Source organism: Pempheris klunzingeri, chromosome 11, assembly GCF_042242105.1.
Source record: "Pempheris klunzingeri isolate RE-2024b chromosome 11, fPemKlu1.hap1, whole genome shotgun sequence".
Lineage (NCBI taxonomy): Eukaryota > Metazoa > Chordata > Actinopteri > Acropomatiformes > Pempheridae > Pempheris > Pempheris klunzingeri.
Genome location: NC_092022.1, coordinates 6,706,273 through 6,850,451, shown reverse-complemented (window position 1 = coordinate 6,850,451; position 144,179 = coordinate 6,706,273). Strand labels below are relative to the sequence as shown.

At 41.5% G+C, this 144,179-nt stretch overlaps 3 protein-coding genes and 5 non-coding genes across 8 annotated transcripts; 6 read left to right on the top strand and 2 right to left on the bottom strand.

Annotated features, from left to right (window-relative positions):
• The first annotated feature begins 55,631 nt into the window (after positions 1-55,631).
• Positions 55,632-60,662, top strand: LOC139210359 (hyaluronidase-1). The gene is made up of 6 exons (XM_070840393.1): positions 55,632-56,237; positions 57,136-57,384; positions 58,029-58,175; positions 58,483-58,569; positions 58,827-59,021; positions 60,288-60,662. The coding sequence occupies exons 1-6, from the start codon at positions 55,632-55,634 to the stop codon at positions 60,660-60,662; spliced, it is 1,659 nt and encodes a 552-aa protein (XP_070696494.1).
• Positions 60,663-62,118: 1,456 nt separating this feature from the next.
• borcs6 (BLOC-1 related complex subunit 6) lies at positions 62,119-71,965 on the bottom strand. The gene is made up of 7 exons (XM_070840313.1): positions 71,919-71,965; positions 69,969-70,609; positions 69,384-69,570; positions 69,053-69,235; positions 66,004-66,167; positions 65,609-65,692; positions 62,119-64,955 (listed from the first exon to the last, which is right to left on the bottom strand). Exons 2-7 carry the CDS (start codon positions 70,596-70,598, stop codon positions 64,830-64,832), a joined length of 1,374 nt encoding a protein of 457 aa, XP_070696414.1. The 5' UTR covers positions 70,599-70,609; positions 71,919-71,965; the 3' UTR covers positions 62,119-64,829.
• Positions 71,966-81,611: 9,646 nt separating this feature from the next.
• sema3h (sema domain, immunoglobulin domain (Ig), short basic domain, secreted, (semaphorin) 3H) lies at positions 81,612-132,651 on the bottom strand. The gene is made up of 18 exons (XM_070839569.1): positions 132,540-132,651; positions 110,210-110,364; positions 106,012-106,074; positions 105,163-105,282; positions 103,735-103,828; positions 103,340-103,459; positions 102,726-102,871; positions 101,735-101,849; positions 89,891-89,960; positions 86,180-86,324; positions 85,778-85,867; positions 85,354-85,483; positions 85,164-85,252; positions 84,511-84,552; positions 83,703-83,860; positions 83,116-83,177; positions 82,543-82,685; positions 81,612-82,198 (listed from the first exon to the last, which is right to left on the bottom strand). Exons 1-18 carry the CDS (start codon positions 132,649-132,651, stop codon positions 81,698-81,700), a joined length of 2,355 nt encoding a protein of 784 aa, XP_070695670.1. The 3' UTR covers positions 81,612-81,697.
• Positions 100,621-100,693, top strand: trnar-ccu (transfer RNA arginine (anticodon CCU)). The gene has a single exon. It is a non-coding gene; the product is annotated as a tRNA-Arg (tRNA).
• trnar-ccu (transfer RNA arginine (anticodon CCU)) lies at positions 125,733-125,805 on the top strand. Its single transcript has one exon. It is a non-coding gene; the product is annotated as a tRNA-Arg (tRNA).
• On the top strand, positions 127,073-127,145 carry trnar-ccu (transfer RNA arginine (anticodon CCU)). Its single transcript has one exon. It is a non-coding gene; the product is annotated as a tRNA-Arg (tRNA).
• On the top strand, positions 127,710-127,782 carry trnar-ccu (transfer RNA arginine (anticodon CCU)). The gene has a single exon. It is a non-coding gene; the product is annotated as a tRNA-Arg (tRNA).
• Positions 128,541-128,613, top strand: trnar-ccu (transfer RNA arginine (anticodon CCU)). The gene has a single exon. It is a non-coding gene; the product is annotated as a tRNA-Arg (tRNA).
• Positions 132,652-144,179: the final 11,528 nt, after the last annotated feature.

Genomic DNA, 144,179 nt, shown 5'->3' with positions numbered 1-144,179 from the left:
TCACTTCAGAGAGCCGTCTGTCAGCTGATACAGGCAGACAGCTTCAGACTGACTCGCTGCAGTCGGGGCCTGATGGGACCAAGGGACCATTTCTGTCCTGAATGTGTCTATGAGTAAGGCATGCACCATACATATGCATACCTATCACATGCATACGCTCAAATGAATGCATGTTCATGTGTGCAGTGTATGTGCATCCATATTTCTGTGTGTGCGTGACAGGTTTTCGCTTCACGGTCTCCTGAATGTGTGCATGCATTTATTGCCTTCTGTAAGCATGAAGGCTCTTGAGAGTGTGCTTATACATACATAGTTGTGTGTGTGTGTCTGTGTGTGTGTGTGTGTGTGTGTGTATGGTAGCAGAGCTTGAGTCCATGGTCCAGTGCGCTGTGCTCCCAGCGCGGTGCATGGCTTCCATCCCTATATGAACCATCAGTACAGTCAGATAGGAATAAAAAGCCATACAGCGCACTGGGCATTGGGAAAACTGGATTTTAAGAGCAGGGAAACACACACACACACACACACACACACACACACACACACATAGACACATACACCGAAACAGTCAGATGATAAATGGAAAGACATTAAAATAAACCCCCCTGGGGCCTGTCACACTGGAAAACAGGATAACAGCAGGCAAAGGACAACAGCTCCCACAGAGAAGGACACTGATAGAAGACAACACTGGGCCCTGTATACTGAGTATACTGGGGATACTGCGTCATACTGGGCCGAGGACTGACGAAAGGACTGACTAGAGGACAGACAGTGTGCCGGTCAGAGGGAGAGAAGCCTCAGCAAAGGTGAGTGAAGCAATTTGGTGTTGAGGTGTGGCAACAGGTGGGACACCCACCCCCAAAACACAGAACTGGGCTTTTTATTCCCACAGTGTTGTCTCCAAGGTGGCTGGATCTCCAACTGTGCAGCTCTTGTGTCGTGGCGATCAGACTGAACAACCCCGGCACAACCGGTGCCTTTTTGGTAAGAATCTGAAGAATCTTGACTTGTTAACCTTCATACACTGCCACCTTCTAGATGGTGAAGTCACAGAAAGCCCCTTTTCGGATACTGGATAACAGCACAGGTTGGTCATTTTTGATCCCTACATATCCATACTTCCTTTTATATTTTTAAATCGTCATCTCATCAAACACAGGTTAATCACTTTCCCTCCCTTCAGCTTTTCCAAGGGCACGGATGTCTAAACCTTGTAAAAAGAAAGAAAGAAAGAAAGAAAAGCACTCACCCGGGTGTCTATACTAACAGAATAAAGACCAAAATGTTACAGTGTCCAAAAATACATTCTTATATGTTCATTTGAAATATAATAATTAGTATAGTAATAGTATAATAATAGTTTCCTCCTTGGCAACAAGCATCTGTGAAAATTGGAAATTCAGTTCAAATCTATATTATCTCCAAATTGTTTTTGGTCCAATTTATACTTATTTTGAAACATTCAGGCTACTCTGCACTCTCCGGCCTGTGTGATGTGTGTTTTAATAAATTCAAACCTGATTTTCTTCTTATATGTTTGAATGAAAGTTTTGGAATTTCTCTTTTTCTTTTCCTCTGAGAAGATCACACCAGTGCCTCAAAGCCTGCCAAAAGAAAATTCAGCCAGGCATTTTGTATCAGAGTAAATCCAAAGGTTAGGATGTAATAATTTGTTCTTCAAGAGGAGGGGTCAACTCTTCCACCAATGAGCTCTGAGGCACCTGTTGGACTGTTGGATGGGCTCCACATGCTGCAAACTCAGATTCACACATTTTTTTTTTATGAAACCAGTTTTCCAAAAAAAGAAAACCTGTCAGACAGAGTGATGGTTTCACATGTTCCACAGAGCAAACAGCTTGTTTTCCTTTAATGAAGAGTCACATCTTTGATACCAGTGTGGACAACCTCCTCATTCTGCCACATTTGGACATTTGTTTCTGGAATATTCCTGAAACAAGGTATGTTAGGCTTGATTAAAAAAAAATAAAAAATAACTGAGAAAGAGTGAGTCTCAATATGTTTTTAGCAATAAGTTCTGTGCAACATACTTGAGAAATATAAAATAATCACTTCTGCTGGATACACACATCCTGTTCTGTATTCTAGGCTCTAATAGGATCCATGAATTACTTGGAAGAGGATTGAAAATTTGTCAAGTGACTGCATTAGAATAAGAATAAAGCCCCGCAAGTCTCCCTACAAGTCTAGAGTAGGTATGTTATTATTGTTTTCTACAGAAATTAAGCCCGAGAAACCATTCCCGTCGCGCATTAAGAGGCTTCACAACTTCAAGGAGCGGATATGAAATAAATCCAATTACCGAGCTGTCAATCAAGACGCTAATTAGTGCGACTCCGGCAGACTAAGTGGCATCAAGGCTGGAAACTCAAAATAGAGGCGACGGAGAGACGCGTAAAAAATATCACACAAAACGGGCAAATTTGTCGCTGAAAACTGAAGTACCGCAAATAAACCTCATCAGACGCTCCCTCACACAACCTCTAGACGGGCTGCTGCTATTTCTGGATCGCCTCAGACAAGCAACAGCAGAGAGAGAGAGAGAGAGGGAGAGGGGGAAAAAAAAAGAAAGAGAAAGAAAGAAAGAGAAGCGAGCATCCATGCAACCGATCCGGAACACGGCGCCTCTGTGCCCGCACCCCTTGCGTCCCTTGGCCGGGCTGCTGGAGCTCCTCAGCCCCGCCGGGTGATCCGAGCACACAGGGTCCGGCTTCAAACAGGTGGGCTCCAGGCTTGTGCTTCACATCGCCTCTGCTCAAGGCCTGAACAATTGTCCAAAATAGTAGTTTGTCCCCTGCTCAGTCCTCTTGTCCTGAGAGAAGGGGTCGTGATGCTGCCGCTGCCACCGGTGGATATGTGGAGTTTGATCGCCCCTTTACGCATCTGTGCGTATTTCCATTCAGCGGCAGAGGCAAACAGACAGAGAGAGAGAGAGAGAGAGAGAGAGAGGGAGAGAGAGGGGGGGAGAGAGAGTGAGAGGAGGGAGGAGGTGTGGTGGAAAAGGGAGAGGAGGAGGGGGTGAGGTAACAAAAGCCCCTGAGTGAGGAGGAGCCAACGAAAAAGAGGGATGAGAGAAAAGGGACAGGGAAAAAAGCAAGGAGGGGGCATCATCATACCTGAACAGGAGACCCCCCTCTGCTTGTGTGTCTGTGTGTGTGTGGAGACAGACAGGGTGTGTGTGTGTGGGAGGGGAGGCTTATGTCGCCTCAGTGATGCGCAGTGTTAATAAAAGCCGGGCAGAGGGGCTGAATAGGGCTCTTTTCTGTCTCATTCAAATACCGCCAGAAAGCACTTTCATTCTGCTGATAAAGTAGAGAGAGAGTGTGTGTGGTGGCACGTTGGGGCGAGGGAGTGTGTGACTGTGTGTGTGTGTGTGTGTGTGTCCATCTGCATCTCCATGTGTTTGCCCTCTCTCTCCCCGTCTCTCCCCCTGTCGCTCTCAGTGGCATTTACACTGCAAGCAGCCAGACAAACAGACGGCTGGGTGTACAGCCTGACCGACGGCCGATAAACAGAAGCCCCAAAGTCAGACAAGAAAGTAAAGATAGTAGAGAAAGGAAGAAGACGAGAAGAGCCAAATCAAGTTATGAGCTTGTGATGTGAGCAAGGTGAAAGACGAGGGGAGAGGGAGAGAGAGGTGAGCAAGGCAGAAGAAATGGAGAGCTGTAAAAGGATGGATAAAGATGGAGAATAACAGTCCTTGGCACCCTCTTGGCAGAGATAGAGGAGGGCAAACAAAAGGGAAGCAGCCAAAAATGTCTACAGACGAGACAGAGACACACAAAAAAGACAAGAGGTGAAGGGGGAAATAAAAAGAGACAGAGAATAGGACAAGAAATAGAGGGAATAAACGAGAGAATTTGGGAGAAACACTTCACAGGGATAAAGTGGAAATACTTGCTCTCGGTCTCCCTTTCCTCCACCTCCTCCTCTTCTTCCTCCACCTCCTCCTCCTGCTCCCAGGGGCTCGGCTGGAGTTGCATTCCTACGCGTCGCTCTCAATCCCTGTTACTCCCGGCAACACAGTTCCTTGATCTGGTCCCACGTCATGCCGGGCAGAGGAGGAGAAGGAGGAGGAGGAGGGAGGGAGGGAGGGAGGAGGAGGTGGAATCATGGGGGTGGGGTGGGGTGGGGTGGAGGACACGATTGATGATAAAATGGGTAAGAAGAAGGAGAGTGAGGTGGGTGTGAGAGGAGAGGAGCTGAAGGAGAGGAGGGAGGTAAGTAAGGAGGGGGGAGAAGGTGAAGGAAGGATTGAGAGAGGAAGAGGGGAGGAAGACGGGGGAAACACGAGGGGAGAGGTGAGAGGAGGCGAAGGAGGTGACAGAGGACACAAGAAGGGGAGAGGACAGAGGAGGAGGGATGGGGTGAGAAGACAGGAGGTGGAGAGGGGAAGAAAGGGAGGGAGGGGTGAGGAAAAGGAGGAGCGAATGTGTGTGGGAGGAGAAAATAGGAGGAGGAGAAAAAGAAGTACCCTAGAAGTGTAGAAGTCGTAACACCCCCAATAACCCCCCCAGTCCTCATTCTTGATTAAAATAAAATTAAAAGTAAAATCACTTTTAAGGATCATTTGCTTCTCTCGAGGCCATTAAAGTCAAATGGGTTTGTTCTGAACTGCCTGGCTTAATAAAGTTCAACAAACTACAGTTCAATTGAGTGAAAGAGAAAGATGGATAGAATAATAAAGAAGACTGAGAGGTGACAGCACACATGGCTGAAGTCGCATTGGAGAAGTGGTGGCGTTTTAAAATGCCTGTGGCACCAGACAGGTGGGACGTCAGCCAACAAAACACAGGAAAATAAAGTAGAGAAAAAAACCAACACAGAGAAAATGTACAATGTGGACAATCAGGACGCTCAAATTAAAGATGGATTGTAAACAAAAGTTAAGATTGTGGATCCAGGAGGACATTGAGAAACTGCAGAACCTGGAAGAGGACAGGACACAGAGCCAGAGGCAAAGTACAACGTTCAACACAGATAGAAGAAAGGAAACAGGGGGGGGGGTGTAGTCATGTGGTCCATTGTGAATACAAAAATATTGATTACAACTGCTTTAACAATGTGGCTCGTACAAAAGGACCCCTTGTGCTACAGAGACTTAACAGTCTGCAGGTTTTTTGGTCCAACCACAGACGCCAGCACTCCTTCAAGTAGAAAGGAAAAATTAAGCAGTGAATCCACCTGCAGAGGTGATTAGTTGGATTAAAACCTGCAGGCTGAAGACTGGATGGAAAAAGATGGCTACCTGTGGCCTGAGGCGACGAGACAGAGTGCTTACAAACCTCGCCGTGTTTGGATCTTGCTGCTTTAATGTAGGCCAATAATACGACACCAAAATTAACAATACTGTGGCAGCTTTCCTGAGGAAACAGGACACAGTTTGCTTTGAGACAAAGCAATAGACAGCGTTCATCAGGAGAAACGGCCGCATGTGACACCGATAAAAAGCTCTGGAGGTGAAAGCGGCTCTGATCGGGTCATTGAGCTGCACTCACAAGTAGCAACTCTGGACTCTCAAGCATGTACGAACAGAAACAGGATGTATTCACAAAGTAAACACGAGGCTGTGTCGGACTGGCCATCTCTGAGGAGATACTATATACAAAAATACAGGCATCCACCTTAATGACTAATCCTGGGCTACATAATGGCCACGATGGGCGGACTTGATTCAGCATTCATAGATGTTTCTGTGTGCCTCTGGGTGGAATGGTAATGTAATGCTATCTTGCGCTCCAAGGATGGTTACAGCGAACTGTATTACTGCAAATGGTGTTTATTGATCCTCGTGTGAGAAGAGTGGGTGAGATGAGAAGGAATTATGAGGGAGGCAAAGGTTAAAGGTCAACTCATCTAGGCTTTGCAGTGCAATTCCAATACCAATATTTTCCACCGACTTAGTTTATCGTGTTTATGCCGCAAACTGTGACAAGTATTCAGGTTTTGTTTGAATGTATTTCTTCTCAGAGCTGACAAGCCTTTAAAAAAATCCAGACCATAAAATGATGCTAAAACAGTCTTGAAAACCAAACAAATAAAATAATTATAGTGTTAATTACAGTGGCTGACACATGATGTGTAATAATAACAGGCCTAATATGATCTGACACATCAGTCTAATCATAAAAGAGACTAGAAAAGAGAGGGTTCGTGGAAGGAGGAGTAAACAAAGCAAGGAAAATAGAGAGAAAGAGAGAATACAGGAGAATACATTTTTGGATAAAGGCAAGGAGAGTTTAAAAAGAGGAGAAGTAGGTGTAATAAAGGCGGGATCAAATGAGTTTCCTCATGGTGATGACAGCCACTCAGATCCAAATGTCAGAGGATATTACAGCCCACATCTCATTTTATACCTCAAACATCCCAACGGGGGTGTGTTTGAGGTATAAAATAACATTAATTGTACATCTTTAGGACCCACTAATACATAATGCATTTATAACTTTATCCCACACACAACTACGACCGTTACAGATTTGACCTAAAGATTTAGAAATGCTCTACAGTTTCTCAGGTGCAGACGTGTGCATGCATACAAACAACAAGAGAAATCTAAACCGCTGAAAGGCTGCAAGACAGATTCCACTTCTTTCACATCTTAAACGTCGCTTTAGAGCAGTAATGGACATGTTGGAATGCTCTTTGCTGGGGTTCATTACAACAAATAGCGAGGCTGCCCTTCACAGATCAAGTGCAAATAGGAGGAACACGGCAGAGATAAGATATCAGTCACTCTGATGGTCCATCCTGATTATTTCTAGAATCAAACAGGCGTTTGTGGTGATACCAGCGGCTGTTTTGCTACTATTATCACCTGCCGATCACAGAAATACTGAATCAAGCGTTTATATTTGAAGGCCTGGTGTCTTGGAGGTGTCTCTGGATAATGTTTTGCGGTGCACAGCAAGAGAAGAGTTTTATTTGTAAGTAGAGAACAACACTAAACCAGACTAAAGACAGAAAATCCAAGAACGATGTCGACAGGTGATCTTTGGAGGATACCGTGAAAAAAACATCACAACACTTACAGCTTAAAACCAAATGGAGATGCAGTAAAGTAAAGAGGTACCGCCATGTTAGTGGGTCTGTGAGGCTGGACAGGCGCCGTGGCACTTTTAGCTGCATGATACATCAAGTCACGTAATAATCAGAGGATCATCATTCACCGTCTGGAAAACTGAACCCTCCCACTTTGAACGACAACCTTAGTGGCTGTACTGCTGTTTGTTTCATGTTGCTATTAAAACATGACAAACATCTTTTCATAACCTTAACAAAGGACTTATTTTACACCATACCTTTCTGTAAACCTAATTGTAATGGTTTTTTGTGCCTAAACCTAGCCAAACCTTTACTGTAGTGCTGTCCCCCAAATTTGAAAAGCAGATCAGAAAACACTCTTATGTGTCATTCTAGAGGCAATGCTGAAAACAACTTACTGTAGTTGGTCGTCACATTTGGAGGACTTGTTGGGAGCTATGAACGTCTGTACAAACATTGGTGGCAATCCATCAAGTAGACGTTGAGATATTTCTCAATACTAGCGAAAACTTTGCCTTGCTGGTGGCACTACAGGAAAAGTCAGGCGATCACCAAAGTCATCAGACCTCATCCTCTGGGACCCATAAATGTCTGCACCAGATTTCATGGCAATCCATCCAATAGTTGTTTAGATATTTCCGTCTGGACCAAAGTGGCAGACCAACTGACAGACATTGCCGTCCCCAGAGCCATGCCGCCAGGGTGGCGGCTAAAAAGGAGGTCTTGTGGACTGAGATTTTAAACCAAGCAATCTCAGACATCAGATATGTGCAACACAACACATTGCTACTTATTTTTCCCCGTTGTCTTCCATCTTTTGTTTTGCATTTCTAAACATAAATGATGCTGAACAAGACTTATTAGTTGGCACATATGCATTGGCAACTGCTTTAAAGAGGCCATAATGTGCAGAAGGCTGCTCTGTACTGTGAATATGGATGTGAAGATGATACATCAGGGAGCAGCGAAGCATAACCAAGATTTTACAGCTGTAATCAAACACGCAGTAGCCAACCTGGAAATGATGGGAATTTTAATTTCTCTGCAAAGAAAAATACTCCATCTTAGCAGAGTTGGATGAAACACAAAGTATGTGTTGTATATTCTACTTCAAGAAGCCAGTTCAACTCATTAGAAAGACATATTTTGATAAAAGTGTTTGGTATGCTTCGACATACATAAACTACAAATAAAGAAATTGAGTAAAAATTACTTTATAAGCTCATTTCAATATATTTTTTTTTCTCAATGCATCAAACATATAGGTGAGTATGCTGGGAAAGAAAATCGGAAAGGCTGCATGTGTTCATATATTTGATTTAGATCAACTGTTACAAATGATCAGGAGTGAAAAGCCAGAGTGATAATGCAGACAAAAAAAGAATGTGTCTTTTTGATCATTGCTTTAGGCGTTTGATCCTCCAAAAAAAAGAAGAGAGGGAATTAGGTTTTTTATGCTTCCTACAAATTGTGGCTGCCTTTGCCTGACTGTGGCACGCTCACAAAACATTAGTGGCGTAAGAGAAGGTGAGCGAGGAGATGAGGAGAGGTGAGAAAAGACTGAAACAGGTGAGAGAGAAAAAAGGCAGAAAATGAGCAGCGCGGGGCAGAATTGAACACAACAGAAGAGAATAGGCTGCAATAGAAAAACATGAAATATGAAATATGAATAGACCCTTGATGATATTCCCACTCTATCTGTCTGTCAGCAGGACTTCATTGATATTCAGGGAGAGCTGCCCTTCTAGCAGCACATATCAAAAGGCAGTGTTATGATCAATAAATATGCCATGGGAATCAAAGCTTTTTTCTTTGATAGCGTTGGTCATTTGCCCAGAAACTGTTTGGAAGTGGGAGCCAGGTTTGAACGCAGTGTGGTATGAGTCACTGGTTACATTTACAAGAGAGCAGAAAATCTGATTTTTAACCTTTTGTGGGTCAGCTGAGCCGCTGATCCTCTTCACGCTGTCTCTTCAGTGGAGAATGAGATGCCGGGTGCCTCATCCCCGCTTAGACAGCCTTGAAAAGAACAGCTGTAAAAAAAGAAAGTTGGGATTGATTGTAAAAAATGTCCATAAACAGCTTGTACCCTTCGACTTTTTGATTGATAATACTGCAGTAATAACAAATTGTGTGACATTTCTGAGTTAACCTGTGGGTTTAGGACTGATTGAATGTTTGGAGCTGAATGAAACTGGTGTACATAAAATCCCTGAGGAAAGACTAAGCAGCGAAAATATTATTATTATATATCCTAGACCGGAGTTGTGTCACGCTCAGAGAAAAACGTTAAATCAGCCAAAATTATTTTAAGTTTAAATATTTGATTTCAAATGAATTATTAGTTTAATCAGGTTGTGGGTCCATGGTAAAACAGATCTTGATCTTGAAGCATTTTTTACTTCAAGAAAAACTAAACTAAATAAAGCCTATAGCAATTAAAAGTACATATGCTTATTCTTTTGACGACTGATCTATTATTATCATTATCATTATTATTAGGTAAAGGCAGGAGGATTCGTGTCTCTTTACTGTTGCATGGCTTGAAAATCAACTTGCAGAGGCGTCCTTGAGATGTCACTCTGAAGAGCAGTATAATTCTTAGCCATTCTAGTGGCGAGGCTCCAGGGATTGCAATGTGTGTTAGTCTGTTCAACACTTTGGTTCTGACAGAAATATCTCAACAACTATTGGATAGAAGGTCATGAAATAAGTTGCAAAAAATCTTTCAATTTCCCAATATTTCGTTTTTTTGCAGCCTTCAAATGGAACTAATGAGCTTGTAGTTACAGAATGTGAAGAAATGTACACAATATACTTGGCATTTAAGTGGTTATACTGTGAGATCACTATTGGCATCAAGAAGCCTCTGAGCAGTTCGGTTAGCTAGCAAACGAGAAACTTAACATTAATGTGAAAAACGTGAGGCCATTAGGAATATCAACATTTTCTTCAGACATGAAATTACTAAGAAATGCGACTAAAATGAGAATATATTAATTTACAATCCATGGAATAATTAACTTCTATGGCCTCAACAACACTTTCAGCCAACCAATCTTAAGGCACCATTAGACCATTATACATTAAACATACACTGTATAGTAAACATTATATAAAGCTAAATATCAGCATATTAACATCTGTGTGAGCCTGTTAGCATGCTGACATTAGCATTTAGCTAAAACAACCGCTGTGTTTAAGTCCAGTGTTACAGAGCTGCTAGCATGGATGTAAACTCTTGGTCTAGTTTACTTGCACTTGTTATTTGTAATTATTATTTTAATTATTATTTTAAAAATTAAAAATTAAAAGAAAAAATGTGTGATGCAAGTGAATGCTCCAAAATGCCATTCATTGGTCTTAATTGTGAGGCTGTTTTGTCAAATGTGAATTTAGCCGCTTCTCGTTGTGTCAAGGTCGACTCTTAGATGTCGAGGTTGGCAGAATTTTCAAAATGATTCATGTAAGAATCATAAAGACCAAATTGTGAATGTACTCAAATTAATATTTAGATTGTACTGAAATGAACCTCTACGGCGGTTCAACACCTGCGCTTTAGGAAATTGTTGGCTTTGATGCAGCTCATACATGATTCATGGTTAAAGGATGAAAAACCACAAGAATCATCCTCCACACAGGCTAAGAAAAACAGCCATGCCTTGCTACTCAGGAGACATGGGATACATAAACCCTGCAGGATTCTCTCAGTATCCTCCCAGTCGGACAGAGTGCCCCCTGAGGGCCATCTTGTGTAGACTAACCATGTACAGAAACTTCAAATTCTCAGTGAGCCCAACAGTCTACAAAGGCAGCTCATTTGGGCAGTATGGAATATTCCTTTAAGGCCAAAAATAGATTAAACTGGCTGTTGAACAATGTTGTTTACAAGTCTACTGATGATTCATTTTGCAATTATACACTCTTCCTAACTCAGTTTTTTATTTTTATCCTGAATAAACGCTCTTTTGCATTACACATGGATCCTCTCCCTTTATATATCCATGATTTTGTCTTCTTGGAAACCCTTTGCCCTCCTCCACCTTTTCCTCACAGACAAACTTTGATCATAAATAAGAAAAATAAAACATCAAAACGGCAATTACTTTTTTTTTCTTTTAAACCCACTGCTGAGTTGTATTAAAGACCTTCTGATGTCCATTTCTGAAGAGGCGATCAGTCCCAGAGGCCGCCTGGCTGCTCATCACACTTCTATTAGTGCTGGAGCCAAATGCTGCTGCAATTACTATCACTGTCATGGCAGACACAAGTGGCACAATCCTGGTGATTAGAGTCAGGCTTTGGCACACTCTCATGGAAATGCAGACACAGACACAGACACACACACACACACACACACACACACACACACACACACACACACACACACAGACAGACACAGTTAGTTGTAACTTGGCTAAGTGGATGCTCCATCGCTGTGCAACACTCAGCCACCTGCTGCCATCGCCGTACCTTCGCTTCAGGCGGGATCATAACAGTGCCTGAGACATTAGACATTAGTCATTAATTGAGCTTAATCGCCTCATTGTTTAATTGTCTGAGACCAACCTAATGATTATGCCAAACTCAAGTGTACTAAACACCTGGCTGCAATAAACTTAAATCCATGGGTTTCTTAAGCTAAGGGTGGGGACTGGAAATGGGTCACCGGCTCTCCTCTGCTGGGTCCACCCATGACGAGAGCAGGTAACTTTTAATGAGCCCTGGACAAGGCTGAACTTGAATCCAGGGTTTAAAACTTTATAAAGACACATTAAAACATATGGAAAGTCTGTGTGTGAGCTTGTGTATCACTATCCTTAAAAAACAGTTATACAGTTGATTTCACTGCAAAGGGAGTTTTTTTTAGGGTGAATTTATGGCAAAGATTAGAGAGAACACTCAGGATAAAGACAGGCACTGTAATTGTTCTCACACACATACTAATACAAAGTTGTGTGTCTTTGTGCCTGGAGCAAAACTCCAATTACCACAACTATGACATTCCTATTTGGCAGGGCAGTGACAGGTGGCTAAAATCTCCAAGATTTGTTGGGTTAATGTGTGCACACATACAACCACACATGTATTTTATTGTTTCAGTTGGCCGGTGACTGATTCAGGAGACTGCAGCAGCTGTTGGTTCGATCGAATGGTAGGCCATGTGGATGGAGGGATGGCGTGTGGGGCGATTAGAGGAGCGATGCATGTGGCAGGGTGGTGGGGGTTTTGGGGGTTATTGGGTGGACGACTGCCCACCCTTTGTGCTCCAAATCCGGGGGAATCTGCTGGCCATTGTGGCTCCCTGCTTGTTCACCAGCCAGAGAGCTGAGAGAGGGGATTTCAGCTCCGCAGAGCCGATGACAAGCAGGTTTTTTCAAAATCGTCCTCTCTGGGTTTCGCTCTTGCTCTTTTATCCTCTCTGTCTTTTCTCGCTGTCTCTCCGCTTTGTTCTGGATGCAGTGCACAGTCAGCCCCAGCCAGCTATAGTATAGTAATCTGTGAGTGACCGAGGTTAGTCATCCAGTTCTGGGGTCTGATTTAGGGTTTGGGGGTAGCACCTGTGTCTAGTGTGGAGTGTGTGCTGCAGCTTATGATACAGGTAGTTTAGTGCTACATTTTTTGTCTAGGTTAATAAGCGAGGCAGAAATAGCTTGCATACAATTACACCAGGCTATTTTTGTTGAGTCACAATCCACGCTTATCCTCTTATTACCTGCACAGCACTGTTTCGCCCCCCAAAATCGTCAGCGTGGAGAAGCCTTTCAAACAGCATGTAGGCCGTGAGACATCAGACAAGTCTCAGCTGAAACCAGTACTAATGAGATTCTTTCAGGTGGGTTGGCAGTGTCTCAAGGTGGAGCGATGCACCAATTCCAGTGGTAGATAAAACTGCTGAACAAATATATATAATGTGGCACAATCATATATAAATCTGCTCCCCCTTGAAATCAAATGTAATGTGAATTTCGACAGCTTACAGTGATATGCCTTTTATGAAGAAAACAGCTTTATGTAGAGCCTCCAAACACTAGAGAAGTCCAGACAAAATTGCTTTGTGAGTTATTGATCCTCCTGTATTTGCAATTGAATGGACTTTTACTTGTTTCTGCTGTGTTTCTCAATGTGCCACTTGGCCGTCTCAACGACCTCCTGTGCACATGTTAAATGTCGGCGCAATGTTTGACTGAAAAATGATTATTTTGAAATCCAATCAATGTGTTCCTTTCATGATGCTTGTTACAGTAGCTGACCACGAACTGACCATCACTAGCAGCACAAGTGACTATTTCCCAAAACAAGGTGTCAAAGATATCACCAAAAGACGACTCCACTGATTTAGCAGAGCGCTCCAGTAACACTGTGCTATTCACAATAGACATTTTTAAAGAATGGTAAAAATTGATGCAGCAGAACTAGCAATATTTCTTATTCCACGCATTCCTCTTCCCTGTCAAAGCTGGAGCCTACATTACCCACAATGCAACGTCATCAGTGTGTTGTGTTAGCAGCAACTAATGTAGACTTGAGTCACTAGCCTCAAGCAAAGATGAGGAGTGAGCTAGTCTGGTGGGTTCAGTTTTTTCTAACTAGTAATCTTCAGCCGTAACCCTCACTAATCATCACTAATATTTATACAGTAAACCAGACTGTATATAACTGGATACTGTATAATACTGGATGAACCATTTTGAAGTCTTAAATTTGGTTTTATGGGTGCCACCATTTTGTTTTTTTGGAGCCAGAAGTTAGAAGTTGGTTAGTCAGCTTTTCCAGCCTTAAAGCATACCCTGCATTATAGTCTAAGTTCACTAAATGAACACCATGCTGAGTTTATGGTCTCAAACTAACGACTGAGACCATAAACTCATTAGGAACGTATTTACCAAAGTAATAAATCAAGTGAGAATTAGGGTCATTTTGTTATAGACTTCTACACATTTTGCAACCAGCAGAGTCGCCACCTGCTGGCCATGAGAAAGAATGCAGGTTTGATGCTCTTCTGTGTTGGCCTCACAGACCCGTCCACTACGTCCACTTCTTTTATTTACAGTCTATGACAGTTATATGGGTGGGACCTCGATACTACAGCTCCAGTCCCAATCAATACTGTGTGGCTCAAAATGACATTGCCAGCGGAAGTGGACACATGTTGTCCATATTCATATACAGATTTTCATGGTTTAAATTTTTGGAGTTCTCCTTAAATGGAGTTACAGATCCAAAAAGGGAAGACTTTTTGTTAATATTTAGTAAGTCGTTTGTGTGCTTAATGGCTTAATGACTGCCTACTGTTGTTTGATTGCTGCACTGGGGAGCCAATGCAATTTAATGCTTAGACTCTCAGTTTGAACACCTTGTTCAGTACCACGGGTTATAATTCAAACTCCCCAGCTTGTAGAAGCTAGTTGGTTTGGTAGGTCCTTGTAGTTACATTTTAACATCAAATGCTTTGATAGATGAACCTACTTAACCTGTTCGCCAGCTGCTAATATTGCTAGCATACATCTATTGAGGGGAATTGAACAGCTGCAAGTTGTAGCATGTTAAATCAGCTAACAGCAACATTGTAACACAATGAACATAGATAGGAAATTTATGGCACTATAGCTAGTAATGTTGTGCACCACATAGTTAGAGGTCAAACTATTTACTGACGTGGGATCCAAAGCATTTATAGCTTATTTAAAACTAGATCCCAGCATGTTGAACATGTGGGGAATAATCAGTTGTGAGCGAAACTGAAAAGCATCTCTGGGGGCGACAAGTTAGAAAACAAATGGAGCTTGCTGATGGTTTTGGTGTATCAGTGCAGATGTGTGTTTGTGTGTGTGTGTGTGTGTGTGTGTGTGTGTGTGTCTGTGTGCGTTTGGTTCCAGTCTCATGCTGGGCTGTCGCGTCTCTCTGCTCCATTTCCTGTCTCTCTGCTCTGTGGGCTGTCGCAGGGCCTGGAGGAGGAGATGTGGAGGTGGAGGGAGGTGGGATGCATGCTCTTCTTTAAAATGAAAGAGACGTAACATGAATCAGTGGTTCGTGATGAGAGGAGGGAGGGATTCAATCACTCCGGTAATCGCAGGGATGACGACGCAATGATCTATAGTTTTTCTGCGGGGTTGTAAATAACATATAACCCTGAGAAAACAATGGTGCTACATTATAAGTCTTTTGAAGTTTTCAGGGAATAATAATTAAGGCATAGCTATGTTTTGTTGGGGAAAGTGAGACTAATGTCATCCTTTGAAGGCCATCTTGAGGCCAGGATTCATGCAGAGACACCAAAAGTTAAAAAAAAAAAAGCAAACTTAATGAAATCAGATTTGTCTTTGATGACATTTGATGAAAACCACTGAAAGTAAAGAGGAGAGAAAGATGAAAGGAGAGCTAGAAGTAGGGAGGTGAGGAAAGAAGGAGGAAGTATGTAGAGGGGAAATGGAGGAAATAGAAAGTATTATGCTGACCTGTCATAGGAGAAAGCCATGAAAGTGAGAGAAATACAACAGGAAAGAAGAAATGAAGCCCAATGTCCTCAATCAATTACCACAAGTTAGTATGAATGATTTGCATTGGGAACATTTTGCTAGTAAGAAACTGTTCTGGCATAACAATACATTTCTTTTAATTACACATTCAATTAGTGTCTTGTGTCAGTGTCAATAAGTCAATCAGTGCAGGAATCAGGGTGAGGTTTAAATAAGGATTAAAGAGCAAACAATAAAATTCAAAGTATAAATGTTTGTGTTATTTGACCATGACCACGATCAATACACAACATCATCCAAGATGTTTCAGTGGCCTAACCTCAACCTTAGGCTACTGCTTCCATTTTTTAGTCACAATATGAACATGCTGTCTGATATTTAACCACACTGAATGCTATTTATAATAAATCACCATGTTGTTGTTAAAGTGACTGCAATGTAGTTTGCATTTAAATTTAATTTGTAGAAGATAGAATTATAGGAATGAAAATCTATAAATAAAGGAAGAGAATAATGTATAAATATAAGAGTAGTTGAGCTGTAGAAGGACAAGAGGAGCAACAATAAGATCGGTTCATCCTGGGAAAGAAGAGAGGATGCCCCTGAAATGATGGGTTGAAGGTTGAAAATGGGAAAAGGATAGTACAAAAACGGACTGACAAGTTGGGGGAGTCACAAAAAGGAATTAATTACGACAATCTAAGTTAATCGAGAGTGACTAAAACAATGAACACACCAGGAGAGCAAACAGGCTGAACTGAAAGCGTCAAACACTGAATGTGACTACAAAGTGAGCAGGTTTCTTTTTAAAAAAAGAAACCGTGAACGGGCACGAAAAGCACAGCGTAAAAACACAGTGGAAGAGCAAGACGAGCCTGCAGGAGAAGACAGGCAGACAACAAGCGGCGATACATTAAACAGAGCACTTTTAAGTGGAAACTGAAGCTGAGCTGCAACAGCCGAGAAATACACAGCACGATGTAAAGGAAAAAGAAAAGAATCAGGAACCGGAGGATGAAAGACACGAAACAGGAGAGGAGTAGTGTGCATTTATACGTGTGTGTGTGTGTGTGTGTGTGTGTGTAGTGTGTGTATGTGTGAGAGATCCTGTATGAGCCGTGTGGAGCGCGGGCTGCATGGCTGAGCAATTCCTGTCCAGTTGGCTGGTTGGCTGTGAGTGTGTACGGTAGGGGGTCCCAGGGAGAGCTTTGATCATTACAGAGTGTGACAGAGGAGTTCTGACAGAGAGGTAACCCCCCAACCCAACACACACACACACACACACACACACACACACACACACACACACACACACACACAAACTGTGACCAGTAATGCTACTCCTATACACGGGCAGAGGCAGAGATGTGAACCTAAAGTCAGTTTACCTGCTTTTAAAATGACTGGATATTTGCACTATTTTCGCTTCATCTAAGTTGCTGCTCTGAGAACCTTCACCTGTTTTTGTCACCTGGCTGCAGGGATTTGTTCCCAGTGTGTCACTAAAGGTGGACGATAAGGCCTGGCTCTGAAAATTAAGACTGGTTCTTAGTGATTGTTCGTCTTGTTGTAATCACTGATTACACTTCACACTATTATTAACTGTACAACAAGATTATGCCGTTTAAGTTTAACTATACAATAACCTGTCACATATACTATTATTTCACGCACAAAAACTCACACACACACACATATTCACAACTATTTCAGCTGTACATTAATGTACCGTTTCTAATTTAAGTGTAAACACACGTAAAAAAAATATAAAACCGTAAAGCATGAAAGAAAAAATGTGTCTTAAGGCATAATTCTCTTTAACACTAATAAAAGTCACGGCAAATTAAAAATATGAGGGCATAAATGAACTGGCACAGCCTGAAGCAGTAGAAAAAATGATTTGCCTGTTACCGTGTACTATTTGGTATACGCTTATGTAGAATTAGAGAATTCTTCGCCTCACAAACTCAGTGCTTCTTTGCCAATATGCAGTGCAACTTTAGCGTTTTTCATAGTTCAATAAAATGACCCCTGAAAAGGACCAAAAGTGATGCTAAAGGCGATCAAATTCACCAGACCCTTTAAAAAAAACAGCCACCACACACACACACACACACACACACACACACACACACACACACACACACACACACTGTCCAATAATAGAACATTAATTTCCCAATTTATTTTGTCTCTAGTTGCCAGCCTGCCAGTCCTTCAGGTGTTTTCATTGAGGTTCAGGTTTCTCAGACACTCCGTGAACTGGTAATTAGTTTCCCCTGGCTTTCTGTCTCATAGCCTCCGTGTGTGTGTGTGTGTGTGCGTGTGTGCATGTGTGTGTGCGTGTGTGAGTCACATCCAGACAGAAATCAATTTCAGGCGGAGATCTATCAGCTTTTGTAGCCAGCGATCCAATCATCAAATAATGCATCTGATATCACGCTGTCGAGGTGGTCTGTTCAGGGAATGATTCACTCTCTCGCTTTCTCTCTCACTCTCTCTCGTTCACTTTCTCATTCTCTCTCTGTCCGTCCAATTCTTGTCTCCACCACCCACACACCTGCAGCATCTCACACATGCTGTCACACACACACACACACACACACAGTGAGGTGATGGATAGTATTTGGAAGAATGTCTTTACCTCAATATCATCAGAGGAAAAACCCTCCTTCACATCCTTTTACACGGTTACCATCAGATATCGTCTTTCTGAGACGTTCACAACACGTCAGAGGACATTTTCCCAACGATTGAGATTTATTTATTTTTCTCTCAAACCCGATTTGTCTACCTCTAATTCAGTTAGTGATTTCCTACATGTCCCAAGATGCATTGAAAGTGCATCTCACTGCGTTAACAACAGGTGGAAAGAGCAACAGTGAGAAAGATAGCAAAGTAAGAGCAGGAAGGAGGTTTGTTTTAAAGGTGTCTATGCTACTTCTTTACTTTATACAAACATTAAAAAACTTTAATGGCAATTTGCGGCACAGAAAGTGTACATCTACCTCTCGTGTGGTGGATTTCTCCCTTCTTTCAGCGCCTGATTGCAAACTGCTGCTGCTGATCATTAATGAAACCCTCGCTGTTGGGTTCTGTCGCCATTAAAGGATAATTCTGGTTAATTGTAACTTGGGTCTTGTTTATATAGTTTTTTACCATTATTCCAATTTGTGATAATCAGACAGTGTGCAAATAAGCCTCCTGCTTAGCTAAACTTACATGGAATAGAAAACAGAAATTAATGATAATGTTATCACTCAAACTGTGAGTTGCAGACATGCAGTTTACAGACAAACTTTCTGGTCCAACTTTGCCTTTCAATTAAAATTCAAAGAGGTCCACTTTGAATTTCTTCAAGCAAAGGTCTGGAGCATCATAATGTTTAATCTGTGTTATGATTTGGGGCCATATACACTCAGTTGGCAGTTTATCAGGGACAGTTAGATAAAAGTAATGCAGTTAAATATAACAGCCCTGCAATAAATCCTCCACTATGAAGGTTATAATATTCAGTTTGTGTTCAAATTGTTTCAGGGAGGTGAAGATTCAACTGTGTGGTCATTTTGGAGGTGCCCTTTACCTGCATTGCGTTATACAGAGAGGCGTTTCTGTTGTTATGCCCACCTTCACTGTTATAAATGGACAAAACAGTAGAAACATCTGCCAGTAAAACACAATACAGTTCAACAGCACCACAAACTACATTCTCCAAAATGACCATACAGGTGAATCTATACGTCTCTAAAACAACCTCTAATAAAAAATGAATGTTCTTTTCTCATTTCAAGTAAAATAATAAGGGCTGCATTCAAAAACAGAATACAGAATGCTGGTGGATCGATCATATTGGGCTCTTAGATTGCTTATTCGCGATGCTTCAGTTTGGATTTGAGCGGTTATGTTTGCTGAAAAGATTTGTGCTTTGTCTCGTAGTGGCGCTTCTTGCTGCCACTTTTATTAATAGCCATGATGTCACAACATATGAGACATATTGATTGTGAACTGCGGGAAGATGGGAATGTAAGAATCTGTCTATTCTTGATTAAAAGTTGATTTTTAGAGCATGCCATGTGAAATTACTACTCTGTGACTCACTTATTTGTCCGATTGGTGTCTCTCCCGTGTCTTATCGTCTCCTCACGTGATGATTTACAAACGCATGCAACTGGTCTGTGAGCCTCTTGGTCAGTAAAAGCTGTGCTGATTAAAACAGAAACACTCAATAATTTATCAGCTATAGGTTCCACTAAGGTGGTCTTAGTAGTGATCTCGGTTCTTTACTCAGCTTTCCTTTGCAATGAGAGACTACTACCAACATTTCAGGTGCACTCACTCTTGGTTTTACCTCGAAATAAAGTGGTTTCGATTTGTTATTAAACTGACTGTTTGTATTTCTGGCCCTGTTGGATTTTGTTGTAGTGATGTCACTGTTTTCCCAGGTCTCAGCGATTACTGTGGTGAGTCCATGACTGATTATTGTTGTGGTGAAGTATCACAATAGCCAGAAGATGGACTGCCATGAAATTAAATATCATATATATTATATAAATGTATTCATGGTGCCCAGCAGATAAACCCTAATGACTTTGCTGACCCTGTTTTAGTCCAAATTACATAGAATATTAATATGATATTAGCATACTAACATGCTGAATATTGGATGATCATTTTAATATATTGGGATTTGAATACTGCATAACAACACTTGTCTTTCTCATTTTCAAAGTCCGGACATGTCTATTCCATGCTCGTTAATCATCATGTATATTCAGATGCAGATTAAAAGTGTCTAAACATTTTCTATGATTATGTCCAAAACTGAAGATTTGTGTAGCCTATTCAGTTTGTAGTTAATATGTAAAACATATGACCACTCTACAGAGTACTTCAGAGACCTGCACGCTTCACTCTGAGTGTTAACAGGTTTTCCTCCTGCTCCATTTGAGTGTGTATGCATCTCTTTCAGAGTGTGTGCGTGTGAGGTTAAGAGCTGTGTTCGTTTCTCCACTTCAGACCGAAGTGCGGCACATCTGCAGCTTGGCATCATGTGTGTGTTTGTGTGTATTCTCATGCAAATGCTTAGTTTGTGTGTGTGGCTAAGCAGCAACTGTGTGTGTGTGTGTTTACCAGCTGTATTCACCAACAGTGAGAGCGTGTTTGCAGTACGTTGTGTGTCTGTGTGTGTGTGTGTGTGTGTGTGTGTGTGTGTTTTGAGGGCTAAACATTGATGTCATAATGCACTGAGACAGACAGCCTCTCCCACTGTGACGTCGTCATGGTTACCACATGAAGACACAATGCTGTAAATATCTCTATTTACCATCAGTTAACCACACACACACAAGCCATGGACATATGGTATGCACGCACACGTACATTTCACCAAGAGTGAGACACAACACACATTCACACATATGCTCAAAAATAGAAGCACACACAAACAGACTTCAGTCCCCTCACCATCCATCCCAACATAATGTATATGATGCACATCTCTGTCTGACAACACACACACAATTATCTTTCATTTCCAGCAAATTATCATTCACTCATTTACACACATCACTACCTCTCTCGCTTCATTTGCTGCCTCCATCTCTCTCTCTCTCTCTCTCTCTCTCTCTCCTCTCTCTCTCTCCTTCAGGAGAAAGGTCAGCCCTCACCAGGAGACCCACTGGCCTGTCAGAGAGAGAAAGAGAGGGAGAGAGAGACAGAGAGGGAGAGAGAGAGAGAGGAGAGGAATGATGGAACCCAGCCCATGCTCAGCTGGCTAAAACGCTATTTCCGTGTGAATATGACATGCGATTTCAGGTTGTTTTCATAAAGCTTTCATAAAACAATGACGGCTTAAACTCTCCTTTTTCATCCTATTTCTAAATGATGAAACAGCAGCCAACATGTGGTAAAGAGTAGGACAAACACATGGACAGACAAAAACAGTTTCCTCCTGCTGTCTGTGATTGTCTGTACTGTGTTTTAATACAGGTGAATTCACGCTTGAGTTGTTGTCATTTATGCATGTCTCTGTTTCTGTTGTCACATCACTGAACAAGAATAAAACAGACAAATAAAATACTAAAACAAAATACTGCCCTTTAACAGGTGAACATTAGCTCCTGTGCCGCTGCACATCAGTCAAATCACTCTATAATCATCACCCTGACAAAATAAACTGACATTTAAAATGTGTGATCTTAGAGTGGGTCTCAAATTGGTTCTGTTCTGCTTTTTTGTATTTGGTATTAGCATGGAACAGAAACCATCATTTTGTCATTTGGTTTTAGCGCATCTTCCTCTACGGTACTTCTACTCAACTTCTTTTAACAACAAGACAAATATGAATAACACAACTCTTGTTCCACCTCCGGCCCTGTGATTGACTGGCGACCAGAGCCCTGCCTCTCGCCCAGTGTCAACTGGGATTGGCTCCATCCTCTCCGCGATGGATGGATGGATAGATGTTCCACCCTCTACTTGGCACATGTGTCAAAATATCTGCTGTAAAGGTTTGAACCAAGTTCATCAAAAACAAATGTGTTTTTTGATGCACAGAGAACGTATTTGCTACTAAAGTGTTATGGGTGAACCTCAAAACTAACAGATTTAGAAACTGATTTTATGCTAAACGCTTCAAGTAAAAGCAGGATATGTAAGACTGCTCAAAAGAAAAAAATTTTAAACTCACCCAGAAAACACTAGTTGTCTACTACAGTATAGCCAAAAATATTTCCCAGTGTGTTGCTTTTGTTCCTGGTTTAATGAAATGTATATGGACACAGAGGTTTACTTATCTCACAGTCTTTACTCAGCAAACGCTGCTCAGGTTTCATCACTTGATCACATGATGAGAGACAGTGGTTACACTGTACGAGGCCCTATTATCACGTGACCCATGCGCCACACTTGTGATGACACCTGAGCTGTCTCTACTGGCTGATGAAAACTGTGAGAAGTGGGTGAAAGCTGTGAAAGCCGATAAGTCATGTCTCCTTAGATGATTTTTATGGCCTATTTCCATTGCCCTTTCAAAAACTGCATCTCATTGAAAAACCAAGCCAATGCAAGGTAAAAAGGTTACCACTCACTCCACGTTAAGTTTTGTTTTGCCTCTTCACTGCAGACAGAAGTATGTAACAGCGCTTCCTGATGGAGAAAAAGAAAATAATTAAATAACACTGGTGATACCCTTTTAAAGCTGCGAGCATCCTTGACTGTCCTCTGCACAGACTAGACAGGATTTTCCTCTATTTTCAACCTGTTCTTTTTTTTTCTTACACTTCACCTTGTCCTTGTCTCTTGTATCTTCTGCTTTTAGTGAGATGTCTTTGGAAGAAATTCAGACACATAATGCAATTTCAGGTCAATGTGTAGATGCTGAAAGTGCGTCTACTGATTGTGCCTTACAAGTTGTATTCATGTGAGTATTTTTTAATATTTTTGCGCCGGTGTAAACAAGAAAAATCTGAAGTAAATCTATACAGACTATTACACTTCCTCAACAAACACAAACACACACTACAGAGAGGAACAGAATAGAGAAAAGAATAAGACCTTGAGTCAGAGACGGAATAAGAAGAATAAAAAGATGAATTTGAAGGTGGATTTGATTCCCTCAGGCAACTCCAAGGAGACTGACACAGGTGGAATATGAATGAGGAGAGTGTGTGTGTGTGTGTGTGTGTGTGTGTGTGTGTGTGTGTGTGTGTGTGCGAGGGGTGGTGGGATGGGGGGGGGACAAGGAGAGTGGTTGGTGGTAGAGAGACCAGAGAGAGGAAAAAAAGAGACATTGAAGGAGAGAAAAACGTCAATGAGAAAGGGAACACAGTGGAAACAGAAAAAAAGTGGCGAGAAAGGAGGGGAGCGGGGGGGGTCAAAGAGCCTGAAAGGAAAACTGACGGATAAGTGGAGAGAAGGACTGGTAAGCTAATGACAGAAGACAATAAGGGAAAGACAAAAGGAAATTATAGATAAGAGGTAAAGAAATAGCGCTAGCATTTAGGAGAAAGAGAGAGAGAGTGAGGGAGAGAATAACAAGCTATGAAAGGAAAATGGTGGGAAGGTCGTAGAAGAAAAGTCATACTATGGGGACATGAGGACCATGTGCACAGCAACGCAGGCACATTTTAAAAAGACACTTTTTTTAAACAACATTTCCAACCAGCGAAAACTTGTTCAGTGTGACAATGCTGGCGGTTTTGGACAGGAAAAACTGAGCATTTGGAAAATTCTGACATATGATTATCATGTGATGAACCGTCATGGCCTTTATGATTATGTTGCCAGCAATGATCAGCAGCCAAATTTCTGCTGCCTCTGATGATAGTCGGAAAGGTTCAACACAGGATAATGGAGACCGTCAGATGGAAATGCAGGGGATGAAGAGGATGAGGGACGGGAAAGTGGAAGGGTCAAAGAAGGGAGGAAAGAGAGATTGTTAATGTCACTGGAAAAGCAATGGGAGAGGAATGGAGAGGAATTGGCAGACAGTTGGAGTAAAGGGAAAAAGGTGGGAATGAGGATGGACACAAAAAATAGAAAGGTCATAAAGAGAAAAAGATGTGTAGTCAGGTGACAAGAGAACGAGAACAAAAGAGAAAGATAGAGTGAGAATAAGGCAGCCAGATGAGCATAAAAATGAGAGAGAGTGGGGAAAAAAAAGAAGGCAGATAATCAGGAACAGAGCGAGAGTGACAGACGGACGGGCGGGTAGGAGGAGGGAGTTGGTCTGGGGATCAAACTGGTCTCAGAGATCATTTGACAGAAGATGAAAAAAGGAGGTGATGAGGAGCGAAACGGCGCAGATGAACAGACAGGGAAGATGAGCGCAGACGAGGAGTGGAGGTGATGAGATAAAAGAGAGACAGAGGGGAAGATTAAAAAAAACAGCGATGGAAGACTTAAGTACCTGTGGTGTCACCTTTGTTGGTGCATGACGCCACCGCTCTGCAATAATATGAATGGAGACAGCGTGGGCTGCTTCCTATCCTAAAATTTCACCTGTGCTATATATAGCTATGTGGCTTCATTTTTCATGGTGTTCCTGCTTCATTAAAAACCCTGTTTTTTGTGGAGAAAGAGACAAAGTGTAGATCTGGATTTAGAAAGTGGATGTGGAAGAAAATTCTTTGAATGTTTTTATGAAAGTGAAGACAACGAGGGTTCAGACAAGGAAAGATTTTAATTTCTGCAATGACAGATGGTGGAAGGTATTACATGGAGATCAGAAAATCACCTCAAACGTGTTCATTCTCTGCTGAGAGATGTGAGAGTTTTAAGGAGAGAATGTAACATCCCATTTGTTTCTGGTGAGACATTTTTGAAGCCAGAAGTGTTGGTTTCACCAAACATTAGGAGACAAAATCTATGTTTTGGCCCGGCAGAGCTGAGGTAACACGAGCAACAGGCCCCGACTTTGTGTTGAATAAAATGTATTGACTCTCTTATTTGAAAGACATTGGAGGGTTTCTCATTGATTTCAGTACAGTCACAGTTTCTTTCAGAGCCCAATAGACGAACTGCATGTGAAAGGACTTCTGCACGGATTTCAACCATTTATCCACGGTGACTGCTTGAGTAAAAAATGTTGAATGTTGTATAAGCCAAGTACATGTGAAAATAACACTCAAAACAGCAGAAAAATGAGATGAGACAGAAGAAGTGGGCTGGAATCAGACTCCTGTCACAACATGGTACTGGCCGTGAACCTCTGACCCATCCTGAAACATCCAAGGCTAGTTCACTTTTTGTCATATTCAGTGTCATTTCCATGTCGCACCATCTTAAAAGGTGTGAAGGATGCGTCAATGTCAGCAGATATCAACACAGCATGACCACCACACTGTCCACATGGATGTTCAACACGTCTCTGTTTTTAATTAGGCACAATAAATCCTCTATATGAACTCACTGCCGTTGACATGTGTTCATAGCCGTAACATTTATTGCTGAGACAATATCAAACAAAAGGTTAACTGCAGGTTTAATAAAACAGCTGTTGATTCTGCTTGTTTTAGAAGGTGGAAAAAGGTTGCAGCTGTTGTGGAAAAAAAAAAAACTTCACACTTTCAGGGTTTTCTTCGATCTGGAGGTTTTTTTTCTGGTGTTTTATTGGTAGTGCAAGTTTTCTGACCCCGCGGCCCACAAAATCTATTCAGGATCCTTAATAGAATTTCAAAGATTCACTGTCATCAATCTTAAAATGAGTCTGTCTTTCTAAATTTAAGAAAAATTGACTTTTTGAAAGCACAGCGAACTGTGGGTGAAGAGAGAAGGTGTTCACCTGTGCAGACACACAAAGGAGTAGCTCATCACTCTTCTTAGCAATTCAATTTAGGGGACAGCCGGGGAAAGACTGCTCTTACTCGCCATTTATTTAACATTCGCTGAGGATGAATTCTGCTGATAACTATATGATTATGATCCACCGTCGACGGTCTGCCCTGTCTGTGCTGTAACAGTCCTCCAGGACATCCTGTCTGAAACGTCACTGAGTGAAGGTCAGACATTACCACCCACAAAACTCAGATCAGTCACATTAATGTGGACAGGCCAGGAAGTAGTGATTCAAGATGTAGTGACAGCTGAGTGTGGGTGGACCGGTTGTGTACATGCGCAAGGCAAAGTTAGTAACCTAAGAAATCCACAATGTGCCCTTTAACAATGTGTTTATAGTGTCGTTTGTCAGTTGTCAGGCCATCTCAAAAACATCACCGATTTTTGTCGGAAACTTAGGCCACGTGCCACAGGAAAAAAAAACAAACAATTTCTTCAGATCCAGGTGCAGAAATGGTTCCAACTTTTTGCAACATGGTGAAATAAAACGTTGATGAATACTTTTGTTATTTTCTCATGAGCTACCAGATGTGACAATTACAGTAACAGTAGTGAAACTTCAAATACTGAAATTTTCACTACTGTTACAAATGTGGAGTACAGATGGATGCAAAATTACAGGAAGAGTCAATATGAAGAGACTTCTTAAATGTTGGGTCAGAGAACGGCTGTAATGCCCGTTGGCTACCAAGTCTCTGATGTGCACCATTCTTCTAAGAGGTGTTTCATCTTTAATAATCACCTCTATATTTCCCTCCTCAGTAACCTCTCCTAGAAAAACCTGAATTAAATGGTGTGCAGTGGTGAACAAAATGCCTGGGGGAAATAAATAAAACAGTAGAGGATAGTATAGAGAAAGCTGTGAGAAGCTGTGGGGGCTAAAGTGACTGACAAACACCAGCACGGACGGCCCAGCTGGCGAGTTAACTGTTATCTCGCCAGCTAGAGCAGCTCACAAACCAACCCTGCAAGGAGTCACTACATCATCTAGCTTCTGGCTGCACCTATTTAACGTGGATGAGCAGATGACACTTTCTTGGTTGTGTCTGCTTCTTGATTCTAGGCTAACTAGTGGTTTATAACACAATATACCAAAGCAGAAAGAGACAAATTAATAGCAAGAACTCAGGCTGGAAGAGAGAACTACAGCCTTACAGCTCTGGTTAAAAAGCTACAGTTTCACTAGATGTCAGCTATGATCACTGGTGGGAAAACCTGTTGACTCACAGAAAGTGACAAAGCAAACAGTCTCCCTAACAAAAAACAAAGCTGGACTCGCCACCGTCAGATCTTTTTGCTTTGAGTGAGTCCCTTTGGTTTCCTTTGGAATAAAGAATCACAGACCAGCCGGATTGGTAAGCATGAAAGTGTTGTTTGTGGTTTCCAAATGTCACCTCAGACCGTTACCTGGTGCTGCCAACGCTCAGAGCTGCCTTTAAATTTGAACAAACAATGTTTTCATCCACATTGAAATCCCAGTGTCTGTTTTGATAAAACTCTTGTTCTGAAACAGACAGCAGTTGGTGGTAAAAAGAAAACATCTCTTTTTATGTTAACAATAAAGAAATATCTTTGAAGTTGACTAAACTCATGTTATTCAGAAGTCAACTTTGGTTACTATGAAACCTATTTAAACACCTGAGAGAACACGACTGTGGTGGTTTACACTGTAGGGGCGATACAGATCAAGATACAAGGGCTACGATACGATCCAGGGACAATTTAATACAAAACGATACGATATGATGTGACGATACGATGACTCGATAGGATTCGAATTGATGTAATCTGAATATTTGTATGGAAAAAAATGGAAAAATCATTTCTCATGTCAATAAAATATCACAGAAGTTATCAAGAGTCTTTCTTTCTTGTGTGTTCTTGCTAGCACAAACACACACTAGCATCCACAGATTCCTTGCTGACTGCATAGGTGTCACCGCACTGTCTCAACAGATGAGTATTAAATCACTGTTCTGCCCACTTTACAAATGGCCACACTTTTGTCCAATTGTCCGCTCTTCTTCAAAAATCCAATAGTCTTCCAAACTTTAGGTTTGAGATGTAAACTTTAGAAATGTTGTTGCTATCGCCTCCAAAATAATGTTAGGCTAATGTTAGTCTTCGTAAACATCACTGTGGGAGTCTAGTGAGATTGGAGTGGCTTTATCTAGCTGCAAAGACTCAGTCAGCCAGTTTATCACTCTAGAACCAGCAATCGACTGGTTCATTTTACGTTTAGATCGATTCAGAAGTCCACCAATCAGTGTAGTCGTATCTTAAAAGGTAAAATCAATGTGGTAAATCTTTACACACCGTCTGTGCTATATTTCTCTTACTGTCAACAAATAACATGAAAAGACCAAACCCAGTGTCTTTGTGTCTCTCGCATTGTCTCTGCATTCAGCTCTGTGCTAACTAACAACTAAAGACTTCAGTCTTTAAATAGAGGTCACAAATATATAAATTCAGTTTTATAATAAGGCAGATGGGCAGTTTCTCAAGCAGGAATAAAAAGGGATCATTTCCAACAGTGTATTAATACACATTTGGTGCTCTAGTGTGCATTTACAGCAACATGACAGTTTATGTGTGATAAACTACAGTCTGTGTGTGTGTTCACGGTAGAGAAGGAACATGTCATGTGGCTCATTGATGTGTTCTGAACAATAACCGAGCTTCAATATACATCAGGCTTTATCACTTATATATAGAAAGACGAGGAGAGACGGAGAGTGAGAGCCACACAGTGACAGAGAGTAACACCTGGCTCATGTTTTGAGGTTCGACTGATTTCAGCGGGGAACGGAGAGAGACACCGAGGGAGGAGAGCAGGGTGGGGTGGGGTGGAGAGGAGGAGGAGGAGGAGGAGGAGGAGGGCGAGTAAAGGGAGTAACGGTCGTCTCCATGGTGAAGCAGTGGTCGTCATGGTTACCCACAGAGCCCGGGTCAGCGGCTCCAGGAATGTGCATGCTGTTTGCACACACACGCTCTCTCTCACACACACACACACACACACACACACACACACACAAACACACGCATGCATGCTGGTCATTATTTTCTTCCCCTCTGTTGTGTGTGTGTGTGTGTGTGTGTGTGATGACAGATGAGCCCCGTTGTCAGAGTCACCAAGGGGTGTGAATGTCTACACTTCAGGAGGTAAGAAAAGAGGTGTGTGTTTTTAGTGTGTGTCAGAATGAAAAAGAGACATTGAGTGTGTGTTATTTCATCTTCTTTACTTCCTTTTGGGGATAATACATGTTTGCATCTGGTGTGTGTTGTGTTTTGTTTGTGTAGGTGTGTGTGGCCGGGTCAAATAGGTTCATAGCAAGGAGGGGTAAGACAAGACAACTGTGACTCAACTGAAGCTACCCCATGCGGGCGCCTAGCTGTGTGTGTGTGTGTGTGTGTGTGTGTGTTTGTGTGTGTGTGTGTGTCTGTGTTTAACACAGCAAGGAGCGCAAGTTAACCAACATGCACTGCTGTGCTGCCATTTCTGTATCAAAAAACATCCAAATCTTTTTGCAAGTGGTGGTTTAGCACACACGCACACACGCACACGTCTCCGCCTCCAGACATGCTCACCCGAGCACAAAATCAGAAGTTCAAGCAAGAAATTCACTCACTCTTTTCCCAACGTCCTTCCACTACATTTATGCTTCAACTGCGATTCACATGGTTACCATGACATGCAGGCATGCCACAAACATGCCACACCACACTGCTCTAACGTGCTCTAATGTGTTTGGATGCATGTGACTGTTTGTTTCTTATCGATGTGACTCCCATTTGAACCAGCGCACCACCAGTTTTACTTATTCTAACCCCACCTGCTCCACAGCCCCTGGATCCACTGAACTGTACAGCCATTTGAATACACACAGCATTGGACGGCATGAGGATTTAATGACCAGAAACATTGTAGTCTATTAAAAACTGTAACAAGTAGGCCACAATTTTCACACTGGAGTAACAGTAGGATAATTGTATGATAAATGCGCTCCCACCTGATTGGCTCTTTAGCTGTGCTCGCTGCTACTTTAGCAGCATGACTAAAGGAACATATCCCACCGTGTGCTAAATGCTAATTTACTGTGGTGTATAATGAGTTTACACCTTCGTTTGCGCTTCTAGTCTGGATATTTACACATACTTAGTTTCACAGGATTTACTACTTCCACACTGCAGCCATCGCATCTGTAAATCATGGGATTATTTCAATTGAGTATTCTCACAAAATTCATGCATGGTTGAAGTTAGTAATTGCTGGTAGGAGATGGGATGTAAACAAAGGTGTCTGGTGTCACATGTAAAAGCATTACACATAATTTGACTATATCAAAGTTATTACTTGGATCACGCTGAATGTTGGCACTGGATATAGTGTGTGCTGCCGAACTGGCCGGTACGATCACTAATCCAGTCCTGTTGTTAAAACGCACCGCCTCAAGGTTAAAAAAAAAACTGCATTTTGTGGCTCTGATTGAGAATGGCTGAGGTGAAGCAGCGATGAGCGGCAGCACGTGGTGAGCCTGACAATCTAAGGACCTGTGATTAAGCTTTGTCACAAAAGACATCCAGCCAGCTGAAGTGGTCTGACCTCTCAGTGGATGCGGTGTTTGGAGAGAAGGACAATGCCCCTTTAATAAATTATCTTGATATGTTCTTTCTGTACCCTGAAAAATCAGTTCATCTACACTAACAGGTTTCATGACCTGCAGGCAAAGCAGACCTACTGAAAAGGCTTTGTGAAAGGTCATAAATCCAGAGACATCAACAGGAGAATTTGAGCAGGTTCACCAGTTCCTGGACAGTCTTATGTAGGTTCGAGGTGTTTTGAAGGTCACTGACAATACACAACATGCGTGGTTGAGTCAGACAGAGTACTACTATTACTCAACCTGATGCCCTTTAGAGCTCTGACTGAACATTCAGGAGGAATTTCTACCCCAGTAAGTGTTGCTTTGTTCACTCACTTCCACCTCATTTTCACAAATCAGACCCTGAGAGTTAATCGAGCACTTAAATCATTTCAATGGAGCCAAAGGACAGGAAAAAAATTGTGTTACCAAGAGAACAAATTAACTGTTGTCTGCTTCTGTGATTACTATGAAATTTGTTTTTTTCTCTCCCAGTTCCTTGATGAAAAGATGTTCTCAGTGTAGATCGGTGCTTAACACTGTCAATTTCTGTAGTACCTCCATATGGTTATAGGGGATGCCACCTTGCCACATGGTCACAACTGTTAACATTTTCTTGTTACCTATTAACACTCCCAATTTTCAGTGCAATTCAGAGGTAAAATATGCTTTGCAACTTGCATTGGAGAGCTGATGTAACAATTTAAACACCTTAATGACAATGTTGAAAAGGCAGTTGAAAACAGAAAACAGTAAAATCTTGAAGAGCTACAATTTTGGGGATCTATTTGTATTTGAATCCAAATCTTTAAGGCACAGATTATATTTTCCTAATCCAGAGTGATGTAGGCCTTGACCTGTATGGTGAAACCAAGAGCCATCCATGTATGTGTTGTGTGTACCTGTTGGAGGAGGATTGGATATATAAGGCTGTGCTGAGGTGCAAGTATTACCCGGCACCTCAGCGTGATTCCCAATTTCCTCATCTGTGCATGATTGTAAGTGTCATTTTGGCAGCACTGTCAGCTCCTATCTCTACCTCCTATACTGTGCATATCTGATGAATAACTGTGCAAAGTTATGATTTGATGGTACACAAAAAAAACGTTCTATTGGTGTTTATATTTTCTAAACCTATGACAACAACAACATATGGTAAACTTGAACACTCTTGATCCTGACCTTGACCCCTCTGACACGCGACTCCGCGGCCCTACAAACAACCTTTGACCTTTGTGACATCATTCATCATCAAACTCAAACCCTTGTGTGTGTTGTGAAAGCCTTTGAAAGGATCTGAATGGACCTCCCACTTCACCTTTATTGTCTCTCCATTCAGTCTTGATCTGTGCTCTCAATGGTACGTCGGGCCCCATCTGTGAATACCTTGGGCCACACTGCATGATAGACACTGAAAGGCATTAAATACATCAACACCAGACAACAACAGTCTTTCTGAAAATGCCTCAGTTGGTGTATAATGCCACTTAAGGCTCCTGCAATTACATTTAGGACAAGCAACTCAAATCAAATGTCTCTGGTGGCGCCGAGATGGCCCCTCTGCCAGCTTTTTTGTTTGTATGGTCACACCGCCTGTCTTTAGTGACAGATATTGTAAAGTATTGAAGACGCCAAGACAGATGTTCACATTCTTTGAAATAAAAGGCAAATCAGAAAGTTTAGTCAAATGTCATTTGTGGCGCCAAGATGACTCCACATGGGCCCTCGTCTGTCCTCAAAGAAAGGCAGAAAAACAAAAAACACTTCAATGTTAGGACGATAAAAATTTCACGTTCATGCCACTGGAGGCACAAGGCACATTGTGGCTTTGTTTGTAGTTACTGGGCCACTTTTTGTTTTAGCAGTAAACACACTACCAAAAAGGAGTAAATATTTATCAATACAGATATTCAAATGATTCTATTTAAACTTTGTGGCACCAAAACAACGCCACTGTTGGCTGTGTCAATTCAGTGGGATTAATCTTTTAATTCTCAAACTGTTTGGCTAAGTTTTTGGTGACAACACCGACACTGTGAGCCCAGACTTAGATTTGAATCTATTCTCAAGCTGTCACACTTGGTTTACTTTTGTTTTGTCTGTAAAAAATTGGTACAAAATCAAATAAATGATATTTCATCTGGAGACATCAATGAGATTGTTTTACCTCAGCATGGCTCAGCCTTAAAGAAAATTACCTGAGTCTCAGACTGGCGCTTCTGTATTGTAATCTTTTTTTTCTGTGTGGCGGCCTGGTGTGTTTGAGGTAAACAACATTCCAGTCCATTTTCAGCCCTGGGAGGAGGGCATGAACCATTAGCTTCCAAAGGCCAGCCCATTCCTCCACTGTCTGCCGGCCTGAGAGGAGAGAGCTGGCAGGCAGGATAGCTGGCTTCCTGGTTCATTGGCTGGATGGCTGGATGTTACACTCTGGTGGACAGAGATGCCAAGAAAGTGGGCACGGAAAGGCCTCAGGGGGGCCAGAGAATAACAAATGATACAAAAATAAGAGACCTTGTCATTTAAATGCAATTGTGAGTTTTTCTGTTTAGTTCGACATATACTGCTGCACACAGTAACAACACAAAGCGGGTTCATCTTCAGGAGGTAATGACTCGTGTGCATTTTAGCCTCACAAATCACTCAAACATGCAAAGACGGGCCGAAAGCTCAACTATGCTTTGAAAACTGCAAACTTTAAAAGAGGCATTATGTTGCAAAGACTTTCTGTTTGTTTAGTTGTTGTCACACCCAACTTATCCTCGGCTACATTACTACAGAGTCAGATAAATTGGATTTTTTAACCAACTGGTGATGCAAACATAAGATTTCAAGGTAGTGTTGCAGGGAGAAGCAGAGATGAGCCGGATTTAAAAACGTGAAGACAATATGATTGTTAACCCTGTGCAGGACAGATGTGAACATTCAAGTTTTGTGATGTCAGACAGAAAAGTCAGATACTGTGAGGCTTGTCTGGAGATGAGCCAGAAAGCTTTCAAAGACAGATTGCTGCGAAGTCTTGATGTTAATCCTGATTGAATCTTGATAATTGGGGCGTTCAGTAGACAGAATCCACTCAAAAACTCTGTTAGGAATACTATTATTGCCAGTGTTGATTCATATGTACGTTTTATGTGACAGTGAGGTATTTTTCTTCTTTCTTTGTGACATCATGCTGAAATACAAGAGCAATAGCTGTGATTTTGTGCAGGGAGAAATCTATTTTAGACCAATTTGCTCCCCCCACCCCACCCACACACACACACACACACACACACACACACACACACACACACACACCAGTCACACACTGCTAGACTCAGCCAGGTCTGGTGCAGCCTCCTCTCAAGAAGTTTTGGCTGCGGACAAACAGAGTTTTCCTCCATAACATCGCCATGGTTAGATGTGTGGCGTTTGAGCCAGCCAGCTGGCACAGAGACACAAGTTTCTGAGCAACATCCACAGAGCAGGACTTTGGAGCTAAGATGGCTGCCACGTAACACTACAAAGGCCAAAATGTGAAAGCTTACACTTGTTGGCATGATGAGTGCCAGTCTGCATTCTGGCACCAAACGGGCTGTTTGTAATTACAGAATTGTGGCTCACTGTGGACACCAGGCGCTCTGGGCCCAACAGTAAAGAGCAACAAAGCATTTGAATGTTGCCAAAGTCCCAGGCAACATTTGCCTCTTCTACACCAGGATGAAAATGACTCTTCTTCATGTCTGCAGCTTTTCTGTTTACTCGCCAAAGAACGAGTTCAAACAATTCAGCACATTTCCTCTTCATATCAGTCCAAACTGTTCATGAAGGGCTCCATTACTCCTGCACCTTTTCTGTCCTTATTTTAAATAGAGACAGGATAGGTTGACTGCAGCCTGTAATTACTCACCAATACACACAGCAGGGTACCGATCAGTCCTGCATTATGTTGTGCATACAGTAAATGCCAACTATTTGATGTTGTTAGCCTCAAACAGGCTATATTTTATCTATTTAAAACAGCAGTGGTGCCTGGAGAAGTAAATTTAATCTTAATTTATTCCTTAATTATTATTATTATTTTTTCTAAAGTAGCCTGGCCAGCAAATGATATATACCCTTATAAAGACGCCTCTTGCATATTTAGCTCACCCAAAAATAGGGGAGTAGTTTTTGCACCCTGCCACCTAACTTCTGTTTCTTTTTTTTTATTGTGAATTAATGAAATTCACAACAGCGACAGAGGAGGTGCAGACTTTGCAATCGGTAATGTTTAAACCTGTTTTGCCAGTGCATTTATATACATAACTGATGGACACAAAGCGTCTATATTTGTGGGCTGAAAGAAAGTGAACACAAAAAGTTCTGTGCTGACAAACTTTAGTGCATCAATATCTGCGTATTAGTGGGTAGAGAAATGCCACTGGAAGTAGGGCCCTGTTTTCATATTTAAAGGCTTCTCTGACTCTGACACTTATGTGATGATCATTTCATACTCAAGAGTTAATTACTAATCATCAAGATGCTGTAACAAATTTGAAATTAAATGTTAAACCAGACTGCACAGTAATGAGGGGCTGCTGAGGGACAACTTTGAAGAGAGTGTTGCATTTTAGCCTGGCCCAAAGACTGTAACCTTGACAGCAACTGTAACTATGACAAATAGGGCTTTTAGTTAAAACATTTTTAATTCTCGGGCTCACATGAACAAGGCTTTATAACTGTTGGCCAAGGAGATGAGGAGCTTGCAACACACCATGTGATTTTCATACACTGCTCTTTACACATTCTTTTGGATGATCAGGCAAGCAGGAGGACAACAGGGCAACAAGGGAAATAAACAAACAGACTTTGTAAATGAACACAGTGGAAAACACGACTACCAGAGATTGAGCTTAAGAAAAACTGTGATCAATAAACAGTATCAGTTGGCCAATTAACCTGTTGTTTTCGTGCACTGGGCACACTGCTGAATGATGCACATCAGAAGGGATTTAGAGGTGTGTATGTGCAATGTGGACTGGAAAATAAGAGGGCATACACTGTACACCTCCATATATCCTGCACTACACCACTGTGGGAGGGCGCTATGGCCCTGCTCTCCAAACACTGTTGCCTTAAGGTAGCCATTACTCTTGCATTACTGTGTTATTGTCACACCTATTCCTCACATATAGCAGGACTAATGAACTGCAGGTGTATAAATGCTTAGTTTCTGTGAAGAACTTGGGAAAAAGTCTGTCTACCGTGACAACTATAATAAGCATTTTCTACAATACTTACTGTACGTCTCCTGGTTCCTGTGAAAAGTATTTTATAGTCTAAAACATTGCATCTCCTGGCTCCATGGGGAGAGGAGTGTTGCTGAGCTAATCAATTTGATGACTTAGACGAGATTTGACAATAAGGAAAAAAGTTTTGCTGCTCAACTGTGACTTCAACAGTAAGTATTCACTCATTTCATTTGGACCTGAGCTGTTAAGCTTGATAGACAGACCCAAAGACGAACGTGTCCCAGCAGTCCCACTGGAAATGCCTCAGGCAGGTGGATGTGTCGCACATTTATGCATTATATATCTGAAAAAAATGCGTTTACATTCTTTCATTCACTGAGACAATTGCAGGGAGGGAACGTTTGCATTGGACATAGCTAGACTGCAAAATATACCCTAATTTAGCTGTGATTACTGAAAGGAGAAGAGTAGTTACACTTGATTGAACACTGTCTCCACCATCAAAATAAACACAACACAGTGCACCAAATATGTTTCTTAAAATGACTAAATTTCTTTGGCAGGTCGGAGCGTTACAGATCCAGAACTGATCTCTTAAACTTAACCCTAAACCAAGGTTTCCCAGTGTGACCTTTTGGGTGATTTTAACTAATTAAAAGAGTGCTGTATTGCTCACAGGTTAGTGTTTTCTGTCTGACAACAGAGATGGGCACTGTGGCAAAAACTGCAATTAGCAGCTGAGGAAGGGAAACTGGCCAAACAGGCACTTTGGAGCTGAGCGCTGCTTTGGCTTCATGCTACTCACTGTGAGTGGAGCTATAGAAATTATTCTACCTGCTAAAAATAACACGAGTGTTGCTACCTTAAATGAAAAATCTTGAATCTTATTTGTGTTCTTCCCCATATATTAGTTAGAAAGGCAGACACACAGTTGCTGGTTGCTCTTCTTAAAATTTGTCATCCACTGAGCATTCATCAATATAAAAACACTTCAGCAAATTACATTAAAGTGGTGCAAGCAAGCAGCACCTGCTGGAAAGCTGTACAGTGTCTGGTTTCTGTCAGCTGAGCCTCTCCTTGAAACACACAGAAGGGGCATCGCTCGCCTCCTTCTTCAAGTACTTGTTTCTTTAAAGCCGAACTGCCTCTCGAAAATCTCACGGATCGGCTGCTGTCGAAACTGGTATTTCTCTCTTCAGCTTGTCTCTTCATCTCTGTCTCTGAAACAGCTTTTTCCAGTTTGGTGTGAATACATTTGTACATTTCAGACACACAATCTCATCCCAAAGTGTCTCAGATCTGTGGCGTTAAAAAAGACACGTGGCAGCTAATTAAAAATCACTCCGAATGGTTACGGTTTTCAAAATGATGGAACTTGTTTTCATGTGGCGCCTTATTTTTCTCATTTTTGTGGAATCACACTCACAGACAGTTTGTCATATTTGATAACGACCATCATGGATCAGTTTACTTTTCTGCATTTGTCTACTTTTTGTTTGTTTAAGCTCGGTTGTACAATTAGGCTACTTGCCAGCCAGAGGTGTTTTTTTCCCCACTGTTTTCTCCCAGTGGTACACGATATTTTGCAACAGCCTGTTTGCTCCCATTCAGTGGAAGTGAAAAACCAATACATACTATGTGAAACCCAACAGAGCAGTGATGTATGGTAATACTATAGTGTTCCCAGCAGCAACTGATGCACCACAATCCATCTTACACCATTAGGGAGAATATTTGAACCTTCTCTTTCAAACTCCTCTAAAAAGTACATGAAGACGACTGGATTGACGGATTTCCAAACTTGGTACAGACATTCATGTTTCCCTCACTTTGGTGATCCTCTGGCTTTCGACCATTTGTCCAAAACTATGGTTTATTACCAAATACCTTCAAACCTAGAGGCATTCCCATTAGTGTTTAGCAAGCTAACATGCTGAACTAAGGTTGTGCCAGTGGTAAACGTTACACCTGCTGAATACCAGCATGTCAGCATGCTGACATTAGCATTTTGCTCAAAGCATCGCAGTGCCTCACAATGCAACTAGCACAGCTGCAGACTCTTAGTCTTGTTAAATCACATCGATCTATATGATGGTTGCTGCCCCGCTGTTGTATGAGTGGAAACATGTCAGAAAATGTATTTTGTTATCCGTGACATCGAAGCTAAAGCGGATCTGAGAAAGCGTCACTTTTCTTGCTGTAACAAATAAACTAAACCAAAACTAAATTCCTCAAGTTCAAATTGGATTGTCCTCACCTGCTTTAATGAATTAAATTGATGATGCAAACAGTCTACAATTGAATAAAAACCACTTCAGGTTCACTGTAAACATACTCGGTCTAATCCTTTTGCATTTCTCCCTCCCTCTCTGTCTGTCTGTCTCTGTCTGTCACATTCTCAATTTAATTTCTCAGCTTGAATCGCTGCACAGGCTCGACTGTTAACTAGACGAAACACTGCCAAAGTGGTTTACAAAATGTAATGTTTCTGCCAGCCTTTCTTTCTCTCCCTCTCTTGCCATTTCTCCTCTCCCTCCTGTTTACCCCCTGCCAGCTCTCACCCCCCCCTCCCTCCTCCTCCTCACCCCCCGCCGTCCCGTCTTGAAGACAGCATTGCGTTGCGGCTCTGTGCTCCTAAAGAGCTGAAACTGTCGGCCGGGGAAGCGGTGAAATGGAAAAATTTAATCGCATTAAGAGAAAAACCTTCTCTTTTCATTTGTAAATTCCTGGGACACGCTTTTTTTCCCCCACTCTTTTTCTCCCCCTTTTACACCTACCTCTCTCTCTCACTGTGCCCTTACCCCGACACGGCTGCTGAGCTCAGAAAACATCCGCCTCAACACACACACACACACACACACACACACACACACACACACACACACACACACACACACACACACACACACACACACACACACACACACACACACACTTACAGAAGTACACACACATACAGTACATGTAAGAACACACACACTCAAAGTCCTCACTTTACTTCAGCTGAGGATTTGACAAACCGGGATGGAAGCCTGTTGGATGGGTGCACACACACACACACACACACACACACACACACACACACACACACACATTGTAATTCCTTTTCCTTTTTCCTCTTAAACGAGACACAGATCAAAGACCGTTTTACTGACTCCTCCTCTATTCCCTCCCTCCATCATGCTCTCCCTCCTCCAAATCGGTCAATGTACCTCAACAGTTTTGCCCTCCTTCCTTCCTCCCTCCTTGCTTTTTTCTTTCACCTCACCCTCTTTTTCAGTTACATCTCTCCTCCCTCCACTGCTATCTTCCCCTCATCTTCTTTACCCCTCTTTTTTTCCTTCCTTTCTTTTGGTCCCTCCTTTCTTTTTGAAGAGCCGTGTTCCGGTTTCATGTCGTGTCCACATCCGCCTCCATTGTCATTCAGCTCCACAGCAGCCCTACCTCTGCGACAGGGACACACACACACAAACACACACACACACACACAATCTTCATTCCAACGCTACCCACCATCCCCGCTTCTCTGTGGTCATTGACCTCTTTCCCCTAAACACGCACACACACACACACGCACGCACGCACGCACGCACACGCACACACACACACACACACACACACACACACACACACACACTGCTTCCATGGGGATGAGCCACCTGAAGAGCACTCAGGATTAACGGACCAGTTTAAACAGTGTCAAGAGCTTTTTCTCTCTAACTGCCCTGAAGAAACCCTTAACATACATATACACACATTACACACACTCACACAACACACAGAGTGCATCTTAGGTGTTGAGACGTGACAACAGTGAGATATAGTGTTAGAAAATTATCTCCAACAGAAAATTGGACTCATCGGGGGTTTAGGATTTTAAGAAATGTGCCTCCAAACTATCACCTTTAAGCCTGTAATCAGTAATGCGTTTCTTCTCCTTGCAGCTTTAATTCAAGTTAAATTAAAAGGAAAGCTTCCTCGTGAAGGATTGTATTTGAAAACAATGGATTTTAGCAGGAGCACCCTTAAAGCAGATTAAATTCAGCAAGTGTCTCATCCTGAAGTAAAACATGTCGCCATTTAAGAGATATTTTTTTTGCGGATCTCAATACATGGTAGTTTGAGATAACAACACACAAGCTGCCATTTCGCCCCTTCGCTTTCTCTCTTTCCTCGCTTTTTTGTACGTCAGCTCTAAACTGAGCGGCTGGTGTCCCCGCTGAACTCGATGGTATCTATTGTGTGTAAAAAAGACCAGTTAGCTTCACATTCCTACTGGATACTGTCACACTAAAAAACACAATAGAGGTGCTTTCACACTGCAAATCTTTTAGTTCAGAGCCGCAACGTCAGCCAAACTGTAATACCACTCACCCTGGTGTGTGATTGAGTGTGTGTGTGTCCCTGCTCTTTCATTTGCTCTCTCTGTCCCTCTCTCTCTCTCTCTCTCTCTCTCTCTCTCTCTCTCTCTCTCTCTCTCTCTCTCTTGCCATCAGAGGGAGCTCTCCTGCAACAAGATCACTCTTTAGATCCCACCCAAATGTTAATGTCTCACAGAGAATAACTAAAATAACCTCCTAGCCCTGAACTGTGCAAAAAGCATTTCGATGTACTTTTCATTGAGACGAATATATATATATATATATATATATATATATATATACATACATACATACATACATACATATATATATAAACCTGTAATGTCATTATACACACAAGCTTCCAAAGTATTGGATTGGAAGCCAATAAAATGGCACCACTGTAAGATTCTGTAAATGTATAATATATTAGGCTTTGAGAATTTTTTACACTCCTCATTTATGAAATAGATTTTTTTAGTGTGCGAATGGCCTTGCTCCAGAACTAGTCAACCAAATTATCTCAAAATATAACAGAAAAGGAGACACTACTAGGGCAGCACTTAGCAGAGACTGCAAACCGGCAAAACACAGAACAAACTCTACAGCCCTCTTTTCCAGTTCCCACAGATTTGTAATATCAGAAATAAACACATTAACTGACTTTTAATTCTAAGCAAATAAAAGTAGATCTGTGGACACTGAGATGCATAGGTTTTTGTAGCCTCCCATCCCCTTTTGTTCTTAACTATCATTTTGAGTCATCGTTGTTTCAGTTCCTGTTATGGTTCCTTGTCTATTCAACGCAATTCATTTATTTAAGGGATAATTTCCATAATCAGGAATTAATTCAGAGCCAACCTCCTAAACTCAAGTTATCTTTAAAGCAAAGTTGGTTGTCATGGAGCTGGAAAGCAACGCAGTCTGAAGAGCATCCAAGACAGTCAGCTGTTACCAACATGTAATGAAGAGGTGGACTGGATGCATTTTTCTGTTTTAACCATCTTGGATTATGGACATTATTGCTCCCTCCATTGAATTGTGGACTCCATGTGTTATGCATTTTAAAAGCTTTAGACGTGCACTTAAGTGTATCTCACATAGACTTGGACTGTATGTTACCTCCCTCCCGCTTTTTAAATTCTCTTTGTTACCGTTTCTTTTAGATTTTTTAGACGTTTTCCTTTTATGTTTTAACTTTAGTCGATGTTCATTTTGCTCTCATGATATTGTGTGGCTGACTACCCACTGCTTCTGGCACATTTCATAACATGCATCTCCTGCGCTCAGAGTGCCTTTGATAAAACTGCGGTGTTTTTATCCAGTCCAGTGAAATGATAAAATGATGGGAAAATGTGTAGCAGTAAATGTATTCAGAAGATGATCAGATCAGATGTAAGAAATGGACATATACACAACATTTCAAAGCCTCATATTCAATGGCATGAGACCAACTTGAGCCGATTAGGTTGATTGAAAATGAAAACATTGCATGTACGATACATTTAACAATAAGAAGCAACCAATATTTACATTTTTTTCATGTTAATCCATGTTAATTAATTTTTTTGTGTGTTTATCCATTAAAAGCCTCACCAAGGACAAGGACCGAAAATTAGCTGCAGCTAGATATTTAGATGACGGATGCATTGTGTATGTATGCAATGTATGTCCTGGCCAAAATGTTCAAGAGTGAGATTAACTGTTAAAATGTCCCTTTATAGACATTTTTAGAGTGTAGCATTGCTGGGTTTATCTGTCTGTTAAGATAATGACTTTTTGGCATTCAAATATATGTATCTGTAACACAAATGTTCTGCAATGTACTGTAAAGCATGGCTATTACAGACAGAGCTGCCATTCTGTTGTTGTTCTCTGCTCTCCCACAGCTCGTATCAGCGATGGTTTCCAAAAACTTATTTTGCAGCTGAATGATTGGTGGCTCAGTGGCTTAATTAATGAGCATCATCAGCGTGAGGGAAGAGCCTAGCAAGAATGGATGGTGTGATAATTATTGTGGCTTTATGAGGGGGTTTCTGTCGTTTGCACTGCACACTGCGAGGGAAAAATGAGTGAAAGCACATTTTCATAATGTGATCTGACATGAGAAGGATCTCCAGTGTCTTATACTGTAGGAAGGACAGTGTTTAGCATCCAACAATAGCTGAGCCAAGAACTGAGGCCTAACAGCTGGATTCAAGACCTGCAATCACCTCCCACAATCCCTACACCATCGACCCCCCCAGTTAAACAATAGGTGGCCGTAATGAATGAGCAAATATCAGTCATATCATTCAAAATTACAACATATTACACAATGCTTGGTGCTTGCCTCTGTGTAGAACATGCCTGTAAGTGATCCAGTTTCCTGAGGTTGATGTTTCTCATTTACTGTACTATTTCTGTAAATGGTGGTGGTGCTGTTTAATACTAATAGCATAAGCCAAATCCAATATCTGTTGCTGTCTACTACGACTACCCAAGACAACTCTGACCAGAACAGAGGAATGAATACCTAAGTGGCTGAAATGTTTAGGTTCCCCTGATAACTATCCCCAGTGATATGTGGCATGATGGCATTTGGCATTATCTGCTAGTAATGATGCATAGTATTACAGCCCTGAATGAGAGTTAGGTACCTTTGAACCAGAACAGCTTATAATTGATACATAAAAAGCGAGCTGCATTTTCAGAAGACAAACCTCCAATTTTTCTACACAGATAAGGAATACATGCAAAAAAACAATTAGCGCGCAGTTTTCACTTGCCGAAAGTCAGACTTGCTGTGTATGCATTGTTGATGATGTAAAGCCATACACAGAGGTTGAAGTAGGACTTGTGATGCGTTTTTAGCTTGCTGTGGCTATTCATTTAAAACATAACTAATATGATCAGCCCTGAAAGCTGAGCCACTTGGCTGTAGCTGGATAGCTGCAGACTAATTTAACATTAAAGAGGAGCTGCATTTCAGTGCCTTCCGTTCTGTTTAACCACTGCCTGTACTGGTATATGAAAATACTCCTAACGGCACCAGTGGTCTACCAGTGCCATGCAGAGGGTCGAACTGATTTAAGAAACGGACGGGAACTCAGCTTGAACCTGGCTTGCGAGGGTGTCCAATCGCGTGCATGAAAGGTCTTGACGAGCTGGTAGCAGCTCAGCAGCATGAACTGAGGCATCTGTACAGCTTATATGTTTCTATTAAACGCAAATAATTGGAAGTGAAAATCCGGCTATTAGCCCGAATGCTCATATTGTTATCATCCGGTAATTTGAACTGATTTGATCATACAAAAACCTCGCAGATTCTTCCTGATAGCTGTTCCATGCCCCCTAACTCCTTATTTTCCCCCTCCCTCCTTATCTGTTTCCTGTCTCCTTATCTGCTCCCACTGTGTCCTATTTCTATCAGGATGTGGCAGCTTTCGAGATCCCCATCATCATCATCATCCCCTTACTGATCTGTTTCCGGGGAAGCATGGCCTCAGAGTAAAGTGGTTGACCTGAGGATATTTAATGCATATAATCTCACTAGCGTGCTGGTTTCTGTGTGTGTCTATGATGGTCCATGTGTGTTTAACCTGAAGGTATTGTTGGCGACCTCTGCATAATCCGTGCACTTCAAGTGCTCCTTCTGCTCCACTTTGAAGAGGGCAGAAGACCTCCTCACGCCAACATAACACAGGTAGAACATGCTGCACCAGCGAAAACACCTCAACCTGCAACACACAACGCAATCGGACCAGGACTCGAAAATACAGTCAGAGGGACCTAAAACACACACTGGTGCAACACAAAAGGCACTTAACAAAACTAATACACACACACACAGCAACATACACAACATACAAACAGACAGACGTGCGATGCTCACAAATGTGGATATATGCAATACACATGCAAGTTCACACATACAGTTCACATGCAGTAACTGCTCCAGTGGATTAAAGACCACAATGGGCAGCTTCCAGATGTCTTAATACAATATGTAACATAGATAAAAGAACATTTACACTACAGCTACCATAGTAGAAAAAATGTAATGGCAAAAACTAAACCAATGCACTACGGCAAACAAAGATAAATGTAATATATCTTGAGTGTAATTCAGCAACGACACTGGTGCCTGCAGAGGAGACACACTTTGAACAGCGACTGGAAAACACGCAAGCACACCGATACAACAGAAGCGCTGACATAACAATAGGCAGCACTCATGTATAGCTCGTCACTTGGCATGTGGTGGATGCTTTTATCCAGAACTCCCTGCTGCGGTTGGGTGCATTTATGTTCAGTGCTGGAGGCCTCAGTGGGAATAAAAATAAAAGGTTGTAAAATGTAAGATCCCCAAGCATTAGCTAGAAGGAGATAATGTGAGGAATTCACTGAACGCCACAAACACATACACATAAATAAGCATTCAACAGCCGACACGCACCAGGAACATACAAAAGATGCTTCATGGAAAAGCTTGTATATGAAACTGCAATAAATTATTGCCAAATTCATGTTGATATGCATGTTGAATCTATATGTACTGTAGATTGCACTTTGAAATGTATTACATTTGCAACATATATGTAGGTAGTACATTTAAGCTAATGTGCTGTGATGTCAGATTTTGTGGACATTTTCCAAAATTGCTTAAAAGCACTTTCACATTAGATGACCTGGCAAGATTATGTATCATTAAGGGTTACCAAATGTTATCTCAAACAACTGAATGAACACAGACAATGACAAGGACGGAAGAGGGTGACACGAACTGTGTTATCAACATCTTTGTGAAAGGATGCAGCCAAAGTTGTGAAAAGAACGGTCTTCATTTTAAGAATTGTAAGATTATGCATTCAGCAGCAAGAGAAATAGAAACTGTGACAGTTAACGGGGTAAAAATCTAGAGAAAAGACCAGCAACACAAAGCTGAAGAGAAAAAGGGGAATTTATTGAAAAAGCGTGAGAGCACAGGTGTGATTCTTTGACCAGGATATTAGCTATTGTGTGCAGTGACATCTCTAATGGAAAAAATGACAGGTAACTTAGAGGAGAGAGATGGAATGCGAATGGTATGGGGCCTAAATGAAGGACTGGGATGGAAATATAAGAGGCAAAATGAAAAAAGACAAAAACAATGTAGGAAAAGATGATTGTAGTGAGGAATAGAATATGGGCAGAAATGAGTGTGGTAGATGGAGAATATTAATATGTAATTTGTTGCACACAAGCCAGACACAGTGCAGCTGTATTTGTCTATAATTTGTGTAAAATGTACTACTCTCCAACACAGACACAGCCCATATAAAACACATAAGATCAACCCATACCTCCATTAACACTACAGCATGCATTATCCCCAGTGATAAGAAACAAACAATTACCAGCAAAATATGAAAGTATGTGTGGCAGTGAAGCAGCTTTTGTCAGCAACAAAACACTTTAAAGATACAACAAAAGCAACACTCTCAGGGACTATTTTCTTCATATTGGTGAAGGAATACTGGGTGGAGCTTTAGTTTAGAGGATGAATACATTGTTGTTCACCTGAAGCACTTGGATACCGTGGTACCATTGTACACCATGTAAAGAGATTTAAGACGCAATTAAATAAAATTTACATTTTATAAATTCTAATCCCCGGTCTCTAATTTATTGTTCAATTGTCTGTCATATGTCAGTTGTATGTCAAAAAGACCACTGCGGAGGTAGTTTGCTTGGAGGACTCGGGTGTGTGACACGATCCCTCAGAGGAAACGAGATGTTGTCACAGAAACAAAACCCACATGCAGTGTTTTATCCTTCTCACTGCACAAGTGCTTCATCTCAGCACTCCCGAGCATCATCAGAGCTAAATGGACACGAACACCGCCATTACATTTTTCTGCTCGCGTTACCCCTAGAGGGCGCTCACAGACCCCACTTTAGGTATCCCTGCTGTAAAACTAAAAAATGAAATGCTTTTGATGGCTTAACATTGTACACAAATAAATGTGACTGATGATGGTGTGAACTGTGATGTGAGGTGACTAGTTAACCTGCCCATCATATAAAACCGCTCTGGACTGTTAGCTTGTGGGTAGTTGCAGCCAGAGCTCAGCTAACGAGCAATATCATAGAGGGGGGTGTGTTGTCAGCTGGGAAAGTGTTTGCATTTCAAAAACAGCATCATTACGGTCTTTGTCACATTACAGATGCTACAGAAGCAAACGCTTAGCAGCTGTAACAGTGTGTCTTCTAGACACACACATAAAGCACTGACTAACTCTGATGTAGCACTATATTACAACATGACAGGGAGAGGTCAAAGGTTGGATAAAATCCAAACCAACAGTTGTATCCAGCTACAACCTTTTAAAGGTAGAGTCTGCAGAATTGGAGAAACCAACAAGAGCAGTAGATAGATTTTGAAAGTGTCCATCTGAAAATGTCCCACCCACTCCTTTCAGGTTTTCCTCCAAAGCAAAAATAATTGAACACGCACTGTCTGACTACTAAGGATGAGGCCACGATAATGACGAGAAGTCCGTCCTTCACCGTCACGGCTTGTTCTTTCTTTACACAACCGCTGACTGGGAGCCTTTTTCAGCTTTTCAGCCTGACAAGCAAACAACTCTGTAAAATGCCAGAACCACATTATATCATACACAAACAAAATAGCTGCCGTGAACATAACCTTATCTTTAGTCACTGCTCAATGTTGTGCTGTGGCTGTTATGAGAATTTAAACAAATATCACAAAAATGTTTCTAAAATAAGTTACAGACCCTGCCTTTAATTAGATTCATGTTTCACTTGGAGCATCCACTGCCACACTCAAAAATTATAGTTGTTAGTATATGTTAGTATGTATAGTATCATTGCTCTGGATATGCTGATGTCATTTGGCCAGTCTATCATTTCCTCTGTCAAAGATATCAAACCCGCCAACTTAAATCTGACACGGACATCCTGGTGACTTCCTCTGACTTTTTATCTAACATCACCAACAGGTCAAAATCACCTCTTGTGTAATTCCTCATGGTGGTGCTAGTGCGGCTTCTATACTTTTAGTCTTGTGTAAAACTCAACGAGGAGATTTCACCAGAGTGCTTTCTGAAGACACATACATAGCGTATGCAAATTTGTCAGAAAACAGAATGAAAGATTTACTCGGGAGATTTGGTTTGTGACTTCTTCAAAGAAAATAATAAGGGGGGGGCAGGAAACTAGGGAGGAAAAAGATGTTTGTGATTTGACAAAGAGAAGGTAAAATGAAAAACAGAAGAGAGTAAAAGAGCAGAAGAGGGAGCATTGTGGTTTATTGCTGTGTCACACCAACCCAGACGGTGCTTTTTTTTATGGCTGCTGAATCCTTGAGAGAAAAGTTCAACATAAAACAACACTGTGTCCACTGTGTAAGAAAAGAGATTAAGGAGAGAGGGATTTGGGAGGGAGGACAGGAGCTGGAGGGGGAGGAGGGCGAGGAAGAGGAAGAGGAGGAGGGAGGTTAAAGAAAGAGAGAAATGAAAAAACAAAGGTCATTAAACTGAGCAACAGAGATGAGAGATGGAAGGAAAGTGACTGAGAGGTAGAGGAAGATGACTGGAGATGAAAGAGAAAGAGGAGGAGGGAGGGAAGTTAGGTGGCAAGCAGGAAGAAGAAGATGGGGGACAGGTGTGATCCTCCACAGCTTGGGTGTTTGTTTAGCTAAGAGCAGCAGCAGTATAGCAGAGGATTATGGGATTACGGTCAGTGTTGTTGGTCATGTGAATCTGCGTGGTCGACACTGACCCCGCTTACCTCCTCTCAGTAAGGAAGCTTAGCCTGGCTGTGAAGGTGAGGTCACACATACACACACACACACACACACACACACACACACACACACACACACACACACACCTGCCCACCTAATGCATCTCGTGGACGGACTCTAAACTCCTCCTCTACCCTCTTTGGCTCTCTTTTTTTTACCAGTTTCTTGTCTTTTCCTTCTTCTCTCTTCCTCTCCTGACGCAATATGTTTTTAATTCTCTCATCTATTTCTGTCCCCTCATCTCTCTCCCTCCCTCTCTTTCTCTGCCTCTCCATTCCAGATGTCAGGCTTCTTTTTGCTGCATGTTATACATGCACAGCATGCCCTCACAAATCCTGCAGGTTTCCTTGATTTTTCTACCTGGAAGAGTAACGAATAAAACAGAAGAAAGAGGAATAAAATACCGTAGTATCAGGAGCAGTAACTTGGATGATGTCCAGACTCTGAAGAGTAAATACAGGAAGAACCCTGGCCTTGGTAAGTTTGGCTCATCTTGACCTGATATAGCATGAGTCAGAATAGTGTTTATTCAATTTTAGTATTGTTTTCGGTCAGTTTAATTCACTTTGCACCGTGATAAAATATCTAAGTAAAGTAATAAAATTAGTGGTTTAAACCAAGAGGTGAAGAAATGACAAATGCTATATTTTCAGTAAAGCATCTAAGATAAAATGCCAAATTTAACTCTATTAAAACATATAGGTTCGCATTTGAATGAGATGTTGGATTGTACAAGACAGCACGACAGCACAGACCTCTTCAGTCAAATCAAATGCAATGGTATTGTTTCTGTTCTATTAAAGACATCTTGTCAGGGACAAACCTGATCTGATAATTCATAATAATTTCTAAGAATTCATTCATTAATTGTGCTTGAAAAATTTTGAAAAGACGTGGGCATAATACAGCTCTTCTCTTTCTGTCCCAAGCTCCTGCCATTAGGAAAACACAAGCATCTGAAGCGATTCATACACTTCAGATGCTTGTGATTGATCCAAATACCGTTATACTGTAAAGTTATAGCAGCAATTCAATTATAATCACTGTTACATTATAATCCTGTTTTCTTTGCAAACTAATGGACCTGTGAAGCCTTTTGAGATGATATACTGCGACTCAGGGCTGTAACATTAGCTAGCTATGTAACATAAAGTGGAATTAGCCACAGCCGCGAGCCTTTGGCTATGGTCAGCAGAAGGCTAAACTATTAGCAACATTCAACATAGCCACTGCAACATATTTAGATATTTCAAGAAAGTTAGCAGCTTCATCACAAATGTCTCTCAGTCTCTGAAATCTTTATCAGGAAATATCCTGATATTGACTCATGTTTTGTTGCATTTATTGTCAGAGTCTCTTTCAGGCTCTTTTTGATTGAAGCTGTCTGACTGTCTTATTTATTTGTGGTTGTTTTGCAGTGTAGACAGTTACTGGGATGGCTACTTTATCTGCAGGATTTTAAAATAGTCACTGATATTAAGGGAAAAAAATTGGAACTGTAGTTCATTTATAAAACATAAATCTTTTGAGTGTGTTGAAGAAACTTATTAAGTATTAAAACTGACTGGAACTGTATAATAAGTACCAGTGGAGGAACTGCTGAACATTTTGGCATGAAAGCTTTGAGCACGTCATTAATATCATTATAATAACATCATTAATACAAGATATCCAAACGAATGCCAACAACGTTTTTGACTCAGTCGTCTGTAGCTACTTAGAAATCCTCCACACCAGACTGTACAACCATAAACGTCTCGACACAGTTATTTATATTCACAGTAATTTCAGTAATAATGAATAGTGAATAATCACAAATATCTTCATTATCATACAGAGTATCATATGTTTAAGCTTGAAGAAGAACGATAACACCTGTGTGATGAAATTTAATCCTACAATAAATATCCACTTTGCAAATGATATTTCTCATTTTTCCTGAATATAGACCAGAAGGTGTAACAATATATGTATTTTTGAGGTTGTAGTTTTGCAGTGGTGTACAATATGAAAACCATGAGGACCACTGCTGGGAGTGTGCAGCAGAGAGAGGGAGGCTGGAGACAATCTGACTTTGCCTGTGAATTTATCACTGAGGACCATCAAGGCTAACAATACATTTTATAGAAATCTACGTTTACCATTTATGGCACCACGGCAAGGCCCAAAGGAGAAATTATGACCTGACAGAGATGTAACGACATGACACAGCCAACATCTCTACTCACAGACTCATCTGTGTAAAAATGTAGCTTCAGTGAGCGAATGTAGCGTCGCTGGTGACTCCTACTGTTTGGGATCCTTCCAGGTGTTTTAATATCAGTCACTGGAGCCAACCATAAACATTTTCTGAGCGGACTGAAGCAGCTATCATCTTCCTAACTATGTCCAAATACAGTTCACATGAACATACATTATGATTGCTTTGCTGTTCAGGAAGACTGCTGAGTCTGCTGTGTGCCAATAACTTTGTCAGATAATATAAATTAGATAATAATAATAATACATTTTATTTATAGGCGCCTTTCAAGGCACTCAAGGTCGCCTAGATAAAAGATGCAGATGGAAACAACTCCTACACACTTGATTTAAAGGGCTGTATGAGGAACAGTGACTTGCTGTGACATGGCTGGACTGGTTCTTTTTTTGGCATTAGACCGGAGTGACGCATGTATCGTGTTAATCTCAGGTGATTTCACGTGGATTGGATCCTAATGGTGTTTCCTCTCGGTTCATTGAGCAGCAGCACAAACAGAACAGCTACAGAATGCGAGAAGGTAGAACAGAAGTTTAATTTACAGATAAAAAAGGCATCAATCTAATGGTTCCCTTAAAGGCTTCATATGACAGTGTGACAGTGCTCCCCTTGATTTACCCCTGAAAAGGCTGGAAAAGGAAAGGAGTCTCACTAAATAAGAGCCAGGAGAAGAAAACCTGTTGCAGCGTTTGGTAGCCAAGCATGGAGAGCAGCAGCCAGAGCGACCGTAAGCTCACAGCCTTTGCTTGCCAAGTTTTTAAATGAGATCTCCAGGTCTAAATTTAACATAATAGGCAGGGCTTTCCCGTTGTAATGGTTATGTATCTCCTCAAGTGAAAAATCTGATTTATTAGCACTGTTTGATGATGACAAATTCAAATCAGCGTCCCATCGGGTTTGAATAACACATTTCCTTTTCTTGTGTTATTAGCACAGCGTGGTGGCTTCCATGGGAGAGAAGCAGACAAATGAACTGTAGCATAAACAAAAAGGCAATGAAATAACTAAAAATAAACACTGGATCTATAGAATCATTTATTCCTTCTTGGCTGAGAGACAAACTGTAAAAATTCCATAAATTACTGATTATGTTTCAGAATTAACTTTATGCTATTAACAATAAATTAAATGTGAATTCCAATTTGTTTTTTTTTTATTAATAAAGTATAATTTAATACGTTTAATACTTTTGATTGTACGTGTAATACATAGGGTGCCATTTTAGAGGCTCCACATTGTATAAAAGGTTGAAGCGTCTTTGAGCTGTGGAGGCGGTGGGCTCAGGATCAGCCTCTGCCCAGACAGACGAGTAAACACAGACCAGAGGCTTCGTCTGAACAGATTAACTCGTTATCACGTTTACCATTCACCACTACCAGGGAGTGAGGGATTACATACTGTATGACGGGATTACAGCTATTGGAATAAAAAAAAAAAAAGGCAAAAGTTAAGAGACCGGAGTGCTGGCAGTTTTGAAAAAGCAGGCGGTGATTGTAATACCGTCTGTGATTGTCTGATAAGGGTTGTAGATTATTTCAGTAAAACTCAATTTATTAGTGGGAAACTCTAGAGTTTGACACCTAAAATCCTACAGGCCAAAGGTTAATTTCCATTCTTAATAAAGAGGACAATAAAAGTGAGCATTAAAATCTTCTTTCTTAAAGACAATAAGAAGTCCAATTATTAAGCATTACTTTTGGGAGAACCTTTAGCAAGTAAAAATGCATTCTCTTTTGTGCACATTTTTTTCCATGGTGGATTTAGAAACACAGGGATATAAGAAGGACACTGTGGCCTTTGACCTCCTTAGTATTAGTGGCTTGTAATGTTGGTGATCTGGGAGCTTATTCAGTTGTTCTGCGGAAGTCTGTGTGGGTAAGAACATCAGTTAAACGCTTAAAATGAACTGAGGTGGCGACCTGACGGATCAATTAACAAAAGGTGGTGGATTATAAGCACAATTTTAATGTTTAGAGTTGATTGAAGAAAAAAATATTTTCCTCTTTTAATATATTAAACATTCTTGTTGCTTAGATGTTAAATGCAGAAATGAATCAGGTATTTATACCCAATGTTTTCTGACAGATTTCACAATTTGCTTTGAAGTTGTGTTACAACCAGCCAATGAGGCATTCATGTGTAAGATATAATTAGAATTAAAGGGCTGTTATTTTGAATAAGAAGTCATAGTTACTTTGACATTTATCCCTGCCTATGTTTTATTGTAGGGCTTATGAACTGAATGAAACATCTAAATCCAACAATGGCGATAATGTGTTCATCATAGTTGTCTTGTTAACACACTGTAGGTGTATTGCAGAGAAGTCAGAGGCAGTTCATGTGTCAAACCTCATCAGCACACCCACACAGGTATTCTCACTTTAGTCCGATTAGATTTCTTCTCGGGACTGTGTGGGCTGAACAGACGGTAACTTGACTGGCAGCTCCGTTACTCTCTGTCAGTAATGCTGCACCTGTTTAGTGTGGAATAGCTAACACTTTATAGATACATGGAGTTTTGAGAAATTACAGATTTTCTGGCGTAGCTCCACCTAACTTCCACCTGACTAGAGGTCTAATCGGCCAGGCTAATTGAAAACATCGGTGGGGGTGTGCAGAGAGCCTTTAAGGATGACAGGGGTGCTGATGTATTCCTATTCATTTGCACACAGTATGTTTAATACTACAAGAATCTCTTGGCATTTTGCGCTTGCACTTTGTCTCTGGCAGACATTCGTGACACAGTGTAAAATTTCCCTTTTTAATGGCTTGTTAGAGCATGCAGCTATCAGCGTTGTTGAGAAAAGTTGCCACTGCTAACAAGCAATTGCCGGACCTTTTTCACCAAAATGTGACAAGTTCTTGGTGAAGAAAAAGCTGGAAAACATAAAAATGCCACAGCCCTTTGTTAACACCAGACAGATAGAACACAATGTGATACAGTGAAGTTCACTTTGACTGTAATCAGTCCAAGAACCTAAAGACATAAACCGGCAAGAAGCAGAAATGCACAGAAAAGGACAAACCTGAATAAATTAGTGTGGAGAAATAACAAACAAGGCACCATGTATCACTGAACAGATAGTTGCTGTATGTGAAAATGTGAATCATATGCTGTGGCCTTTACCGCCACCTGTTCTCAACCCCACTGAACACCTTTAGGAGTGTGTCAGCCAATGTTTAAAGTCTTGGAAAATCTAGGACAGAGATTTTCAAGCTGTGAGTCAAGGAGGGGGTCGAAGAGGGACAGACAAGGGGAAAAGATACTATATGAGGAGACAAGGACAGGTGCACACCGGTGCTGGGAAATCGACAGGAAGTCCGTTATTGTAGCTTGACCCACTTACCAACATAGTCACCAGCAGCAGCAGCAGCAGCAGCAGCAGTAGTGGCTGTGACACACAGCTCATGGAGGAAATCAATATACTCGAGCTACTACTTCTCTGAGTCACACAGGATAAACATATTTTTACACTTACACTTTGCAGGGATATTATTGTCACAGATGTCCATCGCAAATAAATCAGAAGAAAATATGCCCCTTATATCTAAAAACTGTGCCTCAGAATCATCATGTTTTTAGTTTTCTTGAGTATCAAAGTAATCCAGTGATAGTTCTATGTAGATCCATGCACACTGCAAACAGGAACTGCTAATAGCTAAATCAGCATAGTTTTAATGGTGCCAATTTACCAAACATATACAGGCTAATAGCTGTAGCCCACAGCTAACCCCCTGCATCCATGACAACATTACAGTATACCTGGTTACATCCCCCAAGTCCTACAAAGTTTGGAAACTGCAGTTCCAAAACTTAGAGCATGATTATCCCCAAAATTAAGAAGTCAGACAAGGAAAAATGATAGGAATTCTTAGGTTTACCATAAATATGCTAACATATGTATACGTATATACAGTTATTGGGAGGCTGGTCTGTTAGTTAAATAGTGGTCTTTCTTTAACACATGTTTTATTTAAAAATACAAATTGTTTATTTACATATTAGCTACGGTTTCTTTTGGGAACTTGTTCAGATGAGCAGCTTTGTATTCTATTCTATTCTATTGCCCAGTGATTTTTACCTTAAGAGCCTCCCATCACCCGCCATATTCAATTCTTACGTAAACAGGAAATGGGGGTTAAAGGAATGGGCTGTTATTTTTCACATTTTGTCTTGATTTTACCACAAATTCAAAACTTTCTCTCAGTCCCACATTATTTTTAAAGAGAGAGAGGTAAAAGTTAGTTAGTTAGCATGAAATGAACATAACATAAATTAATGAACATAGCATAAATTCGTTTAAGGATGAATCAGATTGAGGATAAATTACATTATCCTATAATTATGGTCTACTTCTGTAGAGCCAAAACATCCTTGACCTCTTTACATTTTCCACTGCTCAGTGATAGAAAATGATGCTGTGAAAAAGAAACTGGCACTGCAGCACATTTTAGGACAAAAATGAAAAAAGGTTAACTTTTAAACACGTTACAAGTAGTATTAATAGTACAGGAGTATTACTGTTATTGTGTGTGTGACCTGTGCACTTAATTATTCCACAAGCAATCCTGTGTGCGAGTGCAAAACAGTGCTAAAAGAAATGTGCAAATGTGCTTATGGAAGTGGCTACTTAGGAAAACAGACTGATTGAAATGATATTTATTTGGCAAAAAAAAAAAAAATCTCTTTGGATTTTGACCAACAGAAAGTTTAGTGAATTATTTTTCAATTATGAAAAGATTAATATATGTTTGTTAGGAAGAGCCGTATTTGCTGAGATTAACAATGGACTACTGACATATGGCATCAACCGAAACTGTAAACAGTTATGATGATAAATATAAATATGGTATGGAGGATTATTTTACTTATAATTCATTTAAAAAGCAAAATTCTTGATGTGCAGTTTAGATCTGGTATTTTACCACTCAGTGTTGAAACTGGATAGTATGTGATACAAGCAGGTTTGCTCAAAGTGACCAAGAGAAATTGTTTCATTTTGTTTTGTCATTTTGACTTATCCATCTCTACTACTGTGTAGAGCCTTGTACACAATCTGTAACTAAAACCTGGACTGTATCTGCTGTATCCTTCATCACTGAGCGTATAAAATATTAATACCAGCTTTCTTCATGGCATGTGTGACTGAGGGAAAATGAGAAATCTATTCATCTGTCACTGATTTGACTTTGCGAGAGAGATGAAGGCTGGTAGAGAAGATAAGAACAGTTTTAGAAGGGATTTTATGCTTTTGAAACATGACAGTGAAGTATCAAAACAGAGCTGCAGCTCAATAACAGGGTAGATAGAAGCACATACCAGGAGATTCCTGCAGGTAAGAATATAGTGAAGAAACTGCAGAGAAATTCAGGAGGTTTTTCTTACTTTTTTTCTTTGGTTTAACTTCTGCTATGTGTTTCACAGGAAGATGATCGGCTGCAAAGGCCTGACGGGGTGAGAGCCTGAAAGGTGGCCGCTTCAATGGCGTGGACCGAGCCACGGTGCAGACGAGACCCAAAGCCAGAAACAAAAGTGACACCTGACAATCTCAGGACTCACACAACTTTTTCATCATCCATCCTTCAAGTCCAGCCTCCACTTTTACTGCCACTCCTTCTCCTTTTTGCTGCCTTTGCTGACCTCGGTATTGCCGGTCCACCTCAGCCAGCTCGGCCCCCTCTCCTGTCTGGACAGCCTTTTATCATCTTCTGGGGCATCCCAGACTCTTCCTGCTCTGGTCGCCCAGATCCCAAATCCTTCGGGATGGAACAGGAAGGCCGCGTGGCCGTCTTTTATGAGGACACGCTGGGGAACTACCCGTACTTTATAGACAAAGACACACCGGTCAACAGGGGGCTACCGCAACACACACGACTGGATGCCCACCTCCAAAAGACACAGCAGGACTTAGAGGAAGCTTTACCTGCCCCAAGGTACCTTGGGCTGGGGGTGCTGCGCTGGGCAGAGTGGGTCCCCCAGTGGTCAAGGAATCAAGAGAAGCAGGCAACCTATCTTGAAGCATCAAGGAACCTGATGAAGGCTTTCTTTCCTAGCTGGACCCCAGAGGAGGTGGAGAGATGGTCAAAGGTAAAGAAGGTTTAAAAAGGGGTAAAAAGGGGTAAGAGGTTATAGAAAGGGCAGGTGGTAGGAGGAACACGCATCTATGGAGGGAACAAGGAATAAAGGAGAGGTTAAGGGAGCACGGAGCGAAAACATTGCTTCCAAAAGTGTTTCCTCTTTACGTTTATTTAAGTCTTTGATGAAAAATGCAAATACCTGCTGGATCTTGGTCACTAACAACACCACTATGGTACCATTTGCTTTTGGTCATTACATCAAAGTATTTTGATAATGTTATTTAATTAGGATGTTCTGATGTGAGCACCAGGTAACAAAAGAGGGAGGATGTATGGCAGACAGGAAGCACATGCGGCACCACAGCATTGAGTGAGGAACAACAGGACGTGCTGTGACTGTATATAATTACTGAATGTGATGACTCACCCCAACAAAGTGGGTGTTTGTAGGAATTTCTCAGCAGAAACACTACGGCATCAAAGTTACAACAAAGGGGAAAACAACTTTACTTCACGGTAAGGTTGCTAGGCAACTAGCAAGGTCTCCAGGAAGTGACTACACTTGGTCAAGAAATAGCCCACCACATAACCTCCGCGACTTGTTTTAACGCCCAGGTTTTTGTATGGATAAAACAAGATATAACATGTTAGATATGAGCTTCAGAGATATTAATCTAAGGCAAATGGTCCCTGTATATTAGGGAAGAGGAAAAAGAATTACTTTTATTTATCACCTTGTGGAAATTTAATTTTGATTGATAAAATATACCTCAGTAGAAAATCTTGACCACAGCCACTCTATCATCTCCCTGTAAATACTGTTATGTCCTTCAACCCTTTGAGTAAGGTTAATGAGTTTTTGGATCACAAAATAGAAAATGATCTATGACCTATTGATCTTGTCACAGGTGGACTTTGAGGCAGCAGCCCAGTCGGTAATGATGGAGACTCTGCGGGAGGTCAAAAAGTTAAGGCCCAAAGCATTATGGGGTGTCTCCCCTTACCCCAGCTGCTACAATGGCAATCCCGCCCAAACCATGTTAGCCAATTACACCGGCCAGTGCCCTGCTGCAGAGATGGCCCTTAATGACGAGCTACTGTGGCTATGGAAACGATGCTCCGCCCTTTACCCTCTCCTCACCCTGGAGAAGCTGCAGGTGGGTAACGCTACTTTGTTGTTACTTTGTTTTGGATAAAGAGAATTACTAGACGGACCATGCACTGCCTTACCTTAAATCTAAACCTACTATGATAACAAAGAGAATAATTTATACAGGGAGCAGTAAAAAACCTAATTGTAACTGAAGGGAAAAACATCTTTTTAAAGCCGTCACGTGCAAAACAGTGGAGGGGAGCAATCAAGTCGTAAAAAGTTGTGACAACTACTGTCTAACTCAAGCTGGTCCCCTGAGCAGTTTAACAGCATCTACACGACTGCAGAAAGGCAACTCCCAGCATAACAGCAAAAATCAAGTGAAATGAAAAATGCCACGTTTGGTTTATCAGTGAGGTTTTTTTTTAAAAAGTTAGAAAACTTCTCCTTGTCAAAGCGAGTGTATACAACCATCGGAGCCCAGAGATGTACTGGAGAGTAAACCTAACAAATCAGTTTTAGCTTGTCAGGGTGATGTGAAACGTTATGATATGTAACAGGAAAAAAGCTGCGACAGAGCTTTAATGGATGCAGTATGTTGTTGTTAAAGCACCTCACTGTAAACCAAACTAAGTTTTGGTATAAGTCCAACTCTGTTATTCCTGTTTTATTGGCAAAAATGTGCCTAATCTGTCCCCTTTTTCATAGGGTGGGACCTCTGGAGCCCGGCTTTATTTGTCCAGTCAAATCAGAGAGGCACTACGAGTAGCCTCTCTGACCGGAACAGCGTTTGATCTCCCTGTATTCCCACTGGTTAAGAGTGTCTACGCCTCAACTAATACTTTCCTGTCACAGGTGAGATACCAGCATATGAAGATTTGATCCAAGCGCCCTACACACGAATCAATGCAGCACAAGTAGCAAGCAAGGATTGAAGTACATTCATGTTGTATCATAGCGTTAATTACTTTCTGGTTCTAAAGTCTCACAGTTTTATATGGACTAACTGAAGTGCTGAATTGTGTTTTCGGTCCACTCCTGTATAATCAGGTGTGGGACTTCTGGTAATCACGCTACGACAAGTACAAAGAGACAGGTTGAAAAAGAGCATGCTGTGCTGTGACTCTTTTATAGCTTCTTTGTATAATTTCTCTTTTACCAGGCGGACCTGGTGAGCACCATAGGAGAGAGTGCTGCCATGGGAACAGCCGGAGTTGTCATCTGGGAAAGAAGTGAGACTAAGACGGAGGTACACATCTATAGATTTGCATAAAGTGCATACAGCTTTGAATATGTCTGCATACTTATCGAGCTACTAATATTCATAGATGTGCAGATTTTCAGTTTACTAGCACAGTTTTAACATTTCCTTTTGTTAATTTCGCCGATAAATCTCCAAAGAATGCTTTGTGCTGGATATATACACAGTGTCTATTGTATCTACCAACACATACCACTGTTCCTGCTTCCGCTTTACATCGCACTGTCTGCCTGTCTATTTCCCAGAGAGAGTGTCAGGACCTGGCAGAGTTTGTCCGTAAGGTCCTGGGACCCTACTTCATCAATGTAACCACGGCAACTCGACTCTGCTCAGCCTCTCTGTGCCAGGGAAAGGGCCGTTGTGTCCGTCAAAATCCAGAAAGCTTGGCCTACCTCCACCTCCCACCCCTGTCTGACACAGTGGAGAAAGTCACAGAAAAGGTGACGTAATTTTAAGAAGAGATTTACTTGTGCTGGATTTATAAAACCCTGCTCATGTGCTGCGATCCAGTTTTCATTCATCCTGAGCACAAGCACAAGCTTGATGCCCACTCCTATAATAAGACACAAACAGATGTAGACAGCCCTGTGATTGACTGGCGTCCAGTCCAGGGTGTACCCAGCCTCTCGTCCTAAAGTCATCTGGGATTGGCTCCAGCCCCCCCGCCACCCTTAAAGATAAGCGTTACAGACAATGACTGGATGGATGTAGACAGAGGCCTCTTTAACCTTCGTCAGATATAAACCAGACTCGTTCTGTTCTTGTTCTGGCAATGACAGCATCATCAAAGCAGCTTTGTGTCACAATGCAAAGCTACGACGCTCTCCAGTACTGGTGGTGCCCATAAGAGTGTTACGATAGATAAAACAGACTTCCAGTTAATTAGCTTCAGTAACATATTCAGTTTATGCTGAAATTGTTCAGAAGTGTGATTCAAATGTAAGGTCATTTTGGAGGCAGTAGTTTTAGCTAGGTGTGTGTAATCAACATCATTACAGTGTGTTACAGTCTTCGAATGACTGCGTTATTTGAGTAAACTGGTGTTGTGGAAAGGTTAACAGGAGGATATTACAGTGTGCTGAGATGAAGATAATAGCTCTGATTGCCTCTTTGACTTTGCTGCTTTTCTGCTACTAACCACTGTTTCACAAAAGCGGTGAAAGGTATGTATGAAGAGACACAACTTATGTTCTTTCTGCGTGGAAAGTTGGAAACAGAACAACTCATTTTGAGTCACGACTGATGAAGATAACCAAGACTTTAGAAAAGGGAGGGGGGGGGGGGGGGGGGGGGGGGGGGGGGGTAGCAGGGAGCACTGCCTGAGTGTCTGCTATGTTTAGACTGTAAGAAAGCAGAGAGGAAAACAGTAGCCGAGACACCACAGAGAGAGATCCCGTGCTGATCCTGTTTGATCCTACAGCACTGAATACAGGAACACTGTGTTTCTCTGGGAACGCTCATCCCTCTTTGGAAATCTCCAGATGGGACTAATATTCTGTTGTCATAGAAAGTACAACACAAAATAAAGTATGACTATTGCTGTAACTGCAGAACTCTATGAAAATGTTTCAAAGTCAAAATGAAAATGTCCATTTGAATTCGAGCCCCAAGATCTAACTCCAGTTTTCACACTTGTATTCTAAAATGTTTTAAATGGCAGCAGCGCTCGCTAATTTCAACATTATTTTTTCTATTCAACATCTCAGGCAGAGGCAGCAAAAACAACAGATCAACCGGACACAGACACTAAACCGCCTGAACCAGACCCAGCTGAGATCTGGAAGAGGGACTTCCAGTGCCAGTGGTACAAGACTGCAGACGGGGACGTCTCAGACCAGCAGTCCCCCAAAGACGGAGCATCTGTAGAAAACCCTGAAGATGTAATGGGGACTACAACACCTTCTACCGTAGCTTCTACAACAAAAGGTGCCTCTGTGACTGAGATGACACAAAGCAGTTTACTTGGAAGGCCAAAGCCTTCAGCGGAAGTAACTACTGACGGTGGTACGAATCAAATGAGTGCCCCTAACCTGACTGTTCTGCTGTTGCTGGTGGCTGGAAGTTTATGCCTGGATCCTTAAAATGTGATCAAACCAGCCTTCGGCTGGAACGTCTGGGCTAAAACTGCAATACGAGCCCTTCAGAAGTGCCCTTGAGCAAGACACTGACTCCCTGCTAGCTGCAGAAATGCTGCTTTCTAGCTGAACATATCCTGAATAGATCATCATTAAAATAAAATGTGCCAAGAGACAGTGGTACAAACACTTGTCACTATTTCCAGTTTCTGCTGGCTGTAAACCCTTTAAGAGAAAGTAGAGGTGATATACTAGATGTAGACTGACCTGCCAGTGTGCTGATATCTGCATACCGTCATATCGAATCAGTGGTTCAACCGGACCACAGCTACTTCAAAGAAGTCTGTAAAAGCTTTTCTTTGCACATTTTGTTTATACATTTACTTGTCAGTGCTTTGCTGTGTGGGAGTTATTTCATCATTATAAGGCCTAATAGACTCAGGAGTTTCTCTTTCCCATGAGTAAATGTGTTTTGTTAAAGAGTCACATATCCATTGTCAACTTTGGCCCGCAAGTGTTGTGCAGTGTCAAAAACATCCAGGCTTTACCCTGTGGCTTTTATTATAAATGTCAATATTGTCTTCAAAAGGCTTATCCACTGAACTGCAGCGCACTTTCACTGATCTCTCTAGCATCCTCTGCTTGAGCTCTGGTGAAACAGCAGATATTTTGAAGTGTCACAGTCGGAAAGCGCAGGTGTAAATAATAAAATAAATGTTGGCTGGATTCCATTAAGCTGCAAGTTCAGTTTCAGGTTCATTCAGCTCAGGTCGTTCAGGTCATTGTCTGGTCTTATTCAGACACTTTAATAAAAACAGAGCGATCAGTAACGTCAACATGAAATGAAAATGATCTTTTTAACCCTTTTGGATCATATCCCAGGAATACTGTGCACCTATTTAACAATATATGCCGGAAAATTACAAAAAGACCTAATTTCTTTGCAATCTTCAATCAAAATCCAATGACGTGTGCTTCATGTAAAACATATATGACAGTATGATGTGTACTTACAGAGGCTTGAACCAACCAATTTTGACCAATAATATCACATTCACCCATAAATCAATATTCAACATAGCAGCACAGAGCTAAGATCGTCTACTAGCTCCAACGTGGTACGCCTGTGTCACAACATGGGAATCAAATATGCTGTAGTTAAACTGTTATTGTAGTTAAACTGTTTGTTAAATGCAGTATCTTTTCATTCAAAGCACATTCTGCTGAAGAGATTCAGAAAACACAGTGCTTCAGTCCATAATAACAACCTGCTTATATGTATATACTTCTGTAAATCAACATTGTTTGTATCTGCTTCTTCTCCATTCACACCCTCAGTGCTCCTTGCAGCAGTATTCTGTAAAAAAAAAAACAACATAAAAACATACTGACAGGTTTGTTTTTGCAGCTCATGTAAATTTATTTGTTATTTTTCATTAAAATATACACTCAAGACGAAGGGTATCTAAATCATTTTTAGTTACAGAAAGAGATCATATTTACACAGGTGCATCTGATTGTACAACAGAAAATTCATTGATCATACATTTATATATATGTATCATGAACAAGAAAATGACATTTCCTCTCGTATCTTCAATCTCAAGGATCCTTTCTCACCTTGGTAAAAAAAAAAAAACTACTAAGACTCCCAAATGTCCACTCGCTTGACATTTTTACTTTCATCTGCAAAAGAGCATTTACATTTTTACAACCGTGGACATGTTTGAGTAAATTTCAGTATCATCAAGGGGAACCAGCATCATTATATTCTGTAATATAAGCTTTGTAAAGATACGAATCCTCTCCCCCTCCCCGATAGTTTTCACACACTTTTGCTAACAAGGTCGGGGAAAGTGACCATGAGACAAAGAGCAGATTTTACACTGAATACTGGGCTTTTAGTGAAGCCAATTACATGATGTTTTCCCACAGTGATGAAAACACATTAACAGGTGCAGAGTCGGATGAAGAGACAGTTCAGACAATGCAGAGTCATGGTTAAAGCCTTACGTTGCTTGCAGTATTGCTCTGATAATATTTTGTTGATAAGATCTCCAAAAATACACTTCAGTAGCTGGTTTGGAAAAATTGTATGAAAGAGTGTCCAATTTTAAAGAGCCGTCACAACACCAACACCACTCAAGCCAAACTACATATTGCCTGCCATCAGTAAGAGGTACATGTACGAATAATAGTACGAAAATCTAGTACACGTACAATGATCTACTAAAAGGCAACCCACCAGTGCAATGACAGAAGTACCGCAGTCTGTTCGTTAAATCTATGGGAGCAAATGGCTTCAGGTTGGTAAACTAACAGCCAAGCGACGCAGCAGTCTTTCAGTGGCTTTAATCATAGAGTAAATTAATAAATACTCACTTTGTGATCAATTAAATGCGATACCAGTCCACGTTAGTTCACATCTGAAGGCCGTGACTCCGTCCAGCGAGGTTTCCAAGATTTAATTCTCCTTTGTTGAAAACAAACTTCGAATTTTTTCGGCATTGAAGAAAACAAAAGCAAGGGCATGCTGGGGAGCAGTTAAACTGTTGCTTCTGTGTCATTTCTTTGCTACTTTTCAGTACAATCACACAATACAAACAAACCTTGATTGATTTGAATTTAATTTATGGGATTTTTCATTTTTTGAAGATTCGAATATGAAGGTAGTCAATAATAAATGTAGCCATTTGACGAGAGTAAAACATACAGTTCCAGCCAAAACCTCACATATACAGTGGGAGACTGGCCGCCTACTTCAACTGGCAAGAAGAATTCAATGGATTCAAAACTGAGCTCTTTTTATACATAAATAATTTCGTTAAACTGGCTGAATTAAAACAGAAACAACACGATTCAATTAACGATAGTCTGAGTAGTTTACTAGCAACTGACATGCCTAGATGATAACTTTTTATTTCAACTTTAGGTTTCACATAATTACTCTGCCTTGCATGATATTTTTTTTTTTGCATTTGATGACATTTAAAAATTATCTAAAGCTTTTCAAAAATGTTAAGCCACTGTGTAGGCTACATTAGATATTTTCCAGTTATTTTCTGGAGAACATCTAGAACTGCATTGACACAGAGGCAGAAAGTGAGACTTTAGACCTAAAGATACATGACTGGTGGTAGCATTGAATTAGAGAAGCAGACCTGTGATTTAAAGGTTTTGAATTGATGAACAGTGAAACACTTTTATTACCGTCACCTATCCTGATGCAACATTTGAGCTTAAACTCCAAACGCTCCAGTGGGGCTGTTCAGTGGACTCCAGTGGAAAATATCTGGCTGTACTGGTCAGTTCCCAGTGACACAGAGTAGCATTGTAGTCAAAAATGCAAGCATGCTGAGAAAACTGAATAAATAAACATAAAAACAGTCAGACAGACAGACAGACATGATGCTCCCCTTCCTTCATTTAGCCTGCAGTGAAAGAATCTGATCATAGTTGCATAAGAATTAAAAAATAGACTTTCTGTTCCTGTGCAAAAGTCACTGTCTTCTGAGCAGTTCATACTGGCCTCTCCATGGGCAGAGAGACAGAGAGAGAAACATCGCCCCCATGTGGGAGGAAAGGTTAGTGCAATCTGAACCAAGCGGGCTGGACGGAAAATAACACACTATTCCTCCTTAGACTGTAAAGTGGAGAGAGGGCATCTACCCACACATCTTCAAGGATCTGTGTGTGTGTGTGTGTGTGTGTGTGTGTGTGTGTGTGTGTGCGTGTGTGTGCACATACCAGTGTGTGTGTGTGTGTGTGTGTGGGCACTTGACCAAGTGTCTCCAAAACGGGTTAATATGTGAGATTTAGTTTCATGACAACTTCATTAGAGGAAGTGAGGTTGTTTAAAAAGGACGAAAAGAAAAAAAAAACAAGAGAAAGCTCTGCTCCGAGGACAAATCAAGCCCAAATTCGATTGAAATCTCAAAACACAAACAGGGTCATCTTCAAACGATGAAGAAGCGGAGGGACTATGAGCTCCAATCATCCAGCATGCCTAGTAGCAATGGTTCCAGGAATCCAGAGGTGGACTTAATCTTCGCTGCAGTGTGTGTGTGTGCTACCTGCAGAACGGTGGATCTACTTGCAGACAGCTTCATTCAGGATGTGCTTGATGTTGGATCTTTGCAGCTGTGATGCATATTCGTACCGAGCAGGTGGGGGTTACTTGCAGATCGCCTCCAGAGCGTCCAAGGTGCGTTTGATGTCACGGATCTGTGCAGCCAGGGTGTGTATGGGCTGCATGGAACGATCCAACTCTTCGCAGCGGGCCATCAGCGTGTACATGCCCTGTGGGTGCCGACATATAAGGCAAGCAATGAATAAAGACTTCCGCCACGTCAGAGGTGGGTGAAATGATGGACACATGAAAAGAAGAAAAACCACATACACATAAAATGTATTCCTATTCTAGTGGGGACTTCCTATCGGCACAATGTACATTAATGTAATTCTAAAATACCACCTCATTCCTGATCTTGACCCTGATCCTAAACTTACACGTCACCAAACAAATGTTTTAACACTTTTTGTTTTATCAGTAACAGCATTGCGTAGAAAAACGTCCTCCTAGTGGAACCAATGAAAATGTCCACACAAGACACTGTGGCCCCACACCGCAAGTGTGAGTCCCTGTCAGTCCAGGGAACACACACATACAGACACAGACACACACACAACTATTCTTGTCTTTCTATAGTTGTGAGGACACTCATTGACGTAATGCTCTCCCTAGCCCCTAAGCCCGATCATAACCATCAAAACTAAATGCCTCACATTATCGCTAACCTAATTCTAACGCTAACTTTAAAACCAACAGATTGTAACCCACAGACAGCCTTTTGAAGTTATGAGGATCAGGCAAAATGTCTTCGCAACGATGGCTTAAAACCAAAATTTGTTTTCCTAACTATACATAGACATGCTCGCACACACTGTCTCACCTTAATACTCATGTCCACAGACTCTCCCAGGCTGTCGACAGAGTCCCTGTAGGTCTGGATGTAGCCCACACTCAGAGCCGTCATCTGGAGGAATAGACATGTGGACGGAGAGGTCCATCAGTTATGCAGACATAAACAGAAGAAGTTCAGTATGTGTGTGTAAGAGACAACAGGAGAGCATGAAACTAAATGATGAAGCTTAATACTCTATATACTACTACATATACTATACTATACTATATATATATATATATATATATATATATATATATATATATATATATATATATATATATATATATATATATATATATATATATATATATATATATATATAGTATAGTATAGTATAGTATAGTATATGTAGTAGTATTTTTTTTTTTTTTTAGACTCACATTCTGGATGGTCCCATTGAGGCTCCTCATCATCATCTCCACACTATGCGCCACTTCCTGGGTGTGTCTCTGAAGGTCCAGTAGGACAGTAGGATCGATGGGAGGGATATCCGCTGGTCTCCTTGACAACCCCCGGCTTCGGTAGATGGGACCTGAACAGTCCGCTGGTAAAAAATAATAATAAATAAATAATCATGTCAGTTCCCCCTGGGGATTATTAAAGTAATTCTGATTCTGATTCTGATTCAACAGTCCAACAGCCTTGAAAGCCATTAAACTCTAATCTAAAACAGATAAAAGCAACAGGAATTAGTTTATGGTTAGTTTGAGTATTGATGATTGATTGTCAAAATTGTTGGTGATTTGTTTTTTAGTAAATACACTAGTTGATAAATCATTTCAATATTAACAAACACGCTCATAGAGACCGCACAGACAGTCAGAGTAATGCAAACCACTACCAGGCACATCCTGCATGCGAGCATAAGCTAAAAATGACTACCTCAAAGAAATTGTGTTGAAAGAAGAAGTTGGAAAAATAAACAAAAATCCCATTTGAGGAAACACCTGCTCTCACAAAAAGACTGCACGAATTGAAAGAAATTACAGCACTTAGGCTAACTAAAAGAATACATGTGCACTGAATCATTAAATCTGGGAATACATAAACCACATGTAGCCAGTGGACCAAAAATAGAGAACAGGTTTCCATCTCTGAAAATGATTCCTGTCAGGCTGCAGCAGAACCTCCATTATAAATCCCTTCAGTCTAAACAAAGTCTGCGAGTCATACATCCTAATTGAATCAGCAGGTAGAGGCCATATTGACCGTGTTCTTGTGTTTAAATTGAGTGGCCAGTTTATCTGACACTCTAATCCAAAGGGGTTTTCCTCTGAGTGAAGGGCAGCGGTTCGTTGTCTTTCTCCTGGAAAATCTGACAAGACAAATGGCTGCTAATGGACAAACTGAACTCGGTCAACCTGCTGAACTCTCTATGTATGTGTGGCCTACTGGAGATGTATCTCTGTTTCAATTTCTGTGGGGGCCGAGCCTTGTTAAAACACTGTCTGAGGCTAATTTACTGAGCCAGGAGGAAGGGCAGAGCGTAGGTCTTTACGGGTCATGTGCTCTCTATTCAGCTAAAAATCTCACCCACAGAGGACTAAAAATGATAAAGCCGGTTAGGATTCAGAGAACAAACCTGAGATTTTCTTTTTTGAGGGAAAGTTTCTCTAAACACACAACAGCAACTATTATTGTTAAATCTACCTGGTTTGTGCCTGTCTTGGTAAAGCAAAAAGTAGAGACCAGCTGATTTTATACACGATCATTATAATGTAGCATTACTCACACAGAGACTCTCAACCGTGTCTTTGCTAAATTAGTCTCAAAACTAAAACCTGAAGAACAAGAGAAAGACACAAAGACCGCTTAGGGTCGTCTAGCAGGGTCCGAGAGCTATCGATCAAGTTGTGATCGACATTTTGCTTTTTATGTATGTATTTTTTGCCACAGCTGTTATTTGTTGACTGACTGCTACGTCCATAATGTGGAGCAGATGCTTACATACCATGTTTTTTTCTATGTTCAGAATATGTATGTTATTATATTAGCCCTGTTAGCACTACAACAACCACATTCAACCACTGTGATTAATAAAGTATTTCATCGGACTGTCATAAAGATGTAAGTTTTGCACCTGAGGAGTTGTAATGTCAACACTCTTCTTCACTGTTTTTCAGCCAAAGCTATCATGAGTGCACAGTTGACATCCTAACTGAACCAATAAATCTGCTCATCAACCTTTCCTGCAACAGTCACAAGTGTTTGCCTCTTAAGAGTAATTTTTCTTGAATCTGCCCAGCCATCACATTAAATAATGATGATGAACTCATGAGAGTTGGGCTGATGGACGATGGCTGACAGTCATCAAACAATTCCCCCATTCCACACCAACACCAAGGCACGCCCTGCCACACACAGACGAGTCCAAAATGACACCCACCAAGCACCAAATGCTGGTAGATTTTCAGTTTGGTGAGTAAAATCACATGATTGAAAGTGCAAAGAAAGCTTTGTGAGTAAAAAGCCGAGAAAAGTAATTAAGCAAAACAATCAGTGTCCTATTACTGATAAATGTGTATTTTACAGAGTGTCTGTCTGACAGCGCAAAAATGAAGGATGGGTTTATTCTGCTTATTATAAAAGCTCCATGTGGCTGATTTACTCGAGGAAAAACAGTATTATTTAATAACACCATTTACGCCCAGTGAAAGCATGTTTTAATTTAGATGCAAACTTCATAATTATTTTTTAATCAACCTGGTTTACGCCTGTCTAAGTAAAGCAAAAAGTAGAAATAGTAATTAATAATCTATATATATACATTCGTTGTGAAATGATTAAAACAAAAGTGGGACGGCTTTGTAGATGATTGATGCAAGCATCCACCAGTTTACCATGAGACCACAGACAGCTATTCATTTGCTTATTATATTGCATCGATTGTCCATTACTTTTTATGGTTTGGACATGAACTAAGTTGTGCATAAATGATGAGTAGTGGCTGACTGGCTTTGTTAGCCTCTGCAGAGTGAAACTGGCTGTGAATCTGACTGCAAGTGAGGCACCCTGCACTGCAGTCTCAGCACTCATAAAAATCCTATTAACCTGCTGAAATGCCAATTCTGATGCCTCCTTCTGCTGAGAGAAATACAACAAACAGCTAATCTGAAAAAGTCTCCTGACCCTCAAACATAACACAGTTATGAAAGCAGCCTGCATGGACGCATATCCTCTACATCAGGACATATGTTGTGTGCACACATTTCTTCTGCACGCGTCAAACATAACACAACAATAAACACAACACTGCACATGACATATACGCACCCTCTCTTTGATGCAAAATACAAGCCTAGACACAGCTTACACCCACACACCCCTAGAGGAAGTCTCCACTCTAGGACTACATTTATAAAAGAACAAGAATGTCACTTCATTTGTTTAAATAAAATCTAGTGAAGTTTGCTTTAGCTCCATACTCACAGTCACTGCAGTCCAGACTGGGCTTGGAGCTCATCTTGATTTTCTGCTCCAGGTTCTTGGTGATGAAGTTGGTCAGGTCTCCTTCATGGCTGACTGTCCCCTCTAGCTCCAGAGCTGAGGAGATTGTGGCCCGTCGGCCCTCTGACTGGCCACCTCTGCCTCCTCCTCGTGCGCCTGACCCACCTGTGGAGAATACAACATCAACATCAGCTAAATCAAGTTGGAAAATATTAGTAATTACCCAAAAGAGGTTCTATTTATCAATTCAGAGAAGTAAAGAGATGAAGAATGATCCAAACTGCAGATTCAAACCCGTTTGATGGACACCTACCTCCACACGCTTGGCTGATTTCATCCAGGCTCTTGCTGTCCTGCATCCCCCGTACGTTGCGTACCCAGACCTGGGCCATGACGTGGGGAGGGCAGGGGGCATCATCTGAGGGAAGAAGAGGAGGAGGAGAGGAGGAAGAGGACGAGGTGCTGGGACCAGGTGCTGAGGAGGAGTAGTGTCGTGAAGACTGACAAGTAAGTAAACAAAGAGTGGAGGAGAAGAGGAAATGAAGAAGAGAAGTTAAAACAGTGCTTATTAAATCAGGCTGACAAATCACAATAAAATAAATGTTCGTGCTGTATATAATTCCTCCCTACTCTTCGACAGAAAGCCTCTAATTTAGACATTTGGAAAAAATTATGGTTAACTTTCAGACATAGTCAGCCAACGTGTTGCAGTTCACTTGGGGCATAGTGAAGTCTCAGTAGAGAGTCCATTTAAAGGCAAGCAGTTGAGTCCTGGAGGTTTAACATTTACCTGCACCGCCTTTAGTACAGAACGTGTTCATTACATCAGGTGACTGACAGCTTTCTGGTACAGAACACATAATCTAATAAAGCTTCAAGTAATCCTGCAGTCACTCACCTCCACCTCTGTTCTCCCTCCTGAACGCTGATGAATCCACTTATTTTCATTCTTCTCATCATCCTCCTCATCCTGTTTCTCCTTCTCTCCATCTTCCTCCTCTTCTTCCTCCTCCTCCTCCTCTCTGCTGTCAGTGTCTCTATCTACAGTGTCTGCCTCTGTCTGCTGCCTGTAAGCGGCGGCTGGGCCTCCTCGCTGAGATGAGTGTTTGGAGTGTGCTTGCTGTGCTGAGCCCAGCAGCACAGCTGCACCAGGAGGCTCGACAGTGCTGGAGGCGTCATGAATGTGTGTGTCTTTAGACCCTGATTCTGAGCCTCCTGTGAATGTGGCAGCAGGGAGGGATGGGTCTGTCCCATAAGAGGTCTGAGGTGATAAAAAAGATGTTCTCCCATTATTCCACGTCTCTGTGTCCAAGCGGCCTTCACCATCGTAAACTCTGTCTTCCACATCCACGTGGTTCTCTGTGTGTCCAAGGGCTCTGTCCTCTGATGCCTCCCCAGGACAGGGGATTCTACTCCCCCCACATTTCACCAACACTGGAGCGTGAGGGCCATTTTCTGAAGAGACGGGTGTCACGACCCCATTAGCTGTTTCTGGCACTTCTGTGCCAATCACAGGGGAGAGACTCATCCCTCCACCTGCTGGTGAAGAAACAAAAAATGTTAGAAGAAGATATTCTGCTTCTTAAAACTATATTTGATAAATAATTCAATAAGAGTGTTCTACTGTTTTACAATGTGCCAGCTTACTAGGGCTGGATGTCCTATGAAGATTTTCAAAAGCAGAATGCTTGGTGCCAGAACCAGACCACCAATACATTACTGACACCAAAACAATGCTGTTCGTTGACAGTTCACATTATTCAATGCTATGGACACTCGTTGGTTAGTGATCATTAGTTCTGAGGTTTGATACCCATCCACAAAGGTGGGAGGTGCGAGTATAATCTCTTATTATGGTATTCTATGTTTTGTAGTATATTTTCTGGAATTATAATTAAGAAACTAATTGAGATGCAATAGAAAGAAGTGAATGTCTGTTTTTGTTAATCAAGAAATCTACGTATAATCAAGGTAAACATGATAAGTGCTCTCTGATTTACAACATTGCCAATAATGACATATAAAAGGCTACCATGGTGTAACCGTACCACACAAACCTACAGAGCCCCTCTGCTAAGAGATGTTTAAGCAACAATACTTTAGAAAACTGTTGGTTGTCTCTCAGTCTCCTGAAATGAAGTAAGAGTATGTAGGCTCTGGGGGAGGGGACAGATGTTGCAACACCAGCTTAATGCCGCAGCTCAAGATTTATCCAGATATGAACTGAACTCTGGGTGTGTTCATGTTTACAGTGTGCCTTTAGCTAATAATTCACTCATTACTCCGCGTTTATATGATATTGTTTTCATTGCAGCCAAGACTATTGGATCACAGTCGCAGTTAGTGTGCCACTTATCGATCAGTTATTTTCCCTTTAATGTAAAATGACGTAATATTAGGATGTTTAGCTTAGCACTAGCATGCACACCAGCTAAACTAACTTGATGCTGATACCAGCTTACACTGCCTTCACCAGCCTTTATCGAAACAACAACAAGTCCGTGGACAAAGGCGACGGTACATTACAGCCAAACAGGAACAATGACATGAAGACGACATAAATAGCTGCCAGTCACCGTTGAGGAAGTTGATGTGCTGCTAGCATTAGCCGCCTAGCTAGCTGCCTGTCAAAGGCGATTGTTGTTGAATGATGCTACCGATGCTAGCAGGGTAGCGTTAGCTTTCCAGGCCTTTAAATGTTTTTAAATCACAATGTCTTCACAGCTCGCTTTTCATTATCTCATGCTATTACATCATAAAGGGTAGTTGATGGTAAAATGTGTATTTATATATCGATATGGTCATACAATAGTGCCACAGAGCTTAATTTAATAAAGAAAACACTCACCAGTGTAGTACCTATTCAGAAATATCTAAGCAGCAACTGAGTCCTACATGAAAATCCTTCCCCACGAAGCTCAACACAACAGTTCCGCCTTGCAAAGGAACGTGTTTATTGAAATGAGTAAAACACATTTTACGCTTATCCGCAGGTCATTGTTCATTGTATTTATAACAGACCTAAATATTTCTAGTGCAAAGCTGCTTCACGCTGAGCAAAATTTAACTCCTGCATTTTGTAGCTGTGTGAGTCATTTGTCTCTATCCACACCATCAGGGTTCATCCTGCATGTAGCTCTGTTCTCCCACAGATGGAGACAAACACCACAGCCACTCGGCCAGCAGCTTTCCCAACTTTCTCAGCTCTCATGATGCAAAATGTAAAGGACCAGAGGGTCCCAATGGACAAAAACAGATGTTCAATACCCATCTAAGTTAGCAGGCAAGCCTGAAGGGTCCCTGAGTTTGACACTGATCCTCTTTCAGCCCAGTCTGACCTCTGACCTCCTGTTAAGGGCAGAAAACCACAAGTAAACCACAAGATTTCCTCAAATAACATGAAATACTGAATGTTTGTTTGCCTTAAAGATATCATGTGTGTCATTATACAAAAACATTTGAGTGGAAATTGTGTCTTTTGTACTGGATCCAAGATTCAGTGTGTCCTGGTGTGCCTATAACCTGAAGCTAATGACCTCCAACACATAGACTGGACAATAACAATAATAACAACAACAATAATAATGATAATAATAATAATAATGATGATGATGATGATGATGATAATAATAATCAAAACAAATATCTTACAGTTGTGTCTATTTTAATTAGCTGCAAAACTGCAGGTCTTGTTTTGATGAATTGAGTGAATGAATGTGTTTGAAATAAACTGATTGTAAAAAGACTGGAGAGGAAGTTTAAATAATGAGAAGACCTCGGTGTAGCCTCCACAGGGGAAGCCGGGCCAGCGTCTGTGGCTTTTCAAACCCCTTGAATGTGGCCAGAAATGACAAACACCACCGCATAGAAAGAGAGAGGATTCAGAACCACGCTATCACCACATCTAAAGATCTTATAAAATGTCTAATTCAGCCCATCCATTCAGACCAGCTGCTCCCTCTCTCTTGGTGGGGATTTGGCAGTTTTGTCCCATTCGTTCCCTCTCCTTCTGTGCCAGCATCACAGCCTGAGACATTTACCTAAAGGCAATTAGGCCTTTGAAATTTAGCCAACAGTTTCCAGAGGTTCATCATTGAACACTCAAGAAACACTGTGACCCTCATCAAATTTTATTTTTATTTTTGCTGAGATCACTGTCACAGGGGAGCTATTTCAACTGACAAGCAACTGCCACAAGAAAGGAAACATTTAGGAAAATGAAGGATTGAAAGCAAATTGAAAGCACGTGTCTTCAAACAGATGTGGTTTTTCCACAATAAAAGCTGGAGACTGCATGTTGCTCTGCCAAAATAGCGATGAGGGCCCATAAATAATGTTTTCAAAAATCAAAACTATTAATTGCATCCCAGATCGGGGGCAGGTCAGCTGCGTACTTCAGAAGTTCCTCCCAGACAAAAACGAATGTTCACAACACCCGGGAGTTGCCCTCAAATGGCAGACAAAGGGGTACATAACAGAAAGAAGACCCACAAGGCAAAACCACTCACTGTAAACCCCAATGCAAGCGTTTTTGTTTCAATTGCAATAGATCAAGTCTTAGACAGTGACCTCATTTAGGATACGGGTGGCCTGGGGGCAGAAGCTCTTCCTCAGTGTCTCAGTGGTGGCCTGGTGTATCTGATACCTTCTTACCAACAGCAGCAGGGAGAAAAGACAGTGAAACTGTCTGTGCCTTGCTTTTCTCACCACTGAGACAATGTGCAGCACCCAGATCCGGCTCTTGGTGATGTGGACACCAAGGTACTTGGTGCTGTCCACCTTTCCACAGTGGACACGCTGATATTAAGGAGGGCGCAGTGCCTCCCTTTGTCCACCATCAGCTCCTTCACCTTGTTGACGTTCAGGAGTAGGCAGTTGTGCCGACAGCTCAAAATGCAGCCCTGGGGTGCTCCAGTCTTAGGGATGATATATATTTTCATTATATTATGATGGAAAAAGGTGGGCTTTGAAAAGAAGTTTCAGTGATTTTTTGAAAGGTTATGGTGGCTGATTTAGAAGAAAATGTATTCATCAGGAACACTCAACTGGAAGATCTGGTGGTTACAAGTCAGAGGATCATCAAACGGAGGCGTCTGTGGAAACATGTGCATATTCAACAGCCATGACGTCCTTAAATGTCCAGTGTAATTAGTTTGAGATTCACAGAAAACCGTCTGAGGCAGTTGGCTGTAAAATTCAATCTTCAGCATGAGCAGACAGTTTTGTTCGGCATGAGAACTTCACTGAAAGCGATACTGCGGTGAAGTGCAGAAAAACCCTCTTATTACAACTAAAAGGCACTTTTATGAGCGAAACTGTGAAAAGAAGACTTTCTGGTCAACAGAGCACTGGGAAAAAGAGTCGAATGGGTGGATGAGTCACTCTGTGCGGCATATGCCAAAAGCGTCTCCTCCTCAGTGCCTGTTTCCTTCACTGAGGTGTTCTGACGCTCTGTTATGTTGTTTGGTGCATATTCCAGCCATGCTGTGTGTTTTTACTGGGGCCTTTAATGAGGGAAATGCCAATGAATATAAAGCCATTTTGAGTCACCACTCCTGTAAAATGTAGTTGACAGAGTGTCATCAAGTTGGAACTGAATTTCCTTTACTGTGGTTAAGATAAGTCAGTTTAGAGGTGGTTCGGTGACAAGAACACAGACAGCTGTTGAACTTCCGGCTGTGGATCACCGTGAAATCGTCACGTGACAATGCAAGGCCCATCTGGGTTTTAGTCCAAATCAGTTGCAGTTTATGGTTTGAATTAGAGCTTCACCATCTTCAGGAGGTGCTAGATTGGTGTAAAAATGTCAAACTAGCTTTGCTGTTTAACTGTTTCCACCCACCTTTGTATCCAAGACCACCACTGTACGTGACTGGCCCTGCAAAATAGGTAAGAATGAGATAGATAAGATTAATTCTAAGTATTGGACAAAGATACATTTTGACCTGATGATGATTTGGATTAATCCTCTAAGGGACCATGAATGTTTGTACCAAATTTCATGTCAGTCCATCTAGATTTTGTTTGTCTGGACCAAAGTCCTGGACTGACCATCCCTACAGTTCCCCAGAAAACCCATAGCTTTTTTTTTGGGTATCTGTGTTGTCATGACTCAAGATATTTCCAAAACTCTGTTTTATTTCTCCTTTATATGCATTTTTTTAAATTTTCTCAGCACACACAAGAACATGAAAATGCTTCAGTCTTAAAGTGTCTGTGATGAGCATACGAAGAGATGAATAGTCACAGTCAGTATTTACAAAAAGTTTCCACTGTTCACATGTCAAAACTAAAGTAGTGTTTTCAAAAAAATCTGCACCAGAGAGTGTTTAATATGTTTTGCATGGCCACAGTGGAACACCAATCAGTCCAAAAGCCTATTTATTGAGATGAGGGCTAGTTTACAGGGCTATCTGATACTCTTTGGCTATATTACAGTGTCATAAGAAAGTCTATACACAATAATTATGGTATTGCATTCTTTACATTCTTTGCTGGACAGTAGAGGCCTGAAGGAAACACTGGAGAAGGAATGCCTCATACACCACTGCAATTCACTAATTTCTTTTTAATACATGGTTTTCAGTTTCGCTGCGATATCCTTACATTTCTCAGGGAGATTCTTGCCCATGATTATGCTCACAAAACACATTTCAGCAATTGCTCGTAGTTGACCAGAGCATGTCATATTTCAAAAGTAGCGTGCGTACATAGCATTACAAACACGCAGCAGAAAACAGTGAGGTACTGATGACCCCCTCATTACTTCAAGGGTTTGGAGAGGCTATAGCAAATCAAGTGAAGGCCGCTGGGTTTCCGGCTCGATTGGAACGTATCTTTCACCCATCAGATTGCTCAGCAGAACATACCAGTTGTTCAACATTTAATGAGAATATACTGTGTGTGGTCACTTTGGCAGACATGGATGGTGGTTTGGTATTGAATGGTATGTTATTGTTTTCGAGCGAAGACAGTGTGGATGAGAAACATAGCTGGAATTGAATGAATCCCTGTAATATAACTGCGCACTGACTCGTGTCCAAACTGGTTTGTGTGCATGTGCATCTTTTAGAAAGTAAATGTTGAATATGTAAGCTGGCCTACCTCACTGAGAGATGTGTATCTGGAAGAACTGACTACGGGCTGGGAAAGAGGTTTATATCGGGTTGAATCTTCACTCACCCACGACAAACCATGTTTGTTTAAAAGGACAAAGCCTCATGGCTCTGTCTTTGTAAATCACTCTAGGGTGTCAGAATCACTGCAACAACAACTGCTTACTCTATAAAATAAAAAAATATTTTCTTAAAAGGAGAGAAAATGTAGTTTGTGCCTCTGTAAATTCAGTTCAGCATTGCTTAGACTAATACTGGCTTCCACATAGCAAACCCCATCATCAAAATGGTTCAAGAACAGTAACCACTTGATTGCAGTAATGTCTTTTTCAGTTGCACAAGAGGGTGCTTGTTAAAAAGTGTTTAGACTTGATGACAATACATTTTTAGGAAATTCCAATATGGCTTTAAATATTTATACGAGATAAAAAGTAGGAGAAGTATCTTAATCCATGAAACAGCATGAAATCATATGCAGTGTTATGACGGTGAAGCCTGTTTTCATTTGTAGCAGAGCAGTGTTGCATTTCATTGCGTTTTTGTCTCGACAGGCGACAGTAGATTAGACTACATCACAGTAATAATCCTACTAAAGCACAGTAAAAGGGATTTTGTGACAATCATAAACTTGTTGGCGTTCACTTAATTTGGGAGCAAAAAAAATACATCGGCGCCCATGAAGTTAATAAAAAAAGCTAACTTACATTAACATGTTTGTCTCTTGGCAGTGTTTGGATGTGATGTCTACTGTTTGTTGATGACTTTGCTTGCAGTTTAGTTCCTGGTTATGTTTTCTTATCAACCGCAAAATAAACCACAAAAACACAGACACACTCATTTGAAAGCAGACCTTTATACATATTTACAAACACAAAAACAAGGTCTCCACACACGAGGAGGAGATCAGCTGAAGACAATTTCATTCCGTCTGCAAAGAAGTTGCTCTGGAAAATCACAAGGGAGAGGAATATTGGCACTGAGCAGTAAATACTGCGTAACAGAGTGAAGCACGAGACTCTTGTAATGAATGAGGAGCAGCTCTGCACCACGTCTTTGAGATGAAACACTAAATGTTTAAAATGGTCTGCCATAAAACTGTCTCGAAGGAGGTCTGCCTCCTACTTGTGCAGCGTTTAAATTCAACACAAATATACACACATCACACACTCATATACACCCAACAGTCAGTCCAAGCTTGATTATTTTCATATTTTTTTCTAGGCTGTTGGATTTGATGCATAATTGTGTGAGAGCAGAGATAAAGTAGAAACTGTTAAACTGATAGAAAACTGAAAACAAAATCAATATTGGAGGGTTTGAGACTGAAAACAAGCGTCTCATTTAGATTTCTTTGACTGGCTATGTGCGTTCTGGCTAACAGAACATGTCGAAAATATTTTCCACAACCTGCATTTTCCATTCACCAACATGATGTTTCCTGAAATCTGTTAAACAATGTCACATCATTGGTTTCAGGCTGCATAAACAGAGCTCTCTGTCCCCATGAGACTTACAGACTGTATTGTGCACACTGGTGTTCTAATTTTAATAACTAGTACAGTGGTGGATACTTGTTTAGCTTCAAACGTGAACAAATAAACCCAGGAACATGTTCCAGCTTTTGACTAAAGCCCTGTTCGCTCTGGCCTACTATAGTCACATGGCCTCTGTGTTTGGTGAAATATGGTGACTTGTGATGGAGTTTTTACGTCACAAATTACAGACACGGCAGATTTGTACAGGATTAAGATCACAGATGACCTCTACAATTATTACAACTAGAGGTTCCCAAGTAAAACTAGTCCAGTGTACATAGGACTAAAGGGAGGAAACCCTCCTCAGTATGAATTACGATTTTGTGTGCTCATTCGGTGACTCGTGGGCTTTATCTGCTGATTCCTACCATTAAACACACCTGTACTCACACTGGCTCTATTTGGCACATCCTAAATGTCATATCTGGCAGCAGTCTGAGAGAACACCAAATTCAGAATTTATTTGGATTACACTGGCAGCTTCACTCTCACCCACACATCCCTTCATTCTACAGACGTGGGCGTACCTGAAACTTGCACACATTCAACATTCAACAGTTAGTCAGAGCCACACACTCCTCTATAAACTCTCTTTCTCTCTCTTTGCTCAAACACACACACACACACACACACACACACACACACACACACACTCACTCTGTGCTGGTTAGCTCTTTCATGTGGCCAAAGCCAAAGAGCCAAGCCCATGTTAATTACCTGTGGGCGCTCTGGTTTATTTTTCTAACAGCATCAAAAGTGTCTCCCATCCATTGCTGTGTTCCCCATTTACCAGATTTACTGGCTTGGCATCTGAACCTTCGTTTCAGCTCGTCTCACTCTGATCCCACTCATGTCAAACACACACAGAGACCCACAGATGAGCACTGTAAAAGCACACACGCACATAGAGAAATACGTAAAACCAGCAGTGCAAAGGGATCAGGATCCTGCAGGACCCAGCATGGTATATATTTACTCGAATATAGGCCCGATTGCATGGTCAGCATCATCACTGTAGGCCGAAATCAAATATATGAAAATGTGAGTTATCGTTGGACTTAACCATGCATGTCAATGCATCTCCTTCCAGTAAGCCATAGAAAATAAAATTAAGTTTTAATTCAGTTAGTCTGCCAGGCATTCTCCTTCTCCCCGTCCTTTAGTGCATGAATCTTCTAAACGTCAGTAGATATTTTCATCCCTACCACAATCGATCTGTGAACTACAGCAGTATTACACTTTACTTCCTGTTGCCTTGAGCCAAAGCAGTTTTTACCTTTAAATGCCTGAGGGATGGGCCAGATTCTCAAAAGATAATCATGATTGCAGGCAGGACTGATCTAAATTTCTGCAAGTGGGAGCAGGAAGGTGCATCAACACGAGCAGATGGTAGCATTCGGAAAATCTTGCAAAAAGAACAAAAAGTGGAAAAGTACTGTGCAGATTTCAATGTGTGGGCACACCAACATACAGTACATGCACACAAAAACAGACAGACTGACACGTTAAATAAGCGTCCACTTAGTGAGACGTCATGGTTGAAGTGCTTGATGAAGAGCTCGAAGCGCTGCCCAAAACAATCCAACCTCACAACTTCTGGAACAAGCAGTTTCACTCCAGATTTAACAAATAAATACCACTAAGAAGAAAGTTAAATAGAAGTGAAGCAAGTTGTGTTGGTTTAACATTTTAACATTGAGAACAAATCACAATTTACTGCTCCGCAATGTCAGTGAAGTCGCTCACATCCCACTGCCCAGAGTCCACTTGACGCCGGCCCCGTTAAGCACTTTCTCAAGTTCCAACTCTGTATAATAAAGGCTTCTTTATTATACTTCGGCCTGGTTCATAATTTATGGCCAGATGTGATTACCAGCTGAGGCTACAGGACCAGCAATGTATTACTCCCCTTCATCAGTTGGGCTGGAAGCTGCTCAAAATCACCAACGGCCCACTTTGGGTCCTGAGCCGTAGGTTTAAAAACATGCAGGTTCTGTACAGAGTCTCGTAGTTCAGTTCACAGCTCAGTCCTCCTGGAAGCGTGTTTTCTTGTCCATGTCGTATGAAACACGAGTGAAAAATCTTTTTAAATGCATTGTGACATGTTGATTTGATATCATGAGTTAACTCTCATCACAGACGTTACAGTAAAAACTCTTTTTTTTTTTGTCCAAGAGACTTCCAGCCTCAAAAATGTTAGTTTTTAGTAATGACCCTGGTTAAAACCATTTAAAACAGATTCAATCATCAAGAAGAAGAAGTTTAGAGTTTTAAGTTGTTTTTTTTGAATAAAAGCTTGATTGCGCCCCATCTAATAGCGACTAAACACATTTTTTTCACCAGAAACTTACAAAGCAAAAATCATAACGCGTACATTTGTCTACAAACTGGAGTTGATGTTCAGATGTTATATTTGTCCCACGTAACAATAAACCTATTACCTAAATCTGTGCACTGTACTCACTCCAGGCACACTAAACCTACAGTTAAAATAGGATGGAGCGTTTTCTTTTTTTTTTTTCTGACAATATAAAACACACCAGATTGACTGAGTCTTTATTTCTGTACACTGGAACATTTTTCCCACACCTATACTGAGCTTTCTGTTGCAAGGCATAAAACCAGTGCCAGATACGTCTGCTTTTTAAACTTTTCTAAACACAATGGAAACATCTCCTGCAGCGTGTCTGTGCAGCTGCAACGTCCTGGGAAAGTCGATCTGTAACCTCATCAAAGACACCGGCGTGCTTTTCTCTGCTTTTCATCTCTGTGGTTGTGTTCTGTCGACTCGTGGTCAGACCCCACCTTCCTGAAAAACCCAACGAAACTCTCCCTGTAGGTGAACTGTTGGTGTTTATCCAGTCAGTGGAAAAGATGCATAAAATTCATCAGTGCTATTTACTGCGATTCACAACCTGCAGTAGATGATTATCCTCTAAAAGCTCTTTAATTAACTATCACTGCCGATTATTTTCCAAAAAAGTTTTTAGATTGATGGACGCTGGAATATTTAGATGTCTCCTCTCTTTTTTGTCTAAGTTTAGCTGTTGTGCTGAAAACACAAACTGTTTTAAGAACAGTCTGCTGATGTGTTCAAAGATGCTCCGACATCTGAATCCTTTTCCTCGTGTTTGCCTGTTTGTCTTCTTGCTTTCACCATCCAACAACACAATCTGTCAATCGAAAGCTTTTGAGCAGTTTGAGCAGCTGCTTGCAACAGGAATAAAATAACTTTGAAAAAAGGACACGTATTGTTCACTGGAATGGGAATCTTAAGATATTAAATATCCTGAGGCAAAGTGCTCAGGATTAGAGTTTCTTTAAGACAATTTTCAAAGCATATTGACATTAATTTATGCTGGTAGGAAATCAATCTAAACACATCTGTTTGGTTTTGGAGAATACTCAGCAGTGTATTTGTGATTTTCTACTGAATGGGGAGAAACATGCAAAGCCGCAGGTATGGAAGAGGACCGGTTGGATGATTTTTCAGATGCTGAATATCTACTTTTGGAAACAAGACTTTTCTTTCTGCAGATGCTCTAAATAATCATCCCCTTCCATGTCCTTACCACAACAGAGTCAGTTAAACTGAATGATCTGGACGTGCTGTGCGTCCTGCATTCACCATGCTATGCAACCTTAGGTCTCCTACTTTTGCTTTTTTTTATTCACAAGTCTTTGTTCTCATCCTCCTGTACATACTTCAGTTCGTGTGTAGCTTAGTTTGAAAGTCTTTCACTATAATGAATGGATGCCTTTTTCGTTTGTAGATAAGTGCATGCTCATGTCAAAGTCTCTGTACATACAGTATATGTCTGTCTCAGTGTATATAAGTTAGGTGTGTGTGTGTGTGTGTGTGTGTGTGTGTGTGTGTGTGTGTGTGTGTACATGTGTGTGTCTTAGCGTGGATGTTAACATAAATGTGTGTGTCTGTATAAGTCACTTGAAATTCGCCCTCCTGTTTCATAACACATTCAAGCGCTCCTCGGTGCCCTCTGCTGCGGCTTGCTCCTGCTCTTCCTCCCAGCTGCTCTTCCTCCCCCTCCCCCTCCTCCCCCTCCTCCTCCTCCTCCTCCTCCCCCTCCTCCTCCTCCTCCTCTTCCTGCCCCGTGCTTGTGCCTCTCTCCCCTCTCTTTCTCCTTGATCGGCTCCACCATGATGTCACCGTTGCGACGGTGGTTGCGCGGGGGGCGGTATCCCAGTGCCCGGCAGTGCTGGCCGAGCTTTCCTGGGTGAATCAGCGCCATCACGTCCTCGTACCAGGGCTGGGTTCCCGTGCTCTGGTAGGACGAGCTGGACCAGGAGGCGAGGAGGCGGTTGGCTGCAGGGCTCCAGACGGCGAGGCGGACGGTGACGGCGGTCCAGTGGTAGCCGTGTTCCTCCACCTGGCAGTGGTAGACGCCGCCATGAGACAGCTCAGCTTGTCGAATCAGGATGCCGCGCTCGATCACCACCACCTGCTCACCTGTTACCACCTGCATAGAGAGAGGGAGAGAGAGGTCTGATGAATACAAAGTGCGGATGCTCATATCTGACAGTCTGGGTGATAATAAATAAATAAATGGGTCTATAAATTGGTTGATGACAGGCAGCACAAATCAAAGATTAAACACTTGCTGCTCAATCTTTGCAATTAGGTGCTCGTATTTGAAGAAACAGGCGCTACCTGCATCCTTAAAGTTTATGGGTGTTGAAAACTTGACAGAATATTCAAGTTTTGGATAAAGTTTGTATCCTCCAGTGTTTAAGTTCTTTATCAAAACATAAATAAAAGTATTTTTATGAAATGTGTGTATTTGCTTGTGTGTGTGTGTATTACCTGATTGAGTTCAGGACTGTTCTCTCCAGCCTGTTTGTACCAGGTAACAGCAGCATGTCTGGATCGAGGCAGGCACTCCAGGTAGGTGCTGTTGCCTTCGGCAACCATCATCACCCTCTGCTCCGCCTCCACCTGCAGCCCGGCTGACGGAGGTCAGGGAGAAGATGAGACAGGTAAGAGATCTGGTATTTTCTGTCTTTCTTTTTCTTTTTTATCAGTTTAGGAGATTTGATACTTTTGCCTATTTTCAAAATTTGTTTACTTACTTACGTCTTTGCTATCATTACATATCAGCTCTACAATCAACACAAACTTGTGATTTTCATCTATGTTTATGCATACCAAAAATGATACCTGTACATGTACTATTCATGTATATGACAGAGAGACAACTCTATGTTTATTACGTGTAAAAATATGCAATATGTGTACAACATACAGCACTGTTTAAAATAAAACATACTGCAGCTGTTAAAGCACAGTAACTGCCTGCCAAAGGTTACACCAGGGTAAAGATATCTGTAAGTCTTTGTGAACTGACCCTTTACACTTTACAGTTAATTTACTCCTCACCTCCCTGTCTGACACACTGAGTCAGTGGATCCTCATCCTCTCCTAAGTGACGGGCATTCCTCCTGTAGAGAAAAAGGGCATGAAATTACAATAAATAGGAAATACAACTTGCTCAAGAGTAATACAGTGACAATTTTACTTGAACTAAAGTGTTTAACAGTATAAAGTTTGTCCTAGATGACTCTAGTGGAAACATGATATGTATATCAAAATAAACAGTTTAATCCACTTGGGAGCATCGATTTGCTAAACAAACATCACGCCAAACCGCCTATGAGGTTATTGGAATTTATGTGTACAATGTGGAAATTTTGGCCAACGGTAATAATGGTGTTACCGAAAACATTGTAATTGTCAAATTTCATGGAAATATGTCCATGTGTCCTTGTTTCTGTTGAAGCAAAGTGTGACTCAAGTGGAAGAAATGCTTTTAAAACCTAATCAGAAAGATCTGAGCTCAGATGTAATTTGAGCCACGTTTCAAACTGTCAACAAATGTGGTTTAAATCTCATTCGAGAAGATTGACTCCATGTGTGTTCAGTCTCTAGTGTTGTTTGGATAAAGAGATCTAATTCATCATCCATACCTGCGTACTGTGGGCATGTAGGGGCTGCAGGCGTGCCCGTCCCAGGTGCAGTATGGATCTCTGGCCAGGCAGCACTCAGCGCAGGCCTGACCGTACAGCTCACACTGGTACAGGGCTAACTGGGATACACCCTCCCTGGAGCCCACAAACAACCACTGCTGGGGGAGGAGGAAGGGAGAGGGGGGGATGGAAGATTGAAAGCGAGATGGAGGGGAATGGAAGTAGGAGAGAGGAGGAGAGTAATAATTGAGGGAGAGCCAGGAGAGAAACAGAGAAACACATTGATAATAACCAGCTAAACCAGATTTATCTTCATTCTGTGAGTCACACATCCAACTCACAGTAACAATGTCAGTGCATGGCCATGGGGTGTGTGTGTGTGTGTGTGTGTGTGTGTGTGTGTGAGAGAGATGCTGGCTTTTTGTACTCTTGATGTGTGTATGTGTGTGTCGTGTCTCGTTGCGTGAACCAGCTTTGGATTTCTATTTCATGAAACTCAGACTATTTTAATAATGCAAGGTGCATTTCTGTGCATGTGTGTGTGGTGGTGTGTGTTTGTGTGTGTGGCATCTCTTCATTACTGCTCTGACTGAGGTAGGGTAACCATAGCAACTAGTGATGAAGCTGTCCTTGGAGATATAAGGTGGAGAGATGAGTGATAAGTGTGATGTTGTGCATGTTAGTGTATGTGTGCGTGAATGTGTGTGTGTCTGCATGTGTGTGTGTGTGTGTGTGCGTGCGTGTGCGTGAGTGTAGGGGAGTTTGGAAGTTTGAAAGTGTGTTTCTGTCTGTTCCTCTCATCTGTTACCTTTTTCTTTGAGAGTGTCATGGCTGTCACAGGTGATTTGTGCTGTGAGCAAGAGAGAAAAGAAAACTGAGAAACAAAAGTAAAAACTGTCGCACTCAGACAGACAGATAGATAGATAGATAGATAGATAGATAGATAGATAGATAGATAGATAGATAGATAGATAAACATTTGAAAATATTTGGGTGCGGTTGCAAACCACAACAGTTTTTAACAGCTTTAAATGATTTACAGAACTGATCTCATAGTCTGGTAATCAGACATTTTTCCATGTCACTGTGAAAGGGTCACCAAGCACATACTTTACAATAGAGAGCAGAAAAAAACAAACTCTGTCCATTTTCAGACAAAGAACCGCATGTTCCAGACAGACATAGATTTTCTTGCAATTTGAATTCGAGTCTCCAGTGGAATTAATATTGGGCTGAACTGTGAATTTTGTGAACTGTGGTTGTCTAACATGATAGCAATGCACGGCTGTAGTATTTTGCGGTCTCAAGTGAAGGCTGACTTGCAAGAGTTTGAAGAGTCTGATATTTAATTTCATACCACAAGGAATGGCTAATGGCTGCATCTAAGGCAGGAGAAAATACATTTAGAAATCTGAAGCACAACATGCAGAAATCTTTGGTATGGGGATAAGTCTGCAGTACCTGAAAGACCTGCAGCTGCTCAAGGGTGACCTCCTGACTCTGACCATGTTCTCTGGGCAGATGGATGGCCTTCAGCACGAGGCCTGAATCTGTTTTATTGTGAAAAAACACACAGCTTGGAGTTAAAACGCCAACCACACAATCCTACACCATAAAAAAAATGAGAAAAACGGGCCATCGCACACTCTACCTGTGCCGATGAACAGGACGTCGTAGGTGCCGTCCACGGCCTCCACTCTGTCCACCAGCAGTTTTCTGAACTTGTAGTGAACACCCACTCTGACCAGGAGGGGGCGCTCTCCCAGTGGCAGCACAGTTTCCTAAGGCAGTGCGAAAGTTTTAAATCTTATAGTCTATTATATATAGAAAATGCAATACACTAGACTGTTTTATTATGTGGAGTATTTGTTAAATCATGTTGTTCATCATTTATATGTGTTCAGTTTTGGAGCGGTGTCCCTTTGGCGAGGGCTGCCCGCTAATCTAATTTCTTCATCTCACTTAAGAATTCGGACAAAAATAGAGAGAAAGTACACTTGGCCGCACCATAAAAGAGGCCATGATCTAATTAAATTAGATTGGTGTAATTTAATAAAGTGAAATATCAGCTGAACCTGCAGCAGCGGGTGAGTCCTGCTGAAGAAGATGACGTCGTCGGGATACTCTCTGGTTGAGCTGTAACTTCCATACGTGCTGCTGGGACACTGAGGTAGAGAGAAATAAAGAAAGAGAGAGGAACGGAAAAGGGTGTTCAGAAGACACTGGGAAATTTTCATTCTATGCTTGTGTTGTAAAAAAATAATTTCATTCTCATATTTGCAATAAGACGTTTTTTTTTTAAATATTGGAGCGTAGTTATCTATGTGCATGTACTTAGTTTTGTGAATCTACAAACAGTCACCTCACTAGTTTGCGTGATAAATAAATAACCCAATTAATAAATAAGTAAAACTGAAAACCTTTTAAATAAAAACAATAAAAATAGTTGAAGTGGACAGTTTTGATCATAAACTTACTGTCCCTGGTCGTGGGTAGGGCACTTTGCCTGTAAACTCTGCCCACTTATACTGAGGTCCCTCCTTATGCAGGAAGTTTCCCTTAAAAGCCCGAACCACATCCTCCATCCGGTAAACGCACACTGCTGAACCATTCAGGATATCACTGAGGATAATCAAGACAGGCAGAAAGAAAGAAGAACTGTCATTCATCACTGTCAGACTCATATAACCGTTCCATCTGTTACTCCTCCAGCGTGCATGAATAAAAACACAAGTTGAGCATGTCTTTGATGAATCCCCTTGATGAGCAGCAATAACCTTAACGCGGTAAATTAAATAAGAAAGTGATGTAGTGCGTGTACAGCACCGTGTGAGGAGCAGTGAGTCATTGTGGCTTTTCAGCTTGAATGCCCCAATTCAGTGAATGTGCTCCAAGTCCACGTCCAGCTTGGATGAATGCGCTGCTTTCAGCACATCAGTCCCCACCACAATACACCCCCATTCACTGTATTTAAAGTTGTGGTTCAGATTTGGCGAAGTGTATCTGAGTTAAAGATTCCAATTGAGTTTGATGGGCAGAGCTGCTAGAATCAGACCAGACAGAAAGGCTGTGTTGTGATGTATCACGGTGGTTTGCTTCAGCTCAGAGGCCTGACACATAAATTATGTTTAGTCTAACTTTTCTGAAGAGACACAATGTCTTTTCTCTCCTTCACAGAGGACAGGGGAAGACTGAGGACCTCTCAGCTGAATAGGTCAGAGTACCTGTAGCTGGAATGGGTTTTAGTCTGAGTGATGCTTCAGAAAGTTTTTCCTCGTACTATGAAATCCTGATGAATTTGAATGTAAACGTACATTTAAAAATGACAAACACTGTCGATATGTCTGTTTCTCCAAGGTTTTCTGATATGCGTTTTCTAGTTTTGTCAAGAAATCAACAATGCATCCGCTCAGCTATAACAAATCTGAAATCTAATCAATCGTACGTAAAGAGGAGAGAGTGTGCGGTCCGCCTTAAGAGAAAGTTGAAAATCTGTTAACTTTTCTGAAAGGCGCTGGTGATGACATCAGCACCTTTTCAGGTAACCACTCAGATGGAGAAACTCGTTACCTTGGAAACCAAGAAAATGCAAGAGAAGCTTGTTCTGGCCGTGTCTGTCTATCCAGAGCTTTAATTGTGATATATCAGACTGAAACTATCCCAAAAGCCCATTTGTGGGAGCACCGAGCAGATCGGCCGGATGCTGAAATGACGAGACGATGATCTTCACCGTATTGTTGTGTCTGACGGATTGTGTCACGCATCAACATTGTTCTACGGCTGTCAGGCTGAGCAGTGATAGCTGGGACGCGCACTAGATTTATCAGTCTGATTTCTGTTCCTCACATTTTTGTCATTATTTTACCTTACATGCTACGAGGTCTTAGATGAAAAGCCCAAAACAAACAAATAAAGGAAGGGACGTGTGAACGAATAAGCAAATAACTTCAAAAATGGACTTGAATATGAATTGTTGAATGGATGACAAAAAAAGAGGAAGTCAATAACCTCTTGTCCAAAAAGGCAACGTGCAAAAGCTAAATGTGCATACAATATATACTGGATGTGATACATGGACAATTGGACAAATGGAAAGCAAATGACAAAGCAGAGATCCACAGTTTACACTCTGGACTTCATCACAGGGGACAAAACCTCTGTGTGTGCAATCATGAGCGAACCAGAGAGAGAAGTTTCCATTCAGATGGAATGACCTTTCTGCACTCTGCAGTTCTGTGGTTGGGACCCCACCCTGGGTGATGCCTTGGATTTCTGTCCGTTCCCCGCTGAGATTCCAGACACTTTCCAAAACCCAGAAACAGACCAACTCCCTGCTCCGCCATGCCAAATGTTGTCATACTTCTGCTGCTACTGTCGAGCTCTGGCGTCCACTTCAGAAACTGGGTTATTCTCAGAGCATGTGGTGCCGTTTGTACACTGGGAGAAAATGAGAAACTGTAGGGTTTTTTTTAGTTTGTTTCTCACTCGCTCATTTGTTCTGGTTTCTCTTTGCTATAGTTTTCAGTCAGTGTCTATTTGTGCTGTGTGTCTTGGAATTGTACCTGTTCACCTGTTATCTGTCTTTCAAAGCGTCAGTCTTAATGAGCGCCTGTCTTTTTGAGCCTTTTTTTTCTATCCTATCTGTCAGTCTGAAAGTGTCTGTCAGCCTTCTGCTATGCAGTTTTATGTGTCATTTCTCTGTCCCAGAAGGAACAGAAAAATATATTCCTCTCCCTCTCTGTTATGACTTATTCTTACCGACACTTAAGCAAATGACCATTTTGTAGATACTTAACAGAAAGCATATTGTCTATGGACCTTAATCCAACCCATTTCAGTGCTGCTTCATATTTTCCATGTTTTGTCATGGATTTTTTAAATAAGGTTTCTAGTTGAACAGCATGTTGTTATTCTGGTCTGACCTCTGTGTATATTGTATTTTGCAACTTGGTTTTCTGTTCTGTTTTTCTCTTAAATTGTCAAGGACTCAGTATTTCTTGCAATCTCCTAAAACAAACATCTCAATGAGAAATCCTGCTCAAAAAAAGCAAACAATAAAAAGGTAATCCGTCCGATCATAGCTTCAGTAGCTTCTGACTGATACACTGCAGCAATCACACAACTGGACTAGCTTCACAAGATGAATGTTGCTATTTCCATAATTGAGGAGTGTCTGTGATTGTGTGAGGAAAATGTGATTCGGATCAAACTCTAACGTCTCCTATCCTTCACACACATGCACACACACACACACCCACAATCTATGGTGTGTCACAGTAGGCACACTGGTGATGATGATATGATGATGAAGTTTCACATGAGCTCCATTTTGTTTGAATGAATGTGTTTCATTCACGAGTCACAGCGTGATGGAGGACCCTGTGGCCTCACAATACAGTGTCACTAGTTACAGTGTGAGAGGAGCATTCAAGTCATGTAACAGGTTCTCTCTTGACTGAATATGTCTCCCCTCATCGGGAAACATTGACGATAACAATCAAATCAGTTAGTAACTAATAACTTTGTCAGCTACTGTCATTCTCCACATGATAAAATACACGTTTCATGTGTAATTCATAAAAGCTGTTTCTGCAGTTACATTTCCAGCTGTGACCGTTCACGGTTTACACTGTTAAATTTCCATTAAACTCTTCACTTAAACAGTCACAGCACCTATAACGCCGTCACTTGGGGCCACAAAAACACAAAGTTGTCTAGTGCAGCTATAATCGAGAGGTGTGACTTTCATCAAACTTTGGTCTTATTTGAAAATAAACTAGTGACAAAACATCTAGACATTTGCTTGTTTTTCTTCTTTCAGGAAATCATATCCAGAGAAATTCACATAGTATGCATTTTTATCAAATGTACACATATGAGGCCTCTAGTAACTCAGCAGGAGCTCTTGGGTATTGAGCGTTCTCTTCCACTCTCCTGTACTCAACAATTCCTTCTTTTACATGTGACACTAAAAGGTGCCATCCTGTACTGTAGCAAAAAGCAGCTGACCATGAACATATCTGCAGGGCTTGACGGGTTTTTAAATCGATGCCAATGACTCATTGCATTTTTGTTTTCACTATGAACAATTTCTGTAAAATGAAAACTCATTTTCATTTTCAACACTTAAACATGCGTGCATGGATTACAAAGCTCCATTTAAAGTTACTGTATTCCCATGCGCATACCTTGAAGTGGTAAACAGGCCGTAGATGAGAGGGTTCTTCTTGTCTTTCCCGTGGAGGATAAAGATGTCCTCTGGATTGAGGGAACAACGGAAGGAGGGAGGAGATGAGGAAAAGCGGGGGAGGAGACAAAGATGTAAAACATTAGTTAAGCCAGAGTAGGAATCATAACAGTGTCTGAAGTAACGGAGAAGTTTTGATTCGTGTTGCGCAGGTTTATGTGAGCTGTATTTGTATTTGTGTGTGTGCATCAATCAGCGTGACTGTGTGACTAATAGTGTCGGGCGTGCTGGCAGCATGGCTGACTGGCTGCCTGTAATGAATCTGGAGCCATTAATAACCAGCCGCAGTGGGTGAGTGGAGCGCCGAGTCCGACACAGGAGAACAACACCTGCTGTCATGCACGCCAGCACCCCACCGCGGTCGTCACTCTTCATTTCGAACACAGCGGATCGCAACATTTGATACGTTTTTCTCAGTTTGGGTTGTACCAACAGTGGTCCGTCACACAGAGTAATCAGGTGGAGTGTAGATCTTTAATCTTTCCATCTGTCTTTAAACTGATTTGATTTATTCTGAGCAAGATATATCAAACACCAACTGTCCAGTCTTTTTTGAAGCTTTGATAAATTCCACTAATTCCACTTGGCCCAATAGCAACATAATCAATCAACGAGAACACTGGTCAAGATGAATTTACAGTGCAAAATACATCACACAAAGGTTTAATTAAAGGTATCCTGCAGAGTTTTTGACCACTATTGTCACTATGGAGTAATGCTTCGGCCGTTCTTTTTCTAACTTGTAATTCATCAGCTTTAAGCAGCTTCAAATTAATTTTGGTAGGCTTGGATAAAAACAGCCAAAGCCGTACTTGAGATATTGTGTGTAATAAATAAAGCAAACTGATGTTTCATATAATCCACATACTGTAGTTTCTCTCTTTGGGTGGGTGAATGCAATTTTTGAAATCCCAAATTACAGTGGAAATGAAGCATGTCACAAATAGATGAAAATATTAATGAACAGATTGAAAGGAAAACAAACAAACAGATGGCAGGAGGCACGAGACCAAGAAATGTCTCCTCAAACTTTCTCATTTACCAAGTGACAAAACAAACAAATTAATTACCAATATAACATATGCAACTGTATTTGCTTACAAGAAAAAGCTCAAAACTAGTCCAAAGATCCAGTCATCCTCACAAAACCCACTGATTGTCAAACGGAGGCCTTAAAATCACAGCGCAGGTCGACACTTTGTACTCAGCGTCTCATATCAGACAGCACTGGTCCAACTGAGTTCCTGTGTTTAAAAACATTACTTACACAGATGCATGGGCTTGGAATGTTTGATTTATAACTCAAACACATTTCTCAACATTTTTGTCTCCACATCTGCAGTGTTGCTCATCGCTGTATAATTCAGTTGTCTGCTGTCACAGCACAGACAAGGCCATGAATTTCACTGTTTATTTAAATCAAAATATATGAAAGGTTCTCTGTTTTGCACTTTTGTCTCAGATAAGAGCTGGGAATGTTTTTTTTCGTTGTATTACAACGGTAGAGAGCAGAGCCCTTTGTTTTCTGTGTGGCACGCTGTGATAACCTATAAATACATGACTTGACTTGACTTCTAGAGTGCAGTTAGCAAATAACTTTAAAAGTCTTAGAAACTCTATAAAAAGGTTTTGCTCGGAAAGCGTACTGGTTGATGTTGAGATTCAAAGAGTCTGGCGACCTTAACACTTATAAAAGATTGGAAAAGGATCCTCAAAACAAGGTTTGAATGAGCTCTGCATGTCTCTTCCTTTATTCTCCTCCTCTTGTTTCCTCTACTCTCATTCCTTCCTCTCCTCTCCTCTCCCACAATGAGGGCGACATGTTGTTGTGGTGACGGAGACAGCGAAGCGTATCAGCGTTCCCACATTCCCGTCGTTCCTGCTGCTTCAGGTGGCCTCCATGGAACTACAGCCCTGCGGGAAGTCTAATCTCATCTCATCACACACACACACACACACACACACACACACACACACACACACACACACTTGCCACACACAGTGACAGATTCGGGAGTGCATACACATCAAACAAAGGGAAATAAAGGCATGTATGGCCACATGCTTGCACCCACACACACCAAAATTGTAAGGGTTAGGGTTAGGGTACATACACACATACTGTACGTATAGACACGCACACAACCAGCAGGCCCCTCTGGGCACAGCAGAGAGGACTATGGGTAGTCTGCAGCCTGAGGCGCTCACTCCCTCCATCCCTTATTTAATATATCACTCCTTCATTATTAAGTTTTCTTCAGTGCTTCATTTGTTCTTCTCTCCTCCTGCTTTTAAATTACACGGCAGATGTCTCGTTTGTGTAGCTAACTCTCTCTACACTGTTCCGGTGCTCTATCACTCCTTTCCATGCTTTACTCCAACTCCATATTATCCCTCCATCTTTTCCCCCTGTCCATTTTTCTTATCATTTCTAGCTAGTTTTATTTCCTGCTCACACTCCCTTTCCTCTTCCAAGTCCTTTCATTAATCAAAACCTTTATCATCTCTCCGTTTTCCTTTTTCTCTCCCTCTCTACTTGTCCTGAAGTTTTGCTTTATTATTCTGGATGATATATATGCTGTTTGGTGAACACTTTCATCCCAAGCAGCTCAAAGTTTTTTTCAAGGGCGGGATGAGCCAGAGTCAAAAGAAGGGCATCGGAAGATTTACATCTAGACCTGCAGAGCTGCAAAGTTTTATAGCCACACAGCCAGCCTGGTGGAAGCCATTTCAGCACAGATGAAAGGGAGACTCCCTTCAAACCTGGTGGGAACGTGTTTATCATGTGATCGGGTTGTGATCAGATAGATCAAAAAACGTGTAGAATCCATTTGTAAGTGCACCCAAATGTGCACTCAACCTTTAATCATCCACACCACATCTAGAGAGGTGGTCAGAGCCATATTTGGCCATGTTAGCGACAAAGTGCTGATGCAGTTTGCCTTGCAGGAGACATGAGCTGTGGAATTGTAAATAAACCTTCATGTGCAGAAGTAAAGAACAAGGAAACACGAATACAAGAAGGAGTCAGTTTAGATGGATACTTGCTACAGTAAACTGGGACCAAAGCACTCATGTGCAAGCAGGATAAAGGTGTTTACTTTTAAACTAGAAGAACGTAAATTCCCCCAAAGTGCATTACAGCCAGAGCAGCTCCGATTTGGTCATTTGCAGGTCAAAAGACATTTAGACTTGTAGGTTAAAATGGAGCTAAACTTGGCTGATGTCATTAAATGTGTGGAACCTTTTCTGTTTAGGTTACATAACGTTCAGTTGGTGCGCTCATGCAGAGCAAATTACAACAAGACACAACTGTCAAATTAAACCATTCTAGTGATAGTCTTGCCTGGTCCAATGCAGCGTCTATGTATACATAGAGACACCTGCACACGTAGGAATTGGAACAGGCAAATGTTCCTGGCAAAAAATACTACAAAAAACAAGTAAAAACTTTAAACCACTGGCTGGTGAGGAAAGAGAAATAATCAACTTATTGGACATAAGAAAGTGCTGTTTTAAAGCAAAGGTAGAAAGGAGGCCACATAGCATGTAAAGTAAAAGACACGCAATATTGAAAAGTACTGCTAAAACTTAGTGCAAACTTTAGAGAACTCTGTAGAGAAAAGCTCTGTCTCCCTGCCTCGTGCTTGAAAGTTACTCAGGCTCTCTTTCTTCTCAGCACCTCACTGAGCATTAAAGTTAAACTTTGGAAGACGCCGCCAGAACAGCATTTTTCTTTTTCAGACTTTGAAGAAGACGTCTCAGTTATTTACAGCTCAGCTTGGCAAAAATTCACCCATATCGCTCCATGATAAGTTTAAATCACAACTGATTTAGTGCCGTTCCACCTCGCTTCTACATTGCTCGTCTGTTTGATTTATTAAACTGTAGTGGTTTTTACTGTCATTAATCTTTAACCGGAGAGGGAGAGCAAACCAAACACTCATCACAAACACAGAGTGTAGAAAATATGAGGTCAATCTGCTTCTGTCTGCAAACTGATCTGACCTGGTGAGTCAAGGTGAACACTTGATCATATTTCAAGGTGAAGTGGAGAGGGGCGCAGATTTAAAGTTATAAAATATGTAAATGATTTAATCATGTAGCAGTTATAGGAAATCTTTTCATGTCTTTTCTCCTCCTTCCTCTTGTTAACCACAGCTGGCCACCATGTTATACTAACAGAAATCCCTTGTTCCAAGCAGCTTTTCTTTGTTTCCCTCTAAATCTTCTCTCCTTCTCTTTCTGTCTGTTTATCTGTTCATCAGGTGCTCATCCCCCCCTCCCTCTCTGCTCATATCCACCTGGATGTCCCAGGATCCCTCTGGGCGTCCCTCATTCTCTTTGTTTCTCACTTTCGCCGTCTCTCCCTCCCTCCCGCTATCTCTCCATCCCTCCATCTCCTCGTCCATCTGTCTGTCTGGCCTATTTTCTCCAGAGGATTGTTCTTGTGTCTTCTTCTCTAAACAAAAAGAGGCTGTGTTCCCCTGAGGGTAGATAGTCTTGTCTAGCCCGCAGACCTGCAGCCTCAGCCCCTATCTTCCTCCTCCTCCTCCTAATTGTCTGGCCGTAGCCCCCCGGGCGAACACCCCTATCCTCCTCATCTCTCTGCTGTTCCCTTTTTTCCTCCCTCCCTGTCCAGCCACCCTGAATGCCAACATCCAGCTCCTCCTCCTCCCTCCTCCTTGTCATCTTTCTGACCACACTCCCTGTCTTTATTTCCTCCTCGCCATCTTACAGTAATTTGCCAATAATAGCCCTGCCTCCATCTTGTCTGGTTCTTTAACCCCCTCAGCTATTGGCCCTATTCCTTCAGTCACTACATTTTTTTTTCTCTGTGAAACTGTTTTTCCCCTCCAACCAGCTGTTATCCCCATCTCGCTGTCTCTCTCAATTTTAACATTCATGTCTGTATATATTCATCTAGAAGATCCCTGCTCTTCCAAGGTGGCAATGAAGGACATTTTGGTGGGAAATTTAATTGTCTGGTCACCTCAGATCACCTCTTCAGTGCAAAATTGATTGTATTCTTCAGAGTTATTGAGCAGCAAATCTAAATAAAAAAAGAAAAGATACACATAAATATATAAAACCCAACATATTCTAAACAAATTCTTATTCTAATACCCTTAAAAGAGTGGGAAGCCTGCCAGCATTATAACTGGCACACAGCTGAAACAATAATTTACATTAAATGAGCTAAAACACCTTAAAAGTCTCACAGAGGCTCAATTTATACATGTAATCCTCTTTTGACGTGTAAAAAAAAAAAAAAAGTGTAAAAATCAATAACTTCTGCCCACGGCATCTCCTCCTTGTTGTTTTCTCCCCCCTCCTCTTCCCTCCCCAGACTCTCCACCTCACTATCTGCTCATTCCCTCCCTATTAACCCCATTCCCCTCTTTCTCTCCCGCCCGTCTCCCTCCCATCAGCCCCACACCCTTTTAGCTTCACTTCACCTCACTCATGCCCTTCATCCCTTCCTTCAAGAAAAAATGCCCTTTGTCTGGGCTGTAGAATTTCCTGGCACATAAATATCACCTTCCCTCTGGTTTTGTCCTTCTGCTCCCACTCTGTCTATCCATTAATTTTCTACACTGGGTGAGATAAAAGAGGAGTACTGCTGATGATCAGTGAAGACCTTTCTTTCTTTAAAAACGTGCTTTCTTCATGTCTACACTCATTTCCATACTAATTTCTGCACTAACAGCTTTTTGCTCTTTATGTAGTGAAAATGTGACTTCCCTTGTGTCACTATCAGGCCACCGTAGCTCAAGGGGAAAGGGACAACTAGTGGCAAAGGGAAGGCTGGACCAGACACCAGACGCATAAGTGGAGGCGTGCTACTGGCATTTCCACTTTAAATACCCTTTAAATACCAGCCACATCTGAAATAAATGTTTCCTTTTTCATCCCTCTTTTGGCCACAGCTCCTCTCTCCCCATCCTTTCTTCATCATCCACCCCATCCCGTTTCTCACTTTCTTTACTTTTCCTACCCTGAAGCCAAATGTATTTCCAATCCTGTTCAGAATCAGCTCTCTCCTCCTCCTCCTCATCCTCCTCCTTCTCTCTCACATTTTAGAGCATTGCCACAATGATAACAGCTACTATCCATCTTCTGCCCCTTTCTTCTCTTGTCTGGTCAACACCTCATGCTATAACCTCTACCCTCTTCCTTCTTGTCTTACTTCATCTTTTCTCTCTCGCCCTCTTTCTAAGCCTCCTCTCCAACAGCTCTGCTCCTCCTTCTTTCCTTTCTCCTCTGTTTCTCCTTCTGATAAACTGGGCTTCCATTCAAGTATTATCACACAAACTATGATGGATTAGAAAGGCTCAATAGAGGCGTCAAAACATGATTTATTTTCCTCAGTATCACAATACATGTTTTCATTCCCACTTTAAAGAAAGTGTTTTTGTTGATGAGGTAATTAAGCAGTAAATAGAGGAAATGCATTTGTCAAATTGATCTGACAGGGGGGGGCGCCCTGGTGGCTAAGTAACACATGTAACTCCTCAATCCTCCGTTCATATGTGGACAAAGATATCTTTTTTTACCTTTGGTCTCTCGCTCTCTCTCTCTCTCTATTTTCCAGTAATGCCAAACAGCCCAAAAAAGATCGACCAAAAGAAAGGTTCAATTTTGGAGTAAAACAGTTCAGAAGTGGCTTTGGATAAAACATATGGCCTATAAAATGCCATCTTCCCAGAAATGTCACACCTGCTGATGCTGAATTTAGTTCCCTACCATCTTGAGTGGAGGGTCAATAATTGGAGCATTAGAGCGCAACAAAGTGCATTTTCATCCCAAGGAAAACAGGACTGCTGAAGGTCTCCCATCAATACTAATTTGATTTTGTCTCTTTCCATTTACTCTTTATCTAATTGCTTTTTTGTGTGCTTTTATTGCCATGCCGCCACAGTGCTGTGTGTTAAGAGTATTATTTTGCTTGTATTAAATAAAAAAAAGAAAAATAGGACATATGTGGACGTTATCAATTACTTGCACTGAACCACAAGAACTAATCAATCAATTGTTGAAAAACGCTTTAACCTTTTGTATGAAACAACTTGCCTTGGTTGCAAAAAAGCCTTAAAGCAGAGTAATTTGTACTGATGCCAGGTGAAATTATCTCAACCTAGTAGATGGTAGGTGTAAAAACTAATTTAACTAATGTACAGTTATATTTATCACATTTGTATTTACTAACTAATTTATGGCTATATTTGCAAACAGTCTGAGGGTAAATACAGCTGCTGTCTGTCCCACCTGGTTGGTGAATTTGTCTCTCCATCCCACCATCTGTATCTAATGCTATCCTATCCTATTCCATCGAATCCTCTCCAATTCCATCCTTCGTTTCCACCAAATTCTCCGAGGGGTTGTGACGATGACAGTTTTTCCCTTCCTCCCCCCTATTTGTCATATTTGCCCTTTTAGCTATCAGTATCCTTAATTTTCTCTACCCCCCTTCTTCTCCTCCTCCCTTTCCCTACCTTTCTTTGTTCAGATGTAACCTTCAGACTTCAGTACAGTCTGCAACTGTTCCAGTTATGTCCTTTCAGACATATATACATACATACATATTTTACCCCATGTCCTTTCCTGATTGTTTCTGTCCCTGTTTCCCTCCTTTTCCAGCATTAGCACGTGACGTAGTGACAAGGATATGGGTGCTGTCTTATGTCTGGAACAATGAATCTTACACACACGCACACAAATAAATGACGAAAATGCTTGAAAATGTCTTCGTGTCTGTGGAGTCATGTTTCTGAGTCGGGCCACAGAGAACTGTCTGTCTCCAGCTCCGAAACCTCATAGCATGACTCTCCTCCACAAAAACAACAACCGCAACAGGGACAACAGCAGTAAATAGCAGTGAATCCTTTCCTGTGAGCTGGACTCTGAGGTTTTCTAGCTTGAACTGGCAACAGGAAGAACGTCTTCCCTCCACGAGAGAGAGCACAGTAAGCATGAACCACCTCCACCCAACAGTTTTTGTTTCTGAATAATTGTGGTTCAGTGAGGGTTGATTTGTATTTTCTCACAACAAGTGACAGTGACAACAAAAGCCAGACACATTACGAGAGCCTCATAAAAGCGAACGCAGACTCTACAACTCTGGACACAAAGTCTACTGAACAATAAACCTAAAGCAATCCTGTGTAATGAGTCAGTCCATGTGGCCATCACGGACCAGATGCTCCATTCAAAACAAAGCCAACTGTGAGGATGTTCAAAAAGGTCGTCAAATATGTGAGTCAACAACTACAAAAATACACTAAAGGGAAAGAGGGGTGAGTGAACTATTTTCAGCAAGTCCTCCAAATTAAACCACAAAAGACTCAGATTTTAACTACCCTTTAGAACAGTTTTCAGATGTGACATCCCTGTTGGCTGGACAACCTCATTTGTCTGTGCCTACTGTAATATGAACACTATTGGCTTTAGCTGAAATTATAGCAATAATAAGAGTAAAGTGAAGGTATCATAATGCTTGTAAAGAATAACATTTAGATGGATTTAGTTATATATTTCAAGGCTTTGTTTAATACTCTATTATGATTGGTCAATTAAAGCTCATTTCTGTATAACAGACTGTTGCTATAGATGCCGTTCTGATCAATAAAATCAATAAAATGTTTAAATCAATCAACGTGCTTAAATCAGCATTTTATGTTAAATTGTTGATTTGTTTAAAACAAAGCCGTGTAATAAGTGGGATAATGTACAGCGAGCGGCTGTCATTATTGTAAAACAACAGGGTGATGCAGGTGCAGATCCTGAATCATCCTGCAGGGGCTCGCTGCACATTATCCCTTACTTATTGTCCAGCTGAGACATCTACTGCATTATGTGCGCATTTTAAGATGGATTTGCCCCACGTGGTGTTGAATCCTTTTCACCTGTGAAAACAGCAACATGGTAACAGCAGACAGGAGCTAACTCCAAACACTGACGCTTTTTGTGCCTTTTTGCCTGTTTTCTGAACACACGCACACGCACACGCACACACACACACACACACACACACACTGGCACACCTTGCTTCTTGGTTGATTGATTTCCTTCATTTTTTTCTGTAATTCTGCACCCTCAAAATGCTCTGCAAAACTGCATTACTGTAAAACTTTCACACACACACACACGGCCAGGTGGTATCCACAGCTCTGCTGCTATGAAGGACCCGCAGGCTGTCAAAGGGTTTATGGGATTTGTAGTGTTTCTGTGTGGCGGAGCGTGGCATAAACACAACACTGACAGCATTCTTAACCTGATGAGTTAATCTCCTGTATGTGGGTTTGCGGTTTTGTGTGTGTGTGTGTATGTGGGTGTGTGTGTTAGCATGGTGAAGTGTATTCACAAACAAATTTGTATGGACCCTTATCAGATGTGTAAAACATGGCCACAGGCACACTGGCTAGAAATGTTTATCCTTCTGACAAGTCAGAACTGTCTTGTGTACACAGACAGGCTGAGGCTTGAGTATGTGTGTAACAGCCCTAAAGCTGTGTGTGTGTGTGTGTGTGTGTGTGTGTGTGTGTGTGTGTGTGTGTGTGTGTGTGTGTGTGTGTGTATTTAAATGGTCCTACTATTGCATGTCGGTCTGCCAAAAGGTTTGATTATATATAAGAAATGGTGTTACTGCATGTGTTACTGTACATGTTCACACAAGCGATACCTCTGTGAGTGTGTGTGTGTGTGTTCAGCAAACAGAGGAGTCACTTTGTTTACCCTGAGACTCTTCTGTTTACAAAAATAGCAGCGATAACAAACCATTCCTGTCTCCAAAACGCTCTCCCTTATGGGCAACATCAGAGTCCATGAATGTTGAGGCCATCGAAAGGAACAGAGATCTTCACAGGATCTTCATTTGTACAAATGAACCTGTTTAGATCATCAGTAGCAACGCTGACATAAACAAAGCAGCGCGCTGACACAACCATCTGTGGTGCCTTGATAAGAGTCTTTACAGCTCATGACTGGAATCTGAAAGCTTTAGCTCGCTTTCCTCGGACAGAATAGCGCCCCCTCATGTTTTCTGCCATGAAGTGATGCAGCAGATGTCTGACCGAGTCCTCTCCTGAAGTTGTTCTTCATTGTTGTTTTAGTCAATGTTATTTGAGTTACTGTTTGCAGAGGTCGTTTGTCTATGTTTGCTTTATTGTTAGTCTTTACGCTTTCATTGGAGTGTTGTATTATGAGTTTATCCTTCAAAAGCCTAACTAGGGACAAGGACTGCAAATTAGCTACGCCTGGAAGTCCTACACACATTACATAAATTGGATTTTATTTATATGCAACAATGCCGGCATGTTTTATCCTAGCATAGCAGTGGCTGAGGCTGGCTTTAAATTGATTATCTTTCAGGCAAGGACTGCATACAGATTTTAGAGGGGATAAAGATGTCTATTATTTCTCATTGTTCTAAAGAATATCTTACAGTTTTATTTTAATGGGCTGTCACGAAATGTGGATTTTCAGAGACAGGCACAGTAAATGTCAGGAAAGCAGTCTGTGCTCCTGACAAAGACTGCTGTGTGCTAGCATTTTCTCTTCACTACATCACTGCTTTTGTCTCATGCTGCCTGTGTTTTCTGTGCATAACAATGTTTGCTCCCTGCTGCTCTATATTGTCTGGATTGCTTCTCACTGCACAGCTCCACCAAAGCCCCAGTGGCCTAATGGATAAGGCACTGGCCTCCTAAGCCAGGGATTGTGGGTTCGAGTCCCATCTGGGGTGTTTGACAGCAGAGTGGCGCAGCGGAAGCGTGCTGGGCCCATAACCCAGAGGTCGATGGATCGAAACCATCCTCTGCTAGACGTGTTTTTCATGTTCTTCAGTTGCTGCATCACTCATACTAATAATGAAACTCCTTCTGAGCCAGCTAAATCAAATGCTGCTGAACAATGAGCACTGGAGGTTTGGTGAACACTGACACCAAAAGTGTCCATCACCACTGATATGTTTGAAGGTACTAATCGCCAAGAGTGCAGCACTGGTTCACAGTTGAATGCAGAAAAAACAGAGACTTTTACATCTGTCGATACGAGTTCAGACTGACAAACACAGTGTGAACAGAGGCTAACATCCTCATTCGCTCAAAAAAAGAAGCATCAAAGACTCTACATAGACCTGCTTCTGAGGACACACACACACACACACACACACACACACACACACACACACACACACACACACACACACACACACACACACACACACATATGCAGGGCCAACCGGAGGACATTGGCGCGAATACTTGATAATGAATAAACCCACAGCAACTGAATGTTGAGGCCAGTTGCCGTGGTTACCAAGGCTGAGGCACGAAGACGAACCCAAGGTGACCGACAGGGCTGTTGATCACCGTGGTAACGGTGGAGCCATGCAGACACACACACACATACGCGCACACACACACACACACGCACACACATGCGCGCGCATACATTGAAACTGTGGTTGTCTGTGAACTCTAAAGAGCAAAAAGTTCCAAATCTTCATGTCTAACCCGCATAAACACAAATACATACTGGCTGAGCTTGTTCATTCATTCATTCATTATCTATACCACTTATCCTTAAGGGTCTCAGGGGGATTGGAGCCAATCTGGAGCGGACATTAGGCGAAAGGCGGGGTCCACCCTGGACTGGTCGTACTGGCTGAGTTTCTCGTTTATGAGTCGTTCAATGGCGGAGCTCCAGCTGTTGATGTGACCTGTGGTCAACGCCTGTCTGCTGTGATCAGTTTTACTGTGTGTGTAATATGTTTGTCACTCACGCAGCTGGTCGAAGTGTGTCTGCAGGCCGTCTGGTCCGGGGACTGAACACACCATACGAGCCTTCTGGAAGGTACTCCACTTATTGACTAAACTCCTCTGGCCTCCAATGTCATTCTAAAAAGAAATGTGAATAAAAATGTTAGTCTACTACTTTACAGTCAGCCAAATCTAATCTTTCTTTCTCATCCTCACATATTAGAAATATGCAAAAGTATAAATGTTTATTTTTATGGGTTGACCCCAGGATGACTAGCCACCCTGTGGAAGCTCATGGCGATCCAAACAAGAGATAAATAATATAAAGCCCATTATAAAGATACCAAATTATAGGTTTCAGGTTCCTTAGTTATGTGTTGAAAAAGCTTGTTTTGTCCAACAACAAAAGATTTTCAGTTTACTATAATAATATTGGTAAAAGTCTTCATCTTCACAATGGAGACACTAGAACCACTTTTTTTGCTTGAAAATTAACTTAAACAAATAATCAGTTATACAAACAGTCTGTTTATTGACTAACTGATTAATTGTTGCTGCGCTAAAATGTGATGCACTATTCTCTATTCTCTATTCTAAAATGTGATATACTGTTCCTAATTTTGTGTATTACATTAACACACATGTGGACACAGGGAAAAACCATCCAATCCATGTCAGCAGGCATGTTTACACATATCCACAAGAAGAGGAACAGCACAAACCTTCACAGTGTTGGACAGTGGAGCCGTGATGGTGGCAAACATAAACAGCCCCCTATACACAACCTTCAATAGGCGTATCTATACCAGCCAGCAGGAACATCCAATCACACGTAGTTGGTTTTTACGTAAACACACACCTCAGCAGCCACAAACACACTCTGACCAGCACGTACACACTCTACCTGTTCAGGCAAACACATGTTTACATAAACTACACGCAGACAGTTTCTGATATGAGCACACTAACACACAAACCTGTACGCTGTCTTTCTCTAGCAAACACACTCCATACCTTGCACACACGTGCCACTCTGGAGTAGAGCACCTTCCCAGCAGCCCCCTCTGCCTCCTGAGCGCGCTCAGTAAAGAACACGTAGACCTTATCATCCTCTGGGTTATCAGTTTCAGACAGCGGCGCTACCCGCACAAACTGGGCATCTGGAGAAAAGAGAGAGAGAGAAATTATAAATCTGCTGTAACACAAGCCACGTCTGCTGATGCGCACGTAACGCGATATGCATGTAAGAGTGTACAAGACAGAGCGAAAGGACGATTGAGTTTACAAAGAGCAGAAAGAGTCAACATGTATCTTGTTGTTATCAGTAGCAGACGTCGATACACTGGACTGATAAAACACCAACCGGGCGTGCAGGAGATGGTTATAGAGATGATGATTTAGAGCAAAAGACCTCCAGTTTAGGTCAGATATATTATAATATATAATATAAGTTTACAAAGCAAGAAGTAAAAAGAAGTTGGTTGTTAAATGAATTCATTCATATTCATCTAATGACTTGACACCAAATCAATACTAAAACTCAGAGAGTTATGCATGTGACCTCTGGAGGTTAGAGGTCAGTTTTCAGAGGCTTTTGTTGGTTCTCTTTGACATTTACTCAGACTTACCCTGCAGCCAGGTGGAGTCGTACTGCTCGGTGCGGATGACGTGACGGCTGCCGAGACTACGGAAGAAGGCGGAGTCCCGGCTCATGAAGTCTGAGGTGATCCCAGCATACAGCTCTCCGTCTACACAGGATAACAAATTTAATATGTATATTATTATTTATTCATTTATTTTTGGATAATGTTTTTTACTGTCTGAATATAAGGTTTATTCCAACATACCCTTACAATAGTTCACCCTAGGATAAGTGATAAAAACTAATTTTGGGTCAAACTACAGCCTGTTTGTGCTCATATTCATGTACATTTTTTTGACTTTCTTCACTGATCATAACTCTAATAGCAGTAGTGTTTAGTACTGAGTAGTCAGAGCTGTTCCTATGATAGCTGATACTTACCGACGACAGCAGAGGCTGTTTTCTGGAACGGATCATAGGGACATTTCCCCTTCCCACACTCTGTCTGGCTGTAGGAGAGAGTCTGGTGCTCTGACTGACAAAGGAAACAGAGAGAGAGGTCAGTCAGACAGAGAGGGAGTAAATCTGCTGGACAGAAGGAGACGGGCAAGTTAGAACAAACTGTATGGGCAGACTGACAGGCTGTGACTCTTTAATTCATTCTTTCATTTGTAAATGATTTGATACATCCACTAATTGTGTGAGAAAAGAGAAAGACTTATTCAGCAAGCTGAGCTAGCCTGCCACACACACACATAAACACACACACACACACACACACAGAGTAAGTGACTAATTGAGGGTAATCAGGCTAAGTGGAGGGATTTTAAAATGTGTGAAGTTCAGTCTTAAACCAGTCAGCACCACCAGCTCCTCTAAGAACCATGTCTGAACCTCTCTGATCTCACACAGTGTTTCATGGGATTAACTGCTCTCACACACACACACACACACACACACACACACACACACACAGCCATGCTGTTGAAAGGCATGCATGTAACCTCAAAAGAAATTTGAATGCACATACTCACACACGCAATAAATCACACACTGTTTGATTCCACACTCACACAACTGGCACAAGTTTAAACCTTACATACATACATGCACGCATGCACGCACACACACACACACACGCACAATGACACCCATAACTGGGGGAATTTAGAACCATTAACCTATTTCTGACAAAATGATAACCCACATGTGTCTACAGCATGAGAAATTACCAACTAATCAGTGTGGAGTAAAAAAACTCACTTGGGCTGTAGAATTACATTTACATTATATTTGACATAAAAATGTCAAATAAAAAATCTACAGTGTCCGGTGGCTCTCCAGAGTGCGGCCTCAATGACAAAAGGAACAGTGTATATATTACAGACAGATGGCACAGGGTGGACCCTGGTAGATGTATGTGGATAGGGGCAGACACCACACGTATGATATTTCAGCTGCCGATAGCCCTTCATGGGGGCTGGGAACACACACAGGGCAGTGGGTGGCACAACATAGCTTCACGATTTAAGAAAAATGTCATTCACATTCACTTTTGGCTTGTCATCAAGATACTCTCACAATTTACGTTAACTGTATTTTGTGTTGTAGTTGGTCTTATTCAAGTTTACCACCTATAATAATTTTATGCCTTGCCTTGCTGCTCATTCTGCTGCTAATTCTTCGCTGACAGTGAAGTGAAATCACGTCAGATGGAATGAGTGTGTCTACATGTATGAATGTAAACAGGTGCCAGGTTAAATACAAATTAAAAAGCACAGGACTGTTACTTTGGTGCACTGATTCCCCTTCCATTCACTGTGACTAAAAGGATTACATATATGTGTCTATGTGTGTTTGCTGTAATACCTGTTGGAAGACGCTGGTAGCTATGAAAGCACATCGGGGGTTGAAGGCTCCAGTGCCGCAAACGTACAGGTGGGTCTGATTAAAAGGCTGCAGAACCCGCAGGAAGTTGGCACACTCCAACTGGACAGACAGACAGACACACAGAGACAGACAGAGAAAGAGACCGCAAAATGAAAAATAATGGAGGCTGCATGTATTTTACATTATATATGTATAACATACTTGTTATTTAATATCAAGTGGTTGAAATTCACCAGGTAACAATATTGGAAATAGATTAACAGAAGGAGGCGAAAAACTGCATGTTTCTCATTAGATTCTGTTGTGTAAGTGAAAAATGCACATTAAAGCCTATCCAAATGCATTTTTAAAGAGAAAAGACATGAAGCCGCATAACCGGTTTTTCCTCCCTATCTAAGCCATGCATGTCATTTTGTTGTCTGAATAAAACTAGCTAACCTGGATCTCGCCAGCATCAGAGCTCTTGTGTTTGTTTATTGTTCCCAAATGAATGAGATCCATTCAACGTTAGTTCCGCTCTAGATTTTAATCTATCATGCAACCGTCTTGCGATATTGTTGCAGAACTATTAAGACAGTCTCTTATGCGGCAGTATAAACATTGAAGCAGGCATTGAAGAAAGGATGAAAAATGACCTGACCTGTAAGCCGGTGATCCATATCTGTGTAAATGTACTTCCTGTCCTGTGTGTGAACTTTCAATTACCTGCACACGCGGTAGTCACTATAGTAAGTGTTGCTTTGCTTATGCAATCTAGTGTGTTTGTGTGTGTATCAGTGTTTGTGTGTGTATCTGTGTGTGTGTGTGTGTGTGGGTGTGTTAAATCACCTCTGGATCCTTCCCAGCCATGAGGCATTCTTGGACACGGTCTGGACTTGCTGGCCAGTACAGCTACATAGAGAGATAAAGAAAACAAAGAGGGAGTGAAAAAGATTTAAAAACTACTTTCATTACTCGCTCTAAATTTCCGATAAAAAGGCTTTTGGCATTAGCAGGTGCTTTACAAGGAAGGGAAACAGGGAGAGTCAGCAAAACATGACTTATCTAGATGAAAAAGGCGACAGGAGGTGATGAAGATTTTAATGCCTCTTGTGAGGCAGCTTCAGGGAGGAGAAAATAAAAACCAACTGGCAGCACTGCTGGGTCCTGATGATGAGCCAAGCTGTCAGAGCAGCAGTGATGGTTGCAACATGACTAATTAATCTGCTGTGTGACTGTGACAGAGTCTGTCACAGACAGAGTCTTTAGCTACAGTTACATGTGGATCATAATGCAAACACTGTCACTTCTCTGAATAAACAGTTTGATGTTGACTGAATGAGCGCACCCCTGGTTAACTTTCCTGTAAATGTAAACCATAATCATACAATTTGTTTTTTATTTTGTACTTTAACCATTTCCTCAAGGTCTATTCTACAAAGGAGTTCCTGATAGTCCTCCTTGATGCTAAGGATAATTCCAGTTGTGCTAATTGTTTTGTACAGCAGTAAACCTCTGTGGCGGTCAGAGAGCACCTATTGAAGATCTAAAGACCCAACCCAACACAAACAAGGCTCCTCTAACTGAGCTCTGGGTCATGTCAGCTTTTTTCCCCTTTTCCACAACTTTCAAGTCTGTCAGATGTACATTTAGTTTTAAATGGACCTGACGGGACCTGACATGAATCAGATTTTGTGCGGATTATGTTAAAGGAACAGCACTCTGGCTAGGAAGCAAAAACGTTGGCTAATTTGTTTTGGTTAGACAGTTTGCCCACACAGAAGTCTACATACAGGCCTCGTGTCTCTTACTGACTTCAGCCAGCCCACAGGCCAGATCACTAGACTTTATAATTCATTTTCTTCATACTGTATATAGGCTTCTAGCCAAATAAGAAAATGAAAAAAATACACTGTTCCGAAATAACATTTTTTCCAACAACTGTAAGGCAGAAATGAGACGTGCAATGGAACCTGTCAAATGTTAAGACACAAAATGGAGGTTGTTCCAACTATAGCTCAGGGGCAGACACAGAGATGTTAACAGATTACGTAGTTTTGTGAAAGTTTTTGTGAAAGCAGTGTTCATCCACCTTTTTACACTGACTCACTGTGTCTGCATAAAATCCACTGGTTGTCTCAGAATCAGGTCTCACTTGGTTTGGTCCGGTTTCGGCTTGGTTTTGTGGGGTTTTTTTTAAAAGGGATTTGATCATCCTGGATTCAGATAAGATAATCACACATTTAAAAGACTTATTTCTAGTCAGAATATGTATGACTTCACTGGTGAACTAATTTCTCAAATGCTTACTAATACCTACTAGAAAGTAAAGTAACCAAAACAACATGCATCTTGCATTTGTTGTCTTGTCTTTGTTGTCACATTAACCTGTATTATTTGTGTGTATGTAACCTTAATTCATTTAGAATGAAAATACTTCACAAATGGGGATTATTCCACTGCTTTCACGTCAAGGCAACAGGGGATGAAATAACAGAGGAAGAAAATGAGAGAAAGAGAGAAAAACAGCCATAATAAGAGAGTGAAAGAGGTGAGACAAATGGCTGTGATATGACTAATCTAAATATTTCCCTGAGTCAGTCATTCCCTCTGAGACCAGGACGGTGTAGCAGAGATTGAATCAATACGATAATGCGATCGCCCTCACTTATGTCTACATACCACACAAACTGCAAGCTGATGGAGATGCAGGAACTTCATCAGTTTAAAATCAAAAGTGGCAAAATATCAGCCAAATGAAAACTCATTAATCATTAATAAAAGATCACTAGTAGTCGAAGAAATAAGACTGTAGAGCCCCGACACACACACTTAAAAGCCTTCAAACTAGAAAATGTGACAAGAGATTAATGAAAATGATGCTTTCAGGAAGCAATTTCTTCTGGATGTCCAGTAATTGCTCCCTCATGCAGTCATTCCCGCAGAGCCCAGTGCGGAGCTGAGACGATCAGATTAGATGAGCGACCACGTTCCCCCTTATCTCCAAATACCACACACTGACAGGAACATGGACCACCTCTAAAGCCCTCTCACCAGGTAACGCCTTTGGTTAAGGGAAATTTACCCCTGTGTGCTGGTTATCAGTTTATATAACATACAATGAATAAGGATCCCAGCAAGACTGAAAGGAATTTTAGAAATAAAACAGGAAAAAAAACGTTACAAAATGACATATTTCTGTCCTTCAGTAGAAAACACCTGTGCTGAAAAGGAAAGAAGAAAAAGGGAACAATAGACGCAGTGAGAATGACTCAAGAGCAAATATGCAACAAAAAGCCACAACCACACACTGAAACCCTTGGTGACCCTTTGTGTAATGTGGCTTGGCAGCTGTAGACTCACACAGAAGGAATGTCCTCAGGGTTTTTGCCCTGATCAAAGAAAAATGTGACAGCGTCTCTGCCCTGAACTGGGATGGAATGGACAAACTGGTTACGTACGGGCCGGTAAGACTGCACATACACGCATATAAGTATGTGTTAAGTTTAAAGCTGTTTTCTACAAAAAAATAGAAATGACTTGGTCTCAGGCTGCACTGATAAGAAGCTCTGGATGTCAGCAGCAGAGAAAATAAACAGAAATGTAGAGAACATGGCACTGTGAGTGGTTTTAACACCACAAGGGAAAAAAATGCACACGATCTGGAACAGTATAAACAGACTATAAATACTGTATGTACAAATACATAACTTTACAGCCAGCACGGAGCTGAGTTATGAGTTGACTATGATTATCTATCCTTTTGTTGGCTGACTGCCTGGCTGAGTGGGTGGCTGGCCAGCTTGACTGCTGTCTGTCTGTTTCACTGGCTGTGTGTCTGCTTGCTTACCTGTTTGGTTCCTGATAGCTTGTGTGCACGTCTGACGGATGAGGGTATTGATTTGATCAGGCAGAGCAGAGTTATGAAACGACAGCACCGTCGCTGTCCTTGCTGTGACCCTTAACTTAACCAGACTGGCTGGCAACCCAGCAGCCCGTCTGTCTTGCTGTCTGGAAATCATGTTAAAACTGCAGCACGAAACCTGATACTGTAACAGACCTGTAACTTATAGCCATTGCCGATTTTTTTTAAATGAAGCAGATTGGTTTAAACTGATTTCCACCCAGATTTTATGTCCCTATGCGCCTAAAAGTTGTTATGTTTGCTGCTGCAAATCTTTGGTTTTGGCTCCTATGAGTATGAATAGTGTTTATAATGATGATTTGTTATGCTCTTTCACACCACTGGTGTGTAGCATTGCAGGCATTTGATGTGTGGGTCAGCCTCATTAGGATGAGGGACATGTGTTAAGGGTGGGAACTTGAGCAGCTGAATAAGGAAAGGCCCCCCTCAGGGTTTTTAGCTTCATATGATTGAGCTTCATATCACCGATGCAACATGAAAATCCTGGTCTTGACATACAATTAAAAAGATTATTCAACTACGTCAGAAAAGCTGTTCAGCTGTTGTTGTCTAAAAGCAAATTACTTTTTTGCCAACACAGTAAATGTGGATAGTGGTGGCAGTGGGAACGTGGGAAATGTGCAGAGAATCATTTTTGGCTGGACTGGAAGAAATGATGTTGCTATATGCTTGTCTGTTCATGTCAGCCTTATGGTAAAAAAACAAGCCTCTTTTTTACTGAAAAAGAAACTTTCTGAAGATGTTTTAGCAAACTGAGTGGCTAACAGGAAACTTGGAAAGTTGAGATGAAAAGAATTCATGAAGGTATGAAGCTGGGAACATTAGGAACTAAGAAAGGAAGAAATTAAGATGAGTATTACTGCAATTAGAGTAAGGAATTAGAGACAGATAGGTGATGAAAGGGGATATTACTCAAGAGGGTGTGACTTCCTCTTCCTCATATCATCAGTAATTAGTCCCATCAAAGCCCTGACAAACCAGTTATCTGACTCTGCCGTCATTTGATCATGTGTTTATGTGTGTGTTCCACGTGTATCTCCATGCATGCATCAATGTGCATGTTTGTATCGTACCTCGGATTGGATGGTATGTGAATGTTTGCGTGTGTCCTCCAGTTCTAACCTTGCGTGGGTTCTGCGTTATGTCATCCAGACTAGTAGACAGCAGGTTATCTTTCATGGCCACGTACAGGCGCCTCCCGTCCTCGTCAAGCAGCAGGGACTGCATGTCCCCAGCCACCAGGGGCAGCGTCAGCAGGCGGCCGTTTTGGATCAGCTCTGACAGGGGAGGAAAAGAGGAAAACCACAGATGACAGGAGGGAGTCAAATCAGTGGAGGTTGCCTAGCAACTTTTAGAATGTGCAAGAGAGTCTGGAGGTAAAATACAAAAAAATAATCATGCAGTTGACATGTAAGGATTCAAAACCACTTGTTCTGGTAGTTTTAGTTGCCAGTGTGCACACACTAAGATAGTCAAAGCATATGTCATCGTCTTTTACTGGATCGAGCAGTTAAGAAAATAACTTTATTAGTGTACTGCAGTGAGTTTGCTTTTTGTCTGCTCTTCACATTAGCAAAATATGGTGATCAATAATACATTTCTTCCTTTACCAAACAAAGAAAACAAGAACCAGTTTCAGAAGTGACATTTTTGTGAATACACTTATTTGCTTTATTTAAGACAGTTAGAGAAGAAGATGAACTATGGCGCTAAAGCCAGGAGTCGATTAGCTTAGCTTAGCATAAAGACTGGAGGCAGAAGAAAAAGCTAACCTGTTTTTCTCCAAGACTGAAAAACACACCTTTCAGCACCTCAAAAGCTCACTCACGAATCATGGTACCTGACTTATTTTGTACACAAACCAAAATGTAAAAATTACAGGATGTGGCTTTTCCGGGAGCCAGGCCAGCTATGTCCCCTGCCTCCGGTCTTCATGCTAAGCTTAAGTAAGCTAATCAACTCCTGCCTCTAGCTCAGTAGGGTAGAGTTGTAGGAGTAATTTCAATTTCAATCTGGTTTGCACACAGGTATGGATATAAGAAACAACATTAACAAAACAGAACAGATGGTCAGACTTTTGAAGCCAGTTCTGGACAGAGACACAAACTTCCCCACACCTGCGCTGTCTATTTGTTTGTCTTGCAGCTTCATTCGTCTCATCACACTGGACTCTTGCGTCAAACAAAAGAAACTGTCACACTTTATGTGAATAGACAAGCACACACACACTGTACCTGATCTACATCTCCAGACAGAGGAGATGATAAAAGCGCAGATATCAAGTGTGCAGATTAAATATTTTCTAAATGATTGCACTGTTGCAACATGTAAACCATGAGAACCATGAGAACCATGAGAACATCGCACGTCCGCCTGTCTTGTGTTAACTTTCATATTTTAACTGCCAAGTGTTCATCAGTGGATAAGTCTTGGCATTGGCTCATCAAGCTGAAAGCATAAACATATAGGCTTTAAAGCAGCACCAGGCATGGCTTCACACATTGGCAGCTCTAAATAGCAGTGGGAGGCACAAAGAGCACAAAGATAAAATACTGTTTGAACTTTAAAACCTAGAAAATTGGGCCCATAATGTTAGTAGACTGCACATAGCATACTCTTGTTTAGCAGCTTGGCCATCCTGCAATACTTTATACTAAACAATACCAAATACTAAATATACTAAACCAGACCAGAGAAATACAGCTTGTAATTATCATAAATTGCCCAATGTAGCTTCAATATTAGTTCACTTGGGAAGATTTAAAGCAGATATTAATAATTTATCATCAATCATTGTGACAGAAAACTCAGCTGACTGTGTACAGTTTGGGATTGCTCAAAAGTGGGCAGCTTCAGTAATATCAAACATTCTCTACCAGTGACAACCCAATTTGTGAGGATTAACAGCAAATGTAAACTTGCAATAGAAAGCTAGCTCATGTGTTTTTGTGTTTGCACAGACAGGTAATTGTCTCCATCAGATTTCAATGCAATCTGATCAATGTGATGTTAAAACCTGTTGAACTTCTTCTGAACTCACAGATTCAGTCACTTTCTGGTTTGCAAATGCAGGTAGATTTTCTGTTTCACAAGAAATGTTTTGTTTCACAAGAAAATCTAGGAGGGTGATCGGCCACAATGGCAAATAAATGTTTGTACCTAAACAGTCAATAAAAAAAACAAACTATGCTGAGAGTCTCCACCGTGTCTTGGTGTCATTTACGGGCGCACTGCTTCTGTCCTCTGCAGTCTGTGTTGGAGTTTGAAACACCTTTGAAATTCCTTAAAATGTACTTTTTTTGTTTGATCCTTAAGGACATTTAATAGCAAGTACTTAGTGGAATTTTGAGACAAAGACTTCTTGAGTTGTATTCAGGAAATGATGAACCGTTGCTCAATGTATTAAAACAGTTTAGCTTCAAACTGGTCTCTGGCCTCTTCTTTAAGTTAAGTAAAGTAGATAATTGGCCAACACTGTCCTGTTGTAGGACTTCAAAGGGTTACAAATACAAAGATAAAACTTGTCACAATACCTCTGCTTTTCCCACTGCAGTTATAGCCCAACAAGCAGAAACCTACCTATCAAAACATAAATCTGTTCGCTGACACATCACTGCGGCTCCCCTTTATTCTGTAAATTTTTGCTCGAACAGCCTTCCCTCTCCGAACACGTGGCAATTATCTAAACTACAGGACACAGGAGCAGATGTGGGATCTGAGAATAAAGTGATGAATGACTCCAAATACCTTCAAGGCTCTGCTGTTTCTGTTCTTTATATGCTACATATCATGTTCACTGGGCATATGGTTTTAGAGAAAAAAGAAAAAAAACAGGTGGTTTGAGAAGAGTTAAGAAAAGATGAGGAGACTTACAGATGAATGAATTGTGAGCATTAAAAGTTTGTTCAAAGTGAAACTTGTTTGCTCAGGTAAGAACAAGAGCGATCACACTGTGGTGGACCCAAAGAACCACACTTTTGTTAGGATTGAGAATGTAGACTGACCAAAAGTCTCTACAGTGCAAACTTTTGAGGATGGGTATTTATGTCTGAAAGTCAACAGGTGCTCACGTTTGCTGACCTAACTGAACATTACAAATGAACAGCTTGCACCACCCTGCAGAATACAGATGTGGCTGGGGAGACGGACGTCAGGCTATAAGCTCAACCTGCCCCTTATATCTGAGACCCAGGTATGAGGCAGAAAATTCAATTATGTCCCCTAGTTGTTGTTTTGTTTTTGTTTTTTATTCCTTTTTTGAACATATTTCATTGAATCAAAGTTTCTCAGTTTAGTTTATTTGAAAGGGGACAATACAATTTCATAAAACACATGATTACACATGGTTAAAAATGACATTAATACTTTCACACCCACAACTCTGAGTGGTTTTTTAGGATCTCAGGTGCATACTCTGCTGTGTACTGTAACTGGATCCTAATCATAAAGATTTTTTTCTAAATGACCACAAAACACAAGTCCATTAAAGGTCTAAATAGATGCCAGCGTCCTGCAAACCCAACAGTAAAGGGGGATTGATTAATAGGAACCTTGGTTAAGTCTCGTGTTAAGTGTTAAGTCCCAGGTGCTGCATTCGTGGGTTTTGCTGCCTGACGTTCATATTCTGCCATTTCTTCATTTGCTTTTAAGTGGTATCATCACCCGAAAAAGAGAACACGGAAAAATCCATCACGCTTGACTAAACTTTTACAGGAACTTGAATCTGATTTGTTTGGACCCGATCCCAATTCATCAAAACGTGTAAAATTGTGGGATGACAGGTTTCCACAACTCTGTCCAATTAACAAGCTACATGCTGTGAGCCCATGTGACTTTTGTTTACAGTGCCTAGCTGGCGTGTAATAATGTGATCCGAACGGAACGGGATATTTTAAGTCTGATCATTGTGCTGACTTTCCATCTGTATTTTTCACTGTGCTAACAAACCGCGAAGTAGTTTTGAAAGGGTAAAACAGCAAAAGTGGATAAAAGAGGAGGAGGAGGGGTTAGGGGGAAGCGGCAGGGAGAGAAGATGAGAGAAATGACATGGCAAAGTGACAACAAGATGAAAATGGTCTGATGGGTGAAGACAGTTACGAGATGAGAATAGGAAAAATGTCAAAACATGACATGATGATAGACCGATGAGGAGAAAAGAGAAGAGGAGGGGGGAGGAGGAGAGTATGAGTAAGAGAGGAGAGTGAAAGAAATCCTGAAGGAAGAAATTAATAGATATTGATGGATGATGATGAGGATGAGTTGGAAGAGGAGGAATGGGAAAAGGCAGGTGGAGATTGGGCAGGAAAGGTCAATGACGGTAGGAAAGAGAGCGCCTGTAAAAATCATGTTGCGATGACAGGACGGGGGGGGAATGATGAGCACATGGGTGGATTGAGGAGGACGTGGGTCCAAGCGAGAGGGGAGGATGAAAGGGAAGAGTAGCTGAGAGTGTAGCTGAGGAAAAATGTAGTTATTATAACTGGGTGAAAAATGATGAATAGATAGGTGGACTTAGGAGGAGGGGAGAGCGGTGAGAAAGACGGATGGAAAAAGGAGGCAAAAGGTGAGATGAGAGTGAGAGGAGAAATGATATGGTGACATGGTTGAAATTAATGATTGGATTGGATGACGGGTGAGGAAAAGAGCAAGGAAGACGGAGCGAAGAGAGGACTAGAAAAAATGACAAAGAGGAAGAGAAAAATGAAAGGCAGAGACTAATGGAAACAGAGAGAAAAAAGGCTGAGATATCAGGATGAAGAAGAAGGAGAGGAGGAAGAAAGCTGGAGACAGCAATGAGAGGAACCACAACATGCTGACAGTCGGGTGAAAACACGAGAGATGGATGAGCAGAAAGGAAATGAGAGAGAAAAACAGGGAGGAAGACATGACTCAGTGGAAATGGAGAGATGATGTGAAAGAGAGAAACTGTCACAGTAGGAAAGTTCTGCACACTAAAATCAGATAGTAGAAACTTGTATTTTCGCACAGTGGAAATCTCAGTCTATTAGCTGCTGGGTCTTTAGTTAACATTCAGCGGACGGTCAGAGAGGTAAATTGTTTTGCTTCACACTGTTCTTGGCTTCATCAATCCTAGTGGGTGCATCAGCTGCACTATGAGTTCCAACCGAATTGTGTCTGATTGTTTTGTTCAAGGTTTTTCATTCAGTCTGCCTCAGATTGAAGCAGCTCACTGAGCGGAATTTTCTTCCAAGCAATTCCTGTGCAGCAGCAGCGCGTCAAATATGTGAAAAACAGTTTACAGAGGGAGGTAAACACTTTTCACCCAGTGGTTATGGTCAAATCTGGCTGTGCTTCTCCAAATAAACTTCACAGTAAAGCTGTGACTAGCAAAGCGGCCACATCCCCACATCTTAGCAATTAATTCCAACAGCAAAATGTTATGATAATCAATGAGAATGACGACCAAAGTCGGTCAACTCAGACAAAACAGTTATTTTCATTGCCAGTTATTCAGCTGATTATTTTCTTGATGAATCGATTAATTGTTTGGTCTATAAAATGTCAGAAAATGGTGAAGAATGTCGATCAGTATTTCCCAAAGCCCTAAGATGACGTCCTCAAATGTCTTGTTTTGTCCATAACCCAAAGATACTCAGTTTACTGTCACAGGGGAGTAAAGAAAACAGAATTTGAACATTTAAGAGGCTGGAATCAAAGAATTTTGACTTTTTTTCTTAAAAAATACTCAAACCAATTAATCGATTATCAAAATAGTTGCCAATTGCTCAATTAATCATTGCAGCTCTGGTGCCTTAATGCCAAACTTGTGCTTTCATAATTTTGTAAGAGGAGAAAAAAACATCCTAATAACTGTAAATAAGTTCAGGGCCCTGGTGGAGTTCACGCTTCGCTCCATCTACTCAAGCGTCCAGCATTTCAGCTGAATTACAGTGTGTGTGCCACAAGAGCGGCGTGACCTTGCTTAATTCAATATAAAGGGAAAAGCTCTGCTTAACAGAATGAGAAACCACCAATGCAGTGGAAACACCAGCAACATTCAGCGTCTGTTACCGTCACGGGATGCTATTGGGTCAGACAGGCTGAAATTCAGCTCACAAACTCACTTTGGAGCGCATTAAATCAGCATTATGGCAAAGTGGATGACACTCAGATCTGCAACAGGGAACTGAGAGTGGCTTTGTAAAAACACACACACACACACACACATATATATGTAAGTGCAGACATATGCATTTGCAAATATAGGCAGTGAGTGCAACTGGTGAGTCTGCAGCACATGGTTAGTGTCGAACCAAATTTAGATTTAGCATTCACACACACACACCGAACCAATCCCATCACACATATGCAAAATTTCTTGGATAATTTTGACCCAGTCAGATGTCTCCCATTTTTGACCTCACAACTATGAATGGCTCTTATTCAGTATGAAAGAAAAAAACAAATTCTTTTCTGACTCAGTCGTGAAACACCAGCTGCACCCACCCCACCCTTACTCTTGGGACAGTTGCCTTGGCAACAGCAACCATGCCGACATAATTTGTGAAGGGGTGTCTGTGGTGTGTCGAGGGGTGTCTCTTGGCCTTGCCTCCTCACCCCACCCCCCCCCCCACGGCTCTCTCACACATACACACAATGAATGATTTGGCCCACACCTCCAATCAACACTTTGAGGGCAGTTTGGAATAATGGCGTGTTTTTCCACAACATCAAAGCTATTTAATTAATGGGAGGGCACACACACACACACACACACACACACTCATGCAGTCCCTCAACCACATATATTACCAGATATTTCAGGATATGAAAAGCGTCACTTGTGCCCCGCAGCCTGCCAATCTGTCACTACCAACATTCAACAGGATATTAAGACACACAAACACACACACTTGCCTAAAGACTAAATTAAATCTTCAAACATTATCAAGCAGACACGGTCATTAAAGGTCAACCAATGCTCTGAGAAGTCGTGGCAAGATTTTTCAGTATTTGTCAGAGGTACTTCATGATGATTTTCTCAATCCAGTGGCAGTCTATTCTCAAACTCTGCTGCCTTTTCAAACACTCTGAATTAAAATAGATTTTTTTTTTTAAATGAAGCCCAGCTCCCAAATGCCTCCAAACTCCATTGAAATCTGGAGGGACAATCTGGAAAAGCTGGTTTAAAAGCAAAGAGTGACTATAATAACATTCTACGAAGAGGCTGGGTAATATGTGGTTACTTCTTTGTGCAAAGTCGCTTTAGAAATGATCGTTCATCCTCTAACGATCCTCTGGCTTGTCATTTTTTTGCCTTTAGTTTGACACAGACCGCGTAAAAACCTCTACAGTGCTCGCTGACTTTCATGTTCCTGCCAGTGTCCATGACACAGATGTCACTTGAAAACAATTTCAAATTTCTCCTGAGTGATGAGTTTTTATGGCATAATATTGAGCTTTAACTTTTACAGATGTTACAGACAGTTTAATACTGCCAGTTGTCTAACGATGATGACAGTTCTATGGCACTGGTTAGTGGTCCTAAAGCTCTACAAAGGAAGCGATGTAAGTGCTAAAAACTGTTTCGCTACCACTTAGCATGTTTCTTCTGGGACCACTGTGATTTGTGAGCACCAAGTAGCACACACTTGTTTATTGTTAAAGTCATCAACTTCAACAGATTACAGGTACAAGTTCCTCTGTCCAGGGTGCCACTATTGTACCAAGTTATCCCATGGAACTTTAATCATGAAAACCATTTAAAGAATTCACCCTATTCAGTCATGTGATCCATAGAAGAAAAATATACATATGATGGAGTATATAAATAAGATATTAGAATAACTAAAAGAGCTTGCTTGTTCTATGAAAGCAGCACAATCTGCTTAAATTCCACACATATGTAAGCTTGCATGCACACACACACGCGCCTGCTGAGTGCAGCCGTTCTTATCAGCGTCAAATTGACAGCGGGGTCAACGAGGGTCGTGACCTCTGAACTGAGCCAATTGGCCTCTGACTCCTGTCACCGGGAATCAAAGACGGAGAAGGTTAAGACGTAAAAGAACAGAACCGCCGAGACATAATCCTACTGGTACCTGCACACACACACACACACACACTGAGAACGTCTGTGCGTGAATGGGTCCTTTATATTAGCGAGAGTGTCTGCCTGTCCATGTTTGCCTCCATGAGCGTCTGTTTGTGTTTATATACTGTTTGTGCATTCATTTATAAGTGTGTGTGTGTGTGTGTGTGTGTATGTGTGCGTTAGAGGTAGATATTTTTATCCATGGCGAACATTAGATTAAAAGCTGCTGGTCATGGGAGCTCTGATGGACCTCGATGTGATTAGAGAAAATGTGTGGCGTGTGATACAGCTGAGAACATTCCTGCATTGCACCACACACACACACACACACACACACACACACACACACACACACACACACTAATACTTCTGGGTGCTGGCATTAACATGAACGAACAAAAATACTTTATACACTCTGTTTTGTGCTGATCCAAGTGTTTTTCTTTTTTTTGTTGTAAACCAAAAGTTAGTTTCTTTTAGTCACAAGGAAGTTACTCTTACGTTTAAGCTAGAAGCTTGAAGTAAAAACAGAATTTGTTTTATTCCATTTTGTGTTTTGCGATATATAACTTTTTCACACAAATACAGTACATAAAGATGTACAATGGGGAGAATGTAGAGCAAATCTGTTGTTATTTCACATTATACTCTCACATAGCAAACCAAAACTGATTTTAAATTAGTGATCAGCTCTGCAGCCATTATGTCATTTGCTACAAAATAGGGACTCAAAAGGAGTGATTACCAGCTAATTCAATCTACATAAATAGTTCAGCAGCTACAGATGCGAGGATTCATTGCTACGCTGTCAGGATCGATTCAGCCACAAAGCAGTGAAGCTCGGCGGTAACCTGCAGTGTCTGCTGTCCAACAGACAGTTCAGACGGTAAACTCACTGAGAGAAAAAGACCTCCTGATAAAGACCTCCTAAAATGTATTGGATTATTAGGTTGCAAGTTACCATAGCAACTGTACTGAAGAGGTTAAGCCAGAGATGTTATAGGCGGTGGGATGCCACAAAAACTGAATAATCACCAGACTTCAACATTAAGGTTTTTCAGGCAAGAGGGTCAAAAATCCATGTGCCCAGCTAGTTTAACTGGCCCCTATATAAATTATTCTATTTATTAGCAGTAAGCAAATAACAACTAAGACTAAAGTTAATTGTCATGTATAATCTTTATTAAAGTAAACAAAACAGTTGTTGGAGTGTGACTGTAGCTACCATTAACAGAACTGTCACTTGTTAAAGCTTTTGGTGCTATTTTATTGTACACATTTAACTTTTAGAAATACGGTTTACAGAAAACTTCACCATCTAAACACTACTGGTTGTTAAAGATTTCTGTGTGACCCTGCGTGTCTTATTTCATTAAACGCACGCTGAACGTCAGCATTGCTTTTCCATGCTGGTATCAACACATCAGAGGACGCGCTGACCAGCACGCTGCTGGTAATTCGATTTGCAATCAGGAACATTATTCCACAGTTTATGAACAGCAACACGTTTTAGGGAGAAAACTTCCAAAGAGAGTGTAGGACGTGCAACACATATCAGGTAAAATGTAAGAATAGTTCTGTGAGCCTTGCAGGAGTTTGCACTGGCACAGTGAAATATAACTGTCATGTGAGATTCACAGAAAGGATGACGAAATAATCAAGTCTCTCTTTCAGTTGTTATCTCCCAGTGGGACTCCTACTTTCTTATTTTCCTGATGTTTTACAGCGGGTTTCTTGTTTTTATATCCAGACACACTTTTTATTGAATACACACACACACAAGCTACACTTATCATTAATCTTTCCAATTATTCTCTCACAGCCCACAGAATCGTCCATGTGAGTGTGTTTGGAAGCTACACATCTGTGCAGATCTGTGTGTGTGTGTGTGTGTGTGTCTGTCTTTGTCCGTCTGTTCGTCTACTCGCCAAGCCCCAGGGAACTTTAGCTGTCTGGTGCAACGTTCCCAGGGGGAGGACTTTGTTGGCTGCGCCACCAGAGGGGGATGATGGTGGCGGGGGCGAGGAAACCGGGGCACATTTCCTGTGGAAATGGGGTTATCACTTCACCAATTACTGTTGCAATTACAGTGGGAGGCCTGCAGAAGCCTGGGAACAAAGCCTATGGGGCGCACAGATGGGCACTCGTGTGAAGACATGTACAAAATCATTTCTAGCACACGTGTCACCATGCACACGAGAGTTATAAAATATTGCTGTCTCTCTGTCATTCTCTGTTATGCAGAGATCACGCCACTCTACATTTATCCATCTTTCAAGATGTGTGTCTGACTACATCAGATCAGGTGTGCCTTAAATTCCTGTCGCTACATGTCAGAATGTGTTGAACAATCCCGGCGCCTGAAATTCTAACATGCCTGTATTTTCCGTTGGGACCTCGTATAAATTCATTAATTCATCACTCACGCACACACAAACTAATCTCTCCTCATTGCTTCTTAATGGTCCATATGGACTCAAATCTTCTGTTACGTTCAAACAATATGTGCCCACACACACGCACACACACACACATAACGCATACCACAGCAAAATTATAGCCAAACACTACAAACTACGTCTGGACTGTATCACCGTCAGACCAGACCCACGTGGACAGCTTGACCTTCAACCTCAACGTGTATGATTATTCATCATCATCAGACTGTTCGGCCTGAGTCGCCATGCTGCTGCATGCACACATTAGGGTCCGCTCATTGTTTACCTTTTAATCTAATTTATTGTTTCTTTATTTATCTAAGAGGAGGTTCACTGAGAACGCTCACTGTTTTCTCTGCTTCACATTCACACAGTTACATACAGTCTCATGTTGGAGCAATGATGGTGGTTAAATCCTCTGCCTGCAGCTACATGCACAGATGAGGAGCATTAGCTACTGGAGTCGTTTTCTCATCCCGATCTTTCAAATTCAGTTTAGAATTTGAACACACAATATCTATTCTTCATCTGACTGAAAAACTGAGAGCAGAAACCTCCCCAAATAACCTAATTTACAACAAAAAATGCTACGTCATCTCATGCCTGGGTAAAACTTTTTTACCACTGTAAGCATATGTTTAGTCCCTTAATCCAAGAACAATGTGTTTACCAAGTTTTATTGCAATCCATGAATAGTGAACAAAAATAAAATATAATCTCTTAATCCTGCGTCCAAATATATAAAGATGCAGTTTGGAGCTTTAGCTTTAGTTGAGTCAGTACCCCGTCTGTCAATCATGCTGATGAGGCTGAGATTTGAGGTTTGTGACTCTGAAGTTGGCTTCTCCTCAGAGGAAACAATAGCCCTTAGTGGCCTGGACCAGTGACAGGTACTCAAGAAAATGACTACTGTGTTCCCTTACAGAGAAACCATCAGTATGAATGTAACTACACAAGAGTTAAGTCAACACTTTGCGAGAAATTCTGCATGGTCACACCCATCAGGGTGAAAAATCATGGCAGCCTTGAAATTGTGTGTGGCTTCTACTTCTTGGCTCAGCCTCAGAGCATGTCAGATATGTGGTATGCTCCGTGGAAATTTGCTTTGGCGAATGGGCAATAACGATATCTCTACATCTTAAAAATGGTCGACCATAAAAAGAGAGGCCGTCTTGTGAGGCTTATGGCAAGTCATGATGTCTACAGAGAGTTCAGATTTATATGGACAATCAGCATTGAGGGCCAAATGTATGACGAATCTCTACTTTAAAGCTTTGCAAGACGATAAAAACCACTATCTGTCATTGTACATCCTCTCTATTTTCTGATAAGTCCTGGCCCTATTTAAACAGGAAAAGGAAGTCTGACTTCCAACCTTTTGTGGCACTTGTCTGATCTTTCCATCACTGACAAAACAGGGAGAATCAAATTCTTGTGGTTTCGTTTTGTTTATGCAGCCATGGGAACGTCAGGGATTAGAGATCAGATGTTTTGTGCACGTGTGTAAATGTAGAGCTCATCTCAGGCTTGACCTGCTGCCATTTTCCTTTAAGTTATCTTATTCTCAATCAGTGAAATTCATTTCCTTCTTAATAACTGTAGAAAAAAGTGACATTTCATTTAAGAATGGATCAATGATTATCTGCAATTTGTCTACATGTCCTCATATCTTGATTCTCCAGCCTGCCCTAATCTACACCTAATGAGGTAAACTACTGGTTAGAGTTGGTCTTAGTGCTGTTGATCCTGTCTACTTCTGGCTTCTAGCTGGCCAACAACTCAAGTGTGTCTTTGTGGATTAAATGCCCTCATGCAGCTAAAGTGAAAGGAATGCAGTGTGAAATATGTGTCTGCACAAAGCTGAAAAGTGAAACAACCCAGGACGTCCAGACTACTGAGACGTTTTCCAGACAATATGACTTAAATTATAAATACATTATACATTAAAAAACTGTTAGCTACTTTTTCATTCATTTAATTTTCATTGTGTTTAACTTATGATGAACAGTGCACTAAAATGTGATCCCCAGGCCACTTGTACATATCACCTGAGTAATGGGAGGGAAAACTTTCCCGTGTCTCTTGAACATTATATGGGAAAGAAATGCTGACACACAGTAGGAGCTGGGCAGGAAAGGTGAAAAAGTCTAGATTATTGACAGCAGGGCAGATTGGAGCAAATTAATACTTAAGGGAAATGGAAGAAATATGAAGCTTGTGGTTTTTTGCTTTTGCTTAATTGCAGGCTTCGGGTTAAAGATAGCCTCCAATATTAACACCAGAAACCTCTCGAGGGTAAATTTACAGCATGTCTACTGTTGTCAGGGGCTGTTGTTGCCAAAACAAGGCTGTAATTAGACTCCTTTCACTGTCTCTGTCAGAGAGAGGACTTAAATCCCCAAGCAACGAGCCTCTTAATCAGGGTTTTTTATGTCTTAGTATGGACCTAAAGTTCTCCAAGTCCTCCAAACACTCTGGAAAAGTGACTTTAAACAGCACGAGAGGCTGAAGTCTCTTCAAGAGCCTGGGTTACATCTCTACTTTATATTTTGAAAAATTAGCATGCAAACAAACTGCAAAATAAGGTCTTCTTCCAGAGGAAACGGCTGCCTTGCTTGAGTCTTTTCTGAAATGCGGTATGAGCAAACAGTTGCCGTTTGACTTCAATAGTGACAAGCATTGTAAGTGCCACCGTTGGGGGCTCCTTCCATTAAAATTAATTATAGAGAATAGCCTGATTCTGTGCCAGATAACCGTCCCAGTGAAATCCACATCTCAGCAACATCCCCAGCCCTGAGCCTGGAAAGCACTGGCCTAGATAGAAACAGATCTGAAAGAATAAATGAATAATGAAATATCTCTTGATTTTTAATATCACTCTGAAGGCTTTTGTGCTTTATTAGTACACAGAGAGAAGAGAAAGGTGAGGTCGCTGAAAGATAAACATACATAAAGAACCAGGTTTCATTTCTTAACTTGCAACCTCAACACCACAAAGAAATAAAACTGAGACTTAAGATACCTGGTACATATAACCGGTCATGTCTTGAGAGTTAAACCAGTCTAAATACTGTATGTATACTACAGGACTACAGCTGCCCAAGCACAGAAGCAAGTTTTTTGTATCTGAGATAAAAGCTGGCTAACAAGACGTTAGACGTGACTTTTAACGTATGATTTTCAAGCAATAAACCATGACGATGAGGTTGATGCAGCCTTTTACAGTTAAATCAAACCAGCTAAAATGTTGTGCCTAAATACTATGAGTGAATATATATTCAACCCTCTTTACAGTGAAGGGGATTAATTTGTACTCACATTCATTTAAATCTGGTTTAGCCGGAGTCAAACAGTGGCCAAATCAGCTGACAGCTGCTGGTACAACACAGCTACACAACGTCTTGCTGCTTTATTGAAAACAGCCAGCTCATCTGGGTTTTGCATGAAAGCAGCTCCTTAAATTTCCTCAACAGTTTTGTCGCTGGGGATTACCGCGGTTTTATCTTTCATAAAGTCACAACATACAGCGAGAAATTAAGGTATTTAAGGACACATTTAAACTGCAGCTTTTATTTGTGCAACTCTAAATTGAATTTTACAAACTTGCACATGAACAAACATGCATCTGGACACTGATGAACTAATCTACTGTGTAGTATAACCAAGCAATTTGCATGCTAATAGAATGAAATTGAAAAGGACTAATTTACATTTACATTATGATTTGGGCATTTGTCCAGAAATACACAGAGGGGAAACAGCAGGATTCGCTGAAAAGGCTGGATTACAACCAACAGAACCAATCAGCAGTATAGAGGTCAAAGGTCAGAGCTAATGTCTCCACTCATACCAAACAAACTCATATGATTCAATGCAAATACTCTCCAGTGACTGATTAACATTAAATGTCTATTGCAAAACCAATTCACAAAGTGAATGCTGCATGAATAAAACATGATTCACTCTCTCTGTGGGGGAAATTGATTCACACTGGCTTAATAAACCGTCCAAACCTCCTCTGAGGCATTTATGGACGTTTATTCTGTGATTGTGACGATAAATCTCTGAATGACATGTGACAGCTATGAAAGTAGCTGCAGATTGCAGAGTTGTGACAACAGTTAGATGGCTGTGTGTATGTGTGTGTGTGTCTCTATAAATGTGTTTCTGCATGTTGACATATTTGCAGTATGTGTGTGTAACTGCATTATCTTGAACGCTATGCATTGCTTCTGCATGTGTTCCTTAGCATGGTGCGTACAATGTGAAGGTTCAATAGCTCTGTGTGCACCCCTAAACATGTTTCAGCTAATGCTTTGCAGGAAAATGCCCCTTTTGTGCGTGTGTGGTACAGAGATGGTATCACTAACTGCCATCTATCATCAAGAAAATCACACCGTCCACTGAATGGCCGGGATAATGGACTCATTACACTCGCGTGTGTGTGTGTGTGTGTGTGTGTGTGTGTGTGTGTGTGTGTGTGTGTGCGTGCGCATGAGCCCACTCCTGCATATGGGCGAGATGAAGTTTGAGTGAATAACTGGGATAATTTAGTCATTAAGAGAGAGATGGGGGGTTAGGAGGTAATCAGGCATGTATTTAAGTATTTAAAGCTGTTTTTTTTTTTTTTTCAGACACACAAAGCTGTCTGTCTGTCAGTCTGATTACACTTCAACAATCGGAACAAATCTGTAAAGACAGTGAAAGGACCTCTCTCTGTGTCAGACTACAGCGCTGACTGTGAAAGTGTTTTGGACATAAAGTGGTGGATCTGTCTGGTTCTGATTTCAGTATCATCTCCGCTATAACAGACAAGTCATCAGTGTAACTGTGGTGCAAAATAACAGTTTACAAAAACTCTTACACCATTCACTCTTCACTGTCCTGCTGTTATCACGACCCCCTTGCTCTTTTCTGAACTCTCTATCAAGCTGTGGCGTTCAGGCCCCAAACCTCTAGAGCTTATGGGAAACTAATTTGTTGAAGGCAGCTCGCCTGTCTGTATCTCTTTAATCTTGCCTTTCTGTGGCTGCCACCGCAGCATCTGTGGCTATTGTTATGTTATTCAAAACCACACATTGTGCTTCCCATATTGTTGAGTAGTAACTCATTCTATGTGCAGAGAACTGGTGACTTTTTTTGCTCTTGTGAAGCCCCAGTGGCCTAATGGATAAGGCACTGGCCTCCTAAGCCAGGGATTGTGGGTTCGAGTCCCATCTGGGGTGATTGACAGCAGAGTGGTGCAGCGGAAGCGTGCTGGGCCCATAATCCAGAGGTCGATGGATCGAAACCATCCTCTGCTATATTGTAGTTAATTTGAATGGGTCAAGAGCAAAGTCAATAAGTGTTAACTATTCTCATCTGATTCGGTTCACTTATCTTAGACTAGACGAACCCAGACGAACTTGACATTGGTAATCTTGGATAACCAGAGTCAAGAAGCTGGTCATCAGCTGGCTCTGTTAAATCAGGGTTTTTCAATCCAGTTACAAGTGCGTTTGTGTGAAATAAGCACAGCTGGTAATTACGAACACCATCATCAGAACCATGAAAGAAGTAATTAATATGAAAGGGCTAGCCTCGGCTCCGCTACCTTCTGCAACTCAATACGATCTCTCATTCAGCCTTTCTTTCATCAGCCTCTCTGAAAATAAAAAACAAGAGTGTTCCCAGAGTTTGTACTTTCAATATTCTAAGAACAATTGGAATTCACTACAGCACTGGATGTTAGAAATTGAGACGTTTCTGATTTTAACACAGTTGAACAATGGTTTCTTTATGAGCACAGAAACAAGCTATCGTGAAAAACTTACAAGCACAGCACCACAGGTACTCACTTCATTGTAAACTGTCAATATCTGTAAAACTCATCCCAACTCTGCTGCAATCTCTGCTGTCTTAAAACTTTTACACCATTCACACCTCTCTATCCTGCTGTTATCACAGACATGTTTGAACTAACCAAGATCCCTTGACTTGCTCATGGACTCGCGTCCTCTGCGAACCTCAAATGCTTGTGGGGAATGGTGCTTGTTAAGGGCAGCTCCTCATTCTGTGTCTCTTTATGTTGTTATTGTTGTTTCCCTGTTACTGCCACAGCAGCATCAGCTGCTAATGAATGGGGACAAATCAAAATTTCAGTGGCACCTGACCATGTCTTCTAGCACTTTCTGACCAACAGTGACAATGACAATGACACACACTTGTAATTGCTCTGAATGATGTAATCCTACCAGTTAGTTAAAGATTCTCATCTTTTGGCCTGTTTCCCAAAGCAAGGACAGGTTATCTTGAATCTTTATAGGGTTCAATCATAACTTGGTTTTGTCAATATGTGTAGCTCTTCATTCTGTGTCTCTCTATCTGATAATGTTGTCACCGTGTTACTGACACAGCAGCATAAGCAAGTATTGCACATTGCGCTTCCGAAATTGTTGCTTTGTAGTTGATCTCGTATGTGCAGAGAACTGGTGAGTTTTCTCCTCTTGTGAAGCCCCAGTGGCCTAATGGATAAGGCACTGGCCTCCTAAGCCAGGGATTGTGGGTTCGAGTCCCATCTGGGGTGTTTGACAGCAGAGTGGCGCAGCGGAAGCGTGCTGGGCCCATAACCCAGAGGTCGATGGATCGAAACCATCCTCTGCTATCTGCGTTTTACTGGGACCTGGCCATGTCTTCCAGCACTTTCTCTCTGACATTGACAATAATGAAACCCACATTGGTCAACGGCGTGATCCTCATCCAACATCCTGTATCACGAAGTGAGGACAGTTTTGTTGGGCTGTCTTTGGGTTGCCTAGCTTTACTGAGCGTAGCCTAGCGTTGTCCAGCCGAGCGTTAATGGTAACTCGGTTTGGTCAATATGTGTAACTCTTGATTTTGTGTCTCTTTAATTGTTAATGTTGTCACTGTGCACAGAACTGGTGAGTTTTCTTGCCTTTGTGAAGCCCCAGTGGCCTAATGGATACTGTCTTTGGGGTGCCTAGCTTTACTGAGCGTAGCCTAGCATTGTCCAGCCGAGCGTTAATGGTAACTCGGTTTGGTCAATATGTGTAGCTCTTCATTTTGTGTCTCTCAATCTGTTAATGTTGTCACTGTGCACAGAACTGGTGACTTTTTTTGCTCTTGTGAAGCCCCAGTGGCCTAATGGATAAGGCACTGGCCTCCTAAGCCAGGGATTGTGGGTTCGAGTCCCATCTGGGGTGTTTGACAGCAGAGTGGTACAGCGAAAGTGTGCTGGGCCCAGAGGTCAATGGATCAAAACCATCCTCTGCTATCTGCATTTTACTGGGACCTGGCCATGTCTTCCAGCACTTTCTCTCTGACATTGACAATAATGAAACTGAATATAAAGATGATCCAATCAGACTCATCCAATGTTCTGTATCACTAAGTGAGGTCAGTGTAGTTTGGCTGTCTTTGAGTTACCTGGCTTGACTGTGTTTAGCTTTGCCTTGCCTTCCTGAATGTGAAATTGGTGATCCTCTTGGCCTTTAAAACAGAGGGCAATCAGACAGCATCCTCTACTGTGTTAGTTGTACTGGCTTCTGAGTAGTATCTTCGAGTGCTTCCTGACCGACACCGCGACAAGGATGAAACCCGTGTTTGTACTCGGTCTGAATGGATCGACAACGTAATCCGACCAGAGTTATTGATCCTCATCCTCTTACTTTTTCTTGTTTAATTTAGTGAGGTCATATTAGGTTGGCTGTCTTTACCTTGATTGACCAAGCTAGCTGAACTTGAAATTGGTGATCCTCTGGGCCCATAATCACCAAGTGAGGTCAGTTTTGTTGGGCTGTTTTTGGGTTACCTAGCTTTACTGAGCGTAGCCTAGCATTGTCCAGTTGAGACTGAATGGTAACTCGGTTTGGTCAATATGTGTAGCTCTTCATTTTGTGTCTCTCTATCTGTTAATGTTGTCACTGTGCACAGAACTGGTGACTTTTTCTGCTCTTGTGAAGCCCCAGTGGCCTAATGGATAAGGCACTGGCCTCCTAAGCCAGGGATTGTGGGTTCGAGTCCCATCTGGGGTGTTTGACAGCAGAGTGGAGCCCAGAAGTTGATGGATCAAAACCATCCTCTGCTATATTGGGTTTCTGGCTGGTACTTCCCAGTTCTTTCTGACCCACATTCGGAGTTTGGCTCTCTTTGGACTACCTAGCTTCATTGAGTTTACAGTAGCATAGTCGACCTTGACATTGGTAATCTGCTTCTGTGTATGGTGAGGGTCCATGGGGCATTAATGTGCCCCTGCAGTTATTATCATGGAGTTGATGAAGCTCATCCTCCAGACTCCAGAAAAAACTAATACGTGTCCGTGATGTCTACAGCTGAGCCAACTTTATTTACCACATTCAACCGCCACCACAGCTTCTACTTTTCTGTTGTGCATTGCATCATTTGTACAATCAATAACAAATACAAACATAACTTAGTCTGCTCAATGACATCTCACTGAGTGGTCGCATCTATAGAGTTTCTCCTGCTGGCAGGTGAAACCTCTCTATGTCAAAAAAAAGCCTCATTTTCTGCTTGATGGATTTCAGAGTTTCTCCAGTGGTTTTGAACATGTTTCAAATGCACAAATGTGGTTGGAGCAGTTTCTCAGCCAGTGGAGGAAATTAAAATGAGAAAACCAGCTAAATTATTAGGTTTTTAGTCTGCAGTACTGCACCGCACATTTCTCTTCCAACATCATGCATTAAAAAATAGACGCATTCTTTTACAGAATGTCAATTGGCATGAGAGTGAAATTGCACTACTACAGTTTTGTGTCAGATGCACCCGTGTTTGCTAAATCAATGTGTTTGTAAAATATTAACTTCACATGTTTTTCTTTATATTCAACTCATATCATTTGCCTTACATTGTATATTATACAGTATATTAACAGATTAATTGAGCTACTGATCTCAAACTGCACATTCTCTGTATAATTTGGTTCTCATATAGTTTTGCTTTTTTCATCTTCTGTAGCTGTTTTCTTGTTATCTCTATCTCTGTTTTTCTTGCTTTATTATATCATCATTTTGCTGCTGCTAAAGCATTGGGATGTTTTGGGCTTCTGCTTCACAGCTCTTTATAGTAGCCAATTTTCTTCAAACACAGGGTGAAATTTTTCATTTAAATGTTAGACTCTACCGTTCTTTCAATTAGTTTTCAGCTCTGAGTTTGACAGATGAAGCAAGGATGAAGGTACGGGGTCTCTGAAATGCCAAACAACCCTAGACTAAAAGTCTTTAAGTGGAGCTGAAATTCTTCCCTAATTACAGCGATTCCACGACAAAAAAAACCTCCTCCCTCTGAGAAAAACCTCTGTGGAGATGAGAAGGGAAATGACCACAGCATGGAGCTCCCACAGAGAGAGAGAGAGAGAGACGGAGCACACACACACACACACATACACAAACACACACACAGACAGACAGGCATGATGGTGGACACAGAGCCCTACACACATCACATCACATCACACATGCTGTTTCTGGTCTCTTTCTATAGATGAGCACACTGGCCACTGTAGCTATAAAACACACACAAATCTCTGTTGTTCAAAGACACAAGGATGCACGTCAACAAAAACTGAGGTGGGCAGAGATCCTGGAACTGAAACAGCTCTATATCTTCAAAGTGACTTAAACGGACCTACGCGATGTAATTAACACATTTAAGCACATGCAACCACACTAAACATACTCAAGGACAAACAGGCACGTAGTTCATGTATGCTCACAAAGACACACAGCTACTTTAGCAGCTTTTCACATTTTCATATTCAGATTTCATTAGAGCTAAATTCCCACCTGGGACACTCCAACAAGGTTTCCCTTCTACGGCTCTCTGTACTTTCTAGGTCACGAATGGTCGACTTTAGCCTTATCACATCTACTTCACAGACCCTTTGTGTTTCGGCTTATGTAAGAACGTGTAATCAGTTGGATTCTTACTCTACGGTGTCTCTGGTAAACATGATTAAAGGCAGATGAGTTTATCTCACTGTAACTAAAGGCCTTGATGCCTCCAAAAAGCTTTTAATTTGAAGGCAAAAGATTGAATCCCAAATCCTGTGCTAATTAGAAGATGCAGATCTTTGCCCTCTCATTACTTTTGACCGTCAGATTTGTTATACTCTAACAACAAAACACTCAACATTAGTTGTGTTAAATCCTGTCCTGGTTGGAGGACAACACTAATGGGGCTTACTGCTTCAAGACAATTCAATAGCGTCTGTCAAATCTTTCTTTTATTCTCCAGTGAGGCAAACCCCACCCCGCTTTCGCTCCCGCAAGGTTACAACAAAAGCCAACTGCTATTAGAAGCATGTGCAGCACAAACACAACCTCTTAGAGGACCCGTCGACTCCAATTCAACCATGCATAAACCCACTAGACGGGGGAGACCGTGCTAGTGTGTTGATTAAATAACATGTGTTTATTCAACATGCTGCACAGTGGCAACTATCAAGTGCATGAAGAAAAAGTGAGAAAAAGAGGCTGAAATACAGCCGCATACCAATGCACAACTCACTTCTACACCACGGTATGTGCTAAATAAATAGCAAGGAATTCAGTGTTGCACTTGAAAAGATCTCTGGCTTTCCTTTCCTCCTTTTAAGGAGGATCTGTTGTGTCTGCTCTTAAGCTTATCCAGTAACTACTGCATGGATTTTCACTGCGGTGGTCATTGTAGATAGGCCTGGGGCCAAGAAATAATTTATGTGGTGGTGATCTTGATCTGGGACTTCTGCCATCAGATAATTGTTTCTTTGTTGGCCAGAACAGAAACTAACAGACACAGACAGTTGATTTCAAATCCTGGGGGGGGGGGGCTGTGCTGTCAAGAGTGAGTTTATGGCAGGGAGGATGTCTTTGGGTGTGAAGCTTAATTGCCAAATTGTTTTAAAGATTCTGGCGAAAGATTTGATTTCCACAGAAGATAAATCTAAAGGCAATAAAATGCCATCCTATCTGCATTCTTGTTGCTGTGATGCTTTGTATGTGCTTAACTGCGTAACTCTGTTACCAATATTGATAACTATATATTGATAATTTTGTCTATATTTCTTATCAGTGACAGTAACATTGAACTCACTAAGTTAAGTCCTGAGATCTGGGAACACGTCTGCATTTCTTAAAAGAAGATCGATAGTGCCAGAACACAAACAGTCAATCAGCCAATCAGACGGGTTTTAAACAAGCTCCCAGTTTAGCTAAACTGAATAGTAAAAAATCCAAACTGTCTTTTGTAACCAGTGAGTAACCATGACCTATCTACTTTCTCTAATTGTGTTAGCAAATACATTTTAGACGTGCACACTTACAGTTTTCCTTACAAACAAAGTGAATTAAACGCTCTGGTTGAACTCTTCACAATCTACCGGACTGACCTTTTTTGACTTTGTTGTACTGATGTTTTGTACGTTCTCATCATTAAAATCAATGATCATCACTATGAAAATGAGACTAGTAAACTAGAATTGCCCTTTAAGATCTCTGAATACCTTGGCAGCTACCATCACTACAGTACACTATAACCCATTCTTAAATGCTGAATATGAATTTTAGGATTAAAACACCATTTCCTACGTTACAGCTGTGTTGGAGAGACAAAATGAGCGCTTAATTACGTCTCCTGGGGAGAGGAAGAAGTGAGGTGGGAGGGAAAACTTGAGTACTGAAGAAAGATGAATTCAATACAGGTGAAAGAAACTAAATAGGCAGGTGGAGGGACAGAGAGGCAAAGGTATAATTTGTGTTCCACGTATCACATGACAGTGAGGGGGCATTAATAGAGGAGGAAAGGAAGAAAAGTGAAAAATGAGAAGTGGTGTGAAATTACCATCACCTGTCTGTGTGTGTGTGTGTGTGTGTGTGGAGTGACAGATGTATTAGACAGTAAGAGTGAAGTAAGACTTGAAATGCTGATAAGGGAAGAAAAGGAAGGATTTGTTGCCTCTTACCAGAGTGTGTGAACTGCAGTCTTGGTTGAGATGTTCTCCACGCCCCCGTTAAGGTGGCCCCGAGGTGGGCTAGAAGGACCGCTGTCACCGGCCAATACATCCTCCTCCTCATCACAACGCACAAACACACACTGCGTCCAAGTGTGAGTTCCAAATCAACCGAATTCAGGCGACTACCACAGTTTCAGTCTAAACGTCAGTGTTGCATTCAGGTGAAGTGCTGAATCCCGGGGATACACACTCTCGGTCCAAAGTGCTGCACTGTTAAAAACACAACTTGAATCAGATTTGAGTCCAAGTCACAGAGATGCTGAATCCAAACACTTTCACAGTCCAAGTGAGTCAGGCTTGAGTTAGTCCAGATCCTGAAAATAATTCACCACTCGTTGTAAGAGGGTAAGAGCAGAAGTCACGCACACACTTTACCATCTGTGTGTTTGTGTGTTTATATGTTTTGAGTGTCTGTGTGTGGGCTTCAGAGATGGAGGGTGAAATGTATTCCAAGAAAAAAAGTAAGTCGTCTCTCTCCGCTGCCTCCTCGCAGCTTGACAGCTCTCTTCTGCTCTGTCTCTCGTCCCCACTCCTCTCTGCATGTGACTGCTCTCTCTCTCTCTCTCTCTCTCTCTCTCTCTCTCCCTCTCTCTCTCTCTCTCTCTCTCTCTCCCTCTCTCTCTCTCCACCCTGTGCACACGCAAATGCAAGCATGCCTAGTTAAAGTGGGAACAAGAGAAACAAATCAGCCTTCGTCTGTATTCACATTCACGTCGCTCATTTTCTCACTCCCTCACTTACTCTTGTTCTTTTTCTCTTTCTCCTTCTTTCAATAAGCTTGACAAAAGGCACAAAACTGATAAGTCAATAAGACAAGAAAAGTAGAAAAAAAGAACAAAAATGAGAGTAACTAGTACTAGTACAAAAAGTATCTGATAAAATACCACGGCAAACTACGATTACAAACAAACATGAAAAAAGCAATTATAAAAAGCAGTTTGTACATCTATCTACATACACACACGCTTATATTAGTATTAGCCGTATTAGCCAGTTGAAGGATGACTGGTATTTTCAAACCTTGGCCGATTTTTTTTACATATTTTGGGTTCAAAATGACTGGTAGGTAAAAACTATTTTGGAAGTAGTCCAGTAGATCACCTCGGTTGGCTGCCGGCAGAGAAGGAGGTGTAACGGCTGTAATGTAATCCTACAGGGCAACTGCACCAGATCAAAGACTGTCCTCCAAAAGTGCTTATTTTTGCCACTGACGTGCTAAGGCTGTTATTTGAAGTGCCTGACAACATTACAGAAAGGATCAGTACAGACAGACCTGTAAGATCTTTTTTGTTTAACCAGAAACAGCCAATATATTGCTCGGTTCAAAGCTACCAGACTCCATTGACAAAAACAGTAATTTTACATGGGAGTTGCTGGTCTACCACTGTCTCGATCAGCTAGTGTGTTTGTGTTATTGTGTGACTTTGGTGTTTTAAAGGGTTAGTTCATATCCATTTTTTGTGTAACACGCAATAACACAAACAAACTACCCGCAGCAGTAGAACAGCCACTCCCGTACTCTGCAGAGTAAAAATACTGTTTTTGTCAATGGAGTCTGGTTGGTTTCAATAGCACGGTCCAACAGCTGATTCTGGTTAAACAAGGATCTTACAGGTCTGTCTCTGTACCTCTGTAGGAATCCTTTCTGTAATGTACTTTGATCAGGCACAAATGCCCTAAAGAGCTACATTGCAGCCATAAGAGCTCGTTCGCTCAACTGCCGGCGGAGGCTATCTACTTGGCCAATTCCAAAAATACCTACCAAAATATGTAAAGATAAGGCCCAGGTTTAAAAACTGAGTTATCTTTAAAAATCTAAATCATTTTCAAAAGTAGAAACATAAGTTATGGATTTTAGGAGTCTGTGAGTTGAGGTGGTCAACAGCTAATGTTAGTGTTATAATTCTCAAGTCTTGTCAGTGTTCAGGAGACATAATCAGGTGCCAAGCCATGAAGAGGATTAAAAATAATGAGATAGATATTAAAAATCGATTCTAAAACAAACCTTCTCTTTCTCCCTCTCAGTACCAAAGTCTCCCCCTTAGTCTCTTTCCTCTTTCTCATTATTTTCTCCCTTTCCATTCCCAACCCAAATGCAATCATTAAAGCCGGTGCCTTCTTTCTTGCTCTGTTATTTTCATTAGATAGCGGCTCGCTGGGGTACGGCAACGCAGGCTGAATTTTTTACCAGCTCAAGTTCAATCACAGGCTAGCAGGGACAATTTATTCATTCTCTGGGATAAATAATGAATTTAGGTTGCGTGCAAATGTACAAGTATATACTCCCTCTGAGGAGTTCTGATTATAAATGATTTATTCTCCACACTTGTTTGCTATTGTATAATTAGTACAGATGTTTTTTTTTTTTAATATGACCCAGCAGTTTAATTATATGATTAGATGTCCTGTAACCTGGTGTTTACACAACCTCATACGGCTTTTAATGGGATGAGGGCAAATCAGCAGGTTAATTAAGTCATCGTATTATTGAACAGCAGCAGAGGAAGAAGTCCCTTCATGGTTACTACTGTGCCCTGCTGGGGTGACCTTGACCAAGATGCTACTGAAGGCTCATAGTTTGGATAATTAACATTAAATGTTTCTGTTGTTGATATCATTGAACAAAAGTGTTGTTCTGCACCTCAGTAAAACTCCATCATCCCCTAAAGACCACATGTTTTTGTTCAATTTAACATCGTTATTATTATTATTATTATTATTATCATCATCACAGTAGTAATAGAAGTCTTTACTGTTGATACCAGGACTTGTCGATCAAGATAGTACTAGATAGTACTGTGACTGTGACTGTGACTGTTCACTTTGATTTTTATGTTGATGAAGTATATATTTATGTATTTCATGCGTAAGTAAGACAAACTGGTAACATAAAATTCCCCAGAAAGACCCATCAGATACAGTGAGTTTAAAACTGTTTATGTTAAACATTAAGAGCTGAATTTCCCTTGTGTTTCATCAGTTGGTGATAAGACAAACTGGACATTCAGGTTAGTTTAATGCAGATTTCTGTGAGGAAGTGCTGCCCTTTCCCACCAAAGACCCAGAAAATACAGCATGGAGGAATCAGAAATATAGTGCAAGAACTACGAAAGTTCCTCAATAATGTTCACGTTTGCATTTTTTGTGGGGAAATTATGACTGTACAGTGTAAAGGTTAAAAGTTTGATATTTTGGCATTTAGCAATATGATTTCTGCAATACACAGGAAACAGTGGGCGCTGCAGTCATCATCCGACCATGTGAGTCAATGAGTCACCATTGGCTGCTTCTTGTTGCAGGCTTTACAATCAAACGGTGAGCAGTGAGTAAAAATAGCAATTGTGGAAGAATCTAATAAAGCTTCAATTTGACCTGTCAGCCATGTCCTACACTACAGGGCCAAACCGAAATGTTCACCAGCCGTTAAGCTGTACTCCCTCAGGAGTTTGGATCTATGGCCGGCAAAACAGAAAGGACTCACGCTGCTGACGTTTCCTCTGAGGTGAAAAGACGGAAAACACAGACAGCTATGAATCAAGCCCAGTGTTGTCACTTTAAAAACTCTAAATGTCACTTCAAGCTCAGCGGACTCACTAGGACATCCTAAACTCTAGTGTCACTGAGACAGGATAATTACAGGATGATCATCAGTCTTAACTGATCAGTCAGCTTGTTAATTACAACTAATGACCTCCCAGCAAGCTTGAACAAGAAGCTTCTGATTTCTGTTGGACAAGTGACGCCCATTTGTCAATTAGCGTGTGAGCCCCGGCTGCTGGGATCATTACTGCTGTCAGATCTCACCGCTGCTATTCTCCACAAAGCTCACACACACACACACACACACACATTAAGTCACGCACATTCCCTGTTTCATGGACTGAGTGAGGATGCATCAGTTAATGAGCACCTTTGTCATCTTGTTGTTCTGTTTGTTTAGTTTCACGAGGCTTATGTCCCCTTTTTAGGTTATTATGAACCACAATAAGTCACAGCGTGCATGATATTAAGGATGTGAAGACAAAACAAATCAGAAATTCAACTGTTTCTCTACTTAACTAAGGGTGTTTTTTTTAAGATACCGGTGGGGCTGCTGAAGTGAAGGCAGATAACTACTTGTTTTTGAACATTGTCTCCCAACCTGGCTCACTTAACACTTCACATTAAGGGCCTCTACGGTAAAAAGGTCTTGTTTCATTACATCTGAGAGGAACAGTAAAACTTGTTGTTCCCTTTAAGGGACGGCGAAAAAGAAACAGCTGTTATTTGTTCTATAACATGTTTTCAAATCACTCCCACTGGATTTATCAAAGTTTTAACAACTAAACATAAGAAGCAAAAAAGAATTTCTCCAACAGTTTGGACAGTAGGCCTTTAAAATAATGTGAACATGAACATCAAAACTGATCTGCCAATCACATACAGTACACACAGAATAACCTATATTACATTTCAACAGATCACATCATGTGTGTGTGTGTGTGTGTGTGTGTGTGTGTGTGTGTGTGTGTGTGTGTGTGTGTGTGTCCAGGTCATTCAGTGTCCCTCAGATTGTGACACACTGACACATATTGGGACTATTTTCAATTAAGAAAGCTCATTAAGATCTTTGAAATCTGAGAATACAGAGATTCATTTGTGAATGTTTTTTTTTTTTTAACATTGCAGGGATGAAGTGCATCTCTGTCTCATTTACAACATGTTCAATAAAGAGCTAACTGACACATTATCAGTTTACAGCAAGTGAATAAGTCATTCTTGGGGTGGGAGGTAGAGCTCTGTGAGGCAAACACTGACGCAGACTGTTAGCTAAAACTGTCCTGTGTTTAAGCTAATGTTACTTATTTCATTCTAAAACAAAATTGTGTATGTAAGGAGGAGGAAAAGGAGGAGCCTAAACCCAACATAAAAGTGGGACTTACCAAACGGTGGCTGTGGTCATTTGTTCCCAGAGGTCACTGAGTGAATGAAGTGTTACAGACTTCTCCACACAGGTGAGGCTGTGCTGCCATCTTACGTTTTCTTCCCGCAGCTCACCTGTTTGGGAAATGTCGAAATCTCGCGAGAGTCTGGGAGAGTAATCTTCCATCGAGACTTTGTTTAAAAAAAAAAAAAAAAAGCAGAGCAAATGCGTCCTTTTAGCTTAAATTAGAAGTCTTTCTTCATGTCCAAATATAACGAAACATCTCCAGGCAGCAAATGTCGAAAACTAAAAGCATTTCTGCGTCAAAAAAAAGAAGAAAAACAACCTCGTAATAAATATTCTGTGCGCGCATGTGAGATGTAATGACAGCGCTGCTCCACTAGAGGTCAGTGAGCTGTCGTGTAAACAGTACACTACCTGGAGGACAGGTTCCTTTAAAGATGTTCAGGACAGTTTAAGATGTATAGATATATAATCCTACAGAAAATAGCTGCAGTTGTGTTGTGTGTGGAAAACAAGGTGAAAAATATTAAGTTATTTAGATATAAATGCTGCTGTTCTACCTGGAGTTGCACTTGGTCAACAGCGGCTGCAGGAGTGAAACTTACATACATACAAGCTTCTCTTTAATTCATTTTTAATTTACTCTTCACATCCTCACCTTTTAGTTCTCTCCCTGCTGTGAGTGAAGATTTTCTGACAGCTTTCCACTACATAGGTTGTGGAAAATACGTGTTTGAAGGTGAGATTTAGGCTACATTTGATTATAATATCATCATCTAAAATTACAAATAATGTAATATAAAAACAAAATACTCAAGAAATGCCAGGACACCAGCGAGCTGGTGTCCTGGCATTTCTTGAGTATTTTGTTTTTATATTATTATTATTATTATTTCTTATGATGAAATAATGATTTTTTTCTTATGATATTTTAAAAAATGACAAATGAGTTCATGGGTCTCTTAATGAGTTAATCTTTCTTTAGGATATTTTTAGTCGCCTATGGTAAGTATCACAACAGTAACATGGACAGTATACACAGTGACACCGTAGCAGGCCCATTAATTACTACAATGTGCGCCTCTGCTGTGGTATTTGATTTCAGTATAATTAGAATTAAGGGCTACAGAGTCCCAATATTGAGCCGCCAGGTTTGGTCAGGGGTTGAACTGTTTAACAGATGTGATGGAGTTTATGACAGGGTGGAGTGGGTGTTTTGGAGGGAGTGGGTCTGACCGCCCTGCGCGCCCCCGTCATGATGTGTTGGAACCTTTTGTGTGGGGGCGCGCCTGACGGGAGCGCGCCTTGATGCAAAACGTGTTGAATGTACAGCAGCGTAAAGGACAGCACTATAATGTGTGAGTGCTCCTGCTGGGCTCAGAGGCTAAAAAAATGAGTGGATTTTACACTCAAACGTGGGAAGCATGAGCCAGTGTTTTGGGGTTTTTTTTTTTGTGAAATGTGTCATGGAGAGTTTAAACTCTTGTCCCAGCAGAGAAACAGAGACCAGTGGGTCACTGGGCGTTGCGTTTCGATGCATGCAGCCTAAAAATAAAACTCAACAAACAGCAGAATAAGTGGGTGTGTGGATGAGTCACGGTCACGGGGCAATCCTTGTCACGGCCTTTACTCCAAAGTCATAACAAAAAATTACACCTCAGACGGACAGAGCAGCCCCACCGGTCCAAAGTCATCCCCACAGATCGTCTAATGACAAGATGAGCAACACCGAGGAGAAAACAGGCTCCGATCTCACTTTGCTCTCAATGCAGCAGCAGCAGCAAACACAAGTAAGGTGACTTGTGTACTTAATTCTCCATAATTATATCAGTCCGTAAAGTCTCACCACACATTGAGGAACTACAAACTACATGAGCTGGTAAACAGGATCAGCCATGTGTCAGCCACTTCCTCATTCTCTACATGATGTAATAGTGTTCACGTTAAGATATTTGTCATCTGATTTAGAAACATTTTCAAGAACTGGTGGTCTGATTTTAACCACACCTCATTCACCTCACTATTATTTGAGAATATGAGACTCAAAAGTCTTTTTAACACCACTTGGATCAGTTGTTCACTGGTTTGTTGATCCGACACAAAGTGCATCCGTGCGTCATTACCTGGTCGACCGGCCGTTTATCTGACACGTACTGTGTGGGATCATACGCACGGTGTAGATGACATTTTGTAAGTGCACAAGGCTGATGTCCCTGCACGCCTGTCTCATGTCAGGAGACTGACGACACACTATGATGGTGGTTTGCGAGGTCAAGTTTACTCCCACTAACATGGACTCTGATAAAATGCGAGAGCTGACATAAACAGCCTTCTGACATTAGCATAGAGAAATGTATAGTTCAGTACTGTGCAGCATCCAATACAAGGAAAATGAAATTAGTAAAGAATTGATCACTTGGCATCTTCCCAGACTCTCTCTCTGTGTGTGTGAAAGTGTCAGGACATTGGTGGGTCTCACACTGTCACAGGTGTTGAACCCTACATATGATGGGACAGGACAGCTGAAGGTTAACTGAAACAAATGGGGTTGAATTCTGGACCTTGAAGGCGAGAAAAAAGGCTGAAGCGGTGCCCCCTCCCATTAGGAGACCTTCTGCTCCCCTTCAGCATCATCTTACATTACCCTGGGGTGACGGTGCACCACGGTGGACCATGAACACACAGTTATGTCCGACAAACTCAGGCCACGTGCTCGTAGGAGCATTTGGACTTGAATTATGACATATTTAGTCTATTTCAGACTTCAAAGGAGACAATAATAATGAATACAGGGTGGCTTTGGCAGAATGTGGGGTTTATATATCACTTTTTAAGGTTTTCCTCCATGATAAAAAAAAAAAATCATTGCCAGGACTCTCCAGAGTTTGCGGTTCCTCGGAACAGCAGCGGAGTGAGACCTCTTCTTCCTCCTCGCTGGCTGCCTGTTTCTCTGCAGATGATTGGCTCCTGCGCAACCCGCTCGCCCCCCCCCACTCCCTCCCATTGGACGGCTCCCTCCTACTTCCTCTCATCCCATTGGACGAGCCGGGCCGGCGATGAGCTCATATTGGTTAAATATAGTTGGGCTTGCGAGGGGCTAAAAATAGGCCGGTATATAAAGGCGGTGGTGGAGCTGCGCTGTGCGCCACTCCTCTCCGACCGGCAGCGGCAGAGCGGAGGGAGAGAGAGAGAGAGAGAAACAGAGGGGGAGACACGGAGAGAAAGAAAGAGGAGAGTCACCCTGAGCACCCCCCCCCCCCCTCCACAAGTGTTGCACCAGAGGCAGCGTTGTGTCTTACATACTGCCGGCCCCCGGAGCAGGGTGGAGGAGGCGGTGACGAACTTCCTTCCTTCCTTCTTCACTCTGGTTTCAGTGCGGCTCCACAGAGCACTGAAGTACAGAAGCCATGTAAAAGTGTGGTCGCATTGTAATACCGTGTTGTGTTTGTTGTGGATGCTGCCACATCTGTGACCGAACTCCCAACAAGTTGCTTCCTGTGTTTGGAGTCTTGACGTGTTCGCGTGGCCAACATGGCTGCACGTGCTGCTGCTGCTGCTGCAGAAGGAGCTCTTGGAGGCAGCATCCTTCTATGACACCCTTTGGGTGTAGCCTCTTCAGGGTGCGAGGGGAGCCTGTGGAGCGCTGCCATACAAGTGGGTGATGAGATGCACCCACCCACCACCTCTCTGAACTCGGTGCAGTCAAGGTTTTATAGCACAAACACACAGCTGAGGCCTAAATGTTCTTTATTAGGGGGCAGATCCTCCAGGAGCACTTTGTTTGTAAGATCTGCTGTAAAGATGTGGAGTGAAAAGCAGCTCAGTGGCCTGTAGAGGCTGATGGTTGTGGTGTTTTACTAAAAAAAAGCGCTCTCTCCTCACACACACAAGCACAAGCTGGCTCCTCCCCCCCCCCCCACATCCATCCATCCGCTGCGCCTCTTGTGATCCATCAGTAGAGACCTCCTCCTACTACACATCCACATTCCCATCCTCTACACCTGTTTATCTCTCCTCCTCCTCTTCCTCGTGCTCCTCTCACGTGGCCACACAAGTGTCTTATACAGGCTGCCAAAGGTGGAAAGTACAGTCTGACCTGTGATCTGAGTGGGAGAATCAGGTTCTCTGTGAGTTTTCTAAAATCTCCATCTTTTATTTAGACTCCTGTTCGATGTGCAGACTGTAGGTTTTCACACTCAGCTCTGAATGACTCTGTGTAGCTGTCTGCTTGTGTTTAACCCAGAGCTGCCCCACATCTGATAGTAGTAGTTTGGAATAAATGTGCTTTTAAAGAGGCGGTAGAGGAGTTTTTGTGTCTATAATATGTTTCCACTCTTCTGTCACAGTGTTCGCCTTCACATTTGGTGGAATTAATTGGATCAAATTGGCAGTTTTACTTAATTTCACTTTATTATCAAATTATGATTTCAGTGTTCAAATTAAAGGGGCTGGTAGAGATATTTTGGTCCACATCAGTTGTGGAAAAAAATGTGACTCCCTGTAACTTGATACCCTTCTGATAAGAAGCCATTAGATGTGTCTGTTTCTGTAAGAACAAGGAGCTCCCATCCCGCTCACGCATTCATCCCTTTTATTCCCAGGCTTCCACTCCTCCGCGCTGCCTTACACAACGACCGCCTCTTCCTGCCGCTTCTCCACATCACCCCACAGCATCCAGCACCATCCCACTCAGGGTGACACCCGCCTCACCTCGCCATCCCACACACTCGGTCCTCTGGGCGGCGCGGGCCTCGCAGCGAGGCGCTTTGTGCTCCTCGAGTATCAGTCCGCAGTCGTTCCTGTGTTAAAATAGAGCATCATCTGTGGTGAGTGAGCAGACAGGAGCGGTTTGTCTCCCTTTAAAGCCTGACAGAGGCTGCAGTTACAGGATGAGGGGCGGTGCGTTTGTCTCCTTTATTGAAATGTTTATTTGTGAGACACTAAAACATAAAGTAAGAGCAGCAGAAGTCAAAGTGACACAGCAGTTAACAACAGTTTAGCTTAAGTTTGCTGCCATTAGTAACCATTAGTAACCATTAGTAACCATTAGTAACCATCAGTAAGTGGTGACACCAGACCAAGTCAGACAAAACACGGAGGGTTTTATTTCTTATTCATTCAACTTTTAATTTTTAAGCAGCCTCGCTTTGAGGAAGATTATGGGTTTTGATAGTTGTTTTCTGGCTGATGCTTGGTGAAGAAAGCTCTACTTTCATTGGCTAAAATGATATTATACAGATTTTTTTCACTGTTTTTATGTATGAAGTGATTTGAGTTTTCAGTGTGTGTTATTGTGGAGCTCAACCTCAACAGATTGATAGTAAAACAACTAATTGCGGAGCAGCACACCCGAATAAAAAGGGCTGTTAAAATGTCTTAGAATAAGTTAAGTAATTAAATCCTCAAAAAAAAAACTAGCTGTTAAATCTGAGTGATATTGGGAGTTTGAATGACTTTCAGTGTCACCCTGGTTTATGACCAGACCGGCTCTGTGTGGGATTCTCATCCAGTCTAAAGGGGGCTGCCGCACCACTTTATTGTTGCAATGATCTGTGGCTCTGCACCAGAGAGATTTAAAGCCCACTGCCACACGCATCACTAGTAAACAATTATCTGTATTTATGGCTTCAGTGTGCAGCAGAGCTCACGATCCCAAATGCTTCATTTGACTCCCAGCTGTGAGGGATGAATATCTGGGTTAAAGGCCCCAAATTCTGCAAGTTCATATTTGTATCTCATTTTTAATTGGAAAACATTTGTTAGGACTTTTAAACAATTTAATTTCTCTTTGGTCCTACCAACTGTATATCAGTAGTGATTCTTCACATCTGTATAATTGGTCAGTAAATGTGTTACTTGTGTCACATTCAGCCAGGAGACACAAACAGAACCAGCAGTTCATGAAACCACTAATCCATCATCACTCCATTTAGACTTCATGCATATTGATTGAGCTCTTCTCGTCCCCCCGGAGACCACAATGAATAGGAGCTGGGTGTTATAGAAAGTAATTTATTACACAAACCAAAGCTAGTTTACAAATACAGTTTCCAGTCCTGTGCGTGTGTATAGTCTAGTATGAACAAACCCACATTTCATATTTACAGACTTTTGCATACAGCTTGGTTTTCCTGTTTCTTTGTTTACGTCACTCAGCATCCAAAATTAGGATTTAAAAATACAATAAAAAGTAGAAATAAAAATTATTTGTACATAATAAGGAGACTTACATTGTTTTTCCTTTTGTCTTTTCAGCCAAGTTTGTGTTCAAAAACAAACAAACAGAAAAAGAGCCAGCGCATGTGGTCCTAGCGATGCTCTAGACAGGCAGCCGAGAGGCCAGCCTTTCTCCTGACTGCCTAACAACAGCATTTGGCAGGGATGATTGACGGGTCGTCACAACCAATTGTAAATCATCAGAAAAATCCAGGTAAAGCACATAAGAATAAACTAAAGCAACGACACATAAGCAGTCCCCTAGTCTTCCACCTCCTATTTTAAATACTGATAGACAACATAGTTATGACTTTTTTTTTTTTTTAAAGCAGGAAATAAAGTATAAAAACAGCAACACAAGACTAGGTTTCTGGAACAGACTCCTCCCTGTAGGCCAGGAAGAAGAACAGGAGGGTATAACTGTAGAGAGAGCCTGGCTGGAAAAT

Excerpts from the sequence above, each read along its gene's own strand:
- LOC139210359 (XM_070840393.1), top strand. The coding sequence starts at position 55,632 with ATGGCGTGGACCGAGCCACGGTGCAGACGAGACCCAAAGCCAGAAACA. Across the intron at positions 56,238-57,135 it reads AGGTGGAGAGATGGTCAAAG|GTGGACTTTGAGGCAGCAGC; the intron begins GTAAAGAAGGTT and ends ATCTTGTCACAG. Across the intron at positions 58,570-58,826 it reads GAAGTGAGACTAAGACGGAG|AGAGAGTGTCAGGACCTGGC; the intron begins GTACACATCTAT and ends TCTATTTCCCAG.
- borcs6 (XM_070840313.1), bottom strand. The coding sequence starts at position 70,598 with ATGAGTCTCTCCCCTGTGATTGGCACAGAAGTGCCAGAAACAGCTAAT. Across the intron at positions 69,571-69,968 it reads GAGGGAGAACAGAGGTGGAG|TCTTCACGACACTACTCCTC; the intron begins GTGAGTGACTGC and ends CTTACTTGTCAG. Across the intron at positions 66,168-69,052 it reads CAGTCTGGACTGCAGTGACT|CGGACTGTTCAGGTCCCATC; the intron begins GTGAGTATGGAG and ends ATTTTTTACCAG.
- sema3h (XM_070839569.1), bottom strand. The coding sequence starts at position 132,651 with ATGAGGAGGAGGATGTATTGGCCGGTGACAGCGGTCCTTCTAGCCCAC. Across the intron at positions 86,325-89,890 it reads GGCCTGTTTACCACTTCAAG|TGATATCCTGAATGGTTCAG; the intron begins GTATGCGCATGG and ends GATTATCCTCAG. Across the intron at positions 84,553-85,163 it reads AGCAGCTGCAGGTCTTTCAG|CACAAATCACCTGTGACAGC; the intron begins GTACTGCAGACT and ends TCTTGCTCACAG.